The 144,179-nt window shown below is 37.2% G+C and overlaps 1 protein-coding gene and 1 long non-coding RNA gene across 4 annotated transcripts; one reads left to right on the forward strand and one right to left on the reverse strand.

Annotated features, from left to right (window-relative positions):
- Window positions 1-9,641: 9,641 nt before the first annotated feature.
- Window positions 9,642-101,922, reverse strand: LOC121480912 (hedgehog interacting protein). 3 transcript variants are annotated; one of them, XM_041737815.1, is made up of 14 exons: window positions 101,638-101,922; window positions 95,752-95,944; window positions 89,681-89,837; window positions 88,808-89,009; window positions 45,356-45,507; window positions 44,809-44,982; window positions 44,057-44,200; window positions 40,325-40,446; window positions 37,583-37,706; window positions 36,496-36,626; window positions 34,262-34,343; window positions 18,331-18,479; window positions 15,429-15,553; window positions 9,642-14,593 (listed from the first exon to the last, which is right to left on the reverse strand). In XM_041737815.1, the coding sequence occupies exons 1-14, from the start codon at window positions 101,914-101,916 to the stop codon at window positions 14,579-14,581; spliced, it is 2,049 nt and encodes a 682-aa protein (XP_041593749.1). In that variant the 5' UTR covers window positions 101,917-101,922; the 3' UTR covers window positions 9,642-14,578. The 3 variants fall into 3 exon arrangements, with proteins under 3 accessions (XP_041593749.1, XP_041593748.1, XP_041593747.1); XM_041737814.1 differs by having other exon boundaries at window positions 15,425-15,553; XM_041737813.1 differs by having other exon boundaries at window positions 9,642-15,553.
- Window positions 101,923-133,120: 31,198 nt separating this feature from the next.
- On the forward strand, window positions 133,121-137,307 carry LOC121480955. Its single transcript, XR_005985158.1, has 3 exons — window positions 133,121-133,230; window positions 135,905-136,002; window positions 137,175-137,307. It is a non-coding gene; the product is annotated as an uncharacterized LOC121480955 (long non-coding RNA).
- The last annotated feature ends 6,872 nt before the right edge of the window (window positions 137,308-144,179 follow it).

Consider the following 144,179-nt stretch of genomic DNA (forward strand, 5'->3'; position numbering starts at 1 on the left):
TTTCGAATAAGCTACAGGGTCAAAACAGAACAAAGTTACAGGGAATATGAAACATTTCAATGTGAATAATATATATGTAAGGGATTATGAAACAAACACATCACCAAAACATTTAAACTAACCTGTCTGAATTACCTTTAGTTCTAGCTTTTGAAGTAGCCAATATAAAAAGACATTCTATTTCATATTGGTAACTTAAATTCAAATTTAATTAAAACTAAATAAAATTAAACATTCAGTTCCTCAGTCACATCAGCCACATTTCAAGGGATCCATAGCCACATGTAACTGGCTAGTGGCTACTATAACAGGCAGTGCAGACCTAATACATTTTTGTCATCACAGAAAGTTCTAGTGGACAGACCTGTGCTAAAAAGTGCATAAACATTTGAATCAGATAGTATTATTCTTCAGTGAACAATGTTAAAAGTTGCTTCCAAGGCATTTTGACATAATTCTAGATATGTTTATAACTCTAAGTAACATGATTATATCTTGGTGTTATGATAAAGGTATAAAACTTTATCTCTGAAAACTCAATATAACACAGAAGTTATTTTCTATTTTTTCAAGTCTATATCTTCATTTAAATATTTTTATTCATAGTGATATTTTCCTTTTTAAGGTTTTTTCTCTTGATAGGAGTCTTTCACAGTTTCCTGTTATTATTACATACTATCTTGGCACACTTTCCACAGCTTTAAACTAACATAGATTTTATTTATGGGACATATAGCCTCAGCAGCCCAGTTTAAGTTTATTTTGAACAGATAGATGAATTCCAGCATACATGAAAATATTGTACTTGTTTGTGCGATTACAATGCCGAAAATGAAAACAGTAACTGTAGTAACAACAGCGGGCAGCCCCAGCTCCACATCGTGGGAATGACTGACTGCCACGCATGAATATTTACTCTGTGCTCTGGTGCACATTCTACTCCATTAAGCACAAGCCTGGTATTAAGATGTAAGACATTTGCTTCTTTCCCTTTTGGAGACAGAGCCATGTTTCCATCGAGGACAGTGATACTCTTCTGTCCTTAGAGTAAAAACAGCCTATGGACCATGCTTTGGATTCTTGCCATTCAAAGTGTGACCTGGGGATCCCTGGGTGGCACAGCGGTTTGGCGCCTGCCTTTGGCCCAGGGCGCAATCCTGGAGACCCAGGATCGAGTCCCACATCGGGCTCCCGGTGCATGGAGCCTGCTTCTCCTTCTGCCTGTGTCTCTGCCTCTCTCTCTCTCTCTGTGACTATCATAAATTAAAAAAAAAAAAAAAAAAAAATCAAAGTGTGACCTGGCCTGGGATTTATTAGAGACATGAAATCTCAGGCCTCACCCTGGATCTACTGAATCAAAATTGTACTTTAGTAAAGTCCCCAAGTGACTAGAGGCACAGGGGAGCTTGAGAAGCACCTACCTGTAAGACAATGGAAACAGGGCCTCAGTAAGTGTGGTGCCATTTCTGGAGCATGCATTATGAGTTGAATTGTGTCTCCCTCACAAAATTCCTATGTTAGAGTTCGAACCTCAGCACTTCAGAATGTGTCCTTATTTGGAGATACAACCTTTTACAGAGGTCATCTAGTTAGAATGAGGCCACTAAGGTAAGCCCAAATCCAACATACTGAGACATGGCTAAAATGTTTTAAACAAAAGGTATAGGGTCTCTGGGCCTATTTGTATGTTATGTATGTTATGGATATGTGGTATTTTTCTACCTGTAGATCATATTGGCAAAATTAATTTGTAAAGAGCCCTATTTAATTAGCTTAAAAGAAAAATAAGCACTTATGTAAATTAACAAACCCAAATATTTTTTGAGTTCACATGAGCTGAGATCATCTTCGATAAATAAAAGCTCCTTTTAAGTTGTTGCCTAAATAAAAATAGGCATGTCTTCAGAGTTAACAGCATTAAATACAATGCCAATAAATAACTGATTCCACCTGGGTTTACTAGTCAAATAAATTCATGTTCTGTTACAAAACTTGTTAGCAAGAAAATCCACTTGAGATGATGACTAACTTTGCCTAATGTCTCATAACGTTTTTGTGAGTAATGTAAACATAATTGTTGGGAACGAATGATTAAGAGAGATAAAAATGGGATAAGAGTTTTTAGATGCCATAATTATGTTTTATGGTATGTGTAGTTAAAAAAGTAGCTTCCACAAATCTTTTTGGTAACTTGAAACTGTCGAGTTCTGCTAAGTTAAATTAAACGTTGGAATTTCATTAAATATCTGGATCATTTTCCAAGGAAGATAAAACACTAAAACATTAGTCACTGAACAGAGGTTTATCTACTTTTGGCTTCTTATTACAGAGAAATTAAAGTTAAATTTGGGACTGCAAATAATCATGTCTTGTGCCACACCGAAAGACTGTACTATTCAAAAGGGCATATGCTTCTAGATATCATAAAATGTATTTATAAATCTGTCAGTTCACAATTGCTTACTTCTTAATTTTCACTATGAATTAAGGATTCTAATGGTTAAGAATTCTAGTTAATCTATGTAAAAATAAACTCGTAGGAACAATAAGGAGGGAAGAGAATGACCATATATGAGAAGGAGGCAAAGAAAGTAAGATGTGCATTGTCAGTAAGAGAATAGTAAGTTCTAGAAAGTTTGCGGAATAGACAACTTTAAAAAAATTTTTTAATATGTGGTCAAGCTGGCTAAGATTAAAATGAACTTATTTAAAAATCAGCTTTAATATTAGAATACATTCATGCAAAATTAGAATTTCTCTCTGTTAAAAGGATGACTTTTTGTTGTGGATTTGTTTGGATTATTCGTCTCTTAATAAGAAATTGTAAACAAAGTTTATTTATCTTTAATGTAATTTGTCTAGCAAACAGAGATTCTGTGTTTTTTCTTTATCGGGTCATTGATTACTTAGAAAAGCTGAGTTTTCTCTATTAAAAGAGCAAACAGACAAAACCCCCAGATTCTTAAATACAGAAAATAAACTGGTGGTTGCCAGAGGGGAGGGATGGGCAAAACAGGTGAAGGGGATTAAGAGTACACTTCCCTCCATGAGCACCGAGTGATGCATAGAAATGTTGAATCATTATGTTGTACACCTGAAATTAATATAGCACCACATGTTAATTGTACTACGATTATAAAATGAACTAAGGCTTTTGCTGTCATGCCACCTTTACTTGTCTTTGAAATCTTTTGGGCACTTTGGTTAAATGAATAATTAAATATTGTTTTATAATTTCCTGTGATCCTATTTGGTCAACTGTGCAAAACATTTTGATATATTTCACAAACTTCCCCAAACCAAATTCCAAGTCTTTTAGACTATAGGGACTAGGTTGGTTTTTTTTTCAGAGGACCCTTAGAACATCTCAAAGGATTCATTCTCTTTCCTTATAAAAAAGGAGATGTTAAACCAATGAGGCTTATTTGATATGTTAAATTACATGGGAAATATTGTCAAAAGTAACACTAAACCTTCTTTACCTTATATTTTTATAGGCATGTGTTCATGTAAGTGTCCCACAAATTATATACAATTTCTAAAATTCTCAACATGTCCTGAAATAATGTTATCAGTCATCATTTAAAAATGTATGTCACAAAAATAAGAAAAATAAACCTTTTGCCATTTATAGGCAGTTATTGCTTTACTCAATGCTTTTACAAATGTGTTTCATCTTGGGGTGCCTGAGTGTCAGACTCTTGGTTTTTGCTCAGATCATTATCTTATGGCTCCTGGGACTGAGCCCCAGGTTGGACTCTGAGCTCAGAGGGGAGAGTCTGCTTGAGTCTCCTTCTGCCCCTCCCCTCACACTCTCTTTTTCTCTCTAAAATAAATCTTTACAACAACAACAAAACCAAATGTGTTTCTCCTTCAGAGAAATTCATAAAAAGGACTCTGACAAGTTCTTTTGAATACAGACCTCTAGTAATTTCATACCACTGAATTGAATTAAAGGAAACTTTTCTCAAACTATCTGTGAATTACAGCAATTTGGTAAAATAGATCTTTGTGAACATACATAAAACAATGACTTTTTCTCCCTATCTGATACCTCAAGAATTCTAGAACTCAATGAGTATTCTTATTTTCATGGTAATAAAACTATTTGCATAAGTTTGATAAGAGCCTGTTCTCCTTGTGGACAGGCTACTGCTTTCTCCACGGCTAAAATTCTATTAGAAAGGATCCTTCATACTTGGAGAACCACCCCCCAACTTTTGAACTACATGGTGATTGGGGAACCCACTTGACTGGCCAGGTACTTTGACAAGTTTGCGCTGTTTGGCCAGTTCTACAGCATTTTCACTGAGCTTATCACCCTCAGCTTCCAAGACTAATGGCATTATGAAAACTTAATTGACAGATTTGTAGAAACTCTTCAAATACCCTGGCTAAAAGCACCACCATTGCTTCTTCTGAAACTTAGATCTCCTTCTTTTGGAACCCGTATCCTCTCTTCTTTTGAGATACTCCCAGGATGCCCACTGCATCCAGTTTACTTTAATCCACAACTGATAAAAGGGGGTAGTTTCAGTGTGGTTAAATCCAACTGCTTCTGTTGGAAATAACTGTACTTTAGTAGAGTAGTCTTTCCAAAGTGCACTCCCAGGAAACAAAAACATCAGACATCATAATCTAAAGAGTATGATGAAGATTTCATCACTGGAAAGGATGCCTTCAGAAAGACTCCCTCCCTGAAAGGGACTTACCAGGAATTGGAGCAGATGACAGCTGAAGCAGACAGCTTTCCCAAGGTGACTGGACTAGACTTTTATACCTTTTTTAAGTTAGCTTTTTTTTTTTTTTTCTTCAGACCTGTATATCTTTTCCCTGTTTACCTTATTTTTCTCTTTCTTTAAGACAATGCTTTTATTCACTTTTCCCAATCTGTTGCAAAAGGGGAAAACCTTGGAGCACCTGGGTGGCTCAGTCAGTTGGGTGTCTGACTTGGTCTTAGCTCAGGTCTTGATCTCAGGGTCGTTAGTTCAAGCCCCACATTGGGCTCTATGCTGGGTGTGGAGCCTGCTGAAAGAAAAGAGAGAAGAAAAGAAAGGAGAGGGGTACCTTTCTGATGGTTGGATATGTTCATGATATCTGATTCCTCTTGGTCTTAACCTGTAACAATCTCTTTAGTTCCCCTTGCCACGTCAATTATACCTGCGAGATTACTAGTGTAAACTATTGGCTTAGGATATTAGAGCCAGGTGTTTCCATACTGTACTATCTCAACTAAACACTTCCACTTTTGAAAATCGTATGCTATTCAGTTCCCCATGTTTTTTTTTCCTTATTTAAATATGATCTGTCCCCCTGCACCCAAGGGAGATGCAAAAGGTTAACTCCTTTCTTCAAGGCTTTTAAAAAAGGCCTCTTTAGGAGTGGATGGTACCTCACAGAATGTTGTTCCAATTCCTCTGACCCTTTGCTTAAAAGGTCAATCAGGACATTTCAGCTAATGGATCTTTCAATGACCAGACCTTATCTAGAGCCTCTGTGCTCCACCTGGCTTCTTTTTTGTCTGTGGTGGATGGTATTTTCATGGGCATATGAATGTTAGATAGTTGGTGAATTGGAGGTCAATGTTTATTAGGACATTTAACTGTCCCTTTTGATATCCATAACAACTTAGAAGCTTTCCATTTGTCCTCCCATTGGTTCATCCCATTAAGCCTCCATGGCTATCTTAAACAGCAACTTCCAGGAGTCACACATGACTCTGAGTTTGCCTCAGTAGGGACAGCCTTTTCCCCTTGGGTCACAGTAAGTGCCAATGAATGTCCATGATCAGAAATCTCTCCCCATTGTTAAGAGATTCACAGCCAAAGCAGTAGCAGCCCAACAATGATCACTTGACTCACTGGCTAAGGTAGTTTTGGACAATCTTATAGCCCTTGATTACCTACTTGCTCAAGAAGGAGGCATTTATGCAATAGCCAATACCACCTGTTGTATCTGAATAAATGCCAGTAGAGAGGTAGAAGCCCAATTATACAAGATCAGGGAACAAGCACACTGATTATAACAAATTTTGCCCAACTCTCCCTGATTCTTTGTTCAGTTGGCTACTTTCAGGTCTTACAGTCATGGTTTATAACTGTCCTATAACTTGGACTTGACATGTTGTTTTTAATTCTGTTTTGCATAATTATTTTTAAACTTCATACCTGTTGCCTGTCAACTCTCTGCAGAAGTGATGCACTAAAAATAGAATGATGTTAGCTTAATGCTTTGAGATGATTTCCAATGCATACAATCTAGACAAGGTATGAATGTGAGGGTGGAAAATGCCTAAGAGCTCTGCCTTATACTTTCATTGTTGTTCAAATGTGGCTTCTATAGTTTCCATCACCACCTGCTCTCCTCTGCAATATGGGACATAACTCTCAGGAAAGGTCCTTCCTGGCATCAAGGAACATAGACAAACATTTAATAAATAAATAACCAGATAATTGAGTACTGATGCATTTGAGGAAAGATCTAGATCCAAAGGGGCAAATGTGAAAATAAAGAAAACCTAATTCAACACAGAGAGAGCAAGGAAGGGAGAGTTCTCACTCATGTACCATTAATCACAGCTTACTTTACATTCCCCAGCAGGAAGAAGCTTACTTTACATACTCCAGAAAAAAGTAGGAAGATTTTCCTTTTGCCTAGCAACACCCCAGCCAATGAGAAACCACCACTACCTGAATTCTTGCTCTCCTCCAATAGACTTTTGTTTAAAATAATCCCTCCCTACTCCCTTCCTTCCCTTATAAGAGCAAGCCCCTCTCCTTTATTCTTTGGATTTGCCTATGGTTCACCATATCTTGCATGTCCCAAATTGTAATTCCTCTGCTATTCTCAAATAAACTATTTTTGCTGGTTAAATCACTGGCTATTTTATTTTTAAGGCTGACACTTCTGTATCATGAACTGTCCACTTTTTAGATGGTATGTATCAGGCATTTATGCCCTGCATCTAGCTAGAATATGGTATCTATCTGTCAGGTAGGGTGCCTAGAGCAGTCTTTGAGAATACAGTTCGTGGAAGACAAAATAATGTTCCCGACAGGTTCTGGTAGCGAAAGTAAACATTTAGGGTCCTGGAGGGAATGTAGCCTCCCCATAACGGTGTACTTCTTCAGCACAAAGAAAATGATTAGATAGTGTGGTAGAAATTTAGAGTGAGAACTGTAGGAAACCTGAAAGGACTTAAGAAAGAGCCATGCTCAGATGGAAGGAGCAGAAAAAGGAGATTCCAAGAGCACATCAGAGAAAACAATAGAGAAGCCCAGAAGGTAGGAGAAGAGGCTGGGAGACTCCTCGAGAAAAATGAGTAAGACTTTCTTTTCTAATTATTTAGCCACCACAAATAAATGAAATGGGGTAGTTAACAGACTCTTAAGATGTGCCAATTTCAGATCTGCAATCCACACAAATCCTGGGATTAGTAACATCTAATAGCAATACCTGTTAGGGTTGAGTCTCTCATTTTCTACATAAGGAAACTGAGTCCTGGTACGTTGAGAATCTTATGCAGTATCACCTGCCTTATGAGCTAGAGACATGAGCCCAAGATCCACATCTCATAGCTCCAGCCCAGAGTTGCTGCCAATATACCTGGCACACATGGCTTTTAGTAACTGCAGATCATAGAACACACTATGATAATATAAATTGATTTACATGAAGCACATGGATTTTGCATCAAGTAATTTTAATTATAAAGCTAAAAATATGTCAAAAGAATCTGACAACATCTTATTAAGTTATAAGAATGAGCTCAAGTAGTTTCTGATGTGGGCATGTCCCCAAGAAGAATGAGTTTCAGTCAGGAGCTACCCCGGCTTCTCACTCCCTCTTCCTGGCCCTCTTTCCCTTTTTAAAACTGTTTGTTTTAATCATCAAAGATATTGCATGGAAATCAAACATAAATCAAATTATGGAAATGCAGAAGAAATATTTCATCCAAGTTGTTTTTCTTCCTTTTATCTTCTCATTTCTTTGAATGATGATAGGATTTAATCTCCAGAGGGACCTGTTTGGGACTCCAAATAGGAAAAACTGTGTTTTTTTCTGATGAGATACTAGGTGTAGCTGCTATTTTAGGTTGTACTTCCTTTGGAAATTGTACATTAGCTTAAAAAAATCTAAAAAAAAAAATGTGAGTGCAAAGAAGCAAGTTCAAAGAACTATCTCTTACATTAGCAATCAGATTCCTGGACAAAACTAGAAGCTGATAGTTTTTTGTTTTGTTTTGTTTTAGAAACTGATAGTACATATGTGAGGTATGAAGATTCTTAATGTCAACTGTTGAGTATAATGGCCTTTTCCATCGGTAGCTGCCTAAATAATTCAAGAGTTTGTATCTGATTTAGGTAGGATCTCACTGATTACATCTTCCTGTGATCACTCTGGGATTCAAGGCAATGATTTCTGAATGTGTTCTCCTCCGGGAGATCTCATCATGTCCCTTTGCAGTTCCACTATGTTCTCTCTCCTCATCTGTGTCTGAAGCACTTTTATGAATACATGTATCAGTTTCTAAAAAAAGGAAAACAGAAACCATTTCAAGTGTTCACAACAAAGGGAATTTAATGCAGGGGAATTTATTACATTGGTGATGGCAGAGTTCAGAAGCCAAACCGGGGAGACTGAGGGAACCCAGAGAGATTAGCAACAGCAAGAAACACTTGAGTCTCTAGTCTGTTACATACATAGGATTATCTTTTCTTTATGGCAATTATTCAGGAGCTGTTCTAGGTCTGTCAGGGATTATAGAAGTGAAGATATCGGGACTCCTGAGTGGCTCAGTGGTTGAGTGTCTGCCTTTGACCCAGGACGTAATCCTGAGTCAGGGGATCGAGTCCCACATCAGGCTTCCTGCTTGGAGCCTGCTTCTCCTTCTGCCTATGTCTCTGTCTCTCTCTCTCTGTCTCTCTCTCTCTCTCTGTGTCTCTCGCTAATAAATAAATAAAATCTTTGAAAAAAAAAAAGAAGTGAAGGTATCCTCAGGAGATTTATAATCTGGTGGGAAGACCAGATCTGCACAGGAAACACAGGGTGATTAAGTGCTGAGTGGTGGGGATGCAAGCTAAGAACCAGAAGGGCCGAGCCTGAGGAATAGAGCACTCTGGGCCTTCCCAGATCACTGTGAAATGAACTACAGGATACTTTTCATGGGGTGATTTTGCCTAACTTAAAACTTTTAGAGACTAATCTGGCCTCAGGGACTATGACACTTATAATGCTTTTTATTCCCTTTGAAATAAACATGTTTTAGGGAGAAACAGCTTTTCTTCTCAATGAGTCAAAGAGATGTATTTATTCCGGAAGAAAGGAGACTCAGGTGAAATAATTTTGCTTTCTAAAGAATATTGGCAGATTTAAAATTTACGCTCAAAATAGCTTATTGACCATGTTTAAATATTTTGATATGGTCATATATATGCAATAACTGACCCTTAACATTGGCATATACTTTGGGGAATAACATTTTAAAATTAGAACATGAAAAGTGACAAAAAGCAAGAATATTTTGAAGAAGTCATTTGAGTATAGAATATTTAAAATAAGCATTTATATAACAATATGAATATTTAGGAGAAACTTTTAAATACTAAAATAAAAAAGAAATTTAGAATAGCACATGTACATCAGGTCATAAGATAAAGTTTAATACATTTGATCATGTTAAAGGACACAAAACACGGCCAATCTAACCAAATTTCAGGCATGCATTTACATAAATATATTAAATTAAGAAAAGAAATTGTACACTTAAACATCCTTTTCACCTAAAAATCATTAAATCCACAGATCAACAATAAAAACCAATTCTCTGCATTTACCACTTCAAGATACAATCGTTCTATTTTAAAGATAACACAAATACACTTGTTAGAATTTATATGCATTATACATATATTATATATTACATAGATAGTGTGTATACATATGTAGTGTTTGTACAGATAGATAAATATATATACATGGGTGTGTGCACACGTACAGATACACACAGATGTACTTTAGGCCATCTGTACTATTATTGCTGAATTCTACAGTTGAGCTGAATTGGAGCTGGTTGGGTGTGATTATTGTCTTTTGCTTCAAACATGTTCATCATACCCACTGGGCTCACAATCCCCCACAGTAAATGTCCTTGCCTTTTCTATAGCACATAATCATCCTAGGCACTTCAATAAATATTTGTTGGATTAATAAGTGGAATGATAGCTGAATAATAGAGGATTGATCAAAGAGAACTGCATATTATAATAACTGGGTTAAATACATCAGATTAAGTCAAATTCAGAGGGATTATCTGAGCCAGTGGCTTTGCATGTTACTCTTCCTAAGAACATTTATAGAAGTCCCAGCTAGTACCTGTATTAACTCAGCTCCCTCAAACACATACCTGCTTTTACTACTTGTTCCCATAGCTTTCCACCTCTTAACAGAAGTTCAAGCAAGGATTTGTTATGGTATCTTTTGTAAATAAGGTTATGGACAAATTGTCCTATTTATCCACAACCCAGAGGAAAATGAACAGCTAGGAACACTATGTTCCCATATGTTGGAAGAATGATAAAGTGAACAATTCTTTAAAACTGGACGAAGTTAGTCACAGATAAAGCCAGGAAAGACACAAGAGTTTCTTTTCAGATTTCTTCTATGCTTACTGATGATAATGATTTGATAATTTTTTCTTTGAATTAGATTCCTTTCTTTCAAATTAATAGTCTTCTTTAACATGTTCTAGGGAATCAAGCCTCCCAAATTCCATAGTACTTTTGTATCATTTACCTTGCTACTACATGGTTCTTGGTGAAATTCATGTCCAAAAATGTCCTATGAATATGAGATATGGGAAACACCTGACTTCCCATAAGGTTGTCAATTCAACTTCTCAGTATTATGAATAGAATGCATTAATGTATTAATACTATTAGGTTCTACTATACATGAAATGTCAGAGAAGGTGGAAACCTTAGAAGCATTTCGATGATAGTAAATGTATTTCTTTAGATATTCTAAAGAAGAACTTTCTGAAAGTACTGCCGGCATTCACAACAATGAGCTGACTAACTTCCTACCGGTAATACAGAAATATGTACATTTTCTGGGCATAGAACTTTGGTCTAATTTCTCTGCAAGTTCAAGCCTCATCCCAGAGGTGGGGAAAGGAGAGATTTGGAATAATCCTTTTCAAAGTAGATTACATAGAGATCTGAATAATATCTGATTCAGGTATTATCAGAACTATTCCTAATAAATAGGAATATTTCCTATTCCTGAAGAGAAAATAGCTACTAACTTTTCCTATTGTTAGCTCAAACTCTTGACTGGGATATTCTGTTTTCCTATATGAATGATGGAATACAAGTCAAACTGGAGCATCCAGGCTGGTAGTCATTTATGCTTTTGGTTTTTTCTTTCAATAACTGTAATAATCAATCTAATATTTTCATATTTGTCTACTGTTCTTCATGATAGAGAGTCTGAGCAAATGTGACCCTGGAAGAGGGTATTTCTTAGGAAAATAAAAGAAAAGGTCATAATGAGCAAAAGCAATAGCAACCTACCCCACAACATCTTCATTATGGGTGTACTGAGAACATATCTGTTTATGAAATATGGTAGAGAAGGAAGAGGTTGAAAGAAAGAAGGATACATAGGAGATGGGTGTGAAAAGAAAGAGACAGAGACAGAGGTGGGGGCTAGAGATAAATACTGTAGGTAACATTCTATAGAGATGTCAGAAACTTTAACTTATTGATCAGCCAACTACATCTGCCTATTGTATACCTTATTTTTCCACTTAAAAATTTTGGGTTTGGTTTCTCTTTTCTGTTTCAGAGTTAATAATGTTAGATTAATAATTAAAGTTAATGTGTACTTTAAAAGACCCTAGATGCAGCATCTAACCTCATGTCTTACACATGGTAGGCCTGTTACAGTTTATGATTCAGAAATAAAAGCAATATCAAAAGAAATATATTAAAGTTATTAATTCATTGGTATGTGATCATTTTCAAAGAAATCAAAAGAGAAGAGGTGCCTGCTTTGAAGTATATATAAATGGAAAAGAGAATGGTTTTCTATTTAGATTGTGTGTATATGTTGTAAGTGTAGGGTTCTCTGCTCTTTCTTTATAATATAGTCCATTAATCTGAGAAGACTTCTGAGTCTTCTTTGTGATAAAAATATTTTATAATAGCCACACTGAAACAAAATTCCAAGAAGAAAAGGTATGGATGGAACTTTTTATCATCACACAAGTTTTTTTTTTTTTTAAATCCTTCCCTTCTCTGTAGTTTAGTGATTCAGTTTTCTTCTCACTACCTTAAAAACTGGCAAGAAAAAAGGTTCTATTAACCAGGACAAGAGTTTGGCAAAAGCAGTGGTATAACTACCGTAACAGCTTTTCACATTAAATTGACACCCAAAGTTAAGCTCCAGTATGGACAGAGGGGTAATAATATATATATTTTCTATTTCTTTATTTTATCTTTATCTTGCAAATCCACATTCATGACAAAAACATTTTTCTCCATTCTGACTGTGTGCTTTAAGAACCAAGTAGATGTTGCCATTCACATGATAAAACAATCAACTTTTCCCTAGCTCATACTTGAAACCAATTCCAACCTGTCTACCATGGAGCATTTAAGATAATTCTCCAGTCACACAGGTTAAAAATCTCATTGAAAAAAAAAAAAGGTTAAAAGATTTTTTTTTTTTAATGATCAGAGGGTTTAAAGTTTGTAGCCATCAATTAGCCACTGCTCTTTATGTCTCTCCCAAGAACAGAAAGAAATGACTCCAACGACTTGACTGTCTTTGCTCAGATTTAATACCCATGGATCTTGCTATCTTCTCTTTTAGAAGATTTTGGTCTTTTATTCTAATGACTCATGATAGAAAAGGCTGTGACACCTGGGGTACATATGTTTTTCTAAGACATTTGAAACTCTTTCATCTGGGAATGGTCTGTGTAAAAAGTCTGGGCCTGGTCAACTGAACAGAGATATTTTTAAATAGGAGGATGAATGGCACTATAACACCTTTTCTTTTGGAAGGATTCTTTTGGAAGAGATGGAAAGATTAAGTGTGTAAGAAGAAACCTTGGATTTTTCAGATTTTGCTGAATATACAGCAGGGTCCTTATTGTTTTCAGTGAAACTATGAACAGGAGAATGTGTAATAAAACTGCACAATTTGACAGATTTAGACAGCTGGCTCCCTCACCAGAAGTTCACATTTTGTTAATGTCACCCACGTTGAATAAGGGACGATTAGATGGTAAGGTCCATTTACAAAAATGGTTGTCAGGACATTTTATTTTTAATTGTAAAACTTTCTGTGATGGAATTCAGTAAAAGGGCTATGAAGAGAAAGCAATGGAGACAAAAGACTGCTATTAACCTCCAGATGCAGGCTACTGCAGGTTCATGGCAAGATTTGTCACACTCTTGGGCCAATGAAGTGTTAGTGTGACTAGAAGGGACCACCCCTTTTCTGGGGTAAGAGGGCAATTTGGTCTCCATGCTCATTTAATCCTGAGACTTCTTTGAATAGACTGTCAATTGAATCTAAATTGTGCAAAATTATGCATGCACTTTTTAATGCAGGCTATTGTTCACTAAGCACTGAAGCAAGGTTTCTCAACCCATTTCCATTTGGCATGAGGTCACTTGAAACTTAAGTAATCATATATGGAAGACAAGAGCAGTGTACTTAAACAACCTTTCTACATAAATGCTCACTGTGCTTTAATTGCAAATCTCTCGCTTTAAAACAATAGAGAAATACAGGTTACACGATTTTATTCTTTTTTAATTGAGGTTCATATTCCTCTAGGTATGGAGCAGGTTTGGGAAGTCAGCCTGTGCTGCATAATCTATACTAGTCTATAATTCAGATTCTGGAAAAACAGATGTTTACAGAAGGACAACCTATAGCGGGTGTGTGCACGTCAGAATAGATGTTTTCTCAGTAGTGCAAAGAGGCCTTATAATATTGTTCTAATCCAAATGTGGAGAACTGGCCTCAAAAATCATTAAGAAAAATGTTTATCAGACTTTTTTTGCTGTTTTAAATCAGAATATGGCGTTTCTATATAAACCTGAACAGAACACTTACAGAAATTTTTCATACATTAACCAAAGAGGATTTTCATTGAGTTCTAAAGGAACATATACATTAAAACTCATATTTGGCAAGAATTATTATTTAAAACATTTGTACAAGTGACAGCTTACATAGCCAAGGTTTGTTAAAAATGAGTGAGCTCTTCTCCAGTGAGGTTTCGTTCAGTGTGAAATCTGCAACATTCTATTCACATATACACTGACAGTCTTGCTATGGTGAAAAGCATTTTACATATGTTTAATGCTGGAATTTTATAAGGATTGGCTGTTTTCTTGCTTTTTCATCCGTCGTTAATGATTACATGTTGGCACAAGGATACATTGCTAGATTAGATCCACAGCACATTAAAGACTGTTTGCTTTCTCACTCCCCTTCTTTCCAATTAAGTTGGTGAAAAATGTAACTTTAGTATTTTACAGGACAGGGCAAAGGTGTTTCATCTAGGTGATGTCTATATTATAAAAATAAAATAAAAAATATAAATAGGTAACATAAACCCAGTGCCTATTGTTAGATACAATATATAATAAAAGCAGACCTTTTAGGAAGATTGATTTTAGAATATGCTGTTATGATTTAATTATAAAACACTTGAAAACAATCTTGAGATTAAACTAGAGTAACCAGATTTTTCCGCCAATAAAAAGGTATGTGGGTAACATTCTGTAATTGGATACATCGATACAAATGAAGATTACAGTTTTATATCAAATCACCCATTTAGAAATTCATCAGGGAGTTCTGAAACATTTTCTCACATTACAATCCTTTAATATAAAAATATTGCCTTTTTTATTAGATCCATCAGATTGCACAGTAATGTTTCAAAACTCCATTAAAGTTGACTTTAGTTATTACAGACAGAAAATTTCTGGGAAGTCAAATAATCTCTTTTGGTGACATAAAAATTCCGTTATCAATTTACAATGGAATTTCTGTGTAAATTACTCCACACAAGGAAATATGTATTTTTAAAACCCATCTGTTATGCAACCACGTGTATAGGGGTTGTGAGTGTGCGTGTGTACGTGCATATGTGAACAAACGTGCCAACATACACACACAGGATCTGCACATTTCTGGAAATTATTTTTAAATTAAGAAAAGAAAATGAAATCACAGGAAGTGTGTAGCAGGATAACAGTCTTTCTTTTTAATGACAAGATAGAAAATAAATGCCCATTGGAAAGGAATATTCAAACAGTCCCAAACAGAAACTATACAATGTAACTTGTTAGATCCAGCAAATAAGATGTCATGTCAATGATCTGATCAAGAATACCTGCCCTGGTCACTCGGCGGATGTTTCTGTCCACTTGTTCACACTGAGGACCAAGATATCCTTTTTTACAGAGGCACTTGTTCGGTCTAACACAGACACCTCCATGACGACATGCTGGCTCACATTTTGCTGGGAGGAAAAAAAAAATCAATAAAATCACACTTTCGTTTTGTATGTCAGAATACCAAGTATGAGGCCAACAAATATTTGCTGAGTAAGGGAAGGGGAAGAAACAGGTAGCCAGTCACAAAATGATCCAAAAGATAATAAATCCAAGAAGGAAAGAAGGTTTCCAGAGCCTTAGTTATGTGGGGGCTAGAACTCAGTAGAGAATGGGAGACATTTGCAGGGAAGCAGAGATCATGGCAAACAATTTCAATCCCTTGCAGAACGACTCTATTTAAAATGAAGATTTCAGGTCTTTCAAGCCTCTGTTCCACTAGGCCATTTCCAACAGAGGGCCTTCCAAGTAACTCTCTGTTTCCATTCCTCCAGGGTAAGACCTTAAAATCTGGGAAGGGCCTGGCCTAAGACGGAGACCTAGCAGCTTCAGCATCTCCAGTGCAGTATAAAGGAACAGTCAGTTCTCAATTTTGGTTAGATGGGATATCTCCCATGTGGACTCCCTTGGATTCCCCTTTCCCTTTGCTCCCAGGGGGTGCAGTGCATTGCTTCATCTCTGATTACACTTTGTAGCCCATTCTTGGGTCAGTGCAGTTGGCCAGGGAAGGACATTCTTAGCAATCCTTTTCAGTGTTACTCTACACACAGAATCTCTTCATATGAGGCTTCTTACCACTACTATATAGGTAGGAAATGTAAAGATATACTGCTGGGGAACTCAGTCAGTTAAATTCTGACTCTTGGTTTCAGCTCAGGTTGTGATCTCAGGGTCATGAGATTGAGTCCTGCCTCAGGCTCCATGCTGGGTGGGGAGTCTGCCAAAGATTCTCTCTCTCTCTCTCTCTCTCTTTCCCTCTGCCCCTCCCCCTGCTTGCACATACCCTGTCTCTAAAAAATAAGTAAATAAATGGTTTCTAAGAAAAAAAAAAAGATTTACTACTAAGATGAGATGTAGAGATAAAATTGGTTGTATAAGTTAATTGTGTTTTAGTGATGGGATAAAACTGGGATGTGTAGCCACTGTAGACAGAATCAAATTCCTTGAACACATTTTTTTATACATTCAGGAGACAGGGTTATTTAACCTTTTTAAGTGCATTTATCAAAACCTAGGGGTCTGTGGCTGATAAATGGAAAAGACAAAAGCAAGAGAAAAATTAGACAATTTAAAAAAACTTCTGGGAGATGAACTATGTCAGTATATTAATAGAGTTCTTGCTTCACATATAGATATTATTAATATCTAAAATGGCATATATAATGCCACCTATATTCAAAATAACTTGTTTACTCTCAGTTTAAACATACTATTACCAGAAGGCACTCAGTAATTTTTTGTTATTTGGTAACTTGAGGTGACTTAAGAGGTCAGGCAAAATGCAAAGTAAGAAGTACAACAGAATGGACACTATATAAAAGAACTAGAGAGAATAGGTATTGTCAGGCATTAAGGAGCAGAAGGAAGATATTAAGAATTAGAATATTTCTGCATTTGAACACTGTCATTTTTTTGTCAGCTAAGGAAAAAAGAAAACAGAATGGGTCAATAAAAGGTAAGTATTTGTTTTAACTGCTGTAATTACTTAATTTTTGTAGAGCTTTAATTATGATAGCTCTCTCCGAGATATATATAGTATTAATAAACCAGGTAAAGTTATCTGTGCCGAAGCAATTTAAGCTTAAAATGTATACTGTGTATGTGACTAAATGCTGGCTACATTGTGTTAGACAATATATAGACAAGTTGTGATTATAATTTTTGGAACAAACATATGTTTGGAATAAAGAAAATATAACATTTAGGCATTAAATATTAATATTAAATATTAATTTGAAACAAATTTTCTTTGGCAAGAGAAGCTTTAATATTGAATATAGCAGAGATCGAATTCTTGTGTAAGAATATGTATATGCTGGTTGTTGAAAATGCATTAAAAGTGCATTTATTCTTATGGCAATCTTTTCCAGTTTTACTGATAAATAAATGGCATACACAATGATGATTTAGTTTACATATGCTGTGAAATGATTCCCATAATTGATTTAACTAACACCCATCATCTCATCTAGATAAAAGAAAAAAAAATTTCTCCTAAAAATGCATTTTCAACACATACATCTTAAACCAGGTATCTGAATTTACCTAATTTTCTTCACATTAAGTAGAATTTAAACATCATTGCATGTAATTGAGGAAATCCCTGGTAAAAGGATAGAGTAACCCTGGAATAAATCTCTTTTGCTGTCTCTGAGCAGCTGCACACCTAGTTGATGGTTCACAAGGGAGTGGCAAAAAGAATTAAAAAATCTCATAATGTGCCTCCAGATAATTGCATTTTCCCCTTTTATTTAATAACACCCCCTGAAAAACCCTGTTTTTAGTGCACTGTAGCAAGAAAGCAAGCAGTAAAGTTAGGGAAGGCCTTTATGGGGTGTCTGGAAAATGCTGGCACTTGGAGAGGGGCTTTCCAAACACTAGGTCTTGGCTGGTGTGAAATCTCAAACCTAGGACTGGGAGCGTGTACAGAGGATTGAGTTGTACTGTTTTCATTTTTGACCTTTTGAAAGGACTGAATTCTTTTATGTTTATGTTGACTTATATAAGTGAATTGTTTACAATAAGAAAATGGGAAAGATTTCATTGACAAGTTCAGAAACAGCATGTTAATATTATAAATGGCTAAATTTTGAACAGTAGATAATTCTAGAAGAAATAGCTAACATTAAGTTCTTGAGTTCCCAAGGACTGTCCAGTCTTTCCCGGGGACAACAGAAATACTAACCAATTCTGCAGAAGTCCCCTTCCCATCCTGGGGTGCAGCAGCACTTGCCCGTGGGGGTACAGTAGCCATTCCGACAGAGTCGGGAACACTCCGAAGTCAACACCTGTGCAGGTTGTACCGTGGCTCTGCATTCCTCAGGCATTAGAGGTCTGCATCAGAAGACAACAGTTCAATGTGTATTTTGGTTGAAAATCAACATGAGAATGAAATTTAGTGGTCTTGGAGCGCCTGGGTGGCTCTGTTGGTTAAGCATCTGACTTCGGCTCAGGTCATGATTGCAGGGTCCTAAGATCGAGTCCTGTGTCAGGCTCCCTGCTCAGTGGGGAGTCTGCTTCTCTCTGCCCTCCTGTCCCTCTCCCTACTTGTTCTCTCTCAAATACATAAATAAAATCTTCAAAAAGAAATAAGAAAGAGAGAGAGAGAGAGAGAAAGGAAGGAAGGAAGGAAGGAAGGAAGGAAGGAAGGAAGGAAGGAAGGAAGAAAGAAAGAAAGAAAGAAAGAAAGAAAGAAAGAAAGAGAAAGAAAGAAAGAGAAAGAAAAAGAAGAAAGAAAGAAAGAAAGAAAGAAAGAAAGAAAGAAAGAAAGAAAGAAACTGCGTGATCTTACAGCTTGCAAAGCATTTCTTTTGCTTTCTAAGGAGACTTATTTTAAGTGACTCAAAAAGACAGACAATTGTCTGAGAAAGGAAAATCCACACCAGTGAGGAAAAATCTAACCAACCAGTTTTGAACCAGAGAACATGGTAAACATTATATGAAACTGTAACATGATCAAAATTCATTGATTAAAACTGTAATTAAATTGATATTTTCCATTCAGTAGCTAAACATCTCTAGCAATTAAAATTCTTAAAGACATATCAACATTTTTCCTACTATTTTTAGGAATAGTATCTGAGATAGTTTTTGCTTGTTTTGGTATATTTGGTAATATTACAGAGCTGAAGGCATTCACCTAAATGAGCAGTTGCAGCCTAAAATACCTTGGGAATCCATTTTTGTTTCATTTTACATTTCTCCTGAAATACCTATCTCACATTGATTTTTCTGGAAGGGGTGTGTGTGTGTGTGTGTGTGTGTGTGTGTATACTATTGACTCCACATTTTAGCACTTTATGCAAAAAATTATCCATATACATATGCATTTTCAGATTTTTTATTTTGTATTGCTATGAAGAAAAAGAATGTTATTAGCAAACAGAAACATCGTATCTGCTAAGTAAAAAGTCATAGACTTTAACTTGCTCTACAACTGCCAGCACTGAGAGATGCCTTCACAGATGTTTACAGTGCTTACTGTTTTTGAAATAAGAGGTTGTCTTTCAAGTGAGATGAGGCTGGAAGCAGGGTCACCACTGCTCATTACCTAATCTTAGAGAAACCATGCACAGTGGCACTTCTCTATCAGTCACTGTTGCCTGGGCCACAGTGTGGTGAGAAGGCTCTTTCCAGTTCAGGAATGTAAACTAAGTTAGGTCAAACACCACTAGGATGGCCAAGGCAGTTGGACTCCTTAAGTATCGTAACAAAGAAGGTGATAATTATAGGTCAAAGCCACTAAAATAAGTAAATGATAGAGCCTTCAGAGATAAGCAAATAATTTGGCCCTGTAAACTCCAGTTTCTTGAGATAGGTTATCTTGTTGTCTTTCTGGCAATATGAAGTGATAATAATTTAGGGCCTGATTTCAGGCTGTTTCTTCACTGACTCCAAACTGTATTCAAAATACAGTGTCAAAAAAAAAAAACAAAAAAAACAAAAAAACAAAATACAGTGTCTTCTTTGGCTCCTCTCTCCAGTAAGAGTCTCCCTCTGTGTTGAAAGTACTGTGTTTTGCAACTAATGGGACAATTCAGAAAACTCCCTTAAATTTATTCGACCTCTTATTTAAATCTAGAAGAATTACATCTGTCAATTTATGTGAAAGGTTCTCAAGGCATTCTATGAACTGAGCATATTTTCACTCAGACAACATTAATGAATAATTTCCATGTGTTCCCCAAGGTCATCCTTCTGGGGGTAAGAGAAAGAGGGGTTGAAGTGGAGAAAGAGTGAAATGGGTATGCCAAGGAAGGTGGGGGCATTGACTTCGCTTTCCTTTTATGTTATTGAATAACCCAGGTTGGCTCTAGGTCTTCCTTGATAAAATTCTTACTTTGTGAAACAGTGGTGGCATTTTTGATCATCAGAAGAACCATTTTTCAAAGGCTATGAAACTCTTCTGTTACAGGCTATGGCATTCAGTGAACAGGTATTTTACTGGTAATGGAAATTCTGTTTATCCAATTTCTACTGATTACTCACTTATCCTCCCTCTTTCTGACTCATTCAAGAGGAGATTCTAAAGTAGAGCGTGTCAAAAATATATTACATGTTGGGGCGTCTGAGTGGCTCAGTTGGTTAAGTGTCCAATTCTTGGTTTCAGCTCAGGTCATGATCTTGGGGTCTTGAGATCGAGACCTGCATTAAGCCCTGCATCAGGCTCATCACTTCATCAGGGAATCTGTTGGAGATTTTCTCTCTCTCTCTCTCTCTCTGCCCCTCCAGCTGCCCCCCAACCCCGTGCTCACTCTCTCCCTCTCTAAAATAAATTGTAATATATATATACATATATATACATATACATATATATCTTATATACATATATATGTATATATACATACATAAAGATATATATATGTATATATATATTACATGCTATATATGATGCAAAATATGCAGGTACGTAGCTCATACACTACTTGACAATATGGTTTATGCCTGAGCAGATGAATTTAAAGAGGAGAGGACACCATTTAGATCAAGAACGTAAGTGACCTGTTAAATAACAACTACCAGAAGATGCTGCCCATTTGAGGCAAAGTGTAAGGACACTGATTCATGTGCACTAGGAAAAGGAACAAGGATATGACAATTAATGACCCATTAGTGAAGTACAATTCTTCAGGGCAGTGCATCTGCCTCTTGTTTCCCTGCTGATCCTCTAATTAGATGCTTTGACTATTTCTCACCAAACATTCAAATATGTGGAAACTCGGATGGGGGGGTGGATTCTAAGTTTTTTTGCCTAAAGTTTAGTAAATGCTTATCTATCTGTGGATGTAATTATTTCACACTTGGGCTTGTTTACTCTAGTTTATATAGAACTATGTGGCTATCATATATGAACACGATTCCCTTAAGTTTTTATTTAAATAGCAGGAAAATAATCCTTTTTTTCTTTAATGAAGTGGCCAACTGACATTCCTCACTTAGCATGTTAAAGAAATCCTCTCTTTCTTTAAACTGTTATTCTATTGGGGATCAATTAGTTGAAAGTTTACATGAATGACAGCCCATCTTTGTTTTTTTTAAGTAATTTTCTTTCTTTTTCAATATGGGACTTGAACTCATGACCCTGAAATCAAGAGTCCCATGATTTACTGACTGAGCCAGCCAGGTGCCTCAAGGATAATAATCTCTTACAGAACTTCACTTCTCTTTTTTTTCAAAAATTTTTTTAAAAAATTTATTTATGATAGTCACACAGAGAGAGAGAGAGAGAGAGAGAGAGAGAGGCAGAGACACAGGCAGAGGGAGAAGCAGGCTCCATGCACCGGGAGCCCGACGTGGGACTCGATCCCGGGTCTCCAGGATGGCATCCTGGGCCAAAGGCAGGCGCTAAACTGCTGTGCCACCCAGGGATCCCCAGAACTTCACTTCTCTTAATGAATGGGTTCCCCTATCTCCTTTCCTATCCCAATTGAAATGAAAGCTTTCTGACATATTCAATCCTCCTCAAGACTAGTCAGTCACTCACTCAGGCAAGTACTATGCTCTTCATGGGGTAAGACATAAACAAAACAGGGTTCCAATCCTCATGGAGATACCATGGGGCAGACATTCGAACACAAAAGTATAATGCAGTGTAACTTTTGTTATGATATAGGTGCATATGAAGTAACACAAGAATACAGACAAGGAAGCAATTAGTTTAGGACTGAAGGATGTTTTAGAAGATGACATTTAAGCCACCAAAATATTTTATCTCCTTCAATTACTTATATTCATAGTAGTTAGGAAAACACTAGAAACTTTCTCAAATGCTTTTTCTGAACTATAAACTCCATGAAGACAAATGTTTCCCTGTCTTCTTTTGTGTCCCCCAGGAGCTAGGAAAATGTGTAGCATATGGAAAATAGTCTGTTGAATGAATAAATAAGAATATGGAGTTTTAAGAGAGTGTTTGTTTCTTTTCTGTGCTGAGTAAAGATATTAGGAATATACAGACTATTTAGGGGAAGGATATCATTAAAATCTAGTTGTTATACTTTTATATCATAAGTTTAAAACTAAACATACTTGCTATATTTCTCTCCATTGCCTAAATTAACTCAAGTCTTCCAAAATTTTTTTAAGGCATGATCAAATTCATTTTAAATGAAACTTGTTTTCTTTATATTAATTATAATCATGGTAAATAAATAACAGACTCATAAGTAAGCATGACACTAAGATAGGATTATTTTCTCCTCCAGCTGGGAATTAAGTCAATGTTGAAATTCATTTTTCTGGTTATATATTGGTAAAGTCTGACAAAGAGTTTTGGTCTTCCCAATCATTCTCCTCCACTCACTCTCTGTTCTAGTGATATTTCTTCCTTCCATTGAAAAGAATAAGGTTTCTTACAAGCAAAGAGGGACCAGAAAAGGGAATAAAACAAAGAAATTTGAACTTAATTATTAGTGTCACCTAGAAACAGACCATCATATGCGTACATAATTATTACATATACACAACTACATGGCATCTAAACAAAAATCTAGAGTATATACCTGTAGTAGGTTTCCCCATTTTTCATTCTTATTTTTATTGGCCTGGAAAATTAGGTGTTTTAATGTAGATATACTAAGATATCTTTTAAACAATTACTTTTTAACTTTAGGATCCCTACCTCTCCTGAATAAAATCCAAGGTAGCTTTCAAAGCAGGAAACTTACACAAAAGGATATTTAGGTTTATAATAAAGAATGTATCAGACCCATTTGTTGACAGTTATTTCTATAGTCCTCAAACATAATTTAAATCAGAAAAACACACTTTATAAACCTTATACTGGACAATGAAACAATAAGGACTAGTGCCAAAAATTGTCCAACATTCTTTTTTTTTTTTTTTTAAATTTTATTTATTTATGATAGAGAGAGAGAGAGAGAGAGAGAGAGGCAGAGACACAGGCAGAGGGAGAAGCAGGCTCCATGCACCGGGAGCCCGACGTGGGATTCGATCCCGGGTCTCCAGGATCGCGCCCTGGGCCAAAGGCAGGCGCCAAACCGCTGCGCCACCCAGGGATCCCCTGTCCAACATTCTTTAATGCATAAAGCATTGTTTCTGGAATTTAAGATTTTTTTTTTTTAGAAACCTTAGAAAACCAGAACCACTTTGTCTGGTTTTGAGTAGAGGCATAAAGGTTTTAGATACTTTCTTGAATTAAAAAGAGTTGTAGGGCAGCCCGGGTGGCTCAGCGGTTTGGCACCTGCCTTCAACCCAGGGCGTGATCCTGGAGACCTGGGATCGAGTCCCACGTCGGGCTCCCAGCATGGAGCCTGCTTCTCCCTCTGCCTGTGTCTCTGCCTCTCCCTCTCTCTCAAGAATAAATAAATAAAATCTTAAAAAAAAAAAAAAAAGAAGTTGTAACATATCCCATGTGATGACTTTTTGTGATTAGCTAAAGCCAACCCAGTGAATGTCTCTAGGTAATGAGATTATTAATATTTTTAATTTTATGATATTAAATTAATAATGAATAAGTAAATCAATAAATGAGAAATATTCTGTATATCCATACAGAAGCACAGGATAAATCCTGTCTGAGTAGGCCTGCTCTTCTGATTGAGAGTGTTAGAAATCTTTTGTATTTTTTATAAAAAGTAAAGAGATTCATTCTGAAATTTTTGTTAGGGGCTTATATTTTAAATTCATGTTATTGTAAACCAAGGTAAATAAACCATAAGTAATACTCACTTATAAAATCCTGACTCATTAAGGGGTTTCAGAAGAAGCAATAATTCTATAGGTTCTCTTAATCAACCATCTGCTTAATGGTGGAAGGTGATGTAAGAACTGTCTTATTCTTAGGGCGCCTCAGTGGTTCAGTCGGTCAAGCAGTTAAGCATCTGCCTTCGAATGGAGTCATGATCCCTGGGTCCTGGGATTGAGCACCGCATCAAGCCCCCCATCAATCCTCCTGCTCTGCAGGGAGTTGTCTTCTCCCTCTCCCTCTCCCTCTGACCCTCCCTGCTCTCTCTCTCAAATGAATAAATAAAAAATCTTTAAAAAAGGAACTGTCTTATTCTTTTATATATATTCACATTGAGACACTTGGAAAGGTGTTCCTTTGCAACTCTAAACTTTGCAAAACTGGTTTTCTTCCATGTTTTTCCTATTCTCATGAGAAACAACAAAGTGCTAATTCTAAATCTTTACCACCCATAGCATGGTGCCAGACCAGAAGAACCAGCATCACCTAGGAAATTGTTAGAAATACAGAATATCAGGCCCCTCCATAGACTTACTGATTCTACACTTCCGTCAGGTGATTCACATACGTATTCAAATTTGAGACCCACTGTTCTAAGTTAAGGCCATTTCCCAGCCAGTAGCAAATAATGTGGCCATGAATTAGTGTGGCCAGGGGCCTCCAAGTAGAGAATGCTTTGAAATTGTATGCTTGGATGGAAGTCTTCACCTCTACACAAAAAGGCAGGCTTTGGAAGCCACCACAGATTCTATGGTGTAACGAGTTTCCTCACTGTGAACATTTTGATATGCAGCAATAATCTGTAACCACTGCTTGTTTCTATAACCAATACTCAGCACTTTTACGTTAAAAAAAAAAAAAAAGGTAAGGGGGTGGATACTTCTCATGATGGATAGATTTTACTGTTTCCCACCTGTCTAGCTTGGTAGGGCTGCATGGTCATCTCTCACATACTCCTTTCAATGCTTTTCTCCAAGGTCAACACATAAATTGATTTTTCTTTAAGTCTGGATGTTCACTAAATTCTTTTTGTTTACATTGATATTTGTCTTTTCAGAGTCAGTTTACCTACAAGGAGTAGAATTTGGGATTCCACTGAATTTGCAGCCTGTTTTGGGACTACAGATAATCATTTTGCGGCAGCTAGTACATGATACAAATTCCACTTGGTTGTAAGGAATCTTACACATTCATAATAAAATCATATTCAGGTAAAAGAACAGCGAAAATGGAATCTATTTCTGCATAACCATGCAACGTTTGTCTCTGGGACGTCATGGTAGTATAGATGACAATACCATTTCCTAATAGTATTTTTCAAGTACCATTTGAGGTATTATTTTTTAAAATTATTTGCTTATTTAAGTCATCTCTATACCCAACGTGGGGCTTGAACTCACAACCCCGAGATCAAGAATCTTATATACTCTTCAGATTGAGCCCCAGCTAGGTGCCCCCTATTTGAGGTATTCTTAAGGAATACTGTCTTTGACATTATATCACATGTAGGCTGCAAAAATCTTTTTACATATGTCCCAAGCAATCTTGATACTGGAGTAGAGGGAAACAGTTCAAATTCAGGAAGAGCTCTGAACTTATATACATTCTGTGTCATATTAAAATTTTAAATTTGTATTGTATATTTATAGAATTTCAATTTAGGATGAATAAAGCCAGTGTTTCGTCTTCTTTCCAGACATCACTTTGAACTACTATATTTCTCTCTTCTGCAACGTGCTGAAAAAGTGGGCCTGGGTCTCGACCCTTTTTTCTGAGACCAACGTTGTCTTCATGTTGAGGTCTGCAATTTAAATGCTGAGCATGTGCTCACTCAAAATAGTGCTGATTGGTGGCTAGGCTGAGACTAAGCAAGCAGTAAATTCAAAGGGGAAACATGCACTGATGATTTGGTGAAGGGGGCTGTGGGTCTGGAAGTATCTACTAGCCCAGTGTTTTTTCCAGTCAACTGTCCCTCTTTAGGAGAAAGGCACCCATATTTAAGGCCTTGTTAATCTCACTATTCAAACACCACCACCACAATACACAAGTATGTAAAAGGGTGTGTGGATGTCCTTCATTCAACTTTTCAGGTTAACTCAATGTATATATATTTCCATGGGAAAATGAGGAAATGAAAAAGTCACTATTTCCTTAAAGGGAAAACCTAGGAAAAATAATTAAGGAGACTGGATGATAACGTCATTTGCTTTTACAAACCAAAAAAAAAAAAAAAAAAGTTCACTTTTATTAAATTGCATTCAATGTCCGTTGCATTTTTCAACGTCCTCAATTCAGAAACTAGTCTACCCAATTATTAGCAATGAATGTAGAAAAACAGGCATTTCCACTTTAACTTAATGTACACATTGCTGAAAAATCTTGTATGCTACATAATTGCATACTAAAAATAATAGGGCTTATGGGAAAAACAGGGATGGGACAGACCCCTGAAGATGTGTGCAACTTTGTAACTAAAGCACTAAAACAGAAAAACTCGGTTCCTAGTGGGAGAGCTGGGGCAGCCCTGGGAACGGCCCCAGGAGCTGGAGGTTGCCTCAGGGGAGTTCAGGAACACCCAAATCCAAAGTGGAGTGGAGGTGGGCTATGAACACCAGGGTCAAGTAGCACCTGTAGAGAGCCCAGGCTGCAGGAAGGCCCCACTGGGGACAAGAATCCAGTGCGGACACTTGTTTTTCATTTTACCCCTTAGCTAACAGCTGGGCGATGGGTTGTGATTTTTCCTGTAATTCTGGCCATACTTGCTTGAAAAGCTACATAATTTCCATGTTATGGAGTCATCATTCTCTTTTATATGGGAGCTAATTAGTGTTAAATGCACAGTGGAGCAGAACGGACTGGGCCGGGGAGCCAAATCATGGCGAATTTTACCTATCACAGTATCCATAGCTTTCTGGACCATTAATTCGGCAATTGACAGCATATAATATTCTTGCTTAATATTTTTGTCCCAAAGTATTATTTATCTCAAATAATATTTATGTTTTTGATAACATGTGTGATCTCCCACTTTAGAGTAAAAATAAGGTCCTCAGAGAATGGGACTAAGTTCTCACTTATATTTTCCCATTGTAGCAGATAATACATTATCTTGAACACGTGAGCAGATAAAAGATTCTTGTAGATTGATAAAATCTCCTGATTTAAAAATTAGGGTACATTTAAAGTCAATGCCACTGCTTCCTAATATAAAGAAGGAAATATATTCTGTTCAGAATTTTATGTCCAAAAGCAAGATTTGAACTTAAAAACTTAATTCATAAGCCATAATTGATAAAAAATAATGTTAGATACTAAATAAGAAATGTCTATAACTGGGAAAATAGGCATTTTAAAAAAAACACCTTGGTTGCATTAAAATTCAAGATTTAAAAGCCTACGGTACTTTTTTTTTTTTTAAGAAATCACCAAAAAAAAAAATCTTTTTCCACTTAAAGTTGTAGAAGTACCAGTGTTTTAATTTTACATCATAGGAAGTCAGAAATTTTAAATAACACTAAATGCTTTATTTTTTTTTTTTTTTTTTTTTTTTTTTTTTTTTTTACACTAAATGCTTTAAATGGGAAACAAAAATTGGACACAAGTTTCTTCCCTTTAAGAGAACACAAGAATGTTGGTTTAAATTCTCTTTCAAGACTCTTAGGGTGACTAATTCCCAAATTTTGATGTTACACTTTTTGATTCATTTGTAAATGTTGACAAAAACAAGTCACATAAGCATTTAACTCGACTACGATGGATTAGTTAAAAAAAAGCCGCTAAGATGCTAAGATGCAGTTTTTCCTTTAAAAAAAATACAGCTTCCAGGATGCATGAGTGGCTCAGTAGTTGTGCATGAGGGTGTGATCCCGGGGTCCTAGGATCGAGTCCCATATCAGGCTCCCTGCGTGGAGCCTGCTTCTCCCTCTGCCTATGTCTCTGTCTCTCTCTCTGTATATCTCATGAATAAATAAATAAAATATTTGAAAAAAATAGAGCTTCTTCCACATCCCTGGACCCATTGGTAGATCATGTGACTCTTGGTCTTGAGGTTGTAAGTTTGAGCCCCATGTTGGGTGCAGAGATTACTTAAAAATAAACTCTTAAAAAAATAATAAAAAAGAATAAAAAGTACACCTTCCTGTAGAAAACATCTTTCTACAAATTTATGTAGCGTTTTATGCAAGGTTAAATCTATTTTTATTTCGAGTATTGCGATATCTGATGATAAATTGCCTTACAATCAAATTATAAAAAATTCAGAAGATCTAATAATATCTGACTTTTGTCCCAGGCTAAGAAGAAACATGGTAATTAAAAAGAAATGCTTTTAAGAATTTTTGACTCTTAACAAATGAGTCTCATTTTGAAAAAATATATGCTTCATTATTCGTATTTTTCAATTTATATCTTTTTAACAAATGCTATTTGTAAGTGGCAACTCAACCAAATCTTCATTGCAGTCTGTACAATTACTCTAGGAATTGATAATCCAACATTCAAAGTTGATAGTTTAAGGGAGACTGTAATTAGCATAAAACAGAACATTCCTTTGAGTGCCATGGTCATATGCCACATGTCCAGGAAATGAGATATATATATATATATGAAGCCTCATATGGACATCTTAAATGACATGGTTATTTAGATACTTTTTTTCTGTGAATCATTATATAATATTTTCTACTCATTTTGAAATAGGTGATGGCTCTACGCAGCAGGGTGTGTGTGACCTGAATATGTTTAAATGTGTGTGCAGATATCTACATATGCAAATCCTGGTAAAGTAGGACTAAAATTCCAGTTACACTTAGGCCATTACCATACATTATGTACGTATGCTCGTTCATTCATTAGAAGTTTCTACTTTGATCTTATCCCATTCTTTTATAATAAATCCTCAAAATTTCAAATGCTATATGGCAGCTTGGAAAGGATTTATTAGTCACAAATGTACTAACAAATGCATCACAACATAAAATATAGTACATTAAAAATAAAATGTAAGCAGGAGATAAGAATATAACCACTTTCAGTTATTGGTATGTAAAAAAATAATAACAGCAAACATGTAGAACATGCTTCCTGGTCTTTTGGACTTCAAATCCACCATGCTGAATGGATTTTTATAGGGCATATACTTGTTCATGACCTCCAGTGTTAAGAAATTCTGTCATGTTTGAAAACTAGTCCCTAGTGGAGCCTGTGTCCCTGTTAATAGCTGAAAGGTCAATGGAGCTGCTAAACAGTTTGTATTACTGTCAGGGTGGCCATGAAAACACCGCCTGCAGCAAGAGGACTTGGCAGCTGGGTCAACAGGCACTGTGGGGATTTATCAACCTAGGGGGGCCACTTGCATAAAACTTTGACTGATGAATTGGGACTAGACTGGCTTATTGGGCTAAAGCTTCTCTATTATGTGTGACTTTCTTTAGGATGGCAGAGCTGCCTGCTGGCTCCCTGAGACATATGTGAAGGATAAACAGAACTGATTTCCTCTTATGAAGTGATTTTTTGGGAAAAAAAAAAAAACACTCTTTAGCATCCAGTATAATAAGGAGTAGGATGAAGATATTAAGAAAAAAATAAACAAAAGGCAGTAAGTAGGGCCATGGAGGGGAAGAGTGGGGAGGCGGCTGGGGGGAGCTGTTTTTGATACTGGTCACACAGGAGTTTGAGGATACACATTTCTGTAAAATGACCTCTCAAGCCAGGAATTTGCATTGTTAATTTATAGACCTCTTAAGGGAATGGTCTGTGTGACTTGGTTAGATTACAGATAAATGATATATCAAAATATAGTGAGACTGGGTACACAGTAATTAAATTAATATGATTAAGAATAATTTTGTTTTACAAATTCCTGGAGAAATAACCCTGGAAACGTTTCAAAAAAAAAAAAAGCCATTTGGTCTAAGTTCATCTGATACAAAAATTAAAGAATCTTTGGCAGCAATGTGAAAAAAAAATTGTGTTCTATAAAAATAAAACTTAGAAGGTACATAACTGTTAGAATTCTTTAATTTCTACCCCACAGGAGCATTTGTTTGATTCTGAAAAGATTTAATTAAGAACACGCATCCAGGACATGATTTGGACATTTGGAAACTAAGTATTAAGAGCTCTTGAAAGCTCCACAGATATTCTTACCCTAGTTTTGGAAAGACAACCTTAAAAGTTGAGAAACCACCTGAAAATAACTCTTGAGTGCATAGAATGAATGCCAACAATATTAAAGAACTTACTATGTTTTAAGTGTATTATTTAATTATCTGCAAAAGCGCTCTGTGGAAATGAGGAAGGGGCAGAATGGTCATCTGCACTTCGCTCATCGGCAAAGAGCACAGTAGGGTGAAGTAACTTGATGCAGGGTCTCCCAGTAAGGAAGATTCCGGACACAAGACCAGTTGACTCCCTGTCCTTCCAGGATGGCCCTGTTCCTTGTCTTGATTAGTCTTAGATGGCAAAAGTAAATGAAACTAAAATTACTGCCCACCTCTTGTGCTTACTAGGGCAGACAAGACCCAGGACTACAGACTTTTTGAGACCTAGTGAGTTGACTCAGCAAGCTGGATATTGGTATTGACTGGATCCTAACTGCACGCTCTCATGAGATGCAGCTGTTTTATCTTTGACAATATTCCTGAGATGTTCAATATTCTAGCATGGAGGAAAATTTACTCCTTCTTTACTTTTTCCTTAAATGACTCCTGAGTTTTACTTAAGCCTTAGGAAAACCTGGTTGCAGTCCTACTGCATTTTCACTTTAAAAATTATAAATAATGATATTTGGGATCCCTGGGTGGCGCAGCGGTTTGGCGCCTGCCTTTGGCCCAGGGCGCGATCCTGGAGACCCGGGATCGAATCCCACGTCGGGCTCCCGGTGCATGGAGCCTGCTTCTCCCTCTGCCTGTGTCTCTGCCTCTCTCTCTATCTCTCTGTGACTATCATAAATAAATAAAAATTAAAAAAAAATAAATAATGATATTTGAAATTTTTTAAAGACTTTATTTATTTATTCATGACAGGCACAGAGAGAGAGAGAGAGAGGCAGAGACACAGGCAGAGGGAGAAGCAGGCTCCGTGCAGGGAGCCCGACGTGGGACTCGATCCCAGGTCTCCAGGATCACATCTGGGGCTGAAAGTAGCGCTAAACCGCTGAGTCACAGGGGCTGCCCCCTGATATTTGATTTTTATAAAAGGTTATCTTGCCACCCTTTTCTGAGATGGACACTCACTATAAAATGATTTTACACTCATATAAGTGATTATGTAACATATAACCTTAGACCAAACTGCCCTTACAGACTGAGGTGGTAATGCTGTAACCTCATCTACTTTTCCAAGAATGACTTCAGAATATTGCAGATGGTTTTTAAATTCCCTTGTCTTTTTTATATGTGAATGTGTGTGTGTGTATGTATGTGTGTATAGGGAAAAACAGAAAAAAAACCATAAATCCTATGGTGAGAAAGAATGTAACTTCTATTACATGTAATATAGAATATAATTTTTTTAAGTAGGCTCCACACCAAGCATGGAGGCCAACATGGGGCTTGAACTCACAACCCCTGAGATCAAGACCTGAGCTGAGACCAAGAGTTTGATACTTAACCAACTGAGCCACCCAGGTGCCCCAACCACAAAAATTTTATGATTCTTTGTTATTCTCTTCCAGGACCATGAGTCAAGTGCTGTTTGAAAATAAGTGATTCTAAAGACAGTAGATCTAAAATACAATTAACCTAAGATTGAATTTGAGTTAGATTTTTGATATAACAAGAAATGTCTATAACAAGAAATGTTTTTTTAGTTGATGAGGCTCTTTCTTCAAATTCTCCCTCAAAAGTTTTGGAGAAACAGTTGGGCTCTGAAGCAGACATTCTGAACTCTGTTACACTAGTAATTAGCTTGTGTTTCTAAAATAATCCCGTTCACATACACTAAAGTGTCTGCTTATATAAAACTTCAACTCATCTAGGGAGAAATACTATAATAATAAACGTTGGCATCCAAATTGAAACAGCATGAAGCTCCCAACAAATGTTTATGAAAACATTTGTTTTCTTATAGTCAGCTTCATTTTGAAATTTATTCCTATGCCTGTGTATGAGGACAGCATGTTTGGGACTCTGTTACTCCCCCCACCTTCTGAAAACCAAACACACATCTTAACCCTGGCCCCACACGTGACAGGACTCACCAGAAACAGGCACCATAATGAGAAGTCAGGCCTTTCAGGTATGTCACTCTGAGACCACCCTACTAGAGGAGGCCCCAAGATCACAAAGCCAAGGTCCCTTATGGAAACTCTGGTAATTAGACACTAATAATGGACTGAAGGTGTAAAATTCACCTCAATTCACCACCAGCAGACTAAACAATCCAGATGAAGAGAGAAAGATTTTGTGAGAAGACGGAAGAATTCATTCTAATACTACCAGGAAGCCTGTAAAAGCAGATCAACTTTGACAAACATAATGGACTAACGACCACTATTTGGAAACGAAGAGCATTCGATCTGAGTAAAATCCCTAGCATTATTTTTCATCATGAGAATGCTGCTACTTTGTTTGATTTGTGTTTTAATATTGCCAACTTCAACCGCACAGAAGTGTCTGATATTTTTTTCATTCATTACTTTGCTTTTTACAAAGAGGGCATTCATTTCACACCCAAGGAGGAAAAGGTCTTCTACAAGGCATAGATGGGTGCTTCTCTTTCTTTGGAGGAAAATTTGGATTGTTACATAGAGGAGGAATGCGATCAGGGTGTCACAGGTGAGTATATGGGATATGCCGAGAGACCGTGTAGAACTGATTACTCCTCTTTTTATTCTGTAGTACCAACACCAACTTACAGTTTTCTCAAGAAACATCATGTTTTGTGGTATGGGAAAAGGATGAAAATCTCTATTTTGTTAGTCTGTGATTTTTTTCGGAAAAAAACATATGCTAGGACTTATAAATAATATTTTTAAAGTGGAACTAAATTCATGCTTCTAGGAAGCTTTTTAGGTTATTAGAATTTATTCTTCTAAAAGAGACTTGAAATATGGGAATTTAAATATGCAAATAGGTTCACAAAGATAAGTTAGTACAGAGAGAATTTGAAATTCACAGCATGCTATACCTACAGTCTGACAACAGGGGTGCTATCTGAGGACTTAGGTTTTGTTAACAGTCATTTCTAAGCTTATAACTAATACATTTTTGATAGTATATAATTTTAGCAGTTGCTGACAGTTCTGCCTTTATTCATGAAATTTTCTAATTATGGTTCAAGATAATGCTGTTGTGACGGGCAAGTGGAAAGGAACAGGGGACCAAATGTATTTTTTGAAAGATTCAACATTCAAGTCTTCCTCTTGCTGAGGTAAATGAGGACATTTCTTCAGTTTCCATTTGTTCAGTCACAGAAGCCTGCATGAGAGCTGTGAGCTGCCAGACAGTTTTGAAATGAGGCTCAGATGTTGAACTGCCAAATAGCTTATCTTGATTACCTGATGAAAAAATCATACTAAACAGCTGTCACTTCTGCTAGTATGTTTCCAGTTTTCTGGAAAAAAGAGGAGGGTTTATTGTTTCCAAAATGAAAGCCGAAGCCACAGTCCTACATGTTAGGTCCTCCTCTGGAGTGTAACTGGGCTTGCTGATTCCACAAATAGAATTCACTCCCTGATAGCACAAAGAATGACAGGAATATGTGGACACATTAAGGCTTTAGAGTCCAGCAGAGTCAAGTCTAGCCCTCACAGCCTGGAGTTGAGGGTCCTCCCAGGCAGCACTTGGCATACTGGCCAAGGCAGAAGCGTTCATGTTGGTTGACTGGTAGTTGCAATTCATCACCAATTTGAACACAGTAAAACAACTTGGAGAAACACTACTTGACTTAAAGGAATATAAAGAGATCTCACCTTTTGGGATCTACAATTTTGTAGAGTTTTCCATTGTGAGTCTGGGTCATACTTTTACTACTCGACAGAATGTAAACTTCACCTGTGAAGACAGAAATACAGTATGTTAATCTATAGTATTATAAGGCCTTCCTTCCTATTGCCTAAACAGATATTTTATATAAATAGGTAGATGGGATATTTTACATTTATTTTTATATCTATTTATATATCTACGTATATATATATATATATGTGTGTGTGTAGGTGTATGCATATTTGTGTGTGTGTGTGTGTGTGTGTGTGTGTATCTGTATGTCTATGTATCTCTGTATATCCTCAGGAAATCACTTGCCTGAAGATGATGAGAGTTGCACAAGTCTGCCTTACAGTGCATCCAGAATCCAATCACTTCTTTCCACATCCTGTCCACTCCTATTCCAGAGCAAGGAGACATCCGTCCCTCCTGGATTAAGGCAGCAGCCTCCTAATTTATCTCCCTGCTTCTACCCTTTTTCTTCTATGTTTAATTTCAATATATCAGCTATAGAAATTCTTTCAGTCAGATCATTTAAGTTGGGTCATGCTCCTTCGTTTCAATACTTCCAATATCTCTCAGAGCAAAAGTAAGTCCTGACAGTGGCCTATGATGTCCTCCCTTATTGCTCTGTCTGACCTTATCTGCATTTTTAAAGGTAATCTCTATACCCAACATGGGGTTCAAACTCATAATCTTTTTTTTTTTTTTTTTTTTTTTTCAAACTCATAATCTTGAGATCAAGAGTTGGATGCTTCACTGACTGAGCCGGTCAGGCACCCCCATGTGGCTCTTAAGTAAAGCCAAAGAGTTTCACATTAAAGCATAATTCAAGGAAGATATGTTTAATTTTAATTATAAAGTATACACAATGCTATAGCTTTTTGACACTAAGGATTGTATATGCTTCATTTGTTAGTTCTGCTCCCAACATAGTATTATGTGCAGATAGATGTTTGGATATTTTAACCAACGGTGGTGACACTAACAGGATGATTGACAGTGAATCATTTGCAGTAAGGTCTGGGGAAATCAGAATGATTCAGTCATAACATCTAAATATTCATTTCTAACTCTGCCACAAACACTTTAATTCTCATTTATATTTTAAAACTAGAGTTTGCCAATGAAATTTAAATTCTATAATAGAGGATTTCAGCGAGAAAGAGTATCTCTTGGTACTTTTGAGTGAGCTAGGAGATGTATCAAGGGAAAATTAATTGTAAATGTTTCGATTCTGGAATGAGAAAAAAAGGGATTGGAGTTCTCATCTTTAAGTCATTACAGTCCTATAGCTCTGAAATTCACGCTAAGTCTCTTGTTGACCTAAATGGATGGCATGGAACTCTTCCTGATGAATTCTATATTTGATTAATAAAACTCAAACTGGACTTCTAGGGAAAGTATTCTGATTTACATGGGAAACACAACTCTTCTTTTTTAACACCTAAAATTCATCCTAGAGGCGAAAGGAGCATAGTGGCCATGGTTTGTTTGGACGCTATTCTTTAGATTGAGTCATTATGAAAGCTACATTTATCTCTATAATTTAAAATTAGGAGGATTTTCACTCTGTGATAGCATTTCAATATCAGCTTCTTTTTGCTTATAAGCTGTGTACATTTTCATAACACACCAGCAAATGTATGTTAACACAGATCGTCATTCAGAAGATAACTTTTATTCTGTTGGAAAGCAGATCTACAAATTTAGCTTATCATGTACAAACTGTGTGCCTCGATGGACGAAAAAAAAATAAAGTTTAGAAATAGAGGATAAGGTGATGCTGAGATTATAACAAATTTTTTACTTATTCCAAGAGACATGGACAAGTGGAAATGCTTTCAGATAGAGAACAGAAACCAATGAGCTCAGATTTTCTAAAAATCAGTAGACATTTAAGATTTTCTCTTTTTAGGACTCAAAAATTTCTCTTTTTTTTTGTTGCCTTCATTACAAACAACTGCTTTGTTAGTTTTATATTTTTGGAGCGGAAATAAGATTTAAAGACCACCCCCCCCCGCCCCCGCCAGAGAAAGTTCATTGGGAGAGAATAGGTAGCTGGGCCGTCTCTAATCTTCATGGTAGGTCACCCTTGCTGCAGGTACACTGCCAGCAAATGGAAGATGAGATTGTTACACTTATTCTTCAGAACAAAACAAAGCCTCTTGGGCAAGGGAGTGAGAATGGAATTTCATAGAAATAGTGTGTACAGTACCTAATTCATCTTCTCCAAATCCCAATATGTGACCTGAAAAGTAACCTCTACAGGAACCACTGTTGCCGAGACAGAGTGGTTTTTCTTGCCATTGCTTGCTCACAGGACTTTGCTGGAGGGTTAAGAAATTCCTACAACAAAGAGATACCATAAACTTACAATGAAAATAAGCTTTAGCTTAAAAAAAAACACAATAAAATGCTTAAAATAAAACTCACAATGAATAATTGTGCCATAAACCTGGCTTCTAAAAGGAAAAATAAAATAGCCCATAATGTGTGCGAATACTGTGAAATTCTCATGTGGTGAGAAAGTACTTAAAGATAGTATTTTGTTTGGAGGGGGGCACTAAAAGTACCTGAGTATGAGAAAAGCCCTCCCCTTCATCCAGAGAATGATACTTCCTCTCCAGGACTAGACTCCATGCTGTGCTATTAATCAGAGAGAGGGACAGGGGGGGAGATCATGGGGTCAGTAAACTTTTCTGGTTCCTTTTAGCGACCAAGCATATCAGCTCTGCCATATGCCTGAATGCCAGTGACTTGGGAAACAAGATTCATAATTTGGGTTTCATCACAGAGTTCCTGAGAATCGTCCACAAAGTGACCTCGAAAAATTAGGCTAAGATTTAATTTTGTAGTTTTCTTATTGACAGAGACAAATTAAGTTCTCTAAAACTCCTGAAAGTCTGGCAAAAATAAAGGTTCTGAGCCTTCCAGTTTCCAAATAATTTGGAAAATATTCACACAACTCATGTATAACAATAGTTTTCAAATTACTCATTATGGTAAAATTATGTTAAGGATGAAGGGAAAAGCCTACATGATATGAAAAGTCCACCTGAAGACTTCTCTGCTCCAAAAAATTATTTTATGAACTTAATCAAATTTCTTTAAAAAGCATCTCTTAGGAAGTTCTTTAATTAAACTGTCATACATAATGAAACAATGAGAAAATAATAATCTTTATGGGTGTTCCAGACCTGACCCCCAAAGGGAGACAATCATTTAAATATTTTATGGTAGTGTGTCCACTCATCAATGGATATGTCATTTGATACATCAAATTGTGGTATCAGGAAACCTACCCATTACGATCTCCAAACACATAGCTCCCATACAGTCTTTCAGACTGGCAGCCTCGGTAAACAAATCCACCAACCAAAGGACCATTACTGAATGGCTTAAATTCTAAAAGTGATGGCTCACTTTCTGGAAAGAAATAAACACAACATTAGATTAAATGAAATATTTTTATGAAATAAAAGTAACACAGACTCAGTAATATTATTATGGTAATTTATGTTAAATTTGAAATGTGTTCCATGATGAAATGTGTTCCATGATGAATACTTGTTATAGATATTTAATAAATATAATTGTCTGTGGCTAAAATAGTATAACATATAAAGAGCTTCCCTGTGCAGCTTATTGAAATGGGGATGCTCTGCAATGCTTGTTGTTAAAATTGCCACACATACCAAATTTTCAATAAAATTAGAATCTGAGTATTTTGGAAATCATGGTTATTTACTTAAGGACTAAAGTATTTTATTTTATTTTTTTAGTTTTTTAGTTTTTGAACTAAAATATTTTAAAAAATAATAATTTGGGGGCACCTGGATGGCTCAGTGGTTGAGCACCTGCCTTTGGCTCAGAGTATGATCCCAGGGTCCTGGGGTCCAGTCCCACACTGGGCTCCCTCAGCCTATGTCTCTGCCTCTCATGAATAAATAAATAAAATCTTAAAAAAATAATAATTGTTTTAATATTGATTTTTTGGTAGAAATGCTTCTGCATATGTTTAGTAAATTAAGCCAGACCTCTGTCAAGTCATATAAAATGTTTGAAAGTTCATATTTTAATGAAAATAAAAGTATAGTACATAAAAGTTCTTTGAACCACATTTGTATATTTTAAAATATCATCACTCAAGTAATATCTTCATTTAAACCATTTTAATAGTTTTGGTTATAGAGTTGTATGATTAACAATGTTATTGCAGCCATTCTTTTTAATTACATGTGTGTAGTCAAATATCTCAATCTTTCCATGCATGTCATTATATACTTGAATACATTTACACTAATTGCAATGGAAAAGATTGAAAGCCAGTTGCAAATTAATCTGAAAATTTATTATGTGCTTCATGTCAATAAGTCAGTATCAACAGGCAGTATTTTAGGCAAAAGCTTTTGTGGGAAGATGGTAATTTTGAGTAATTCTCCTTTCCCACGTGGTTATGGTGACTGTATTTTAAAAAGTAGAAAAGATTAAGTTTTAACTAGTTCACTGAAAGGCAGCATAACTGAATGGTGAAGGTCATGACCTCTGGAATCAGTCATCCTGGGTTCAAATCCAGGCCTTGCCACTTTGTGTTGTATGATAATTAGCCTCTCTGTGTCTTAGGTCCCTCTGTACAATGTGGCCAATAGCAGGACTCACTACACAGAGTTGTTTGGTGAATGCAATGGGTCAAGTTTATAAAGTTACTAGGGGGCTGGCATGTAGTAAGTCCTGTGGATGTGGTTATTTTGTTTTCTGCTTTATTGAAGTCAAGATGACAAAGTTGTAAAGTATTTAAAGTGTGCATCATGGCGATCTGATATATGTGTTTGCTGTGAGAGGACTCTGCGGATGTGTTTTGAAAACATAAATGTAACACTATCAGTAGTGTAGCCAGTTTCTGCTGAACCCCAATGAATGTGATCAAGAATTTAGTTTAATCTACAAATATAGCCAAAATTCCATCAAACCAGTGACTCATAAGATTTTTTTTCAAACCACATCATTCTTTGGTTTGGCTTTCATAAGATGCACACACACACACACACACACACACACACACACATACACACAAATACCTGAAAAAAAATTAAGTAAAATAACTGAATACCACTGAGCTAACACAGCTGCTTCATTCCTGGTGCTAAATAAATATCTGCATTGAATGAGTAAATAGAAGGAGCAATCAATTTAATAATCTTAATCTACTGTGTTCTCTGAATCATAATAATCTATATATTGCTTCCTCCAAAAGAAGTAAATAGGAAAACACCGAAAAATATTAAGCTTTTTGGCCTTCATTACGCAACTTGATTTTGTATATATGTCTCTAAAACACTTTAGGGACACCTGGGTGGCTCAGTGGTTGAGCATCTGCCTTTGGCTCCAGGCATGATCCCAGGTCAGAGGTCGATTCCCACATCAGGCTCTCTGCAAGAAGCCAGGTTCTCCCTTTATGTCTCTGCCTCTCTGTCTGTGTCTCTCATGAATAAATAAATAAAATTTTAAAATAAAAATAATGTCTAAACATCCCATTTTCATGACTTGGGTAAATAACAAGTCTATTAGGTTGTTTTCTCTAAAATAGCACCTTAAAAATTACATTCTTATTTGAAACACATAATTTTTCTAATTGCTGAGACTAGCATATTGGGTATTGAAAAAGTTCTTACTTTTAACTTGCTTTTTCCTCTGTATATAAGATGTGAAGACAAGTTCTCCTTCATGTATCAAATAAATAGAACTTATTCATTTTGACTCTCAGATGAGCAAAATATAAACAGCTAATTTTTGAAGATCCATTAAATTTTTGGACCTACAGAGCTCACTTCAACCCATGGGAAAGGTAATTCCCCAAACTGAACTCTTGGGGCTTGTAAGTGTCACTGGACCTTTAGACTTGTGCAATTTAATCCCTTACCACTGTTAGGTCAGTGTTTTTATGCTTTCCCAAATTTTGCAGAAATCCTTTTCTCTTCAGTTAATATAGCAAAATAAAACAAAGCCCAAACTGAAGCCAAATCAACGAATTATGCTCTACTTACCATAATCTTTCCCTTTTATTATCTGTAGGATTCTGGCAGATGATCTGTTCTTTCCATTGGAGTCTGAACAAAGTATTGTTAAATTGATGTTTATATCAGTGGGGTGTCGATCCACAGCACATCTGCATAACACATGGGGGACATCCATGAATTCCTACCAGGGTTTTTTTCTAAACTCATACTGGAGATTCCTGACTTAGGAACCCTATTGTGGACTGGCAAGAACCTTGTAAGCTATTTCATTTGGATCCTCAACAGAAACATTCAGATTTTTTGTTTACTCTGCTGAAGCTAAATGACCTCTGGAGAATATTTCCTTATTTCCCTTGGTATCTCCCTCTAATATGAATGTGCACTGTGACTTAAAACATTTGTTGGTGTGTTATGAGGTATGAGAACCAGCAGCAGCAGCAATTTACAGTTGCAACACACAAATCAGAATTAGTTTTGGCATTAGTTTTGTGTTTTTTACACGGGATTGCTATATTCTAAAGCTCAAGCTGCTCTAGCAAAGGAAAGAAAGTGAGCACTACAATTTAGAGAATAAAATAAAGCTGGTCCTCATGACCACTGCACTCTTCTACACTGACTTTGTCTTCATCTCACCTGCAATCTGGAGCTAGAATATTTCTTTGACTTAAGCCATTGACTGTGAACTCCATGAGCACAGGGACCACTTCCAGCTTCTTTATCACTGTATTTTTGTTACCTAATTCAAACCCAGGAACATAAAACGGGTTCAATATTTGTTGGATGTTTAAGTCCATGAGGGAATAGGCATGTGAAGCTTGGGTTGGGGAAAAAATTAAGCTGTATAATATAATTTTTGAAGTTCTCACAAATGTGGAAAATAGTGTTAAATTGTTTTCAAGTTTCTCAACTTTGACATCATTGACATTTTGAGCCAGATAATTCTTTGAGCAGGGGACTGGAAGGTGGAGGAGAGGGGAGGTTCTGTAAGGAACACTAGGATGTTTAGCAGCACCTTTGGCCTCCAGCCACTAGATGTCAGTAGCCGAGCCCCTCCAAAAATGTTTTTAGACCCTGCCAAATGTTCACTGGAGGCAAAATCAGCCCATTGGGAATCACTGTTTTAGATCAACAAAATACATTAATGACTTGACAACCAAACCAAACCATTTTGGGGCTATTAAATAAAATAGAAAACAAAACAACCTGAGAGTAAGTTCTGGATCTTAAAAGATGTTAAAGAGTCATATGTAGCAATCATCTCAACAGTAACAACTACAAAACAAAAACTGTTACATCCAAATGATCCCATTCATAATAGGGAAACTATAAGCCTGACCTGCCAAAGATGAGTTAGCTGTTCTGTGGCAACAGTCCCTTTATTGTCCTCTTTAATTCAATGATTCACAGAGTACAATGCCTGGCAGGGAACATGACACAGACATGATGTGACTTAAGGTGGAATTAAATCCATACGGGGGGGCCGCCTGGGTGGCTCAGTGGTTTAGCACCTGCCTTCAGCCCAGGGTCTGATCCTGGAGACCCCGGATCAAGTCCCATGTCAGGCTCCCTGCATGGAGCCTGCTTCTCCCTCTGTCTGTGTCTCTGCCTCTCTCTCTCTCTCTCTCTCTCTCTCTCTCTGTCTCTCATGAATAAAAAAAAATAAAATCTTAAAAAAAAGAAAATAAAATATAAAAAAAAATAAATCCACACAGGGGGAGAAATTTTCCCTGTATTGTCTTTCTTTTAAAGATGGAGAAACTGAGACAAAAGACGGTCTGACCTCTTTCTATCCAGAAAAGAGCAAATCTAGAAGAAAAGGCCAGGTCTCCCGAAGGTGGGGAAGCCATCAGTCCTAGCTCAGGATGAATATTATGGCCATTATGAACCACCTGGCCCTTCTAACCTTTACTTTCTTATGGAAAAAAAGAGATCAGACAGTGAAGCTTCTCTGTATGATACCATGTGGTGGGTACATGTCATTATATATCTGTCCAAATCCATAGAGTGTACAACCCCCAGGCAGCCCTAAGGTAAACTCTGGACTTTGGGTGATAACGGCGTGTCAGTGTAGGTTCATCCATTGTAACAATGTCCCACTCCAGTGGTAGATGTTGCAAATGGGGAGGCTACGCCTGCGTGGGGGCCAGGTGGTCTATGGGAAATATCTAGGCCTTCTGTTCAATGCCAGCTACCAGAGTCCTGCTGAGGGGCATAAATGAGATAATGGGGTAAGATACTTAGTACAGTACTCTGCACCCAAGTGCTTATTACAAGCCAGTTTTACTTTTAGCCAATAATTGTTTTAGTTTCCTTTCTGCTTTATTAAAGCTTTCTCTGCTTGAAATACTCTTGGAGGGAGGCACGACTTCCCTTTAGCCTGCTGCTGCCAGAGCAGGTAAGACCCCACAGCACAGGCATCCTGCCACTTGCAAGACCTGTCAAGCGCCTCACCCTGTGTTTTTGCACTGAGGGTCCAGGACCCCCGGGAAGGTTGCACGAAAACCCCAGTGAGATTGTTGTGACTCAGGCAGCTTCACTTCAAAGTGCTGCTTTGCGGTGGTATCTGTGAGTTCTGAGCTATAGGAATGGAATGTGACAGTTTCCTCCACATCCTGAACCCACCTTAAGTATTCCCTGTCGCACAGATTTTAAGATCTGCTGAGATGCCAAAAAGGAAATGAACTGTAGACTTGGACTTTGATGGAGGGGAGATGAAGGGCATAAGGGATTATAAAAATAAAAAGTTTGAGAAATACTCACCTTGCACATAGTGAACACTCAATAAACATTAAATAGCAATAATAACCTAGCCAGTAAATGAATGAATATGGCCAAATATCCCATAGTATGAATAAGAGACCACAGATTGAATCAAGCTTTCATCATAGAATTGCTATATTATGCTTCATAGCATTTTTAAGTGTACCCCAAATTTCTCACTCTATGTACATCTTAGTATTCCTTTCTTTATAGTTCATTATAGTAAACAGTCCATATGAATTACTTTAGTATTTAAAATTTTTTAAGTGAAAAAATGTTAACATTGGGCTCAATTCCTTACAAACTGATACTGATCATCATATGTTAAGTGAAACTATGATAAGAACTATAATTTATTTAAAACTACCAGGTGTGTCAGGCCCTTTGTGCTTTACTTCTAGATTTGTATTAAATCATTATAGTACCCTTACAAGATAGCTATTACCACCCCCAGTTAATGTATATGGAAATGGGGCACTTCTTGGTTTTGGCTCAGGGAGGGATGGAACCCCAGGTGGGGCTCAGTGCTCAGTGTGAAATCTGTTTAAGATTCTCCCTTGACCTCTGCCCCTCCTCTCCTCTCTCTCAAATAAATAAATAAATGTTTTTAAAAAATAAAAATAAACTTAAAAAATTAATGTGTATGGAAAATTTCATTTAGAAGGGTTTAAGGAGAAAATTTAAAAGGTCTGTTATCTCTCTCAGTTTGAACTGAAGTCTTCATTACACGAGTCCAACAGTGTTGATCTAATAACACTCCAGAACCTTATGGCAATTTTTCTCCATGAATGTGTTCCTTTACATATGTCTACTCTGTCTCCTCAACCTGCTTCACACATTAATAGAAGAAAGAGTGTTCAGATAATGAGCTGGTGATTTTGGAGGCGCAGCCTTGGATGCCACCCATGGATGCTCTGTGCCTAGACCCCTCTTTCTTCTCCCAGTTCCCGAGGCCCGGCCTGTCTTTATGGCAGGCAAGAGGACAAGATTGCTTCTCACCTGCCTGGATCATGCAGGCCGTGTGCAAACACTTCTGGGGGCTGGTTGGTGCTGTTGAAATGCGGATTGCTCCTCGGTATGGAGTAAGGCACATTGCACATATCCGTGTCCACATCCAGCCGGAGCACTGAACCTGTGAAATCACTGAGAAATTGTAGGACAACGTTCAGTGTGTTCTGCTTCCGTTATGTATTTCACCTAAACCGAAATGTGGGGAGTTGCTTTATGGTCAAAAGAATTCCCTCTGAGACCGAAGTATTAACGTTACATCTTCCGTATTGCGGGAAATGGAAGTAGGGGCAGTTTGGTTTCAGACAAGCGGCACACCGAGATGCAGCCCTCGGAGCCAGGCTGCAGCACCCTTACTGAGCCGCATCTTGCAGCTGTTCTGCAGCCTTAGCCCATGCACGCAAGGTGTCAGCCCAAGGGCGCGGGGGCTGTGTGTATCTGGGGGCGCAGTGTAAACCTCGCCCCGGATAATGCACTTTACAACTCTGGCTACGAGGCCTTCCCAAAATACCCTCCAGCATACGACTGAATTCTTCTTCTCTACTTTACAAATGCACTCATAACCAAAGTTAAATATTTAACCAAGGCCACCTAATTCAAAGATAGGTTTTGTTTGTTTGGTTTGTTTCTTTCCCCAAAGACATTTCTTGACTGACTGGCTCTGACCCCTTTTCCCTGGCTGGCTCTTAATATTTTAACATCAAGGGGAGGGGAGGGGTGTTTTTTGTTTTTTGTTTTTTTACCTTAACCCATCCATTTCTTCCATATCATCCAGCGTGATCATTCCATCACCAAGAATGACGTATAAAAAGCCTTCCGGGCCAAAGAGCAGTTGCCCTCCTAGATGCTTCCTGTGGAGTTCTGCGACTTCAAGAAATACTCTGGCTGTTCTCAAATCAACTTGATGGGGATTTTTTCTACATTGTGGTGAGGAAGCAACACCATAATTGTTAAAGATGGAACGTGAGCCCACCAGAAAGTAAATGGTACACAAATAGGGGAGCAGACACTTGGCATGTAAATTAGGAAACATACACTTGAAATGGATCTAATAAAAATTACTGATAAATGACATTATTTTTTGTTTCAGAAGTAGCATGTAGGCTGAAAGAGCATTGAGTGCCAAAGCTACCATTTCTCTCAATTCTCCTTAAGTACACGTGTGCGGTTTTTCAGCAAGATGGGGATTGTGGTTTAATTACTGTCACCTTCACGTCTAAAATAATTAGGAAGAGATCATGAGAAAATACGGTTGAAGAATATTTATGCCGCAGGGCATTTTAGTGATACCTGGATACTGTGTATTCCACAACTCGAAGAATGTGGTCATGAGGCCCGATAGCCCACCGTTCTTGGTTGGTGGTATAAGACACATACAGCTTTCCATTTTTCTTGTAATTGGGATGGAATGCAAGGCTTAGCAGACCTCTTTCATCTCCTCCCTGCAGTCAAATGAAAAACAAAGAATTGTGAAGTTAATTATGTTCTTTATTGTGTTTCAACTGGAACCCCAAAAGAGTCTTTCTTTCTTTCTTTCTTCTGGATAATCTTTGCCCAAACTCTTTTCTTCCTGGGCTACTGCACAAAAAAGGATTATAAAACATTTCACTTTGTAGCACTCCTTAAGGGTTAGAACAAGACAATTGTCTTGTGTGGTTATCTGTGCACAAGACCCTTACACCACTTTTGTTAAGTGATTTGTGTATGCAATCTTGGGAAGCTAGGAAGACAAATTTAAGTGCTGTGAAGAATTCTTTGCTGGGTTACTAGGTTGCTTGTAGTTCATAGAATACAAATAAAAAGGTTCATAATCAGCAGTCACTTCTAATCCAAGTCTCCCAAACCTAAAACACAGTGTGGGCTGCCAACTCCCACTGTCTTGGCAATATGTTTAGAAAACAGTTAAATTGCTTGTGTAATATGTAAACCTTTGTTTTACCCTGGAGGCATCTACATCAGTTGTCACAACGGTGGTGGTCTGTTCATCATAACTAGGTAATAAGCAGCCTTGGCCCATCTACATAGGAATGAGGTATTTTTACGTGTGTCTTTCACAGCATAGAGCTTTCTTTATAGAAGGATGGAGAAATAGGAGGAGAGCTAAAAACCAGGGCTGGCACGGGGGTGAGAGAAATACCAGAGAGGAAAGGGGACACTAAGAAATAAAAGAAAGATTCCCAAACAACTTTCTTTGTTATTGTATGAATGTCAAGGATTGTATACATTAGGCATGCCAAATGCTGTAACAATTAAAACATCATCATGTTCTTAAACAGAAAGGCATTTTATCTTTATTTTCTGCTAACTCAGCTAGATGAAACTCAATATGGTTGTAGCATTTGTTTTATCCCACAAGTAGTCTAAGAATTTCTATCATGAAATTAAAGTATCTGAAATTATCCAGATCAGAGACTAAAAGTTCAAATTCTAGTGAATCAGGGAGCGCTTTCTCTGTAGTCTGAGGAGTTATCCAAACTGGTGAAAAACGTGACATGGAAACTGTATGAAGCAACTGCTGCTAGTACATCACTTTGCCCAGGCGATTTCATTACACACCACATCTCCTGTGGCCAACAGCTGGAACTTACCCTCAGAAGTCGTACAGGAGGGTAATAATCTCCAAACCCTGCGACTTCCTCACAGGGTATACTCAGTAATGGAAGCACCCTTATGCTCTTCTCTCCCCAGAAGAGCATGCATTACTACCAAAGCAAAGAGCTGTGTGTGGTTTGGATTCTATATAGATTGAAGAGTTTGAAGTTTTAGGCGTAAAAGCTCACTTTAAGTAAACATTGTTTGATTTATCTCTTGGATTAGATAAAAACTGCTTCAGATATATGCCATACAAAGTGGAAACAACCAAATTTTAAGAGTGTATAAATACTAAAGTGGATGCAAATCTCCCAGTACTACTACCAAAGCATTATTCAAACGTCAAAAAAGTCAACCTCTCCATTTGTATGTCATAATATGCATAGTATGAATTTCAATCAAAACAATCTCATTGATGGGTATAGATCTAATGACTATGATTAATGAAAAATGAACCTCTATTTTTCAGGCCATTTTATAGTGATTTTAATATTGATTGGATGTTATTTTTTTATATCTTCATTAAACAAATATCTTTTCTTATGAGACAATGAAAGCTGGGATGCATAACTAAGGACTGCTTGCAGAAAAGCATATTTAAACCTCTTTGGCGAATGGATAAGAAAGCTGGGGGGTGGGATTTAGTTTGTGATTAATTCCTCCTCCGAATGTATTTCACTTTAAAAGCTGTGAGTGCAGGGTAAGTACTTTATGCCTACTTCACAAATATTTGTGTTCCACTATCAGAAGCTTTTGCTTAAAGTAGTTCTTTTGTAGTTTTTAAGCAAATCATCTGAAATAGAATTTGAGTTGGAAAGCAACATGGCTTAAAACTGTGCTAGCTGCTTCTCAGGAATTAGGAACGTAGAATTCATGCACTGTAGAAAGATGGGGAAAGATATTTAAATGAATCCACAAGTGACAGAAGACAATTATTCACTTTAGAGATTCACCTATCCAATGAATGAATTTGGGGGCATCATGGCATTTATTGAAGTGCCAAATATGGAAACAGAGTGAGATATTTGGATGACAAGAAAATAAATTTAAAACACAATTTTAAAAAGCCCATAATTCTGAATTTTTCAGCTTGTACATTTTGTTTAATTGTTACATATGATTTCACATTTTTAAAGTTAACTTCCAGGTACAAGGTAGTGATCTGGTTGGCTTAGATATAGGACTAATGACTCTTAAGTTATCTCTGAGAAATACTTTCATAACTATATTGATGAAAAATGTAATGTATTATATAAATATTCTAGAGTGTCTTTCAAAATTGGCTTTGTAAACTACATGGTATAACATGACTCAGGGGTTGAGAAGGGGGGATATACCACCACTGTCAGGAGTATCTATAGACTCACATTTAGCTTGAATTGGGTCTTCAGAGTTACATTGTCTATTTGAAGTATGTGACTGACGAATCATGATTTACCTCTCAAATGCAAACCTATCTTTGAGGTGTGGGCCATTTTTCAAGATCTATATGGAGAAATATGTTGATTGAGCTTAAAGGTTTAATTTTGGAGCAGCATCTATTAGAGGCTGCAATACCAGAAACACTGCCAGACATTTGAGGCCTTCAGGGCTCTCTGGCTGCTTCAACTAGTCTTCACCAGAAAACTGCCCAGCCTGAAATCTTGAGCATTGGTGCCTAGAGGCATGGCAGACCAACAGAAACCAGCTTTCCAGGCTCAGGGGAAAGCCCTGCGCTAATGTTATTGACTCTCTTCTTCTTCTCTACCCTTTCCCCTCAATTATGTGTAGCTTTATGGAATGAAAATCATGGATTCCTTCCAGAAATGTCAAATTATCAAATTGTTTCTAGTGAGCATCTGGGGAGAATGAATCTCTAGTGATTAGTTTAGCCAAGCTGGCAAAAATGGGAAAAAACAATTAATAGAATGGCAAACGGAAAAGTCATGGTCCAGGGAACCATTCCTTTCAAAAAGATATTAACTTTTAAAAGAAAAAAAAAAGATATTAACTTTTAACATTATACTTTTGGAAACATTAACTAATGTCCAAAATGCTTATCCTGACTTATGTGAAAAACAGTGATTTGTCAAAACATTCATATTATACCCTGTAATTCATTATTAATACTGAATCCTTGATGTGCATATTATGCTTCTGAGAAAGTATGTATGCTAGAGATGATGAGCAACAGGTAATTTACAAATAATGCTTTAGGGTTTCCTCAGTTTGAGGGTAATGCTTTTTTTTTTTTAAGTTCACTGACTGAAATGTCACCCAAGCATCATAAGGCCACCTACCACAGGACCCTTTCTTCCCTTTGCTCAGCTTTCTCAAACTGCATCAACTTCTGGGCAGTGCCATGCCAAGCTCAAATGATTTTTAAAAATCAAGTAGTTGAACGATTTGAAAATAATGTCCCTGTAGACTTTAAATTGACCCATGTTTCAGAGTAAACCATAAAACCCTCCTAGAGACTTTAAATAATTAATTAACTGCCATTCTAGTTATCATTCAGCTTTCAGGAGTAATTTCACACGGTCAACAGAAAAGAAACAAAAGCCCCAAAGAAAGAGTATTGATGACTTCGATGTGAATACAAGATCAGATCCTGTCCTATAGTTTTGGGACCAACTCTTCCCTGATGAACACATCAAAGTTCTAACCAACTGACCAAAAATATTCTTCTTTGAAGACAATGGAGGGATCCATTAGAAAAAGAGACATAATAGTAAAATGGTTATATAATATACATGATATGTAATACATAGAATATTTATATTATATATATAATTATTCTTTTTAAGATAAATTGTAGGCATAATCATTCATTATAATTTTTTTTTTTTTTTTTTTTTTTTTTAAATTTTTTATTTATTTATGATAGTTACAGAGAGAGAGAGAGGGGCAGAGACACAGGCGGAGGGAGAAGCAGGCTCCATGCACTGGGAGCCCGACGTGGGATTCGATCCCGGGTCTCCAGGATCGCGCCCCGGGCCAAAGGCAGGCGCCAAACCGCTGCGCCACCCAGGGATCCCCATTCATTATAATTTTTAAGGAAAATACTCTCTTCATACTTCCAATGCAGTTAGTCGATTTTTTTCTGATTTCAATCTTTAAAATGTGCTTTAATTTTTTTCAGGGAATGGTGACTTCTATATTTTACCAGACAAGACTGGGCAGCCCTGAACGAGAAGCATCATTTCTCTCTCTTTTTTTAAGATTTTATTTATTTATTTATTTATTTATTTATTTATTTATTTATGAGAGACACAGAGAGGCAGAGACAGGCAGAGGGAGAAGCAGGCTCCTCGCAGAGACCCAGATGTGGGACTCGATCCTGGGATCTGGGATCACGTCCTGAACCAAAGGCAGACACCCAACTGCTGAGCCACCCAGGCATCCCATCATTTCTCATTTCTGCACAATTTTTCTTAGTGACCCTTTGCAAATGACTAACTTCAAGTTTGGAGTCTACAGAATGGCTTTACGGTATTGAGAAAGCAATGAAATGTAAATTAAACTAATGCAGTGCTAAGCTCAAGATGTACCTTGTTATATACAGTGTTCATAAAAAAAAGTTTGTATTTGACATTCACTCAACAAATATTCATTAAATACCTACTATGTGTTAGGCATTATGCTTTGTACCAGGGATAAGACAAAACAATCGGTAAGAACCAATCTCTATCCTTCAGAAGCTAATAGTATATATGAAAACAGATAACGAAGTCAGATAACATAGTAAGTTTTTAGTTGTTTCACTCATCATACTTTGTGCTGCTGATTTTTGGGTGCGAGGTTGGGAGAGAGTTAAACGTTGCTACATGGCTAGATAGACAAGTGCATGGCCCAAAAAACAAGTAGTAAACAGAATTTATATTCCGGGTAATTTTGGACACACAGGCTAATTAGCATGTTAGCACCCAAAGTTTCTCCACTCTAAAACTTGGTAAGAAAAAAGCTTGGTTTTATGAAATCGAAATTACATGAAGAATATTAGGTAGAGTTTCTGCAAACAGTAAGATCATCTTCCAGTTTATTTTATGCATAGGACACAGATATGAATCAAGACCTTGAGTCGAATTGGTGTTCTCTTAATAAGGAAGGAGTTTCTGAGAATTAATATAAGAAGAGAATGGTGATATTTTTAAAATTTTCTATAAAATATATACTTTTTTTAGGAGGCAGGTTTCCCTTATTGTCATTCATGTATCTACAGTTTGTTGTCACACACCAGGAAAGGAACAAGAGAACTAGGAAATCAATGTGGGCTCCCCCTCATGCAAAAAACATTGCTTCTCTTAGACTAGAAATTTTTGCTATTCAGAAATGAGAAATAGGTTTGTCTGAGAATTGTTAGTTCAAAGACAATACCAGATGTATTCATTTTTTGTTGTTGCTGTAAAAAAATTACCACTAAGTGGCTTGAAACAACACAAATCTATTATCTTAAAATCTGTAGGTTAGCATCCAACATGGGTCTCACTGGGCTAAAATAAATGTGTCGGTAGGGCTGTGTTTCTCTCTGGAAGCTCTAGAGGATAATCCGTTTCCTCTTCCTGTCCAGCTTCTTAGAAGCCATCTGGCACTCCTTGGTTTTGTCCTCCTCCCTCTGTCTTCAAAGCCAGTAATGGGGATGAATCCTCCTATGGCACCACTCAGACCTCCTCTGCTTTTTCTTCCACTTTTAAGAATTTATGATGCCACTGGCCTACCCAGATAATCCAGGATAATCTCCCTAGGTGTGGTCTAGGTGTGATTCAACACCATTGCAACCTTAATTCCCCTTTGCTATGCAAAGTAACATATTCTAGGGATTAGAATGAGGACATCTTTTGGAGAGGGACATTATTCTGCCTACTACATGGATATTTTAATCTGTTTTTAAAAAAGAATCAAAAGAATTTATGACATGAGCCGTCTTGGCCATGCCCTACTGGGAGCATCCTGAAAGAGGAGACAAGTGAAGTTCATCTATAAATTCACAGAGAGATACTTAAGGGAAGCTTTGTCACAGCAAGCACTCTTTTACTGTCAGTGATGAAAGAGCAACCACCACCCTTCAAAATGAAGTAAGAACACCTTTCAGAATTGAGGAGGAGGAGGAGGAGAAAGAGAAGACTGTCAGGTAACATGTGGACATACATGAACTCAATCATGAGCAATACTTCTGTGTCAATCACAGGATGCAAAGAAGGCAAAAATTAAATGTAGACAAACCACTTCTACTAACTAGAGGATTTTAAGCTCACTATACCTGTATTACTTTGTTTTGTTCATAAGTTTCGAAACATCCTATAGAGCATTAATTTCTTCACAACTCCTGGGAAAAATGAGAAGCAATGCTTTTCAGTAGTTCCAAAAGTGTAACTTGGTCTCAGAAGGAGTCAATTCCCTGAGGATCCTGGGTTAGTTTATGGGAGGGCCTGCATCATTTGGTTCTACGGTATAATGAAAAATATATTTGTGGTCTTTGTCCTAAAGCTCCTAAAACCCCTGGAATTTCCTGAGTGACAGGAGTATCTTTTGTTATTCACAATAAACCCCTGTCAACCTTACCTGAGTCTTGGCAGACTTGGCAGTCACTTGAAGTGACTCTTGGCAGGCCCCTGGAGAGCTTCAGGATGAGGGCTGATAGCCAGAGGAACCAAAAAATGTGATTTGTGGATTGTAACTTTGAACCCCCACCCCTGCCAATCTCCAGGGAAGGAAGAGATACAGAAAGTTGAGTTCAATCATCAGTGCACAGGATTTAATCAGTCACATCTAATGATTTAATCAGTCAAACATAATAAAGCCTCCCTGAAACCCCTAAACAACAGAGTTTAGACAGCCTCAGGGTTGGTTAACATAATAAGGTGTTGGGAGGGTGGTGTGAAGCTCCACGTCCCCTTCCCCCATACCTTGCCAGATGCATCAATTCCACCTGGCTATTCTTGAGTTGTAGACTTAATAATAAACCAGTAATTGTAATTAAAGCAATTTCCTGAGTTCTGTGGGGCTTATGGGAGGCTTACGGGAACCCCTGAATTTGTAGTCAGCTAAGTAGAAATGCAGGCAGCCTGGGCACCCTCTGTGCAACTGGTCCCAGAAGTGGAGGCAGTCTTGTGGTACTGAGTCTTGTGGTACTGAGACCTTAATCAGCAGTCTCTAGGCTAACTCTGGCTAGTCAGCATCAGAGCTGAAATTGATGGACACCCAGTTGGTGTTGGACACAACTGGCTGGTGTGAGAAAAAAAAAACTCTCTCACCTGCTGTCAGAAAATACTCCAGAAAAAAATCTGAGAGGTTTATTAGCCCATCCTCCTTCCTGGGGAGAAGGAGAGCTTGATCAACTCTATCAAAGAAACTGAAGTTAAAGAGTACTTGGGAAAAATTTGGTAGTTTTCCTGTCATACATATCTTACTTGGAAATTAACATTTTTATAAATTAAAAGAAATTAACATTTTATTATCCACTCTTTTGGCTTTTCTTACCTTTATTATTCTCTGAGAATGAAACAAGCCAGAATATAGTGAGGGCCAACTATAATAGTACTTGTTTTCTTCTTGTTAAAATTGCCTCTATTTTTCCAGGTTTGGCTTTTCTTTTAGATACATCTTTAACTTACTCCAATTATTCTCTTCGTTTCTTGATAACTGAATGCTCTTCAAAGCACTGTCTTGTCTCTTCAAGTCCTGATTTTTGCCTAATTATATTCACCCACTCTTCTAGTTCTTCAAGAACCTATATACAATTTTCAAATTCTTGCAGTACCCAAGCTCACCTCTACCACACTCCCCTGACAAAGAGATCTGTCCTGCTTCAAAGTAAGTTGGAGAGCTGTTGCTGGACACCCAACAATTCGGAATTTTTAGGAAGTATTTTAGGAAGTGTATGATTTCTCTTATGTAGCAATTGATCCATGTCAAATCTGTGTTTAGGACTCTACATTTTATCTTCTGATGCAAATGCAAAAACAGACTTGAAAAGTACAAATGGCAGCTATTGTGGATGAAAATCACTAGACCTCTAGCTTTCCTCAACAATTCTCTTCCCCACTCTTTTTAAACATAAGCCATATAGATCAGTCATGCTGGGTTTAAGTTACAACCTACACAGAATAAAGTTATTAGAAGTGGTTCTTTTCTAGAAATCCAGCTTCCCAGTTGCTCCTTATCCCAAATATTAATGTTCTTTTGATATCTCACATGTACGGGGAAAAACATAAACATACTCATTTACATACTTAAAAACTATTATGGCCATAATAGTATATGTATGTATATATATTTGATTTATTTTCCATAAACTTTCTATTTGTCAGATGGAATGAAATCTCATATTTCTATCTTCCCCTAAGCTTTTTACCTATTTGAACTGTGTTTTTTGATACAGTATGGCATGTTAGATAGTGGACTGACTTGGACCTTTTCCTTTGTCCAGGCAGTGTTGAGCTGCCAGAGAACCTGTAATAGATGCTGTGCAAGGAATCCAGTATGATACCAGGGAATGGCTTGAACACTGGGGACTATTTGTTTCAAAATGTGTCAAAGGATAGTAATATCTGTGATATTCCAAATTTCAGTTTTTCAAAACATCTTCTCTAAAGGAAAAAAAAATGCTTCATTAAAATTGTGTGAAACACCTATTGGAAATAGCAAAATAATAAAACTACAAAAAGTATAAATTCTCAAAAGCAAAATACTGGCCCTAAACACTTTTTGAAGAAAGAAAATTTATAGAGATGTTGGAAGCATCTAGAGAAAGCAAAGCTTTTATGCTATGTGTTTAGGTGACATAAAAATAAATTAAGAGTTTGACAAAAACTATAAGAATATTCATGGGAATTAAAAATGAATAAAAAAGATAATTTAGAAAAGTTTTGTAGCTACACTAAACTTTGCTATTACAACTTAGAGGCTTAATACTCATTAGACCTTACATTTGAAAAAGCATACATTTCTTGACCAAACTGTAAATTGATAAAATATTGGGCAGCCACCTTGTTAGACACAGCAAAATGTCAGGTATGTAAATTAGGAACTAGATCATTCTCCACTAGCCTGTAAGCTTCCTGAAGGCAGGGATTTCTGATCTTTCTGGTATCTTATGAAGAATCTTATCCAGAGTCGAAGCCTTGTTCTAAAAGATAACTACTGAATTCTTACTATGTGCCTGAGACCATGCTAAGTAATTTGCAAGCATTATCTTGCTTAAACTTTATAAAAACTTTAGATTTTGACACTATTTTGTCATTGTCTTTATTTTCTGGATAAGGATGCAGAGGCATAGAGGAATTGAGTAACTAGCCTTAAATGAACAATCAGAAGTGGCAAAGCAGAGACTGTCTGTGATTGGAGGACAAATAATGTAAACTATTATGTTACACTGCCCCACCAACTATTTCCTAAATGAAGAAATGAACAAACAATGGATAGATTGTATTTCTTCATCAGTACCCATTGTTCATGGCTTGAGGCATGACTGAAATGGTCTTAACTTTCTAAAGCTTTATGAGGGAATAAAATGAAGGTTATGTATCAGTTATTTTAACACAAATGTTAACCTGGTTTTAGGGCAATGTGCTGATAAATTGACTATCTGGAAAAAAAATTCCTGATTTGTGTATATTTCCATGGTGTGAGTACTCCCACCGTGGCCAATTTCAAACTGGCAACTTGATGTCACTGACTGGTATGTGAAGAGATGAACACAATTAGCTCCCAATGACTACCATTGTTGAATACTTCTATTCTCCTTCAAACCTCTTTTATTATTTCACTCCATTATATTGTGCTTTCTATTTTCTCCTGCTTTAAAATTTTAATGTACCTGTCCCTTTCAATGTGAAGCACCAAATATTTTTGTGAGTTAAGCAGGGGTTTAAAATAACTAAATACATCATTATTTAAACATGAGGGAGGAGATATTTCTTACTGGATTTTTATTCATTTTATTATTCATTTATTATTCTTCTTACTGGATTTTTAAATGAAACATACATAAAAACTAACATACCACCAAAAAATAGAGCCGAACACTCAAGAATCCTTTCAAGGCGTTTACTTGGTTATTTAATGAGGCAAGTAAAAACTTTTTAGTAATTATCTTTCCTCCCTCTCATAAGGTTGCTTAGATAATCAAAGAATGTAAAATCACTTTGTAAATTCCAACAGGCTCTTTGAATAAAAAAAAGCTACTGCAAATAGATAGAGGTCAGAGCCATCCTCAAATTCAACGGGCCCGTAAAATAGTGAAGGTTTTAGAAGGTAATGTTATTTTGAAACACAGAATGTGTTTTATTTTAATCAGATGAGGAATACATTTAAATTATGTACAAGAAGTATTATCTTGCTGCCTACCATTCAAAGAACTTTTAGACTTCAGAAAATTACAGGAATGGAAAGGCACATTTATACTTATATTTAGCACCAAGCTCAGCACATAGTTTTGATAAAGATCATTCCACATCTTTTCAAATGGCTGAAACGGCTTATTACCAACGGCTTATTAGTAAATGATTTGCAAGACCGGAGGTAACCTGATTTTATCTTTGAGTTGAAACATACATACTTTGGCCACTGTGGAATTATTATAATTATTATTTTTTTCTTAGTTAAAAAATACATATAGTATTCATATACTCTAAAGTTAAACATAGAGTGAATTTTTAGAAATCAAGTCCAACATTTGAGTGTTCTCTAATGATACTGATGCAAATCATAAGCATCTCTCCTCTATACTAAAAACAAACTATATCTAAAAATACACTTCCAAGATCTATGACAAACACAAATGCATTCTTGATATTGACAAACAGCTGTGACAGTGACCTCAGAGCAATATTGAATAGTACAACACATTTATCTGAATAAAAGATACTGAATTTAGATTCAAATTTGCATATCCAATTAAAGTAAGGGAGAATTTAAGATTATTCAAAAAGTGTATTAGACAATGCACATCCATTCAAAAATATACATATGCCCAAAGATTAGGTGATGCTATAGAATAAAGGAAATATTTATGTTTGGGGAGTTTCATTTTTCCATCTCATACTCTCTCAAAGATTTCCTTTATAGGATCATTATTAAATATATTATTTTTAAAAATTATTAAGTTGGTAAGTATTGGCAAATCTTGTTAGTAATTTCTACAAAGCCCCCAAATATATTTTACTTAATGAGTAGGAAAAAGTAGATGTCCTTCTATTGTCTTGCAGCTTGGAAATATCTTTCTTAGAATGACTTGGTCTATGATAATGAAGAATAATTTTCATTTTATTAATTAAGGTCTTAAGAAAATTAATAGTTCTTATGTTTGTAAGAATGAAAGTAAATTTTTATGGAATTATTAGGAATATTAAATGTTTAATTGGAAAACTTATGAAATAAAATGGATTAATACAATCTCACCACCCTTAAAGCTAAAATCTTTGAGGCATAAAGTCTGACCATTTTGTTTTAAACATTAAACCTAGAAATATAAAGCATGCTTCCTTGATAGTTTTATCTGGTCTATGCCTTTATAGTTTGAGAAGTCCTTTTTGTCCTGTCAGAAAATGGAAGATTCAGGGTCCTTTCAATAAAAGAAAATCACAATATTAAAAATAAATGCTTAACTACAGGAAAAGGTACAAAGTTGTTTTTAATGAATTTGACCTCTTGCTTTTATCAAATTTGTTGTTTATGATGTGTGGCTAATATGGTGGTCATGCAGCTAAAAGCATTATCCTCACATCATTATATAGAAATATAACACTCGGATTCTTGAGTTTCATAGCCATGTTTCACTGCTTTTGGCCATTATATATTTCCTATTGTTACTCTAAGAACTCAAATTGACTTATATGAGAACAAACATTAAACGATTAAGTAAGATTATTGCTTTGAAAAGAGACCTTGAAAAAACCCCCAACCATTTAGACCACCAAGGAACACTAATAAATTTAAGAAAATATGAGGTTTCTTCTATGTGACTTCTCTTCAAAAGTTATGCAATAGATTACTGCAACCTCAAGGTCATATAAAAATTATGGTACTTTAAAAATTATTTTCTGAGTAGGGTTTGTATTCACATGATTTATATGTCAATTAAACTCGCAATTTATCAAAATGGCAAAATCAAATTCTTTGAATTGTTGATACTTTTATTAATTACTATCTTGCAAAATGATCAAATGCAGAATTCTGGCAACACTAAAAGACTAAAAAGTGATCAATTAAAACATTTTTATATTGAAAAACCATCCTTATTCCAAAGTATCATTAGCTTCAAATCAACATTTAGAAAACAAACTTTTGCTATGTGTCAGATATCCAAATTCAGCAGCTCTTTTTGGTGTTTGACATATTACATATCTATACTAATTCTGAATAAAAGCAATTGATATATACTTCTGAAAAATGCATACTTAACGTTAAATTATGTAACAATTTAAAATATAAATTTTTGCAGTCCCATGTTTTCTGTAATCAGGAAAGTATAATACTATTTCATTGGGATGGAATAAGTGTGGAACCATATATTATAATATATAGATACGTATAATATACATAGATACTTATAGGTATCCAAAAAATCTGAAGTCCACATTAAAAGACAGGAAGCCAATTATAAAATCATGAAGGAAGACTAAAGGGAGGGCTTGGGCTTGGATATCTTAAGTTCAAAAAAGAAAAAAAAATCTGCGAACGCATACACATACATGAAGAACAATGCTTGTTATTGCCTCAAACATATGAAGACCAATCTTAAGGAGGACAATGTCTGTCTGTCCCCCTTTTCCATGCAAGTGTCACAGTAGGGCAGTGTTCCATGCAAACGAAGCTCTGTTCTCTACAATTCTTAATACAATGACAAATTTACTTTAAATGTCTAGGATAATATAGCTTTGGGCCAAAAGACAGAATTTGGGGAAACTTCTGATATTCAAACTGCATAAGATTATGTTCTTAGTGAACTGAGGTAAGAGCCAAGGAGTGAAAGACGGATGAGAGTTTTTAATGTTTAGAATTCAACATATGTAGCAATTTGGACAAAACTGATGGCATGCAAATGCTTCCCATTTTAATGCACAGAATCCCCATGCAAAGAAACGTTTCTGGTTCTAAATCAAATGAAGTGTTTATAAAGGTTCCACCTTCCTGACTGACGGCATCCACTCTCTTCAATACCTGTAATGTCATTACCACTTATCCTCACTTACTGCCCAGCCCTTGCTGAGATTCCCAGCACCCCATTCAGTCATCAGGGGTAAATATGGTAAGCCAGTTGCTTCCATGTCATGGTACATCAAATTCCTACTCATTCGTGTTTAAGAGCATGAGCTCAGGGGTTCAGATTGCCTGGGTTTGGAACTTGGCTGCTTCACTTGTTAGCTTTTTGACTTAACCTCTCTGTCTCCGTTTAATCAACTTCAGAGGACACTTTCTGTCTCCTAGGTTGTCCAGGAGGTAGTTAAGGGAGAGGTGTAGAGTAGGCCCTTACAGGCAGTTGATACTCAGTAAAGTGAGCCACTGTTACTAGATGCCATGGCTGGGGCTATTTTATTCTAGTTGGAGAAGGACACTTTAAACAAGTAAACTCTCAAATTAATACATAATTAAATTTTGAAAAGGACTACAAAAGAACAGGGTGTTCAGGGAGAGCATATCAAGGGGAATCTAATTTAGACTAGGGGGCCAGGGAAAGCTTCTGTGAAGATGTACATTCAAGCCAAGACTTCAGGGAGGACAGAGAAAGAGAGGGAAGAAAAGTCCAAGGAAAGAAGAACAGCATCTCCCAGAGAGAAACTATCGAGTTTAATTCTTGAGGAAAAGAGAAATGAGAGGGAAGAGCACAAGAGTAGAGACACTCTCCCACATGTGCCCTCTGGCCATGGGAGTGTTAGGTGTCTGAGGGCACAACGTTAATGGAGTGGAACAAATGAGGGTTCTTCGATGTGAGAGGCAGGCTTGAATCCTTGCCTTGCGACTTACAGGCTGTTTGACTCTGGGAAAGTAATAGAACACCCTTGAGCTTCAAGGTTTTTTTCTACTTAAATGAATTACAACTTCTACTTCACAGGGCTTCTTTTTAAATGGCAAATACACAAAATAAAAGTTTACAGTTACTAGCACTCAGCTGGCACCTATTCGATGCTCACTAATCAGCTCTTTTCTTCCTCATGCTAGAGGGCAGAGAGGTGGGCTTATGGTTCATGTAGACAGCAGAAGGCAACTGGAATACTATCCTTAAATGTAAGGGAGGATTCAGAGTTGGAGATTATTACCAAGGATGAATAATCATTCATTCATTCATTGATTATTCTGTCAGAAATATAACCTCAAACTAAGATGCCACTTTTGAAAAGTAAAAGGTCAGCTTCAAAAGAGAGGATTGAGGCACCTGGGTGGCTCAGTCAGTTACGCATCTGACTCTTGGTTTTGGTTCAGGTCATGATCTCAGGATTTTTTCATTTCAATAGGGAAAACTATTTTTTCTACTTTGATGGTTTCAAGTGGAAAACTGCAGTTAGATGAAATGTTTGATATTTTTTCCTCATTTGATGGTGTGTGTGTGACAAGTGACTTTAAGGGTGAGGGCCTTGAAAGGGGCACTGATGAGAACAATTGGTTTTCTCATTTGCAGTAAAGCTGCTTGTTTTAATGTATATTTGTAATTACTTGAAATCAAATAAAGGAACCAATTTATAAAGGGCTTCTTATATATGAAATCTCAATTTACATAGGCTCATTCAGTTATATAAGATACTAATATGTGATGTGTGAATATTAATAAAGAAAATATAAACACAAACACATTAACAAAAACTATAAAGATATTTTAATAATTATTGTAAATGTAAAAAAAGTAAAATTCTAGAAACAGCAGTTGATCAGCTAAGTTTTGGACACAAATATCATCAATATTAAGAAACTACTTTGTTAATTCTCTTTTTTTTAAAAAAAGATTTTATTTATTTATTCATGAGAGACATAGAAAGAGGCAGAGACACAGGCAGAAGGAAAAGCAGGAAAAAAAGAAAAGAAAAGAAAAGCAGGCTCCCCTGCAGGGAGTCTGATGTGGGACTCGATCCTGGGACTCCAGGATCATGCCCTGAGCTGAAGGCAGACGCTCAACCACTGAGCCACTCAGGCGTCCCTGTTCTTCTCTTTTTTTTAAGTATTTCCAAACACAAAATATATTGCCTTTTATATTCCACCTATAAGCCTGGATTTTGGGAATCAGGAATGCAGGAAATGTGAAATTACTTATCAGAATTAATATGCATGATATAAAACTTTTTTTTTAGATTTTTTAAAAATTTACTTATTCATGATAGACACACACATAGAGAGAGAGAGAGAGAGAGGCAGAGACACAGGCAGAGGGAGAAGCAGGCTCTATGCTGGGAGCCCGACACGGGAATCTATCCCCAGACTCCAGGATTGCTCCCTGGGCCAAAGGCAGGCGCCAAATCGCTGAGCCACCCAGCGATCTCGATATAAAACTCTTAAAGAAATTTTTTGTCTTACTCTTATAACCAAAATGTAAGGTCCTGATGATGTAAATATTAGAAATCCAGTATCTGGAAGCCCACATTCTTATCACTATAATAATAAAGTAATTTATTCCTTTTATTGAAAAACTAGCAATCTTTCCATTGCATGATAAACAGCAGACTATCACAGAAACATGTGAGATTGTCTAGAGAACTCTCAAATGTACGGTGAATATTATTTTGTATAATACCATATATCATTCCAGAACAGTCTAGAAGCAGGAAATGGCCCAAGACAGAATTGCCTTCATTAATGCTGGAGTAACTTGCATCAGTGCTGGAGTAACAGTGCAATGGCATCTGTCCATTGCACTGGTCAAAACACAGATAAAGCTAAGGTTCCTTTGAACCAAGTAATTTTCTAATACAGGTTAAAATGGAGTTAAGAAAAGCATGGACAGGAAAAAGGATGACTCATTGTTGTTCTTTAGCTATGAAAGTTTTTGTTTCTATTGGCTGTGTCAGATGATTAGAAAGGCTGTACCCCACTTCTTTCATGCAGGTTTATGAAAAATCCAATTATTTTACTTGTCTTCTTAAAACATTAATGAAACTTTCTCACTCTCATCACCTAAAGAACTAGTCCAAATTACTTAACAGGAAACACAAGACCAATCACAAAGCAGTCCTAATCTTTTTCTCTGGCCTCAACATCTTCTGCTCTATCTCATTTTCTTCCAATTTCAGCCAGTCAACTTCACATCCTGATGCCTTTACTCTTGGGTATTCCCTCTGGTTGGAAGACCACTGCCATCCAGTTGCTCTGGAGGAATGTACTGATCTTTAAGTTCCAGATCCAGCTCTTCTACAAAGTATTCTCTGACTCCAGAGTTCAACACACCTCTCTCTTTTCTACCTAGTACTTTCTACATATTACCAGAACACCACACCACACAACATCACCATCGTATCATTTGGTGTTGATTGTACCTACCAGTCTCCTTACACCATAAAGAAGTCTTCAATGGAAGTCAAGTCTTATTTTTTTTTTACTGTACCCCAGCACTCAGCCCATGACTGATATCTAATTGGCACTCAACTATATGTTGATTATATGAAGACTATAAGACCTATAGCTCTATCCTATGTATTATGTATATCTCTACCCTATACTCTTTTAAGACTTAATTGTATCAAATAAATCATTTAAAGAGATTTATTTAGGGAATGTATGACTTCCACTTGGTATGAATAGGACAAAGAAGCTTATTGGTAACATATATGATAAATAGTTATGAAAAGCTTTTCTCTGATACCAATAAGTAATAGGCTATAAAATACTAGTCTAAAATTGTTTTTTGAGTTGTAGGCTAAGTGAAGCAGTAGTTCAGACAAAAATAAAAGGTAATTATTTCCCATTATGAGTTTTAACAAATTTTGTGCTCTACTACCATGTTGTTTTTTGGGATAAATGGGTAAAAGACAACTAATGATAATATAGTAGTCCTGGAATCACTTCCTAGGATTAATGTCACTAGAAAACATAAGGCAAAGTATTAGGGAGTAACACTAGACAATTTGTTTTTCCTTATAACTACTTGTCTAGAGCTTCAGAGCACAAACACCAATAAAAGTCAGTCATCATTATGATGTCATTCTCATAATTTCCTTAGAAATAAACTAGCGAGTACAAAAAATATTTATAATGTACGACATCATCTATGTGCCTTTCCATTGCTTAAACTTTGGGTTATATTTAGTGAGGTTTCCTGTTTGTTACAAAGAACACCTTCTGGGTGAAATAAAATACATTAATAAAAGTTTTCTGAAGTTAAACTATCTTTTCAGATCACATATGTGCAGGTGTAGCTTAAACACTATGATCTGAGACAACTGTATGACCTAACCTGGCGTATTAGGAAAATAGTTTTTCAGTTTTGCAACCCAAACTCTTTGGAAGGAATTTATCTGTATTTTTGGAAGGTATTTATCTGAAATCATTGAAATGATTTCAATATTTAAAACCAGCTCCCAAATGTTATCTGCATAGTGGTGTGGCATGGGCTCTGGATGACATTAGCAACACACCAACCTTTATGGAGAAATGAGTGCTCCAATGACATTTATAGTTAAGAGTTTTTGATGCTCCCACTGTAAACCCATCAAACATCTATGCCCTTTACCCACATTCAGTTTACAAGTAATTACATCTTGCAAAGAATAGGAGATACAAGAGAATTGAGAAGTTTTGTCTGTATGAGGATGAATTTTCAACCTCTATTCTTGGCATATAACTTCCTGGATGATGCATTTCCTCACTTCCCACTCTACAAGTGTTTCATCTGGCAGAGTTAATTAATATCTACCATTTTACCTAGTTTCTTTGACATTTAACATGCTCCCCATGACATGTGCCTTTTGGAGTATAAAATGGACTTAGGAAAACAAAAGAACAAAAGACCTTGGGTTTCTTTAAATAAATTAGAAGGGCATAACCCTTCCCCATAGTTCTAATATTTAGACTCTCAATTTATTTTGGCAGAAAAATCAAACTTCCCACTCACTCAGGATAGGGGTAGGCTTATCTCACCACAGGTGAACCTTTTCCCTAATACCTGCAAGAGCATTTTCACCTGTTAGCTGCTTACGACTTCAAAAAAAGAATCTATAATTAATTCTACAGAAGGGCACTCTGTCAGCCAGCATCAAACTGGGACTCTTCTAGCAAGCCACACTTAGTTTCCTTTACAATTTATACTGCTTAAGGCCAGATCAAATGGAGCCATTTTTTCTGCTTCAACAAGTTAGTCCAAGGTTGGCCTTTACTTGAAAACAGGCTGCTTGGCGCAGGAACTTGCTAAGTGTAGCTTTCTATTAGTTTATTATGTAATGGGCGAGAAGAAAGTCTTATTGGAAATCAGTGCTGATTCTGGAACAAAGTTTTTTCCAAATGTTCACAGATTGGATCTTAGACAGTTACTGAATGAATTTTGCACAACTACCAGAGTCAGCATGAATTTGAACCGTAGTTCTGTCATTTACCAGATACATATCATTTATAAGATTATGTAACTTTTCTGAACACGAGTTTTCTTACCTATAAAATAGGAAAATAATGCCCAGATTATAGGACTATTGCAAGGATTAAATGGAAGTGTGTTTTGTAACATCTCTGAAATGTAGTGGATTTTAAAAAGGTGCATCCCCTTCTCTAAACCAAAGGTATGTAGAAGACTGGCTGTATAAAAGATGAATTTGCCAGAGACTATATTAAGCCCCTTGATTTGTTTGGCCAGTGTTATCTGAAGGGTCATACTTTACATTAAGTAGCTGTCCTTCTCTACCCCAAAGCACTCTACTTTTATGAAAGCAATGTTTATTGCAATGTCACTAGGCAGGTCACATGGAGAGAATATTATTAGGACATTGAAGGAGACATAAGTAGGATTACCTGCTATATTATTCAGTTGCAACCAATGGATGATAAGAGGACTGGCTAAATATAACAATTATATAGAATGACAAAGCTGTGGTATATTACCAAAGAATAAATCACCCTTGCCCTGAAGACCTGATCGTCTATTTTAAGCCAATCTATCATGGAGCCTAAGAAATAAAGAGTAATGTCTTGAACAATAATAATTTGGAAAGAAATCCAGGCTAAGCATCTTTCTTTTCAGTGTTTTATGATTTCATACATATTCTGAGAAACTTTGCGTCCCTGTGACTGTTGAGCCAGACTAAAGTCTATTGGGAAGCTCTGACAACCACACAAGCTGTTTTGCCGAGAATACTGTGGCCTTATGACAAGCCTTATGACAAGCCAGTAAATAGCTCTACTATCTCATTCCTTTGTTCCCTTCTTTCCACTCAGAATCATTTACACCTTTAATAACCTTTTAATAGTCTATGTGAAGTCTGTAACTTACTAGTATAAATTATCAGAAATTTTATTTTTAAGTACAATTTAATTTGGATAAGCAGAGAGCAAATGTCTTCCCAATAATTTCTTTTAAGAATACTTCCTACTTTTATTTTGTTTTCAATATTTGAACACATCTTTAATTCCCCATCCCCCGCCCCCCATTCTAACTCCAATAGCATCTTTAACCCAAGACATCTTACTCTTTTAGAAAGATACACTTAATGCACTCAGGATCACGGATAACAAAATTTTGCATTTTAACCAGCCTTTTTCCTTGAACAACTTTTATGCTGTTTTTACTGATTCTTTTTTCTACTGATTTTTTTAAACCTTGCAACATTTCCCCAAAGACTGCTTCTCACTAATTTCCTGGCTCTTAAAAATTCCTTTTCTTTAAGTTTGGTGTCATAATAATACTTCTCAGAGCCTCCAGGGAGGATACTGAACTTAATTATATTATGGCCACTGTAATTTGGTGGGTCAGCCACACTTACTTCCTTAACCAATTCACATGCTACTCAAGGCTAAACCAAGAGTAACCTCTCTTTATGCTTCAGCAACAAGCTGTTCCAAGAAAGCCGTTGTTTATAGTATTGAGAAACTGTTCCTCCAAGCCACATCCCAGTGTAATGTTCAGTTGGCAAAAAGAAGGTTGTATGTTGTTCAACACGGAAATCTGCCTCATTTGACCACCCAAGAGGGCAGCAAAAATAAGTCACCTAGTAAAGGTGGTCTTTTTATACAAAGGTCAAACAGAACTTTACTGGAAACTTTGGGTGGACTGGAAAGTCCTGGCTGAATATAGTGAACTGCATAATTTAACATGTGCTCAAGTTTTACTGTATAAGTGAAGCTTATTCCAAGATTGATGCATGCTTGATCATATTTTTTCTTTAAGAAACTGATTTAAAAAAGAAAAAAAATGAAACAAGATTCCTTATGCAAGATATTATTTCCTAATCCTGACACAAGCCTAGATCAGCCCCCTTCTTAGTCCTGTTTTTTTTTTTTCTTTTATTGGCAATTGTCTGTAGTGACAGCCACCTGCTTTTCCTGCTTTTCTTGATGACTGCAAGGAGAAGACACTAGAGAAGTAGGAGAGCAAAAGAAGGAGGCTTGGTCTTTGTGTTGCTTGCATCAGGCACAAAATACTGGGTTAAAGTTAACTGACATTATCTCAATTTTTAAAACACTTTGTTTTTAGTCATTTTATTGCCATTATCAAAGTCATTTTTATGCCTATTTTATGTAAAGAGTTAGTGATCGGGTATGGTATAGTCAAGGACATTTTGTAACTTTAAAATAATGAAATTTTAGGGTGACCATTTGTCCTGGTTTGCTTGGCTACAGTTCTGGTCTATGTTCTTATAAAATCAGGAGGCTCTCCTTTCACTCGCAAAAATATACCAGTTTGGGGATGCCTTGTGGCTCAAATCTGCCTTTGGCTCAGAGTGTGATCCCGGGGTCCTAGAATCGAGTCCCACATCGGGCTCCCTGCATGGAGCCTGCTTCTCCCTCTGCCTGGGTCTTTGCCTCTCTCTGTGTCTCTCATGAATAAATAAATAAAATCTTTTTTAAAGAAAGAAAGAAGGAAAGAAAGGGTGACAACTTGTCATCCCAACTGGTATTTTTTAGAAGATTGATCATTCATTCATTCATTCATTCATTCATGAGACACAGAGAGAGAGGCAGAGCCATAGGCAGTGGGAGAAGCAGGCTCCCTGTGAGAAGCCCGATAAGAGACTTGATCCCAGAACCCTGGGATCACACCCTGAACCAAAGGCAGACGTTCAACCACTGAGCCACCCAGGCACCCTGTCACCCTTACTTTCATACCTATTTCATCTGCTAAACATGAGTAAAGGGGGAAAAATTTAAAAGTATGCTTTTAGATAAAAGTATAGGTTTTGTTTAGTAAATGATTCCAAAGGCTGGCATATAGGAAGATGACATCAGTATGGTCCCTGTCTTCTAGGACCTTATGGTCTACATGGAGAGATAATGGCAGTGTAATATGGTTAGTCTTACAATAAAGGATGTAACTCACAAAGAATGTTCTTAGGCTATTTTGCAGAGAGCAGGATGGAATTATATATAGACAATATAGACAATGTTCCGCGGTTAATGGAAGAAAGCAGCAGCATATCCAGGGGGTCAAGACAACACATTTAGGATCTGAGACATGTATAAAATCCCAAGGTGTGCCAATGACTGATGGAAATCCAACATAAATCATTTAGAATAGGAAATAGCAGAATGCAATCAAAAGCACCTATATATTTTCTTTTCAGTAGTGCTATACATAGAACACTTAAAAACAGTTCTAGGTAATGGTGTCTTAAACAGTGAAAAACTCTAAGAAATATAGACCATAAAAAATCAGGTTTTTCAGATAAGACTAAAATGTGCATTTAGACAAATACATGAACTTTTTAAAGATACCCCTAATTTTGTTAAAATATTGTACAAGTGATATTCTAGTGGTCTTTAAAGATTTAAAGCAACATAACTTCTCAGAGAGGAGTGTACTGAGAATAACTAATTGATCATCTAAATTTGAGGTCAGTCAACTTTTTTGTAATGGGCAAAACAGTAAATATTTAAGGTTTTGTGGGTTGTAAAAGCTCTGACAACTACTCAATTCTACTGTAGGAGCACAAAAGAAGCCACAGATAATATGTAAACAAATGGTATGGCTGTGTTCCAATATAACTTTATTTATAAAAACAGGCAGCGGGGCAGATTTGGTCTGTAGTTTGCCAACCCCTAATCTAAGTGATTATTATATAGTATGCCTTAAGTATACTGTACTCTGGCCTACAAACTATATAATATCCACATATGTTGATAGTTGGTATAATATATTGCATACTTTAAATTCAATTATTTAACTATAATCTTAAATTTATTTTCCAAGAACCAACCATTGAAACCACAGTGATCTTTTGTTAATATTTTAACACTACTAAAACAAAAAGAAATGATGTGATTAGCTCCAGTTTTTTAACAATGGGTCTCCTTTTACATTCCAAAACTCATAAGTATATCATACTTATTCTTTATTTCTTCTATAAAAATGAAGAATAGAGTAAAAGCATTCACTTTGGACATTTATCCTAAGTGAGGATAGAGACTGAAAAGTATTTTATCTCTGTTCAGTCTGATCCAACTTCTTTAAGAAGAAAATGAGGAACGTCACGTTGCATATGAATAGCCTAAGCAAATTAATAAGCCTTCAAAATTCTTAGACAAGAACATAACCCCCCTGCCCCCCCCCCCCCCAAAAAAAAAAGGATGCCTGCATGGCTCAGTTGGTTAAGCATCTGCCTTCAGCTCAGGTCATGATTTCAGGGTCCTGGTATCCAGCCCCATGTGCGGCTCTGTGCTCAGTGGGGAATCTGCTTCACCGTCTCCCTCTGCTCCCCACCCCCTTTGTACTCTCTGTCTCTCAAATAAATACATGAAATGAAAGAAGAAAAACACCTTAAAATCCTGAGATCTGACAATGGAGCATAATTCTGGAAGTTACTATGTTAATGTGGGTCAGATTATAAAACTAGAGATTTGTTTCTCAGGTTTCACATTTCTTTTTATTTCTTCCTCTTTGAACCCCAAACATTCTCAAACTTGCTTAACATCAAAATCTGCACTTAAGAAAAGAGCTAAAGTATCACTAAACTAAAAACACTGGTAAGGTTAAGTCAGTTTTCTCAGGGCCATTTGCATTTTAAGAGAGCAAATGAATAGAATTTTTTCTGTTGAACTTTTTTTTCTGTTGAGCTTTAAAAAATATATTTCGTACATTCTTGCTTTTGAAAATACAATTTTAATGCCTTAGTGTCATCCTTTTAAAGAAAGATCTCATCTGTATTTTGTTTCATACCTGGAAATCATTTTCCTGAAAATAACTCTAATCATCAATAGCATTAATAGTGCTGTTTCATGTCTCTCTTCCCTTAAGAAATTCCATTTAATTGAAATATCATTGAAAAGTGAATACAATTCCTTTTTTCTATTTTGACATTGGACGATGTTTTAAAAGAAATAGATCTAACCCGGGGTGCATAGGTTGGCAACAAGTAGTGCCATGTAGACCTTCACTTTGTGTTCATGAATAAACATTATTTTCTTTTATGAGGAGCACCCAAACAACTCACAGGTATTGTCATCCTGACAGGACTCTGTTATGCTGTCTAGACTCCAGGATAGGTTATGGTACATTCTATCAGTTTCCACTTCTTGCTAAGTCAGCCCCTAGAGTGCCCTATAGGTTCTGCACATTTCTAATCCACTCTTCACTGTCACTCAGAAACATGAACATTCTGGGAAAACTAGCAGAACATCAGACTTGTTAAATAATGAAGATAAATTTTACATATAATTCAATGTCAGCATGACTCTGTGTGGCTAACCAACCTCAAACAAATTATTTCATTTCTCTAGGCTCTAGTTTCCTCAACTGTAGAATGTAAGTGATTCCAAAGGTCCCTTCGACTTCTAAAAGTTTTATGATTTTATGACTAAAGCACATGGTGGTTAGTGACAGCTATTTTCTTTGAAGCTCAGAAGCCATTTTTGCTTAATTTTGCTTTTCCGGCTCTGTCCCTAAGAGCTGATGTTGAACCAACTGCCAGACAAATAGACGCTAAAGCACAATACTATGATTTGAGAGGTCCACTATCTCTTCTAGGCATTTTTGCAATCCAAAAAGCTTTATTTGCCAGAAAAACTAGACTTGAACTGTTGTGAAGCATTTTATAGTCTTTATTCCACTGAGTTTGAATATTCAGATATTTTTCTGTACATTTGTTTAAAAGTGCTATCCCAGATCCACCAGGGTTGTCAGGTAATACATAATATGTGAACCATATTGATTTAGTATAAGTCAGAAAATCCTAGAATTCTGAAAATTTATCTTGTCTCAAGGGTTTCATGTAAAGGACGGTAAGGGATGGCAAACTTGATATATTTCAAAGGATGACCTTAATACTATAATGTTTCAAACTTTGCATCTAAGGACAAATGATACTTGGCATTATTTTCATGTTTTTCATGACACTTTTGTGTGTATTCTTTGAAAGCTAATAACTCTCACCAGGCAACTTTTAAATTATTAGCTAATCAAAATATTCAGTTAATAAGAAGTTCCCATTTCCTGTTATGGATAAATGGGAATTTTATGCATTTTAGTATTTGCAGGTCAATATTGGGAACAATCAGCCTCATGCCAAATAATTGAGCAAATAAATGGGGAGATATTTGAACCTGCTTGGAAAGTAACCCTGGCACACAAATCCAAAACTCTTCATTCCCTCCATCTTTTTCTCTAACACTACCAGTCTCTATCTGAATGTTTATAATTAATTCATTGTAATCCATCAACATACAAAAAGAACATTTCTGGACTTTTCCCAGTTCTTCTGGCTCAATCCAAAGAAGTGCAATAAACATTAGCTTGATGAATGAATCCATCAATGAATGAATGACATACCTAAAGCCATCTCCCCCCATGTGGAACTGAGCCATATGGCTTTTGCAGATCTACAAAGCACAGGGGAGACATTCCGTAAGTTCCTACACAGAAACCCTGTGGAAAATAGGTTATTCCTCTGAGCTGAATTCCATAGCCTTGCTTTTCGAACAAACTGAAAGTAGCTTTATTACCATCTTCTGGTTGATAATCCTTTGGCTGGATTGCACCTGGACCTTCTAAGAGTGAAAGGCCAGTTTCAAAGAAAAATGCTTTCCCATCATATGACAGAACCAAGTGGCAGAATGAACAGTCTGACAAGGGGTCGGAGTAGTGAAATAAAGCAGAAGGTCAAGTCATTTCAACTTGTACATGAGCAAATTAAACATTGCTTTAGAAGGAATGAATACAATGGATATAACTGAGAATGATATAATATGTGTTATAGAAAACAAGCAAACTTTTTAAGTGAAGGCTAGTGAGTGCTTAGGCATGATTCAGGCAGAGAGAACAAAAGGGAAAGTCTGTCATACACTTGTGTAGTACTACTCCTATTTAAAACTCAGACATACAAGGTATAAAATAGTTTTTTTCATTAAAAAGAAATTAGCTTTTTATTTTTGAATGCTTATGGTATGTAGTTAGCATTAATATGAAGAACATGTTTAAATGTGACAAATGCTTCCTATGAGAAAACAGATGACTAAAGATTTTCTTGTTAGAGATAAAAGCATACACATTCTTGGGTAGAGTCAGGATCTGTGCTTTTCAAACTTCCTCTTGCTTTCATTTAGGTAAATAAACAAGAACAGATTTTAACATGCATATTAAATACCTAGCAAAGGCACATTAATGGACTCATGTAAACACTGAAAGTATAAAAAAAGTGACAATATTACTCTTTAGGCACATTAATCATACTATTATGACTAAAGACAAATTAAAACATGTCTTACTTGTTTACCAAAGTTAATTAAATTGCCACATAATGGAGCTCAACATCAATGGAAAGAAAGTGTGAATTTTACAGCTCTAGGGTGCAAAATATCCCAAAACTATATGTTATAAAAATACAAAACCTTATCATTAAATGTTTCATATTCTCTAAGCATGTTGGGGCAGTTCCCTACCTACATCTGGTATCCTTGTAGATTTGGATGCAAACTCTATAGTGACTTATTAATAAATATGATTAATGGATGAAATTGAAATAGAAGTTTTACAACAGAAGACTTTGAAGTTAAGGAGGCCTGTGGGTTGTGTAGATGTGGCTCCTAAAGGACCTCATCTATCCTTTTTTTGGAGCAGCCATATTTTGCAGCTTAGAAATTATTCAGTCAGTCTCTTGGACCACATTGTTTCTGGTGATTCAGCAATGTTTCCTGAGGGATATTTTACTGATCATCAAATATAGGTATCTTGGTTTATATGTCTTAAAAATAAAAGTGGACATAAGCAAAAAATAGTATGAAGTTAACATTGAGAAAGTACCACCTAATTAGGTATATTGCACCTAAAGAAAGATTTAGTTGGGCTGCTTAGGGACTCTTGAATGTCCCTAAGACATGACAGATGACAGCTCAGTAATAAAGAAGCATGGGGGAGAGGGAAAACAGAATTAAATATTAAGAACCTGGACTCTGATTCAGAGAAGGCTTACTTGCCCCATGAGCAGTGAATGTCTGCTGTCTACACAGGGGGCCCAACATCCACACCCTCTTCCCTTAGTTAGAACACTTCAACTTTCATCTGGGGTACTACTCCTTTTACGCTTGGGATTCAGTGCTTTGGACTATGCTGATCTATGCCCCTAGCTCCAGAGAAGGGCAGGTGACCCACGCCTGGCCAATCACAGAAGCAACATGTTCTGAAATCCATGAGTGGCATCAGTTTGTGAGACACATGTTGGAACTCTTAGGAAAAAGCAGCTCGTATTCCTCTGGATTTGCTAAACTAGTGAGCCTGGGGCTGCTGCAGTCTGTGCCATGGGAAGCAAGTCTGCCCAAGCATGAAGCTAGCATAAGGGAAAGCTCCAAGTCAAAACAGGGGAAAGCAAAGCTGAGAGTTGTTTTGTTTTGTTTTTGGATTAAGCCCATTTGAACTGAGTTTCTGTTTTTCCTAGGATCTTCTCCCCTTGCATGCAGTTTTCAATTCTTTCTAGATTCAGTTCTCAAGCTGCCTTGCCCTCTGGACTAGGAAAAGTTCCCAAACCCCCTACAAGGGGAAATAGAGCAGTCACAGCACCTGAAGAAGCCAACTGGTTCCACAGAAGCCTACCACATCACTAGGGGCTGGCCATAACTGTCCGTATTGTCTACCATAGTAAGAAACTCAGAATCTTTTGCTTAGTGCATAAGACTCTTTATGGGTCCCTCGCCTCAGTTTACATGTCTAGTTTTATCTCAATTCTTACGATGTTTCCTGAATAAACGGCTCTTGTCTCTTTTCTGCCAATACCCTTTAAGAGTCATTTCCTATGTACCAGCTAATTTGTTTCCTTTCCCTCATTAAATTTTTCTCATATCCCTATTCCTTTTTCTGCCCACCATCCATTCCTTGTGGTCAGAGCACTCTGATTTTCCTTTAGGGGATTACCTTCCATACTCCAAGTCCTGTGTTTTGGGTCACGTTCCAAAGATAGATCCTGTTTGGTACCTAATGCATATTATGAATTGTTTCCTGGTCCATGTTTAATGGTAATTGAATAGCAAGACTCCAGACAATGACAATATGGAGTAGGTTGTATTGATTAAAATCATCAAGATGTTTTAACATAAAATTTTTGATGAAGCAAAACAAAAACAAACACACAAATTAAAAACACCTAGCCATATCTCAGCAGGTGTAGACATGAATGAAAAACAAATGCTTTGGTAGGATTAAAATAAGCAAATAGCTTAAGACAGTCTGAATATTAATGTCTTTACACACATTTTATTCTCTTCTTTCCAAATTTGGTTCAAAACTGTGAGTTTGCCATTTTCTCAAGTAAGATCTTCTTAGGGTTATCAGCAGGTTACATCTACATTCTACTTTACTATTATACTTCCCAGATCCAAAAATAAACAACTAGGGGTGGGGTGCAAGGAAGAGGACATTCTGTGCTGAAATGTTTGGAAGCACATGCCCCCTTGTACTCCTAACATTAGTGTCACCAATTTAATATTGTCTCCATCATTTAAAGATTCCTTTCTGTCTGTTGACAACTCTTTTACCATTGAGTTTCTCTCCTGGGTGGCATTTAAGCTATATTTAAAACTTACATCTTGTTTATATATGCTCTGAGCCAGAATCTTTGATTTACAGGAAGGAATTTGCTGATCTCTTTCTTTCCCCACTGAAAAATTACTGTTACAGTAAATGCGTCTATGACCGTTATTGTTGTTCTCCTAAAGGGTTGATACCAAATGCAAAGCTTAGATAGCTATAATCCGAAATAAAAGTCAAAAAGATTATAGAAATATTCTACATTTAGTTTATGCATTTACACTTATACCTAAACTGTGTGATTCAAAATTAGGTGTGCCATGTTGGGGAAAAACTTATCTTTAGCAATATTTCATTCACCACACAGGGTTCTGGTATATACATATATGTGTAAATATGTAAGTATTACATTTTTAAAAAAGATTTTATTTATTCATGAGAGACACAGAAAGAGAGGCAGAGACACAGGCAGAGGGAGAGGCAGGCTCCGTGAAAGGAGCCCAACATGGGACTCGATCCCGGGTCTCCAGGATCAGGCCCTGGGCCAATGGCAGGTGCTAAACCGCTGAGCCACCCGGGCTGTCCAAGTATTACGTATTTTTAAACCATGTAATACTCTTATAGACAATAAAACCGAACAATGAAATATTGGCCCGTTAAATGTCATCCAAAACTAATGGGAAGAGAAATTAGACATTGAGGCAAATAAAACATGAACATCTGGATCAACAAAGTTATGCCCTGATTATTAACGAGAAATTAATGATCACTTTGTATTTTCTATCTCATAAGAAGGCATTATTTCCCAATGTTTTCAGTCTAACATAGCCAAATAAGGGTATGTTTTTTCATCCAAAACTTTAATCTAAATTTGTTTGATAATGTCAATGTACATTATTATTCCAAAAGCACAATAAAAACTTTCTCATGATGGAGACAACAAAAAAACTGACAAGACTGGTTTTCAATAACTAAATATTTTGTGAAGAATTAAATGTATTCTGATGCAATACTGTCATTCATATTTAATATCTCTTATAAATTTTCAAGTGCCCAATAAATTCAAATTAGCAAAATTATGGGATTAAATTTTCTACAGTGTTTTCCAAATGTCACCCACGGCAGTCGTAATTTAACTATGAATCCGTTTTGAACTCATTTATATACTTTAACTCATTAAATGGCATTTAAAATTCAATTGTAATGAATTATAGAAAGGGAAAAAATTAAATTGTAGAAATAAAAACTTGACTGGTATGCTTCATCTGGAAGTTTGACAACAAATGTGTAGCTAAGCCTATCTTATGGGTACAGGAAAGGTCTCACTTTTCTTTCTTTTTTCTTTTTTCACTTTTCATATGATATCCAACAATGTGACTAAGTGCCTCCCAGAAATTTAGAATTAGAAATGCAAAGGTTAGATAAAGTTAAAGGTCATCCCCCTACAGGCAAGAGGGGGCCAGCTCCCTACCAAGTTTCTAGCAGACCTGCTTCCCTAGGGCACATCATAAAAGTAATTTACTGACAACTCACCTTACCAGGGGTCACTGGGGGCCTCAAGTCTTCTGGAATTCACTTTTAAGAAGCATGATTAAGTGGGGACAACTATTGGCCCCAAAGTATTTATGCTGAGAACAAATGTCTGTCAGAATTAAATTCTTTGTGTGTGGTGGTTTCAGACTTAAAAAAAAAGATGTGTGGCCTGATGAAAAGCACATATATTCTATTCACCAAATTAAATCTTAGAATGAATATTGCTTAATTGATTTATTAGGTTTTAAAAAAAATACCCCAGAAATCCAAATAGACAACACAACTTAATAAAGTGGAGAACGGATTTACTAAGTTAGTTAAATCCTTTTCAATCTTTTCTAGTCCAGTTTGTCTTATGCTGGAGGAACAAAGGCATTCACATCATTTCAAAGAAAAAATGAAAATGTCATTTAAACCAAGCCAAGAAAGTTGACTTGCTTTAAAATTTTTACAAGAAAATTGATTTCCTGACTAAAACAAATCTCCAGCTTTTCGTGTTTTTGATAGTGTTGACATGAAATATTTGATTTAATATTAGGTTGAGATGGCTTTTCCACATTAAAAAAAATTACTAAAGGTTAAAAGTGTGCATTGAACAAAATTAAAGCAGATTATCTGACACTGTGTGTGGGATACAGCTCTAATCTCTGCAGTGCATGGAAACGAAGCTGGTACTTTCAATTGCCCAGCACACATCTCAGTAATAACAGGGGATGAGGCATACAATTTCAAGGAACACCCACAATGAAAATTATTCTTTCCAAACAGAGAATTGTTTTGGAATAAGTTAGGTTAATTGGCACCATGGGATTTCTCTCAAAGAAACACAGTGCACTGAAATCCTTACAAGTGCAAGTAAAATGATCAAGCACTACCCTCTTTCCCTTTTCAATTTTTCACATCTAGTTTATTCTATCCACAACCAAATTAACTTCTGTAGATTCACAGGCAGGTAGAAAAGAAGATCGTTTTTGGCAGCTGAATTTATACTCTGAAGGACTGGTTAGTTAAATGAGCTCCAGTAGCCAACAACAAAGGAGAAATTCACTGAGTATATCCGGGGATATTGCACTTTTGAGATTGAATTATGAGTACTGTCTAAGTCAGGTCATTATTTTATATTTTATATAAATTATATTGTATACGGTATATACAATTATATGTGGTATATGTAATTATATAGTATATTATATAACATAATTGTGTATATTATGTTATATGTAAATATATATATAATGCAAATATTATATAATTAAATCGTTAGAAATCCCCTGCAACATTTGAGTATCCTTATTAGAAGTCTATAATTTTGTGTTCTGTCATTACTTTAATCCTCTCTGACTTCACGATACCTGGATTTGGCCTCTTGTATGCTAAATCCAAGTATAATTATACTTAAAAAAGATAATCCTCTGACCCTTTCTCTCCACTTAAATTTGCGTTTCCTAAGGAGGTGTGTGTGTGTGCACGTGTGCACACATACAGTATTTCACTGTGGTTACTATTTTCAGGAATTATTTACAACTGGTGTGGAGTGAGCCCTCTCCTTTATATTACCATGACTGATATTTTCCTGTCATTTACAACCTTTCACTGGAACCCATTAAATGTTCAACGTTGTTAATGTACCGAGTTTAAAAATTTGTACTTTAAACCTATAGGAAAGGAGGTACAAATTCAGTAAGCAATATATGTAAAAAATGCTTATATTTAATAGGGTAAACTTTTTCCTTTCTTTAAAAGATTATTTATTCATTTATTTATTTAGAGAGAGTTCACACAAGCAGTGGGGGGTTGGGGGGCAGAGGGAGAAGGAGAGAAAGAATCTTAAACAGGCTCCATGCCCAGCTTGAAGCCTGATGTGGGACTCAATCTCATGATGCTGAGGTCATGACTGAACTGGAATCAAGAGTCAGATGCTTAACCAAGTGAGCCACCCAGGTCTCCTAATAGGGTAAATTTCTGAATATTCCTCCAAGTATTCACCTACTAAAAGTTGGAACTGAAAGGAACCTCAGCTATCACTGATCCTCTCATTTACAAGTGAAAAAAATTGAAGCTTGAGTAGTCAATGACTGGCCCATGGGCACAAAGCACATTTACAGGAGAGCTTGTGCGAGGAGTCAGTGTTCTATATCCCTGCTTCACCTATACCCCTATACAACTCTCTTACCCTTCCTGGTCTACTCTCAAAAAGGCTGCTATTGATCTTGTTGAAATCGTTAAAGTCAGATCATATCACTCTTCTGTTGAAAATCCTCCAATGATTCCCCATTTCACTCGACGTAAAAGCCAAAGACCTTGGAACATGTTAAGACCCTCCACTAAACAATGCAGGCTTCCCACCCCCACCAACACACAGATGTGCAACTCTGTGACCTTGCCTTCTTGGACTACGTTTCTCTTCCTTCACTCAGCTACAGACTGGTCTCCTCCTCAGCCCACTTTAAGGTCATAATACATCTTCACCTTCATTCTTGGGAGGTTTGAAAACTTGCCACCCTGTTATCCCTACACACTAAAGACGTTATCCTGCCATTATTAACTGAAACCTGATGTCTCAGTCCAAGCTGACTTTCATAGCTTTTAAAAGTTTAACTGGAGGGGATCCCTGGGTGGCTCAGCGGTTCAGCGCCTTCCTTTGACCCAGGGCGTGATCCTGGAATCCTGGGATCGAGTCCTGCATCGGGCTCCCTGCATGGAGCCTGCTTCTCCCTCTGCCTGTGTCTCTGCCTCTCTCTCTCTCTCTCTCTCTCATGAATAAATAAAATCTTAAAAAAAAAAGTTTAACTGGAGTGATGAGGACCACACAGAAAGGCGAGGGCACTTCTTTGCCAGTGTGGTAGGGTGCTCAGTAAGCCCTGCACTGGCAGACACTGGCAGGGTTTCTGCATCTGGACAAAGGAGGGGAAAAAAAGTCAGAATAAAGCGAAGTAAGCCTCACACTCTCTGAACCTGGGCAAGCGCGAAGTGTCTAGTGCCTGAGTCCCACTGATTGCTTCCCCCTGGAAACTGCTGGAGACTTGTACTGCTTTCCATTTCACAGAATTTGGAGCTAGAAAGGACCTAAGGTTTCATTTAGTCTACTCCTCTGACTTCAAAGATGAGGACGCAGAGATCCCAGAAAGTTAAGTAGACTGTTCCAAGTCCAATAACCACTGGCAAAACTGGTACCCTTATCTTGGCAGTGGATGAGTGCTATGGCCACTAGTGATTTGTTCTCACACATACCCAGGTGAGGTGGGATATGACAGGAATGTAACACTTTAGGGATCAAAGGTGTTGAAAATGGATGCTGTCAACACAGGTTTCCTTCCCTTGGTAGGTACCTGTAATAATTATTTACAAGGGTAGAAGCTCACCTAGTCAGTCATGTCCAAAAAGCTATGTTTTGTTTTTGTTTGTTTCTGTGCAGAAGTTTTTATATGTATTGACATTTAATCAAAGCCAAAATCTTAAAATAGACACAACATCCTTACACGCATGCGCACGCGCACACAGACACACACACACACACATACACACATTCATACACAAGCTTCCTTGGACAAAGAGACATTGTCTTTAGGTTGCGATTAAAGAGATATGCCAGCAAAAAAAAAAAAAAAAAAGAAAAAAGAGATATGCCAGCTATTGGCTAAATCTTCTTGGAGCTAGCCACATCACTGTGAGTCACAAAATCCTGAAATCAGCCCCAAGTGATACACACAGAGACCCTGGGTGTAAATACATTATTACTGTCATGGGGTTAATCTGATCTTCCAAACCCCTGGAGATTTAAAGAGAAGTTTTAATGGTGGTTAAACAGGGAAAACCCACAGCAGACTGGATAAGAGAGTACAAGCTGTGTGGCTTTTTCAACCTCAGTTCACAGGCTTGAGTCTGGTGTAAGGTTAGGAACTGATCACTTAAAACAGATGGCTGGTGACCTGCGTGCAAAAGGAAGTCAGTTCAAGTTTTATTTCACCTTTTCTGAACAGGTGTGTTCACATCCGTCCAACAAACATGTTTGAATTGTGAGAACTTCATCGCCATTCTTTCATAAAAAGCCCAAGATTTAATGGGAATTAAATTTGGTTATCTTTTTATCCTTTTTACAGTAGTGCTTTCCTAATTTTTTTCTAATGTCAAGAATCTTCTATTGTCACTGTGTACACTGTTTTTTTTTTTTTTTTCTTTCTTTTAGGAATTTTTTTGAACAGCTTCAAACTGTTGGTTGGCTAAGAGTTCTTAGAACAGACGTGTTTTCCGTATCTAGAAATAGCCTACGGTCAGATGTAATTTTATTTGAGTTTGTGATCCATTTGGATCAAAGGTGCTTTAGGGTAAGAGGCTGGTTTAGAAATAGCTTATTAAATTTTTTTTTAAAAAAACTAAGAATTTAAAGAGAAAGCCAGAATATTTTATATTTGGGCATTTGAAAGGAATATTCTTTTCTCAAGAATTTTTTAACAATATGTAAAATTTTAAGATCCTTTTGTCATAATGTTTTATTTTTATATTAGCTTCAGTTTATTGGGTTCAGATCACAATTAGATTGAATGACTTTAATTGCTAACAATGATGGAATTAATCAAATTCATTGATGTTATCTTTTTCTGTTTTTGTCCTATTACATATACTTTGATAGAGTAATTAGCACATATTTTATCTTAAATAACTTCTTTTTTACAGATTTTCTGTGATTTGGAATTTAGACCTGTAGAATTACACAATATTTTTAAATGAGTGAATGGATGAACTTAAAATTAAATTGTACATGTCATGTCCAGATAAAGTAAAAAAAAAAAAAATCACTCAGTAAAGGATTCAAATTTTACCTCCCTTTTGATGGTAATTCCTGAGCCACTCTGACCACATGTGTTGTCACCTGGTATCACAAAATCATGCTGAGATAGAAAATTAGATGGTTGAAAGAAAGAGTTTTTCAAGCTTTTCTCATTATATTACATTACAGAATGGCCTCAATAAACAGCATTTTGTTTTTCAAAGTATATTTTGACTGCAAAGTCCAAAGCTGATTTAATATCCAGGCAGTGATCCAGGTTTTAAAAACACTTTATAGGGGCGCCTGGGTGGCTTATTCAATTGAGTATCTGGCCCTTGATTTCAGCTCAGTTCATGATCTCAGGGTGGGGAGATAGAGCCTCGTGTGGGGCTCTGTGCTGGGCATGGAAGACTACTTAAGATGCCCTCTCTCTTATCCTGTCCCCCTCACTTTATAAACCTCCCCCTCAAAACAAATAAAATAAATAAATAATAAAAAATACTTTATACATGCCCTCAGTTCTGGTCATCTTGACATTATGATAGCTCAACATAATCACACTCTTTACGGCTTAAAAACTAAAAGTCAATTGCAGAATACTACCGAGAAATAAACTAAAATGTATTGTAATTGAGAACATAGTTATTGTATATGATTATTACATATTACATAACATAAATAAATCTATCTATATATTTATTATAGAAATGTAAACATTAATGTCTGTTAAAAGAAAAATGTTACATAAACAAGAAGGAGATAGTTGAGGTCATTCCATTTACATATTCTTGAAACTGATCTCCAGCACTTTTCACTGTGGTTGCTCTTGTTTAACTTTGAAGTTTTCCTTTAAAGTTCTCTCATCCCTGACTTCATGGTATGTTTTACTAATCTCTGTTTTTAAACAAATATTTTGTTGAGTAATACACTCTCTTTGTCATGACATTACATGTTAACTTCATAGCAACTTGGCCCAACGGCTTGCTTCCCAAATCCTGAGATTTTACAACTGTGCTTTGGGCAATAGTTGCTAGTGGGCAAAAATATGTGCCTTCTTAGTTTTCAGTCCCAGTATATTTCCTTTGCAAATCCTACAATTTATTAACTCCATGGCAGATTGACACAAACCATGTTCCAAAATAAACACACAAAAAGACCTTCATTACTATAATATCCAGGTTGAGAAAAACTACTATGGAAGCCCAGAAATTCTAAGGAAAGGCTGCTGCCATGCTTAGGGGTCACTGCTCTGTGCTTAATCATCCTTAGCCATGTGTTCTGAGAAATCCCAGAACTAGGGACTTTTGCATCATGAGGCAGGGTAGCAATGCCATATTACCTACTATCAAGAGACAATGCTATAAAAGTGAAGGTATTGTCTTTCTCTAGTTACACACTTAAATAAAAATATATTCTAGGTTTATCTTTTTGAATTAAAGAAAATTCACACACATACCTCAATATAACTTTGTTTCCATGGGTCTGCTATATATCTTTGGGGGAAATGCTAATACTATCACAGAGCTCCCATTAGTTAGCATTCAATCCCATATCAAGGGGTGTGTAACATGCCAGGGCATAAGGTTCACAGTAGCCTCTGAGGCTTCTGTGTCATTCTGGGGCTTGTCTTGTTTTCTCTCCTTCACCCCCTTTTCATGTTAGTATGATAGATGATAAGAGCTAATACTTACAAAGTATTTCAGATTCATGTGAGATTGTACATGGAAAGTGTTAGACACCACTTTTTATTATCCCTGTTCTACAGACAAACTAAGACTAGAGAGATTAAATCACTTGCCTAAGGCCAAACAAACAAGCAGCACATGGTGTGGATGCAGTGACTGGAACCCAAGTTTGTATGCTTGATGCTAGGTCTAGGCTGTCAGCTTCCTTGGGCAAGCACCAGAGCCAGAGGCAGAGAGCGGGAGAGCATAGCATCAGAACACTGCCTTGGAAATCTGGCTCTGGTGCTTGCTAGCTGTGTTATCCTGGGCAGTTTACCTAACTTCTGGGCCTCAGTCTTTCCATCTGTGAAATGGGATATTAATATGTGCCTCACAGGGTCACTGTCAGGATTACTGGGGTAATCTGTGTCACGGCTGAGCAAAGTAAGTGCTTAAAAAATGGTGAATATGATTAGTAACAAAGACTGCAGGATACTTGCTGACAACAAGGCTTGCCTGAGGACTGTAGTTTGGGGAAAGAAAAGCTATTGAATGTCTCTAAAACAGAGTGCTATGCTACTTTCTTCCATTTACAGCTCGTTTTCTGATGCCCGCTATCTTCTTTTTGTGAGATAACATAGCTACTGGGCAGCAATGACAGGTGGTATCAACAATAGCTCTTCTTTCTTCTCTTTCTAGTCAGATCTGTGAGGTGGTGGCAGCCATGTTCAGACAGATGCTTTTTAAGAAGTGGCAGGGTCCTTCTCTAGGGTCCCGATTTCTTAGTTTTTCACCTGTTTTAATGATTACCACAGACTTCTGAGATTTATAGGCTCTATTTCCTCTGCCCTTTAAGTCTTAGATAAATATAGAGACATTAATGTAAAAACTTTCTTCACCTCAGCTGTGACTTATGGGATCTAAAATGTAGGAGAAGGGGCCTTTCTCTACTCAATGGAGGGACATTACATCTGCCACTTCACAGTTTCTGCCTCAGTAAAAAACAGGATGCATGATGAAAAATAATTTATAGATTAAACTGGCTTATACTGGCATGCACTATATATATGCACATTTATATTTATTAAAATGCTTTATCAATAGGATTGCAAATGCCAAAATAAAGAAATAAGAACACCAGAGATGAATGATACAGACATTATTTCACAACACCAGGGGACTTTTTGCTTTACATAAAATAATTGCTCTGTGGACATTCCTAATAGATTTGAAATGAGATTCAACCTCTTTAAAAATTACAAACAACATTTTTCACAGAGTACAGGGCATTCTGTTGTAAAGTGTCAGTGACACTCAATAAAAAAAAAAATAGTTGTGTTTAATACCATCTCATTACTACCTTGATATAAAAAAATAACTGTGGCCCCAAATTTTACTTGCAGATCTGTTTTGCTTGCATTTTAACTTAATGGTTTGGAACCAGAATGTTAAACTACAAAGAAAGGGAAGGCATTAAAAAATTTTTATTTGAGGGCAGACTATTTAATTAACTTTCTAATCATTTTTAGAGTAAAGTTATCTCATGGTTATTTCCACCGCTGTAGCAATTCTCTTCTAATGCAGTAATGTGATCGGTCAGGAACTTGAAAAATGCCATATACACAAAAACATTTTAGGATGGTGATAATCTATTGTAATATTTACCAAATATATTTTGCAGCTTTCTTTCAAGGGAACACATACTTTCTTCCAACCTAAAGTATGCTTAAAAGCAGGCTTCTCATGATTTTCTGTGGAACTATTTGACACATGGTACAATCATCGACATATGCATTTGTTTGCATGCTAGCTGTGTTTTCCACTACCACTTTTAATAAGTAAATTGCTTTCCACTTCTGCTCTTATTTCACTCCAGCAAAAAATACTAATGTTTCATGGGCTGCCGTAAGACAGCAATTTGAAGGCAGAGGAAAACATGTTAAGTCTCTGACAAACTTCAGCGAAATAGGACATCAGCCCCAATGGGTTGATGAGCACTTGGATTTCATTAAACTTTCGATGCTCATAATTATGCGTGTGATTTACAAGCATGTGAAATCACAGGCTGCCCCACTGGGGCTTGCCCCGGCACACCCTGCGTCCTCCTCCACATGCTCCCGTGGCTCCCGGGCGCCCAGGCCACTGTCTCTCAAGAGTCCCACCTCAATGGGCTCAGTCACCCGGACAATCAGCAGCTTTCAGCCTTATGTCCTCTCCTCCCCTGGTAAAAGGATTGCTTCAAAAAGCATCTTTTGAAATGAGGATCCAAGTAGATAGAGAGGGACAGGAGTCCAGTCACACTTGTTCCAATGATAGACAAGTCTTTTGGCTTTGTCTGCTGCACGTTGCTAGCCAAAAGGGCTGTTGTGGGTGTGAGCCTCTCTGTCTTCTGGCCGCTCATGAGAACTGAGTGGCAGAGAAAGCTGCGTGTTGGTTTTCTTGAGAGGCCACCCTGTAGGTAACAGGTGCAGGCTTGTCCTTACTCCACACACACAGAGCTAAGGCTGACTTTCAGATCCGTGGTAGTCAGAAGTTTGGTAAAATTACCCTAGAATAACTTTTGGTGTCCTTGTCATTTTTAAAAGGGTTTACACATATAAATGCAAACTACATACTTTAGGAACAGGAACAATAATGTTTTGCCAACTAGCTGAATACTAGGTTCCAAAAGGAACAAAAACAAGAAAAATTTAACAGGCAAAGCAACTGTCCAATTAGAATTGTTGAGATTTTAAAATACTATGTTTTAAAACTTTATATCAAGAATCTTACAGGGCAAAAGAATGAACTCATCTTCTCACTCAAAGTGGACAGCAGTATGTATAGGCCAAATAAGTGACAAAAGGCATAGGTTAAATGACAACTAGGATCCAACCATTTGCTCCCAGTGGTCATTTCAGTAATAGCACTTGGGTATACTCTGGGCAGAGAAAACGCGTCTCATTCAATGTGTAACTGACCCAGGGGTTTGGTTCTGTCTAGATCAGCGCCTCTCATATTGGCTACACATTGAAATTGAGAAAGCTGTAAAATCATACCAATGCTTAAGTTCCAATCCCAGACAGTGTGATTTAATTTGAACAGCAGGATTTTTGAAAGATCTTACTTAGGCAATTATACTGTGCAGCCATTCCTGAGAACCACTGGTTTGTCATTCCCTAGGACTTCAGATAGATGAAGCTGGTTCTAGAACTTGGTGCAAGGTCTGACCCAGGATTCAGATATAAGCTCAATTTAAAGATTTCAAACTACCAGTATCTTAAAGAAGTTTTTACCCAGGGAGATAGTATAATTTTAAAAATTTCTGCCTTTGGGATAAAACAACAACAAACAACGCATGTGCAAACATATACACACATACACACCCACAAATGATGATTTTAAAGATTGCGCACCAGATGAGCACTTGGATCATTCTTCAATGTATTAATGGTTAATTTACACGGAGCACTATAATCAAAAGTCTATCAAATCACTGCACACTCTTAAAACATTTTTCTGACTCACTCTTTACAGGGCAATTTCACAAAGCTCAGTCTTCTAGGATTTGAGCTGTTATGAATGGAATCATCTCTTCCCAAATGAATGGCAGTTTAAATTCATATGGCATAGGAATTTATTGCATTCAATCCAACTCAACAATTTATTTCCTGTAGGAAGGAAAGTCAATTTTTCAGCTTGTGTTTTGCATTTTTGCATATAACTTTGGTTTGGTGAGACATAGAAAATTACGTGTGCTGAAATCTCCTACAAGTATAGGCAGCACAATATGGGCGTTTAAAATAAGACATCATATTTTTAGCTTCAGATAGGACCACTTAGGGAAGAGTTGTGGAAGTTCCCTGGGTGATTGGCTATGCTGATGGCACTTCTCTGAAGTAGCTTGAAGAATTTCAAGAATTTACCAGCTTTACTAGGGTTGGTAAAAGTTTGAGGATATCAACCAAGTCCAGTTTCTTGCCACGAAAAGGTCAATCCTTTACCAGGTGACAGAAATTCCTGCTGATTCTTAATTGACAATTAGCAGAAATGGAATTCCAGTTTCCCTTATAGCAAGCACTAGCTTTTAGAAACTCTTATAATCAGGAATTCCTCTTTATTTTTGACTCAAACTGGTCATTATTTAATATTCATGGGGGGGGGGACCTTCACTGTGGTTTGTCTTGCTTCTGTTTCAAACATATGAAGGTTAGGTTTTAGTATACATTATTAATTTCTGCGATCTGAGTATTGCAATCAGCATTTTAGTCAGTGGAAGAAGCTTTATGTCCTCTCTTAGAATTTTAAAACGGAAAGAACAGAAAAGTTATATACATAATAATTTATGAAAATGGTATTTGTGTTATGTAAAATGATTGTTGAGGAGCACAGAATACTGCCACAAACACACTAACTACCCATATATCAAGAAGCCTGAAAAAATTACTGTGAAATAGGTGTGAAAATATTTTTACTGCAGAAGTCTCTGAGGGGCATATCACAAAAATCAGTGGTAGGATCACTCCACAATTGTGTTGGCATCTGCCCCATCATACCAACAGTGGCCTCTTCTAACACTTCCAATTGATGACTTGTGATGGAAGTTTCATGGAACCTAAGATAAGGGACAGTCATAGCATCATCTGCCTGAGGGAACAAGGCTGTGGTCTCATTGCTCACTATACAGTATGCACTCAAATATCCATGTGATTGGTTCTTATCTTATTGACATCACTAGTCCCAAACTCCAAGAGAATTCAAATATTGCACTTTAAAATATGTCATATTATATATTCTACAAATGTTGAATAATGATGAGCTTGAAGTTTAAGTCCCAAAAGCCCTGGAACTGTCCTAGGAAACAAGACACAAAGGGTGTTCCACAGAATTTCCAGAGGCCTGCAGAACATAGATACTCTAGAACCATGGCACTGTCATAATCTGGCTTGTGCAATTTTATTGCATGATGAAATGTCTCAAAGTCGGAGAAGATAAACTTTCATTCATTATCGCAATAAATGGGCGTAAGTTGAAAGAGAGGCATTTTGAAGGAGCCCCAATTAAAAGGCAGTCAGTCATTCCTTAGCCATTTAAAATAAAGTAGAAACAAGAATATGAGTTCCTTACTTCGTACAACAAAATTGAGACCATTTCTTATACCTACATTTTATCATGCATTATCTTTTTAAAACCAATACTGTTATTCAAATAATATTTAAAAGCTATATGTTATTCTTTCAAATACTTGAAAATATATTCCAAAGCCACTGGCAATGTGTATCATGGTTTATGTCCTTCATCTCAGTAATGCTCCTTCTATAAATGGACATTAAGAAGTCATTCATGAGCAGGTTAGACAATACACACGAGAATGATAAGTCATATTTTTTACACTGATAAAAAGAAAATACTGGAGTCACTCTAAATGTCTCGTAATTAGGAAATGGAATACCCGGAAAAGATAAAAACTAAAGTTTTGAGAGAAGTTTTCAACTGTTAACATATTCACGACAAATTGTTATGTCAAAAAAAGAAGGCTAAAAAGATGTATATACAGTTTGATTTCAATTTTATTTTAAAGCTGCTTAGGAGAAAAACAACAAGAAAACATGTTCTTGTGTGTTTCCACATTTATTAATATGGACCTGTATTACCTGTGCAGTCAGGATAAGTTCATCTAGTTTTAATATAAAAGCTGGAAGTATATCAAAATGTTAGTAGTGGTATTCTTTAACTGATGAGATTATAGGTGATGATTTTGAAAATACATTCTCCAAATTTTTTCCTTCATAGAGAGTACGGTTAACTTTCACAGTAAGAAAAATACACTGCTAGTGAGTAATGTTCTTGCTGTTGTATCTTAATCCTTGCTCTTTAGGTACCACTGGCAGTGAATTACCAGAATACATTTCAAAATGTATTTACTGAAGTCTCATGTGCAAAACATTAATGCTTCCTTTTAAGAGATTTTTGGTGATTTGCTCTGAATTCTAATGAAAATTTTTACTGGGGGAAAGTTGAAACTACTGAGTTAAACAGATTTTCCAAATGATCTGTGTGTTGGTGTTAAAGTCCTTTTCCAAAAAGGACCATAAGTACCACAAAGTGCTTCTCTTATGCAGAATGTCTTGGTGACACTGTCACAATGCACACCTGAATTTGGGTGGTACCAACAACATGGAATTTAGAATCCCTCTATTCTAACTGAATCATTCTAATTATTTTACATGGTAGGTAATGAACCGATATCAGGAATATACCTCTACTTTTTCCCACTTGTTTCTTCTGGTTCTGATGTTCTTACCTTTGAGAAGAGCTCAATACAGCAAGGAGGAGTTCATTTCCATATGAGTAGAAGAGTATAAATCCTCCTTTGACTTTTTTCCCCAGGTAAAAAATAAAAAAGAAAACCAGTTCTTCTCAAATTATACTGTTTCTTTGTTTCACTCTAAATTAGTCATGAGCTCTTGAGTGTGCCTTGATTGATTTTAAAATGCCACAATTTGCTTTATAGCTTAGCACTGCTCATAGTAAAGTATGTTATGCTCTTGTCAAACACACTTGACAAACATTTATTTATACACTACTAGATTATTTAACATGAGAATTCAAATTGGAGAAGTCAGAAAGAAGGCAGTATATGCGCATATGTAATATAAAAATGGCCAATTATAGATGAAAACATTTGACTTACCTGTAAAAACATTGTACAACAAAGGCACAGTAAAAGTAGCATTTTTTTATGACACAGACTCAAAAACAGATGTGGTAAGAGAATGCTTTGCTATTGCCAAAATAACCGAAAGACCTCTTTGTGTCTACTAGCAAGTGCTGATACAAAATTCTAAATATTATGCCTGTTAAGCAACATTTAAACACATACTTCATAAAATCAAGAATTATTTTAAATGTGTAAATTACATAAGGAAAGCATGTCAAGATATCAACCTGATTGCACTGCTTACCAAATAACATTAAAAATTTAATGTCGCTGTCCCAATTTAGTTGCCATAATTATTGTCCCCTTATGTTGAATCCTTATTTTCTCCTTAAATATTATTTCTTTTATTACAAATACTTTTAATGAGAATGGTAACAACTAAAATAAAATTAACATAGCCAGAACAAAAATAAATAAAATTTAAAAAGCCAACCTTTATTCCACTTTGAACAAGTTTGTGAATGTCCAAATAAGGCTCCTTGAAAATTTCTCCTTCGGGGGTAAGGATCTTCACGTAACCTTCTTTTTCCAGAATGAAGAGACGGTGAGAGCCATCCCCACTATGCAGGGCGCCGACAGGCTGGCGCAGCCCACTCACAACCTCCTGAATACAGAAGCAGTTGTGTTTGTGCTTTCTAAACAAATTAAAGAAAACCGGTAAGCTTTTCTTGAGGTGAAGGATGTAAAGAATGCACTTAGCATCCTTTTCAAAATATATTTCCTCTAGGTACCAATGGTTTTGAGAATCGTGACATGCTGTTAACCCAAGTCACAATATGAGTCTTTTAAATTCTTTTCAGCGGAACAAATAAAACAGCCTCTATCAAAAAGTCAAAGAGAGATTTAAAATAAAAATTTTACATATTTTAAAATTTAATATGCTCATCATTTTATCTTTCAGTGACTATAATTAAAATTTAGCTTTACTCTAATAAAAGGCCTTCAGAGAGAAAGTTCTAAGATCTATTTATAAAACTCTGATTTGCTAATAATAATTGTGCTGAATATTTCCATAAGCTAACAACAATCATAAAGGTCAAGATTAAAACTATAATCATGAAGTTCACATGAATCACAGAGAAGCCAAACTTATAATAAAAGATTAGTCTAAGCATTAAAAGCATTTAAGCAAATATGATATTAGAGAAGCAAACTACCAAAAAGGAAAAAAAAAAAAAAAGCATCTGGAGGATATAGCTGCTGGAATCAAGCACAGACAGTTGATTTACTATCAAAACCACAAGATTTGTCAGTTGGTTTTTTTGTTTTTGTTTTTTAAGATTAAAGAGCATTTATCTTTATGAACCTGCTGATCTCTTCCACTTTGTCATATTCTTCCATCTGGTCCAAGTAGTTAGATGCTGGTCCTCTGATTTGTTTTCTTGGAAAATCTGGAAAGCACAAGCCACCATCTTTTCTTGCGTAGTAAAAGCAAAACTCTTCAGCAGTAGTTTGAATGAAACCTTTAAAGAAATGCAAAAAGACTGATGAGAAATATTTACCGTCACAGTAAAAACATCCTATTTAAGAGATAAAATACAGGAAAAAAATTTTTAGAAACAATATGAATATCCTAGAAAAATAATGAAAGAAAAACCTTTTTTTTTTTTTTTTTGGTCTTGGGATTTCCATTTTTAACCAAAAGTTAAGAATTTCAATTAAAATGAAACAATATTGCATTGGATATTTCAAAAGACTCAAACAAAATACACATAATACAAATCCAGCATTAATCTTGTTATTGCATTGGCTCTGTTTGCAAGCTTCTTCAGTTACCATATGTTGTACTTATAAGTTTATCTGATCACTATTCAGCACTTTTTCCCCCTACAGTAATAATAAATAACTTGTTAAGAAGAACACATTAGAATGAGAAAGAGATGGGCCATCATGGGGCCAAGTTGGGTCATTTTATAATTCTTTTTGTACTGTCACTCACTCCTTATATGCTGTAATAAATGTCTGACTCACTACAATGGTGCTAAGAACAGAGCGTCCATTTTCAAATACATATGTGATGTGCCCTTTTCCTATCCCTCTTATAGAAAATCCATGATTATTTTCTAAGACAGAAACTGTATTTAAAATATCCCTTCAAAAAAAAAAATATCCCTTCAGTCTTCTCAATCAGAAAGCTGGTAAGCCACCCACACCAAATAATAATAATAATAATAATAATAATAATAATAATAAGTCAAAACAAAAATGCAAAACAGATACTTAAAGAGATCTGAAAGATGTTTTCTCTTTTTGCACAAATTGACAATATTTATCAAATAAAAACAGCTATATTTGACTAAAAAAGAAGAGGACTTTATGACAAAAAAAGAATTTTGACATTATTTTCACAATTGAATTAATAAGGTATTAGGTGTTTTGGGGGGAGAGCATATTACTAAGATTCCTTCCATATTCTGATGATTTCTGCTCTCAATATGATATTGCTACCAGAGTTGACCTTGTGTAACGTCCTACCTTCCTGCTGTAGGTCTCACATCTTTATGGATAATGTTTTGATTTTTACCTAACAAATCAGATTACTGTATACCTAACAGCTTTGTGATAAAGGCACCTTGTAACTTAGCTGATGTTTAGAAGTTGTATGATTCACCCAGGATTCCAAGGATTTCCAAGAACAAGAATTTGGGACAACCAAGTGACACTTACCGGTAGAACATGGTAAAAGTCTATTTTCTATGAGCTTGACCTACGGCCCCTCAAACCTAAAACTAATCTTAGAATTCTGAGGGTCTTGAGGTACATTTTGACCTAACTTTTGGGTAAAATGTATCACTCCTAAATTTCTGAGACAGACTCTTCAAGGCTAGTATGTGACTAGGCTATTGGGAAACATCTTCTTGGAAATCAGGCAAGTGAGAGAGCAGATGTCCTTGGGAGAGAGACAGAGAGAGAGACAGAGAGAGAGTGTGTGTGCGTGAGAGAGAGAGTGTCTGGGTGGGGGTGGGGGTGAGACTGAAAGGAGGCATGGCAGCTGGGAGGGGTGCTCTATGGGAGGGACAAGGCAGCTGGAAGGAGGTTATCTTTCTTTGAAAAAATTCAGGGATTAGAAATTGGGGAGAGGAATGAAGGCTGCAGCCGCATTTACTCTTCTTCAGCAATTCCCTGTTTACAAAAGATAACTTTTTCTCCCCCATTCTTTCCTAGCTAAGCATATAGATGAAAACTGCCCAGTAGTGTTGAACAAGTCTGTTTGATGTAAAAAGAAGAAAAGGAAAACTGCGTTGCTAAATCAAAGTTTTTGCAGTTTTGGGCTAGATCTTTTTTTGGGGACACACACAGAGCTCCCATCAGGCAGCAAGATCTCCATGCCAATATTATGCATGCAGAAATACTGTCATACTATGGATATATTTATAACTGAATGTGTAAATGAGAAATTTTGTTTTAATGTGATATTTGCCTGTAGGATCACAAAAAAATTTCAGAGTGCAACTGAGAAGAAATTTCAAGTTTGCTTTTCAAAAAATAACTGTATTCCAGAATTACAGTATGCAAAACCATGCCATTTTAAGAGAAAATTAATAAACAATGCTGATGGCTGATTCTATTTTACAAGGAGTTATTAGCTGGAGACAAACATGCAGCAGCGAGAAATCATTTTCAAATGGAATATCTGAGGATTAATGACTACAGATTAATAAGCTCTATGGCTCCAGAGGTGTTTTCTTACCAAATTAAAACAAAAACAAAAAGGCATTATTAATGAATTACTACAAATTTTTTACAGAATCTAAGCAAACTGAGTAAGTGTGAAGGAGGGAGCCAAGAACTCAAAAGACTTTCTCATAAAAGTAAGGGCATTTTCCTCATAATTAGAATATTTGAATTGCAACATCGATACTTTTATTAATACTTTAACTTAAAGAATCTGATTTTGTGGACAGTGATTAATAAGATATATTTTGCTGTGAAGAGCTAACAGGGACCTGGTTTCAGGACACCGGGCTTACATTTATTGCCAGGGAAGCTATAATTTACCAAATGGCACCCGTCTATTTGGAACAATACCCTGAAGAGCATTTTACTGAAGGTGGGTATTTAGTTCACCCTGGATCATCATAGTATGATCAAGTCTACTAATGATGGAAATGCACTGATTATTCCAGCAGCTGCATTAAAAAAAAATTCCTGATAATTTATCAAATATCGTTGACCTATAATTATTCTCCAGTGTCATGATGAATCCAGTCCTACTATGCCACAAAACACCCTGTAACATACTGATGAAAATAAATATTCTCTGTGGAATATTCTAAGCTCTAGCTTTTCTCTTGGCCATGTATGCTAGGGAAAAGCTACTTTTCCTCATTGTATATGCTGTTCACCATGATAAGGAAAAAACAAAACAAAACCCATGGTCACTAAGACTGCATTTGGCAGCATTTTCTAATAGAGGTAGTGGATTTTGATGTATCCATCCATTCTGTCCTGTTTGCTTTCCTTTGCTTATTTGTTTTCCACAAATAAGACACATGTGTAAGATATCTGACGGGGGTCAGGAGTGGCTATGGAATCAAACCCTTGACCTTGGCCTCATTAGCAACAGGATTAAGCCAACCGAACTAATTGTATACAAGCGTTTCACACTAAATAACCTACAGCTGAAAAGATGATGGTCTAGGAGTGATAAAAACTATATCATGATTCTCATGGTAACAGGTGAAGACGCAAGGCTAATTTAGCAGGTCCGTTTATATGCTTCCCACACAGTGTACTATGCCATCACCGAGTTGAATAGCAAAACATTTACCCTGCTCACCATACTGCAGGCAAAAAACAGGACCGGTGGTGTGAGCAAGGAGCTCCTGTGTGCGTGTGTGGTTTGTTTTGTTTTTTCGAATGCAATTTGGTTATTCTTAGAAGCTTTAAGAATTTACTTCCCTAAGTCCATTCACAACTGGAGAATACTACGACTAATAAAACACTAGTGTATCCTCATGATGGACTTAATTTCTTATGTTTTGAAAATAGGCAGACTGAATATTTCTGAATTAAAGTTTCTAAAAAGCAGTTATCTTCCAGATGTGCATGTATTCCGAAGTGACTGGTGCTTTCTTAAAGTCATGAAGGTGAAGCAAAGGGATAGAGCATTTGTATGTTTATTTCTTGGCCTACTGGGCAATTGGGGAAAAATGTAGATGCCTCTGAGATTTCTTTTTTCCTCTCTCAACTCCTTACAGCATTTGCCTTAGTCATGTATTTTCAAGTTTTTGATGTACAGAAAGATGAGGCTATTAATGAGAATAGTCAAATATATTGACTTCTTATAAGAAAGTATCACAAAAAATCTATTTTTCACACTTTTGAACTCCAGAGAAAAGTAAACCGTGTCATTATGTAGACGTAAGAAGTTGAAAATATTAAAAATTTGCTTTGAGGGCAATTTCTGAAAAATAAGTGTTCTATAATTGTAAAGAGCCTCTGTGTTGGGACAAGGGCTGTGGGGAGGATTACCATCTTATCTATCATACTTTAGAAAATGGTCAACTGTGTGCCAAGGATCAGTCTGGAAACAAATCAATTAACATAAATTAACACAAAGTGTGTTTTTACAACTTACTTTTGGGACAAGTATTTAGGGTGATTATTAGCATTTGACAGATGCAGGGGAAGTCCCCTCTGCTGGTTGCTAAAGCCTGTAGCCTGTCCCTGGAAAGCACCCTTGCTGCTCTATCCACCACTGGAGTGGAGCTTTCATCTGGTTATCTTTCAAGGCAGCCTGGGTGGCCACCAAAAGCACTTGACATCTTGATGCACTTCAGCAGTTTTACATATATACAAACTTTGTAGAAAAATAAATTTGTCATTCGTCACCACATATGTTGATCCTGGGGAGCGAGGTGCTTGCAGTTCTGGCTTTTGAGCTATTTGCTGCGCTCTCTCTTTTGCTGGATACTGCTTTTTGTTGTTTGTTTTGGAAGCTAAAATAACGTCACATCTATGGAGAACTTATGGGTGAGTCCTTAAATCCACCATAGTGGATTTAAGGACTCTCACCATATCTCAGGTAGATAAAGGTAGGTGAAAATGGTTAAGTGTCCATATTACTTTTAAATTATATTGGTAAAGCCGAAACTTGGAGACTTGAAATTTGCAGCAAACCTTTATGGTACCTAATCTGTTATCGGTTCTCAGCAGGACATCTAGGCAACCCTGACCTGTCCCACTCTGCTTTGGGGAATGTGATAAAGAGGAAGAAACAGCTGGTTTAAGAAAAGCCTTACAAACATGGCTGTAGTTTATAGAAACAATAATAATATTTTCACATGAATGGGTTTAGATACTTGTCATGGTACCCCAGAGGAAGCAAGCAATCCTAGTCAAAATGTTTTCTTAGGTTATTAAGGCAACTCTATGCAAAAATTAAAAATGTACACTTTTCAAAAAAAATGTACACTTTTCTGGATCAGAGAAAAATGTAAAATATGCATAGCAGTTAAAAAAGTTCTCCAAGTGCATCCTACAGTTCTTAAAGCTTAGCCTTTCCTGAGTGTCATTTAGTTTTATAAACTGTTAGCTTCAGTAGATTTGTTTGTGTGTGACTTTGCCTAACTAAACAGAATCTGTCTCATTAAATTCTTTTGTATCTCTATGTTGATTCTTCCAACTAGAGCAACAACAACCAAAGTCTATAAACTTTTGATGGTAAAAGTAATCAAGGTCCAGGGACCTATGTGTATATTAGGGTCCAAATATGGTAATGAGGTATATTTGTGACACTGTCAGCCTAAGAACTTCTCTAGCTATCCTATCACTTCCTCGCCACACAACTTTGGTTAAGGCATTAACTTCTTCCAAGGTTTGGTTATCTTCATTGGTCAAATGGAGAGGACTCCACGTTTCCTACTTGCAGCACAGAGTTTTTGAGGAGCAAATTAGGCATTGTACATGAAGGTGCTTTGTAAGATGTTACTTTGTTTGGATTTCTAATGATACTTTATTCAAGGAAGAAAGACCTTAAGAGTCCAAGTCCAAGTCTGTGGACAATGTGCACTTTTTTATCAGCTAAGTAGAAGAGGAGGCTGTCTTGATATTGATGCTGATGGATGAAGATGACACCAACAAGAAATTTGTACTGAAAATCCAATGTGTGTAAAGATTACCAATGTATTATCGATTTAGCAAATGTAAAACACCTCATCAAAACGAACATACTGTTTGTATACTGAAATAACAGTAATTCTAACAGCAAGGAAATGTTACAACTTTGTAAATGGTTAATTGTGAGGCCAAAACAGGTATATGGGAAGGTGAGAAAATTTTTACCCTCTTAGAAGTGAGCATGTAAGAACAGGTATCTTATAAGGATATTCTGCAGTAGTTTATTTAATTTATCCATTTTATTTTATTTTTTACCTGGAATATGGCTTCGGCAAGTATAAAAGAATTCTTTGCAATAGTCTTTGCAGAGCAGGGGAAGTACAAGGTCTCTTTCCAAGGCTTCTCTTTCAGGTGAGTGAAACAGGCTCTGGGAATATGGAGAGCAAAGTGCACATTTGATTTCCTCCAGTAACTTCCCACATTCTGTGTTGTTGGTCATAGAAAATATCTGAAAGCCATAAATCAGAAACAAACTTCTTTTTAGTCAGGTGACGTTAGGTTTAGTTCTGTTTTTTTTTTGTTTGTTTGTTTTGTTTTGTTTTTGTAATCATATAAGTAGAATCATGTAGTTTAGCCAATGCTGTTGTCTGAAATTACCGTGTCACAAATACAGAATGCTTTAAATAAGGATATAAGTAAGGTCTCTTGGCCTGGAATGGGGAAGCAGAGGGTAAGGATGCACAAAAGTGCTTCTTACTCTTGCCAATCAAAGTCTATTTATCTTTTGGGGTATGAAAAATTAAATGACAACTGTATTGAGACCCTTTACCATTTTACTCTGCATCAGAGTGTATGGTGACTGCTATTTAACTTTAAAACTCTTTAAAACTTTATCCAACTGCAAGCAAAGCAGTTTTTAAGACATGGTTATTTGGGTCTTAGGTAAAAATATATTTCACTCCTGATATTCCTAATATGATATTCTCAGGGATATTACTGGAATTACATTTCTCTAATTTCAGTTAATTTTCAGTCTACAGATTGCACAGGGAGAGTTTCCTAAAGTGGGGGAAATACCTCCTTTTCATGTTGCATAAAAATAGTATCTGAAGCTGAATAAAACTGATTTAAGACCAATTTTTATTATTCATTTTATCTTAGCCAGGAAAAACTTTCTAACTAGCTCCTCAGGTATGTTATATGCATGAATCAACACAGGAGTTTAATAAAAGTGCTTTTGTATAGGATTTAGTGAATTTTAGTAAAACAAGGAATATCTTTATCTTTATCTATACAGTATTATGTCTTTTATTCCAGTAAGACCAATTTGGGAGTTACAAATTCACTACAGTTAGTAATTGGTTGATAAAGTAGGTCTTGATGTCTAGTACTAACTTAAAAAAAATTATTTTAATAGCTCCTCTAATAAACATAGAAGACAATACCAGCACAATATTGAGACAATATTTAGACGGCACTGGTTTTTCATAATAAAAAACAATGGGAATGAATTTTATACCTTTTTTGTTTATGTATCTATATTTATACTTTATTTCTTTAGAACTAAGAACTGAAATTACCATCTGAAACTTCAGATCATTGTTTAAGGCAAATACTTCATTCACAAGGAGGTTCTGATCTAAGTAAATGTGTTGGCTTCTATTTTTTAGGATAAACATATTCTAGTTGATCACAAAATTTGGACCTGAAAGAACAAAGCAACTAAAAAATATCATTGAATATAAGCATGCTAAAATGTTAGCATGCAGGGATTGAAAGTTCCTTCTATGTTACCCTATTTCAAAAAAAAAAATATATATATATGCAATGTGTTGTAACTCTCTACAACAGTTAGAAAAGTTATTATTAATCACAATTATATTTACATTTTGATTTGTATCAATTTATTTAAATGACAATTGCTTAAATGGTTAAAGTTTTCTAAAAGGAAACATATGCCAGGCACTTAGAATTTGCATTCCAAGAATGTTTTAAATGTCTTTTATTGTCCATACTCTGGCAGACCTCACCAGATCTATTCAATATTAATACTGTTCAACTTTGTTCTGTTTGCTTATCGTATAGCAGTCCACTAAGAACAAAACAACTGCAGGATGCTGAAGCCACCTTTTTTGCTGGCTGAAAAACTGGAATGTAACTACCTTTAGTTTTATGGAGAATATGCATGCTTCCATTTTTTTACAGCTGAAACAAAATGATTCCCATATACTCTCCCAGCTGCTGTCCAGGAAGAGCTTGATTTTAGTACCTAAAGAATTTTCTCTTTTACAATTTTTGGAATGTGTCCTGGCCACAAGATCTCTCATGAAAAGTTTCAGAAATAAGATTCAATAAATTATCTGAAATCAAGTATAATATTATTCTTTGTAGAGTTTCATGCTGTTCTGGCCCAGCAGGATGGTAACATTTTGCTCTGTGTGAGGTCTGCAGTGTAAATACCTATTTGAAGATAGATAGAGCCATCATTCTGGCTTTGGTTTCAATGAACCAATAGTCTTACTGAAGTCAATTAAACTGACTCAGTCCACGATGCAACACTGTTTTAGACAGATGAGTCTTGGTGTGTGTAGGGAAGTTTTTCTTTTTTCGCCTATGTGCTCCTGTCGATATAGGTCCTTAACTTTATGTCTGACAACATCATCAATCTTAAAAGAAATTTAAGCTAATTTCCTGCTTCGATTTTAAAAAGCCATATATGAAACCATCAAATTATAGTGGTTTAAACTAAACATACTTTGAAAGTCATGTAAAACTTCGAAACATTATTACAGCATGCCTAGTAATGATTGTGGCTGTTGCTGACTAATTTATAACATCTGGCAGGTCATCCTTTAATCTTTAGCCACAAGAAAGTAAAATCCATAGAAGAAAGGTAAGATAAATACTGAAATACACAGTGAAGCGTGTGGCCTACCACTATCGCTTATCAACAAATAGTAAAATGGGTGACAGAGACCTTCTGTATTTCTCTTTATTTATCAAGTAACTGAACAAAGAAGATAAAAAGGCACCCACATGGGTTCGATGAGCACACAAAAGGAGAAAATACATGACAGTATATTAAGATGTCGCCTTAAGATCACTTGGTACACAAAAAGTTATTTCTAAAAATCATATGCCTACAAGGTTGTTCAGCTGTTGGGTAGAACACATGCGACTCTGGACTATAGTGCTGGATTATGTCATTAAAGAGTTCAGTTTCAATTTTAGGCTAATATGTAAATAGATCATTGTACTAAGGCAGCTGTTAAAGGGACCCCAGGATGAGTTATTTGTTTAGTTGGATGTGTTCAACAATAGCCTTTGTCCCTGAAAGAGCCAGAGCAAACAAATGATTGTAAAAGGGCACACTTGAAAACAATTACTTTTCACCCATTCCTTGACAGCTTCGCTGTGAAACCACCCAAGGTAGAGAGAGCGTCTATGCCTCTGTGGCTACAAGTTAAGTTTTAGAAATGGGGGTATTTCAGTTGGCTGCAGATTCAGTTTAGCTAATGGGAATTAGATCCTTTTAGCATGTTGTGTTTAGAAGCTGCAAAGATATTGCCAAGACAATATAACTTCCTAAATTTTGGTGGTATTTATTTATAATGGTAGTTAATTATCTCATTACAATACATAAAATTACTAAAATATACCCCTAAATTAAAATATAAAGGCGTGATACCACGGCCAAAGAATTGAACTCAATGCTAGTTCATTACATTAAAGAAAATGTGTTAGTTCAGAAACTGGATTTAATTGCACAGTTGAGCATGCTCAGTATTCCTACCTCGTTGGCTACTATCTATGAAATTTCTTCCTGTAGGAGAATGCTATGCCTGTACCTTCTTGAAAAGTTGCAGAAATCCTTCTTGGTTTTTTTTTTTTTTTTCATAAACGAAAACGGTCCTTTCAAATAGCCATCATCTCTCCTGTACACACATTATGAAATAAGACCCTAACATATATTATAAGCCAGAAAGGCTTAGGGGAAAACAGGGAAACACTGAAGTTTATTATAAAATAACATGTTTTAAAAACTATTAAAACTTGAGAACTAACACAGGTCAAGAATGCACATGCACAGCTATATCACTCTTCTGGTTTGAACAATTTGAGTATTGTTAGTTTATAAAGCACTTGTAATGGAACCAGCAAAGTCTAGTGTACCAAATTTAATTCAGACACATTTTCCAAATGAGTAGGGGTTTGTTGGAGATTGGAAGCACGTAAAACGGAAAGGAATGTGGATAGCTAACGTGGCAGATTTCTTCCTAAAGAATGATTTCTTGAAAAAAAAATTTATATAACTCCTCTTAAGGGTTATAACTCCCCTCAGTTCCTCCCCCCACCCCTCCAACTCCCTACTATATTTAGTTAGCAAAGTTTTCATTCCTCATGTTCCTGGAAGAGTTCAGTATTGCAGGGGTCTGCAGATCATTGGTATATTCACAATGCACACTGCAAACAGGGAGACTTAATGGCAAATATTTCTAAACCTTTCTATGAATTTCCTGGTTCCTTTGGGCTCCTGGTAAAACCCTGCAGATGATATGAATGTAGCTTTTTTGTAATTTAATTCAATTACCACACAGGAGCTTAATGACATTGTTTTGAATAAAATGCTGGAATATCTGTTCCCTGAATCTCAAGACTACTGCTGCATATGGTAAGAATAAAGAGAGAGTTGCAGCTGAAAACCTGCAGCAAGACAGTTCTCACTCATCTGGGAATAGAGGGAGTTGGACAAATGCTCCCTCAAAAGGCATGAACATTTGGACAGAGCTGGGGACTGAAAGAGAATGATGTTCTCTAGTTTCACCCATTAGTGAACCAACTAACAAACACAATGGTGTTGTTGTTATTCTTTTGCCATAAGCAACAGGACTCTGTGTGTGGGCAGCAGTTTAGTGGGGAGGAGGATAAGTCGACCCCTTTTTGTCCTATTGATTTTTTCCTATTTGCATGACTTGAGCAAATTAAATGATGCAATATGGCTTTTTGTTACAAAACAAAGTGAGAGATACCACCCAGACACATATGTTGATTCGTAGGAGCTGTTTACATGAGAATAGAGTGAAATCTACCGTGAACTGAGCATAAAAATTAGATTCAGCCTGGGTATTTTTTTTTTTTTTAAATGCCTGGGCCAGCAAGACTGAAGCACAAGTTTTCCAAGAGTCTCTCAGACCTTGACAACTGCAGTGTTGTAACGGAGGAATTCTTAATTAAACCTAAAATGGGGAAAGGGAGGGGGAGCAAAGACACCTGATTGTTTATTTCACGTGCAGTGATTGTTAATGACGTGATTCTCCACCCCACTCCCCCGCTTGCAGTACAGTGGATAGCACACGTTGCTGCATCCCATGACAAGAAAGATGTTGCAAACTCAAAAATAAGCTTGCCTTTACGCTCAACCAACACTGCTTCCTATTTGTTTAAACTGAAGAACACAAGCAAAGTGTAAATGCATAACTCCTTAAACAAATTTCTAGAGCAGATCTTCCTGGACAACTAACCTGACACTGAAAGCCTGAATTTATAATGTTTCCAAACATTACAAACTGAGGCGGAGAACAACCTCCGTTTTAGGTGACAAATATGCCCCAGCAACATCTTTCCCCAGTTTTTCGGGTTCTCAACTGGAGTACCAGGGGTTCCTTTCCGCAGCGTTTAACTGTTGTAATGCAAGGCAATCCCTTCCGACGGGGCCGGGGGTCTTACCCCAACCGGGCTTCAACATCCTGCAAGATTCAATCCTCTCCCTACCCGAGCACGTGGAGAAAACTGCACAAATCTTGTTACCCTAGAAAAATAAACCGGAAACCACAGCCGCCTTAATTTACAGTTGCGCCGCAGCCAATGCCCGATTCGATCCCAAACACTGGGTTAATCGCGATTCTTTAAACTATTTCCCCCAGCCCAGAACGCGGGTACCACGGAAGCTCCCCTCTTCTGAGACAGGCAGGTTTTGCACAGCATCCCGACCGGGGACTCCTGGGGCTGGGGGAGCTCTCTGTGCACCCCAGGGAAACACGCAGCTCCGGTCACGCCAGCACTCCACAAAAGTCATCCAAAGGGGCTCTCGGAACCAGCTGCGCCCTTCTCCCCGCCGCCAGCATCTCCGGAGGCACCGGGAGCCCCCAGCCAGCCAGCCCGGACGTCGCCCTCGCGTCGGTGAGGCGGGTGCGCGCTTACCTTGGTGTCCGGGCGCCCTAGCCCTGCGCTGTCACTCCGCAGGCAGCAGGACAGCCGCGGGTAGAAGCCGCCGCACAGCGCCTCTCCCCCACTCAGCAGCTCCAGCTGAGACATCAGCCGCCTCTCTCTCCTCTTCAGGCGCTTCGGGGGGCTCCCGTTTAGGCACCTTCTCCTCCTCGCTCCGCTCCCTTCGCTTCTTTCCCCAAACTTAGCATCTCCTTCGAAGAAGCCCAGGGCCACGGCCAGCAGCAGCAGCTTAAAGGAGAGCATCTTCAGCATCGTCTGCCCCGAGCGGCAGGGGCTGGGCGCGCGAGGCTGGGGGGGGGCGCCACTGCCCGGCAGGGGCACCAGGGCGCAGCTCCAGGAGGAGGCTGCGGGGGACACTCGAGAGGCAGCGCGCGGTGGCGGGGGCAAAAAAGTAGAGCGATGCGACTTGGCAAAAAATAAGGGCCAAGGCGATGTGTCCAGTGCCTTGGGGGAGTCCGAGGAGCAAGACAAAGTTGTGCGGATGGCACCGGTTGCGGTTGTGCCAGTGTCAGCTGGGTTAGGGGCTTCCTGCCGCGGCCGGCCAGTGGGAGGAGGAGGAGGAGATGGAAAAGGAGGAGGAAGAAGAGGAGGAGAAGACGGCCACAGAGGTGCACTTTTCCGTGTAATGGGAGTTGTTTAGGTGAGACAGTAGCAGGAGGAGAAACGGCGGCGGCGGCGGCGGCGGGGCAGGCGCGGGCAGGGCCAGCGCTGGGCTCTGGGTGATGCTGAGGTCTCCTCTGCCGGCGGCTGCAGCTTCTCGCACAGCCTCTCATGTTTCGCTCCCTCTTTTCTTCTTCTTTTTAACTAGCGCGCGGGGAGGTGCTGCCACCGCGCGCCCCTTGACGTCACCGCTCCTCGCGCGCCCCCGCCCGGGCCGGGGGAGGGGAGGGGAGAGGAGGGGAGGGGAGGGGAGGGGAGGGGAGGGGAGGGGAGGGGAGGGGAGGGGAGGGGAGGGGAGGGGAGGGGAGGGGAGGGGAGGGGAGGGGAGGGGAGGGGAGGGGGCGGCCCCGGCGCAGGAGCGTCCCGGGGCCCGACGGCCTGGTGGCCGCGGCGGGGCGGGGGCGGGGGCGGGGGCCAGGGCGAGGGCGCGGCCGAGGCCGACCAGGGCGGGGCCGAGCGCGCCGTCCTGGCCTCGGCGCCCGGCGGGGGGCGTGCGGGGCCCGGGGCGAGGGCGCGGCGCGGAGACGGCTCTTCCGCCCTGTCGCCTCCCCTCGGCCCCCCGCGCTCCCGCTGGGTCACGGCGGCCCAGCCGAGGCTCCGGAGAGCGAGCGGGAGAAAGTGGGCCGCGGGGGGTGAGAAGGGAGGGGCCCCCCCCAGGGCCCCCAGCCCCGGCCCCCGCCCGCCCCTCGCCCCGCGCGCGGGGAGGTCGAGCCCGGCGGGCTGCGGGTGGCGCGAGGGCGTTTCGCGGCCCCTTGCGCGCCTCCGGGCCGCACGGACTCCCCCCAGCCCCCGCATTTTCAACCTGAATTTCGAGTCGGTAAAGATCTCCTTTGGCTTCTGAGTTAGAGGCGGGGGGGCCAACGCAAGTGCTGCGAGCCGCGGAATAGGTTAAGACGCTCGAAGACTGTTCGACAAGAAGTCTCCGTCCTCGGCCGGGGAGCCGCGCGCTCTCCAAGCGGAGCGGGCGCGCGCGCCGCGGGGGGTGGGGGAGCCCCAGCCTGGCGGGCCGGCCCGGGGCGCCGGAGCCCCTCCCCGAGCGCGGGAGCGCAGGTTCCGCCCCGTCAGGTGGAGGAGAGGGGGAGCGGGCCGCGCTGTGCAATCAGCGTTCATTTTAAATGGGGAGGGAAAAAAATCCGGGGGAGACTTCCCCGGGGGTGTGAACACCGAGGCCACTAGGGAGGCTTAGTCCTGGAGGAAGAAGTAGTAGCGAGTTTGCGGGCATCCAGAAGTGGGACGCCCGGCGTATCCCAAGCACCCCCAGTACAGACCTTCCCCCAGACAGACAGAGTCTGTAAGCGTCTCTAGAAAGAGCTGCACGTGATCGAGCCTGCTGACCTGACGTTAACGGGATCCCCGCAAGTTGACGCGAGGAAGAGCCAGGACAGGGTCGCACACCTGCCCTTGTGAGCATTTAACAGGGGAGGAGACTTTCTGGTAGGTAGGATCTTGGAGAGGAGATAAGGCAGTTTTCCCATTTTGGCAATGGAAGAATATTCCCCATATTTGGGTCGGCTTCACTTCTCGGGTATAAACTTCGCCCAGCCCACGTGGAAAGTTGGTGATGGTGGATTGAACTAATTACTGTTAAAGCGGCCACAGCGCCTAGATAAGGCTGCTTCTGCGCCTTTCGATTTCTGGACCCGGGTTTTACCAGTGGAGCTGAGATTTTTCCACGGAAGTGGTGACCGATTAGAATAACAACAACAACAACAACAAATCTGCTGCGATATTTGGTCCAGTCCTGAGCTCAGTGCAGGTCCGGGATGACACACTTAGCATTTCTCTCAGGGGCTCTTGTATTCACGGCTTCTTTATGTGTCCCACAGGCTGCCGTATCTGACATTCTTCCTGCATTGAGGACTTTTAATATAAAATAAATCATAGAGCTAAAAGGACTTAAGACTTTAAACTCATTTAATAAACAGGAGAAGACAGACATTCCACCAAGATTAAATCACTTGCATAATCTCATGTAATTAGGTAGCTTAAAAACCAGGACTCGGGGGCCCAATCTAGGTTGTTTTCCACTATCCAATACTTTATTCCCAAATACCCAGTTTTATGTTCTATTTCCAAAATAAAAATCCTTTTAAAATTATATTTCAGTGGTTTCAGCTCCCACTCTAAGTGATGAATTCATCTTAGTAGTTTTGGAACAGGCTTTCCTTATGATTTGTGCTTCGAGACTAAAGACATTGAAAAGGTAAATTAATTTGGTTTTTCAAAATTTTGTGGCTTTTATTATCTGTGACCCTATGGTTTAAGAATAGAGTTTATAAAAGATTACTGAAATGAGATAAACATGTTCTTTCTTGATACATGGGAGCTAGAATTGATCCTATACGTTGTTAGTCATGACGGTAAATAAATGGAGTCAGTGATGAGATAGCTGAGCTTATTCTCAGTGCCACTGATAAAATTTCCAAAAAGTCTATGAGCAGTGCCATAGAAGTTAACTAACTTCTGATCCTTTCTTTCTTTTTTTTCTTTCTTTCTTTCTTTCTTTCTTTCTTTCTTTCTTCCTTCCTTCCTTCCTTCCTTCCTTCCTTCCTTCCTTCCTTCCTTCCTTTTTGCAGGGGGGAAGTTGCATAGTTCACATATAGCCAACTTGACAGCAGAATATTTAGGAATCAAAAATTTTGTTTGTTTCTTAAGAGTAATCCTTGAAGGTCCACTTGGATATGGCGAACCATGTGCACACTTGAATGTGAAAATGATCTTCCATCAAAGAGATCTGTCTCTTCAGCTAAATCAACAGAAATGGTTCAAAGAAGAGACCCCTCTATCTGACCAAACTCAGCCAGACAAATTAAATCAGCCTTTTTGAGCAAGGAGTAAAGCTGTGCAAGGGTGGCCTGATCACCCCTTTCTGCCGGCACCAGCACTGACCTGCCCCCTCTAGTTTTGCCACCTATGTGCAAATCATGCCCTGTACAAGGGCACTTCGCTGAGATAGGCGATGAGAGCTGAAATCCTGCCAAGCTCCACTGATCAAGCTCAGTTTATGGGTATAAGGCTGTGTCTACCCAGGCAGTGTGGCTCCTTTTCTAAGTTGTACCAAGGCACTCTGTGTGGGCCGGGGGCAATTCTGACCATACCAGTACCATATCCCAGTTCTACCCAGGATTCCTTACCTCTGACAGAATGAAGATTCTCATGAACAGATTAGGTTTATCGTAAAAGATGAATTATTTGACCCAAATTGAAATTAATTTCATAGATAAAACTCAAAATATTGCTATGGATATGAATTGTTTATATGTATTTATATGTGTATGTATATATATATATTACCATGGATGTGAATTATATTTGTAGGTGTTTTATTCATAAAAAAAGTTATGTGGGTACACATTTCTATGTGTCAAAAATTAGCACAACTTAAACTTAGTAAATGTTGAAAATAAAACTATTTTAGGTATTGGAAATGGATTTCTGGTCTTCACAGAAATACGTACTATTACATTTCAACAAATATGTATTAAGTGCCAGGTACTTGTATACATGTATACAGTCATGACAAATAATATACCCTGCTTCTAGATAATTTATTCTCTAGCAAGGAGGACAAAAGATAAGGTCACAAAATAACTTCTGATTTTATAAATTGTGGTGAGGGCTGTGAGACATGCCAAGATGGAGAATAATAAGCACACTTACCTCACATTAAGTGACTGGAGAAAAGTCTCTGTGAAAATGACATTCAGTTGAGACCTGAGGTGAGTTGGTATGAGTTTATGGTGTAATTCCACCTTGACGTTTAAAGTATAGAAGCATTTGTATTCAGAACAGAGTATGAGACATTTAAGGGAAAGCACAGAATAAAGATGTAAATAAGAAAGGTGAGGGATTAAATTAATAGTTTAGTTGATAAACTCTAGGTAACTAATGAAGTTATATTCATGTATTTTTCGTTTCCTTTTGCGAGTACCTAGTTCTCATTTTTTGTCTTTCTTTAAATTGTGGGTTTTTATTCAACTTCTAGGCATTATTGTAGTTTGAATGGCCATGCATGATAATGGCCATTGCATCTTACCTAACCAGCACTTAGGTGTTTTGTTTTTGTTTTCATTTGTGCCTGTTGATAACTGTCAAGATTTTTTTCATTTGTGGAGTTAAATACCCATGAGATTTTAAGCTCTGTGAGGGTAGGAATTATATTTCCTTCTTGTTTGGCTTCCCAGCGAAGAGTGTTATCAGTGTTCTACATTTCATACTCATCAGCCTACTCATACAGTGTCATACACCAGCCTCACCGTGCCAGGACCAGTCTCTTCATAAATTCTGCTGGCTGACCAGTCTTGCTCGACTTACTACTTTTAAAGGTTTAAAATGGAAAAATATTTGGATTATAAAAAATCCAAGTTGTTAAACAGAAGGGAGCACACAACTTAAAGCACACTATCATGAAAGAATTTCAGGAGATGCCACTACAAAGTGTGGCTCCATGGAGGAAAGGCAGCCAACAAAGCCAAAGAAAATCACATAGCTTTTTAAAATTAAAGATTCGTTATAGTTCAAGCACACTGATTCAATGGTAGGGCTGCTAATAATGGTTTTTCTACAGTTATTCAGTCTTCCTTTCAAAAATTGGCACTCTGCTCTGGGCACTGGGCATTTAGTAGTCAACAGTGATTCTCTTGGGAGCTTGTGTGCTACTGGAGAAGGCAGTAGATAACAAATGGATAGAAAGTATGCCATGAGGTGATGTGTGCTATAGAGGAAAGGGATTATGGGGAAAGACAAGGCAGGAGTTGAGAGAAATAATAATTAGGAAAGTCAGGAAATAATAGGAAAGATGTCTTCAGAGGTATGGGCAGAGACTTGAAGTAGTGAGCCACATCCGCGCAGATGTCTACAAGCATAGGGAATGGCAAGTCAAAGACCAGGAAGCAAGCATGCTTGGTATGTCTAAGGATTAGCAAAGAGACCAGTATGGCTGGAACAGAGTGGGTGACAGAGGAAATGACAAGAAGTAGCAAGGGCAGGGCAGATATCACACAGGGTTTTGTAAGCTGTGTTTCAGACTTTGGCTTTTACTCTGAATGAATGATTATCTCTGGGGGTCCTCATCAGAGGTAAAGAAACTGCTGCTTATTTCCTGTATCTACAGAATGAATTTAATATAAGGCATTGGTCAAATGGGTGCCAGGAAACTGAAAAAAGCAAAAAGAGAGCGCTGAAGTAAAAAACAGTAACTGCAGGGAGCAGCTCCCATCCTTAGGGAGTGAGGAACAAAAGAGGAATTGGGGTTTACAGAACTCAGAAGCTGACCTCTTTATCCCTTCATCTTTCGATGGACTGTGTGTACAATGGAATATTACTCAGCCATTAGAAACGACAAGTACTAATTGCTTCACGGTGGAGGGACCTGGAGGGTATTATGCTGAGTGAAATAAGTCAATCAGAAAAGGACAAACATTATATGGTCTCATTCATTTGGGGAATTAAAAATTAGTGAAAGGGAAAGGAGAGAAAATGAGTGAAAATATAAGTGAGGGTGACAAAACATGACAGACACCTAACTCTGGGAAATGAACAAGGGGTAGTGGAAGGGGAGGTGGGGGGGGGTTGGGGTGACTGGGTGATGGGCCCTGAGGGGGACACTTAGCGGGATGAGCACTGGGTGTTATGCTATATGTTGGCAAATTGAACTCCAGTAAAAAAAAAAAAAAATTAAAAAAAAAAAAAAGAAGCTGACCTCTGAGATCCTAAGGGCACCTTGGAGATAGGGCTGCTGCCCAGCTCCATGGGGGGTACCGTCCAGGATGGTGAAATGAGGTTGGCTCTGGGAGTGCTAGAAGAAAGCTGGGGACTGGAGCCACATGCCACTAACAGGATGTATTTGTTTTGTAAGGCTGCCATCACGAAGTACCACAAACTAGGTGGTTTAAAACAACCAGCTCTGGAAAGCTGTAAGTCTGAAATCTAAGTGTTAGCAATGTGCCACTTGTAAGGGCTATGAGGGAGAATCTGTTCTGCACCTCTCTCCTAGTTCTCATAGGCCCAGGGGTTCTTTTCCTTGGTTTGTAGATGGACTTCCCTTTATGTCCTCATAGCATATCCCTATGTCCATATCTGTTTGTGTGTCCATATTGCTCCTTTTTATAAAGACACCAGTCCCTGGATGAAGGTCCACCTCTTCTTGATCATCTGCAAAGAACTTATTTGAAAATAAGGTCACATTCATAGATACTGGGGAGTAGGCCTTTAATATCTTTTGAGAGGGGACACAATTTAGTGCACAACACAATATAAAGAAAGGGTCATTGCCAGGAGGATGCAGACAGGAACATGCATCCTTCCTGCCATCCTTTTTTTTTTTTTAGAGAGATTTTATTTATTCATGAGACACACACACACACACACACACACACACACACACACACACACAGAGGCAGAGACACAGGCGGAGGGAGAAGCAGGCTCCATGCAGGGAGCCTGGTGTGGGACTTGATCCCGGGACTCTAGGATCACGCCCTGGGCTGAAGGCGATGCTAAACCTCTGAGCCACTTGGCCTGCTCTCCTGCCATCCTTTTACCTTCGATAGCCATGTATAACTTCTGACTCCCCCCACTCAATTAGCACATATTTTGTATGTTATATGCATTTTATGCTGTATTCTATTTACGCTTATTCTTATAAGCAAGAGAAAATACTGTATTGTTTTCACTGAAAAAAAAATCAGTGTGTAAGTGGACCTGCACAGTTTCAGCCCATGTTGTTCAAGAGTCAGCTGCATTGCCTAATAGTCCTTTTATTATGTAGAATCTGTAGTAATGTCACCTCTCTCATTTCTGATATTGATAATTTGTGTCTCTGTCTTGCTTCAACTTGATCAATGTGGCTGAAAATTTATCAATTTTATTAGTTTTCTCAAAGAATCAGACTTTGGTTTCATTGATTTTTCTCCATTACTGTGTTGTTAGTTGATTTCCCCTTTGATCTTTATTTTTTACTCTGTTTTGCTTACTTTGGGTTTTTATTTGCTCTGATTTGGCTGGTTGCTTAAAATGGAAACTGAAGTCATTAATTTGGGACCTCTCTCTCTAAATGTATGCATCTAGCACTATACATCTCCCTCTTTGTACTGCTTTAACCACATGCTACAAATTTTTAAATGCTATGTTTTCAGTTTCAATCAGTTCAAAATACTTTCCATTATTCCTTTTGAGTCTTTTTTTTTTTTTAAGATTTTAATTTATTTATTCATGAGAGACACAGAGAAAGAGAGGCAGAGTGAGAAGCAGGCTCCTCGCAGGGAGCCTAACGTGGTACCTGATCCCAGGACTCCAGGATCACACCGTGGGCTGAAGGCAGGCGCTTAACCGCTGAGCCACCCAGGCATCCCTACTTTTGAGTCTTTGAATCAGAGGTTATTTAAAATGTTTTATTTCATTTCCAAATATTTGTGATATTTTTGAGGCCTTTCTGACATTGATTCAAATTCAATTACATTGTAGTGAGAGGATATAATATGCACAAAACTGATGATTTTTAAAAAATCTTGAGACTTTTTATGGGTAGAAAAATGTCTATCTTGGTAAACATTCTGTGTAAAATTGAAAACAATGTATATTTTGGGTGGAGTGTTGCATCAATGTTGATCAGGTTGATTTGGTAGATAGTGTTCAGTGTTTTGCCTCCTTACTAATTTTCTGCCTACATGTTCTATTGGTCATTGAGAGACAGAAATATTGACATTTCTGATATGGTAAGAATTTTTATGTTTCTTCTTACAGCTCTATCAGTCTTTGTTTCATATATTTTCAAGTTCTGTTAACTGAGTGTATAAATATTTAAGATTGTTATGTCTCTCTGATGAATCATCCCCTTTGTCATCATGAAATGTCCTTTATCTTTGGGAATGATCTTTGCTATAATATGTACTTTATTACTAATACAACCACTCTTTTTTTCTTTTGATTAGTATTAATAGACTTTCCCCCATCCTATTGTTTTTACTTTATTTCTGTCTTTATATTTAAGGTGCATTTATTGTAGGCAGCATATAGTTGAGTTTTGTTTATTTTTGCCAATAAGGCAAACTACGACTTTTATTTGAGGTGTTTAGACCCTTTATATTTGATTTAAGTACTGATTCAGTTTGGTTTAAAATCCTTTACCTTACTATTTGCTTTTTATTTGTTCTATTTATTCTTTATTTGCTTGTTATTCTTTTTCTCTTTTTTTAGATTGAGTATTTTTATTTATTCCCTGCAGGGAGATTTCAAAATAAGAATAAAAGTTTTATCTTCACACATACACCATTTCTGATGCTTTTCATTCCTTAACATAGATCCAGATTTTTATCTGGCGTGATTTTGCTTGTGTCTGAAGAACATGTCTTTTTTTTTTTTTTAATGATAGTCACACACACACAGAGAGAGAGAGAGAGGCAGAGACATAGGCAGAGGGAGAAGCAGGCTCCATGCACTGGGAGCCCGATGTGGGATTCGATCCCGGGTCTCCAGGATCGTGCCCTGGGCCAAAGGCAGGCGCCAAACCGCTGCAGCCACCCAGGGATCCCCTGAAGAACATGTCTTAACAGTTTTTGTAAGTAAGGGTCTAATTGTGATGATTTTATTTTTAGTTTTGGGTTGTCTGGAAAAATCTTTCTTGTGCCTTGGTTTTTGAGAGGTATTTGTGCTGGGTATAGAATTTGGGGCTGACTGTTCCACCCCTCACTGCCAGTACTTTAAAGATACTGTTTTACTGTCTTAATTATATTTTCCAACAAGAACTCATTCTCATTCTTATTTATCTACTTTTGTATATTATGTGTCTTTTTTCTCTGGTTGCTTGTCACATTTTCCCTTTGTCAGTGAGTTTTAGCTCTTTAATTCTAATATATCTTGGTGTAGTTTTCTTCATAGTTCTTGTGTTTGGGGTTTGTTGAGATTCTTAGATTTGTTGGTCTACAGTTTCATCAAATTTGGAAAAATTTCTGTCCATTATGTCTTCCAATATTCAACCCCCCTCCTTTGGGAATTATATGTTATATATTATATATTATATATAATTACATATATTATATATTACATATAATTATATACTATAATTATATGTATATTAGACCAGTTGTATTCTACAGCTTATTGGTGCATATTTTATTTTATTTTATTTTATTTTATTTTATTTTAGTCTTTATTCTCTCTGTATTTTATGTTAGGTGAATTCTATATATTTAAGTTTACTAGTCTTTAATTCTGCAATGTGTAAACTGCTATTTATCCCATCCCAGATATTTTTTATTTCAGGCATTACACTTTTATCTCAAAAAGTTTGATTTCAGCCTTCTTAATATCTTTCAAGTTTGTAGAGGAAAGATTGAGCAGGTAAAGTACTTTCTTGAACATATGCAATATAGTTGCACAGCTGTTTTGAGGTCCTTGTTTGACAATTCTATCATCTGTGCCACTTTCTGGGACTGTGTTTACTTAGTGATTTTTGTCTTTGTTATGGTTTATATTATCCAATTTCTTTGCATGCCTGCTAGTTTTTTATTTAATCCCAAATATTTTTTACCTTGTTAGATGCTTAATATTCCTATAAACATTCTTGAGCTTTGCTCTGAAGTACAGTTAAATGACTTGGTAACAGTTTGATCTTTTTAAGCTTGCTTTTAAACAGTGTTAGGTGAAGCTAGAATTACCTTTATTTTTTTTTATTTTTATTTATTATTTATGATGGTCACACACAGAGAGAGAGAGAGGCAGAGACACAGGCAGAGGGAGAAGCAGGCTCCATGCACCGGGAACCCGACGTGGGATTCGATCCCGGGTCTCCAGGATCGCGCCCTGGGCCAAAGGCAGGTGCCAAACTGCTGCGCCACCCAGGGATCCCTAGAATCACCTTTAATCTAAGGCTAATTTTCTCCACTACTGAAGTGATATCATTGTAGATGTTCTTTCTGATTTTCCTTTCATTATGAAGTTTGTAGCTATTTGGAGCTGTACTATTCTTGGACTTGTCTGAGTTCTAGGTATCTGCTCCTTTCAAGTGGTTCTTTCCCTTTCCTCTGGCAATTTCCCCATAGCCATATGCTACTAAAAACCCAGCTGAAGACTTGAGGGGTATCCTCTGTGGATTTGCAAAGCTCTCTTTCTGTGCAGCTGTCTCCTCTCTGGGACTTGGCGTTTTGAACTCCACCTCTTGGCCTCTCAAGATTCCATGTGTCTTTTCTGTCAACTCAAGGCTATTGCCTGCTTCTGTTTGGATTCCCTCCCCGGCACTGCAGCCTGGAAATTCTGTCTAGGCAGTATGCTGGGGATAGTCACCTAGCTCTCAGGGATCAACATTCTCTACTTACTTAGTTGATATGCAATACCTGAATATCTTGTCTGGTATTTTCGTTTTCATGGTTATAACATTATAATATTACCTGTTGAGTTGTTTCAGGTGGTACAGTGAATCTGGTCCCAGTTACTCCATCTTGGCTAGAAGCAGGCATCCGATGGTATCTTTTTTGTGTGTGAAAAAGTTTTTGATGACCAATTCAATTTCTTGATTTAGAAAATAATGGTAACCAAGTTAGTGGAAGATTCATTTCAGTTTCTTATTGCCAGCCAATGTTCATGTCTTTCTTCCTCCTTAGATCTATAGCTTTATATAATCTGTACCCTCATGAAGTAGTTGGCAAGAGTTTATTTCAGTCTTTTACCATTTTTGCTCTTCATTATAGCTAATGATCCTAACTGTATTTCTCCTTCTATCAAGCCCTTTTAGCTTGTCTACCATCTTTTTTGTTCAGACTCATGCCAGACCTTCTTCCTGGCTCTGTTATTACCCTGGGGAACCCTGACTCTCAGAATGTTTTTCCCGTATGCTCCAACAGCAGCAGTTATTTATTTTGTTTATGCTGAACAGTGTATTAAATTTATTTAGAAAACACACAAAAAAACCTTCGCTTACTTTTTTTTTTTCTGCCTAGAGGATAACACCTGGCTGCTGTGTATTCTGAATATAAGGATGAGGAAATAGCAGACTTTAAGTACATGCTTCTGTTTTCAGCCCTCTGTTATACTCTGCCGCCATCACACCTGGCATCCTTGAGTCAATAACCCCTCATAAGTTCTAAAAGGCAGGATGGCCCCTTCGTTGGCTGCAGCCTCTTCCTATTTATTCTGGACTGTGTCTTTTCCTAGCCTACTTAACTTTTCCTCTCACTTTCCACCTCCCAGAACTGTGTTGAAATAGTTCATCCATTGGTAACTCCCTCATGTCCTTCTTCCTGCTCTGTGTTTACCTCTTCCTTTTAAACTGATATATTCTAATTTTAATGGGTTCTGAGGAATGAGGGGAAACGAATTCATATGCTCAGTTTGTAATCTTGAACGGGCACCAATTGCTGTTTAGTTACTAAAGCTAAGGATTAGTTTTTGTTACTTATAGGTCTTTCACACTACTGACCAATTCCTTTCCCTGAAGCTGTGTCTTTCCTTATTTTAGTAACTCCGATCTCAAATGATTTTCCTTTTATTTACCTGGATTCTACTCCTCAGTCTTCACTTCCTTTCTACACCTCTTACATGTTTCTATACCCTGGACTTACATTCTTGATCCTCTGCTCTGCCGAGTATACCCGTTGAACACTTGCACTTTGATATGTTATTTCAAACTCAGCACACCCCACCCAGACCTGTCAACTTCACTCCTAAATCTGCTCCTCATCTGTACCTTCTACTTTGGTGAACAGCACTTCTATACCTCTAATCACTAAGCCAGAAACCTAGGAGCCATCTGTCCTCCCTCTTTCAAATACAACATCTTGCCTGTAACATCTTGCCTCTATCCCCTTACCTTCTGCCTCTTTTATTGCCATTATTCTTAATTTTTTACTATAGGAAAATTTAGTCATGGTAAAATGTATCTATAACTCAGTTTCAACAATCATCAGAAGTTGGCTAATATTGTTTCATTTCTATTCCCTTCTTATTTTGTCCTTCCGCTGGATTATTTTATTTTATTTTATTTTATTTTATTTTTTATTTTTATTTTTTTTAAATTTTTTTTCTTCTTATTTTATTTATTTATGATAGGCACACAGTGAGAGAGAGAGAGAGAGAGAGAGGCAGAGACACAGGCAGAGGGAGAAGCAGGCTCCATGAACCGGGAGCCCGATGTGGGATTCGATCCCGGGTCTCCAGGATCGCGCCCTGGGCCAAAGGCAGGCGCTAAACCACTGCGCCACCCAGGGATCCCCCGCTGGATTATTTTAAAACAAGTACCAGGTTGTCATCTCATTCATCAGTAAAAAATTCAGTTAATTTCTAAAGGGAAAAGATTTTTTAAAACCTAGGCACAACACCTTTATCATCATAAAATAATATTTCCTTAATAATATATTTATATATCCAGTAAGTGTTTATATTTCCTGAGTTGTCTTATAGTTTCTTGTTTTTACAGTAGATCGGTTCAAATCTGAAACTAAGCAAGTACCACACATTGCATTTGGTTTATATTACTTTATCGAGTCTCATTTAGTTTAGAGATTCTTCCTTCTTTTTGTTTTTCCTATTTGTTTGCTGAATGAATCAGGTCATCTTTCCTATAGAATTTCTCACAGTGTGGATTTTTCTGATTGTATCCTCATGGTATCTTTAAAGATATTTCTCTATCTCTATAATTTCTATAAACTCATATTTAGATCTAGAAGCTTGATTAGAATTTTTGTAAGAATGCTCTATGGATGGTTACTATTTCATCATTTCAGGGGGCATATAATAAACAAGTTTCTAGTGGCTTAGTGTGTTATCACACTAATCCAGCCTTTAAAAAAATCCCTATAGTGTTTCATCTAGTGGTTTCTCCAGTTATTGATAAGTATTGTGTAGGTCCATTATTTATTAGGAACCCATCATTTCTTACCAGATTTACTTCAACAATTTCTTAAGGTTTCCACACTTATAATTTCTTTCTCTAACTTGACTTCTTTATACCCACTGCGACTAAATGGATTTTTGTATGCTACAAATAATTTCATATGATTCCCCTGGATAAAACTCTTCAGTAAATTTTTAGTGAATTCAGAATAAAATCTATAGTAAGATACACAAAAGACTTTACCTCTGGTCCCTGCTCCATTTATATTTAATTTATTCATAATTAATTTTAGTTATTTTGCTACATATCATTTGTTGTAAAAAAACGTTTAAAAAACCACAGATTAATTAGGTCTTTTTTCTTATACATTACACATTATACTTACTTATTTAATTTAACTAAAATTTTATTGCTATATATAAATTCCCTAAGAGCAGGAGCACTAGTTAGCAGATGGAATTTACATGAGTTTCTTTACAGATAGTTGACCTTTACTAAATACATACAGTTGATTCTTAATCATGTTGAATCACTGATGGAATGATGGAATCATGTCGGAGTCAGATGGATTCTTTTTGATTTTTAAAGATTTATTTATGTATTTATTCATGATAGAGAGACACACACACACACACACACACACACACACAAGCAGGCTCCATGCTGGGAGCCCGATGTGGGACTCTATCCTGGCACTCCAGGATCGCCCCCCAGACCAAAGGCAGGCGCTAAACCGCGGAGCCACTCAGGGATCCCCCAGATGGATTCTATCTGCAGCATTCACGGTACTTCATCACAGCTGCAAAGACTGTAACCTGCCTTTATCACCAGGCTCTTTTATGTAGCCAGCTCCACATCTAATTTTTTTTTTTTGTCTCCAAAAACTTTGCTCATATGCCCTTGAAAATCCTTAATTCACTGATTTGCTCTCTGCTCATTGAATGGAGTAGGTCTCAGAGAGAGGGACTATTAGAACGGAGGTCCCTGGGTGCCTGCAACAGGAGTTTCTTGCATATATTTCTCATGATGGCTAGAAGTAGAAGTTACGTCTCTTGGAATTGAGTGTTACTGATTCAAACTTGTTTTTATTTTTTAAAGATTTTATTTATTTATTCATAGACATTGAGAGAGAGAGAGAGAGAGAGAGAGAGAGAGAGAGGCAGAGACGCAGGCAGAGGGAGAAGCAGGCTCCACACAGGGAGCCCGACGTGGGACTTGATCCCGGGTCTCTGGGATCATGCCCTGGGCTGCAGGCGGCGCTAAACCGCTACACCACCGGGGCTGCCCTCAAACTTATTTTTAAAAAGTAGTTTTATTTAACGGTAGTGACTTAAAGTGTTATTTTTATAGTATATGCTAGACTTTTTCTTTAGTAAATGTCAATTTCTTAAAATACCTGAATCAGCTGCAGTGTTATAATTTGCTAATACATTTTACTTCAATGGAATTGGAAGGGTGAGCTAATGGGACCAGAGGGTGTTCAGAAATGGTACTTAATTATAAAATAATGGAAAATAGTCTACATCATGAAATGACCTCATAAACAGAATTACAACTGAGATGATTCAGTAATTAATGATTACATCAAGTAAATTAACTCATTTGTATCTCAGCCCTACGTAAATGATGTAAAAAAGTATAATACCTTAACTATGTAGACAATTAATAAAATATGTAAGACATTATAAATCCACAGAATTGAAAGCCCACACAGCTATAGAATTCTTTTTGTGTGCATTAGGTGTTTTGGAAACTGGAGCATTAATTTTCTGGCTTTGACTCATATCAAGACCACCCTGTAGCAAAATTTAATTCGTCAATGAGTATCTATTTATCATTTAGCTAAATGTTTGGCAACTAAGCCACCAAAATAACATATGCAAATGAACTTTACTAATTATTGAATGAAAACATGCTCTATTTCTAGATGTGTTTAATTCAAGAGTAATGTAAAAATACTAAGACTTACTTATTCAAAACAGGCTACCTTAATCAAGATGAAGACCTAATTCTCAAAGATGCCAAGCTGTGTACAATTTTCTCAATTTGACAATCTGGCAAAACATTTCTTTAGAAATAAGAAATATGAATCTAATTAAATCAAAGTTAAATATGTAATCATTTAAACATTTTCAAGTAAACATTTAAAACATTATTTATCTTAAACATAATTGTCCTGGAGAAAATTTATGTTATAGAAACCTTTATCATATAGTTTAAAATGTGGATTTGCAGTAGTCTTGTGGTTATTGGTCTGGACGGGGACAGATACATTTATTTGTAAAAGAATGTTCTAACTAAAACAAAAACTTAGCATTTAAATTTTAGGGCCAAAGAAATCATTACATCTAAGGCAACAATATATCAAAATTTGATAGAATATGATATAGTTAAAAAATTATTTGTGTGGGGTGGTTTGAGACCACAAATTTGGCCTTATTCTAAAATTCATGAATTGCATGTACCCTTTTATTTTCAAAATGGGTGGTTTACTCATCAAAGAAATCCTTCAGTTCTTTGTTGGAAATGTGTCTAAATGTTATGTCCTGGCCAAGGGCATGAAGTTCTGCAAACATTTTCACTTATTAATAATTATAAACACCTGGGCATTTTGTAGACATTACAGATATTTTTACATGCACAAATTTAGAATAAATGTTGGATGAGAAAGAAAGCTTTCTAACTTTAAAATCTATTTGTATTTCATAAGACCATAGGTTCCACAAGATTCAATCTTTTGGTGTTTTGGTTTGTTTACCTTACATAAAATGTGATTTTTCTATTTAAAATATCTGAAATATATATTCTCAAATATCAACTAGTTTTTGAAATATGTTTGGATAATTTAAGTGTAAATTAACCCAAATGTCAGGATTTCATATCCTTTAAAACAGATGACTTCCCTCCCCCCCCTTTTTGGTAAAGAAATGGAGAATTGTGGGTTTATTCTTGGGAGCATGAATTTAAAACATACTGAGCTAGACTTCATTTTCCTATGAAAAATAATTCTATTTTAATCATCAAATGTACATTGTTTATTGCTTTTAAAGAAGAACTTAACATGAGGAAGAATACGCACCTGAGGAAGTATAATTTTATTTTACTCTTGAAGAAGTGAGAGGCTCTGCATGTGAAACCAACACAAAGGCCAACAGTACACATGGAGATAGTCCTAAAATGAAGTCTTTACTCACAGGAAAAGAAACGTTTAAAAGTGTGTTGATCTTGTGAAGTATGGATATTGATTCAGTGTCTCTTCAGGAAAAACTTAGATCACATTTCTGAAGTTTTTGTTACATTCTGTAAAATTTTAATCCATTATCTCATTTCTTTAAAAACTAGGATTTTCCTCTTTCTTCATCTTTGGTGAGACATAATGAATTTCTCCATTCCTTATGTGCTATTCTATTTATACAGATGAGTGGCTATTTTTTCATGTTGGTTCTTCTAAGAGCTTTCTCTCTTTAACTGCCTATGTGACATTGCTTTCTAGTCCATTTGATCAATTACTCTTGTGAAATCAAAGTTTCTTGAAGCAAAGAGTTGTATTTGAGCTGTATTTATGCCGGGCACAGCAGTAAGTGTTTTGCATCTATCATCTCATTTAATCATTATAGCAACCCCGCACTGAAATAATACATTTTACATGAAAGAAACAAAAACTCAGTGACCTGAAGATAATTTCTAATGGCCATATACCTGGTAAATCACAGAGCTATGGTACAAACACAGACATGTCCAAAGACCATGTTCATGATGGTGCTTCCAAAAGAGCTGGTGGTTTGTACTATCATTTTATACTAAACACAGATGTCCCAGTATGGTGCTTATCTTCTCATTATTGATGTGAGACCACATCTTTCTGTATATGCACAGCTGAGGATTCTTGGTACTTATTTTCATCACATGTTTTTAAAGTCTGAAGCTCATTGCAGATATAAGTTCTTGGTCATTGTGAAACAAATAACACAACTTGTTTCTCTAATTCTCCTTGTTTCCACTGACCCCTTTACTTCATGTCCTCTACCTCCTCTGGAACTAATACCCTGTGCTTTGTCATCACTTCTGGTTTGATATTTCTCCATTTGACTACATCTTCTCTATTAATTATATATGCTTTGTGATAATATCATTACAAACTTAAAAGCATATTTATTACCTCATAGTTTCTATGTGAGAAACTGTGGCAGCTTAAAACATATTTATTACCTCATAGTTTCTATGTGTTAGGAGTACAGACTCAGCTTTAGGGTCTCTCAGTGTTACCAAAAAGGTGTTGACTGGGGATCCAGTCTAAACTGAGGCAAGACTGGAGAAGGATCTGTTTTCAAGCTCATGTGATTGTTGGCAGATTTCAGTTCTTTACAGGCTGTTGGATTGAAAGCCTTAGTTTCAGGGCTTTTGGGTGGCTCAGTCAGTTAAGTGTCTGCTTTTGGCTCAGGTCATGATCCCAGAGTCCTGGGATCGAGCCCTGAGTCGTGTGGAGGCCGAGAAAATTAGGACCATTCAAGTTTAACATTGGCACGAGTATAGCCATTGTAGCTTCGGCAGCCATCTCAGGCCACTGTGACCAGGAAGTGAACTCTACCTTACCCTGGCTACAGAAAAAACCACAAAGCATGCCCTTATCGGAATAAGGAAGCAAGAGCTTGTGAGACCTCTTTACTGGAGATTCTCACACCCCCACCTTACCCCTAGACCAGCCCATAAAAATCCAGCTGTAACCCTTCTCAGGGTCCAAGTCCCTACTCCTCTGTGTCGGGTATACTTGGACCCAAGCTCGAGCTTGTTAATAAACCCTCATGTACTTCCATCAGTGTCGGCTCCTTAGTGGTTTTCTCGGATTCGCAATCTTGGGCACAAGTTGGGCTCCCTGCTTGGCAAGAAGCCTATTTCTCCCTCTCCCTCTGCCATTCTTCCTACTTATGATCTTTGGCTCTCTCTCTCTCTGTCAAATAAATAAATAAAATCTTTACAAAAATAAAAATGACTGGGTGATGGGCACTGAGGTGGGCACTTGATGGGATGAGCACTGTGTGTTATACTATATGTTGGCAAATTGAACTCCAATAAAAAATATATATATAAAAGATATATATATATATAAAAGAAACATGGTCATGTAAAAAAACAAACAAAAAAAAACATATATAAAAGAAAGAGAGGAAGCCTTAGTTTCATGTTGACTGCTGGCAAGAGGACATTTTCAGTTATTACATGGCCCTTGACATGGGTGCATGGTTCAGCTCACAACGTGGCAGCTTGCTTCTTCAAACTTGCAAAGAAGACAAGGTTCCTCTTAAGATGGCCATTATAGTCTTGAGTAATGTAATCATGTTCATCTTGTTACCTTTGCTAGTATTCTATGGTTAGAAGCAATTGATAGGTCCTACTTACTCTCAAGTGAAGAGAATCACACAAAAGTGTGAGCACTGGGAGGTGAGCATCATGGGGGTCACCCGAAGGTCTGCTTGTCCTCTTGTCCTCAAGGCTTCCTGCTTAACTATTTCTGCCCTGTTCTACCTCATTTGGTGCTCTAGGCCATTGATCTCTCTTTCTCTTGATGAATCAGTTTCCTCCTATTTCTCCTATTCTCCTATTTCTCCTATTTCTCCTATTTCCTCCTATTCTCTCATTATCCTCCTTAGATTAGATTCCATGCTCCTGTGGTAGTTCAACTATCTTGCTAATGATTCCCTTGACCTTTTGCCTGTTGGCCACATTCACCTGAAAAGCCTTCAACTCTGGGTGATCCCAATAATCCCTCTCCCCCAGTCTAAACTCAAATGGCACTACTATAAAATTCATGCTCACAAATTCAACTTGGTTCTCAACAGTGCTCAGCAATTTTACCCAGCTTCCCAACTCAGTTTGCTTTCCCTCTTCCCATAACAACTATTCCAGACTTTCTTCACTCTCCTGAAATCTCCAAGTCTCACTTCCCTCACCTCTTTATTATCAGCATAACAACTACCTCCTGTATTTTGCATGTAAAGAGAGAAATCATCATATCAGATCTCCTCTGACTTCTTGCCACTAGATTCACAAATATTCCTGCATCTGCTGCTATCTCTTCTCCCCCCCCCCCCCCCCAACTCTCTGGACAAACTGCTTTGTCTCCTATAAACAATCATCTCTTCCACCTGAATCTCATCCTTACTTTAACGTATAGCTTCAACCTCTTCATCTTTATTGGCTTCTTCTCATCAGTATTAAAATATGTAAATATTTAAGCCATTCTTTGACCCCATGTTTCCCTGTGCGGTCACATTCTTATCTTTCCTCTCCTATTGACAGCCTGATATCTTTTTGTTTTTTATTTTTTTATTTTTAAAAAATTTTATTATTTATGAGAGAGAAAGAGAGAGAGAGAGGCAGAGACACAGGGAGAGGGAGAAGCAGGCTCCACACAGGCAGCCTGACGCGGGACTCGATCCTGGATCTCCAGGATCACGCCGTGGGCGGAAGGCAGGCGCCAAACTGCTGAGCCACCCAGGGATCCCCCGTCTTTTTGTTTTTTAAAGAATTTTTTAGAGAGATATATAGAGAGAATGTGTGAGCAAGAGGAAGAGCAGAGGGAGACGGAGAGAGAGAATCCCAAGGAGATTCCAGGCTGAATAAAGAGCCCATTGCAGGACAAAATCCCATGACCTGGAGATGATGACCTGAGCTGAAATCAAGAGCCAGAGATTTAACCAGCTGAGCCACCCAGGTGCACCTTCACAGCCTGACTTCTTGACAATGTTGTGTACACTGTCACTTTTACCTTGTTTTCCACTGCCTTTTCACTCCATTCCATCCTGGCTTCCAACTGAGTCCTCCTCTATAGTAATATCTGCTATCTCATCCATGGCCTCCCAGTTACTATATCCAAATAAGATATTTCAGTCCTCAGTTATTTTAGCCACTCAGCAACATTCAATAGAATTGACCATTTTTTTTCTTAAAATATTCTTTTCCTTTTTTTTTTTTTTTTTTTTTTTTTACATTAAGACACATTCTAGGTTCCCATTCTGGTGATTTTTTTTCTCAAAATTTTTTTAGATAGATTCTCCTTCTCTGCTAAACCATTAAATGTTGTCATTCCTCCAAATTCTGTCCAAAGTCTTCCATTCTTCTCCTTTTCACTATCCACTCTCTAGGCAGTCTCATCTACTCCTGTGGGTTAATTTCCATCACTATGCCAAATAATTCCAAATTTATATATGTAGATCAGATGTTTCATGTAGCTCCAGAATTATCTTTTTGCTATTTTTACTTTAATATTTCATGAGCATTTCAAATCTGAACTGACAATCTTTATTACATAGACCTTATCTACTTTTCATGTTCTTTACTCCAGTAAATGGCAGAAATATTTACTGAGGACTTGCTCAAGCTAGAAACCTGTGAGTCATCCTAGATCATCCTTTTTCCCTACTCCATAGTTTTAATCAATTACCAAATCCTGTCCTTTCTGTATCTTAGCTAACTAATCTCTCTTCTTTATGTCCACTGGTATCATCTCAGTTTAAGTTACAATTATCCCTCATCTGACTATTGTGTCAGTCTATTAACTCATCTTTCAGTGTATATACTTACCCTTTCCAATCTATTCTCCACATTGTAAATAGAACAATCTTTTAAAAGTGCAAATTGAATTAATTAGCTTTTGTTTTAAAGACTTTTAATGGTTTTTTTTTTTTAATTTTCCTTATGACAAATCAAATTCCTTAGTATGGCCAATAAGAATGTAAGCTCCATCAGGGCAGAGACCTTGTGTCTTGGATACTGGTGCATCTCCATTGCCTACTTAACACACTGTCTGATACATAGTTAGTGGCTTAATAAATATGGGTTGAATTAATAATAACCATAAGAGCTCATATATTCTGTCCTCTACTTGTATCAGTTAGCATTTGCTGTGTAACAAACCATTCCAAAACATAGCAGCTTATTTTTTTTAAGATTTTATTTATTCATGAGAAATAGAGAGAGAGAGGCAGAGACATAGGCAGAGGGAGAAGCAGGCTCCATGCAAGAAGCCCAATGTGGGACTTGATCCCGGAACTCCAAGGTCATGCCCTGAGCCAAAGGCAGACGCTCAACCACTGAGCCACCCAGGCATCCCCAAAACATAGCAGCTTAAAACAATTTATTTGCTCATGATTCTGTAGGTCAGCTAGGCATTTCTCATCTGGGCTATTTTGGCAGATCTCTGTGGTCATCTTTCAGCTTTGCTGGAGGTTAGATACAGCCTCACTCATTACAGGTTGGTTTGTCTAAAGTTGCTCAGCTGGGACTATACATTTCTGCTCTACATGGTCTCTCATCTTTCAACAGGCTAGCTCAGGCTTGTTCACAGGTGGTGGTTTCAGGGTCCAAAAGAGCAATGTAAAAAAAAAAAAAAAGCAATGTGAGGGAGAAAACGTTATGTATAAGCACTTTTCAAGTCTTTGCTAACATTCTTGGGTGCTGTCTATTTAGCCAAGGGAAATCACATGGTCAGGCTTAGATGAATACTTGGAGACACTAATAAATTGGAGGTCATTTCTACAACAATCTGCTATAGCACTTTTACAACTTCATCTTGATAAATCTGCCTTTATCTACTTCCATTCCAGAAATATTGAATAAGTTTAGTTTCATGAATGAGTTCTGCATAATTATCTATTTGTCTAGGAAGCTGTGCTCTTCTGGTTTATGTAGCCTGTTCCTTCAAGACAGTGTTAACATATATGTACAGCTGTGTGTGACAGAGAACAAAAATAACAGTGATTTAAATAAGACAGGTTTATTTAAGTTGGTATGATTACTATACTCTGAATATCAACAGAGGCCCATACTCGTTTCTTATTATTTTGCTATCCTCATAGGATTTCCCTTAATCATGTTCTCTAGGATGCCTTGTCTCCATTATCATATTCTAGACAGTAGAAAGTGAGGAAAAGAGAAATAAGATCATATACTTTCCCTCTGAAGGTACAAAATAAAAGTTTCATACATTGTCTCTCTTCATATTTCCTTTGCCAAAAATTAGTCATTTGACTTCATTTAGCTCCAGAGAAAGGAAGGAGTCTTGGTTCTGAACCTCTATATATCCAGGTAAAGTCCTATTACAGTGGTATAAGGAGAAAAATATTGGGAGACAACTACCATTGGGTCTCAGCCTAAATGTAATTTCCTCCAGAGAACCTTTTCTAAAACCTCACTCAATATTAATTTTCCCTTATGGGATTCCATAGTATTTTGCACTTCCTTTTAGAACCTGTCTTGCTTCGTTTGGTTATTGTTGGTTGAGTAGCAGTTATTCCCATTACATTATAGGTGACTAGAGATAATAGTCTGCTTAGTCATACCATTATTTACTTAGCACCAAGCATAGTGTTTGGAACATTGTATGCAATTGATGGATATTAGTTCTAGAATAATTGTGGCCAGGGCCAAACCAATTACAAACAGCTCTAAGAGAAAGGAAAGCTGACTGCTTTTATAATTGTATTGTCCACATTAACTTTCTGAAATTTAAATGAACTGAAAATAACATTAAAACATGAACTAAAAAATCAAGACTTGGTTAACAAAAAGTAAGAAGTTCTTGCAAGTAATTGGTACACCATCCTAATTACCTGTAATTAAAAGCAATTCCTAAAGGGGGCACATGAGTGACTCAGTCAGTTAAGCATCTGACTCTTGATTTTGGCTCAGGTCATGATCTCAGGGTTGTGAGATGGAGCCCTACCCCAGGCTCTATGCTGGGCATGGAGTCTGCTTAAGATGCTCTCTCTCCCTCTCCTTTCAGCCCTCCTCCCCCAAATCATGAACACATACTCTATCTCTCTCTCTCTCCCTCTAAAATAAAGCAATTTTTGGAGATGGGACTTCCTTGGACAGAATAACTTTGACCACAGTTTCGAAAACAAAACATTTTTAAACAATTTTCATAAAATGTATGAAGTAGAGATAATCTGTAAACTGCAGAGTAAGTCTTTACAAATACAATTCCCACATCTTTTGGAAGGAATTCCATAATGTAATAATATATATTTATCCATGAAATTAAAAACAAATTCTTGATATCATAGACATTCTCAATAAATGGTTATTGTGCTACTCATTCAACTATTATTTTAAAAAAGATTTTATTTATTTATTTGAGAGAGAGAGAGAACAGAGGGAGAGAGAGAAGCAGACTCCCTGCCAAGCAGAGAGCCCAATGTGGAGCTTGATCCCAGGACTCTGGGATCATGACACGAGTCAAAGGCAGACACTTAACTGGCTGAGTGACTCAGGAGCCCCCCACTCATTCAATTATACATTTCTACAATATTTTAAAATACTGAAACGGGTGTATGGGTAGCTCAATCAGTTAAGTGCCTGACTCTTGATCTTGACTCAGGTTATGATCTTGGGGTTGTGAGATCAAGCCCTCATCAGGCTCTGCACTGAGCATAGAGCCTGCTTAAGATTCTCTCTCTCCCTTCCCTTTCCCCCCACTGCCCTTTTAAAAAATTGCTGAAATTTATAACCTATCAAAACTGAAGCCAAAAGAAATATAAAATTTGAGTGCACCTATTACCAATAATAAAATGGAATTGGTACTCAAAAAACTCTCAATTAACAAAAGTCCAGGACCAGATAGCAACACAGGAGCATTCTATCAAACATTTAAAGAAGAGTTAATAACTGTTCCTCTCAAACTTTTCCAAAAAATAGGAGAGGAAGGGGAACTTCCAAATTGATTCTATGAGGCCAGCATTATCCTGACACCAAACCCTGATAAAGACACCACAAAAAAAGAGAACTACAGGCCAATGTCTCTGATGAATATAGACATAAAAATTCTCAACAAAATATTAACAAACTGAATCCAACAATACATTAAAAAAAATATTCACTGTGATCAAGTGGAGTTTACTCCACTTGCACTGGGATGCAAGGATAGTTCAATAGTCACAAATCAATCAATGTGATACATAATATCAATAAGAGAAAGAATAAAAACCATATGATCATTTGAATAGAAGCAGAAAAGGCATTTGACAAAATACAATATCCACTTATGATAATACCTTCAACAAAGTAAGTTTAGAAGTAACATACCTCAACATAATAAGGGCCTTATATGAAAAGCCCACAGTGAACATCTTACTCAATGGGCAAAAAACTGAGCACTTTTTGCCTAAGGTCAGGAATAAGACAAGGATGTCCACTATCATCACTTTTATTCAACATGGTATGAAAATCCTAGCCACAGCAATAAGACAACCAAAAAGAAATAAAAGGCATCCAAGTTGGTAAAGAAGAAGTAAAATTTTCCCTGTTTGCAGGTGATATTATCCTCTATATATAAAACCCTAAAGACTCCACCAAAAAACTACTAGAAATGACAAATGAATTCAGTAAAGTCACAGGATATAAAATCCATGTACAGAAATCCATTGCATTTCTATACAGTACTAATGAAGCAGCAGAAAGAGAAATTAAGAAAACCATCCCATTTACAATTGCACCAAAAATAGTAAAATACCTGGGCATAAACTTAACCAACAAGGTGAAAACCTGTACTCTGAAAATTATAAAACATTGATGAAAGAAATTGAAAATGACACAGAAATGGAAAGACATTCCATGCTCATAGATTAGAAGAACAGATATTGTTAAAATGTCTGTACTACTCCAAGCAATCTACAGATTTAATGAATTCTCCATCAAAATACCAACAGCAATTTCACAGAACTAGAACAAATAATTCTAAAATTTGTATAGAACCACAAAAGACCTCAGGTAGACAAAGTAATCTTGAAGAATGAAAACAAAACTAGGGGAATCACAATTAAAGATTTCACGTTATATTACAAAGCTAGAGTAACCAAAACAGAGTGCTACTGGCACAAAAAAATAGACACATAGATTAATGGAACAGAATAAACAGCTCAGAAATAAATTCATACTTATATGGTCAATTAATCTGTGACAAGAGAGGCAAGAATATATAATGGAGCAAAGACAGTCTCTAACAAATGGTATTGGGAAAACTGGAAAGCTACACACAAAGAAATAAAACTGGATCACTTTATTGCATCATATTAAAAAATAAACTCAAAATGGATTAAAGTTCTAACTGTGAGATCTGAAATCACAAAACTCCTGAAAGAGAACATAGGCAATAATCTCTTGGACATTGGCCCTAGCAACATTTTTCTGGATATGTCTCCTCAGGTAAGAGAAACAAAAGCAAAAATAAACTGTTGGGACTATACCAAAATAAAAGGTGCTTCACAGTAGAAGAAACCATCAACGAAACAAAAAGACAACCTACTGAATGGGAGAAGATATTTGTAAATGGTATATCTGATAGGAGTTAATATACAAAATATATAGTGAACTTATACAAGTCAACATGAAAAACTCCAATAATCCAATTAAAAATGGATAGAAAACATTAACAGACACATCTCCAAAGAAGATACAAATGGCCAAAAGACACATGATAAGATGTTCAACATCACTCATCATCTGGGAAATGCAGGTCAAAACCACAATGAGATATCCCCTGAAACCTGTCAGAATGGCTAAATAAAATACCAAGAAACAATAAGTGTTTGGTGAGGATATGGAGAAAAAGGAACCCTTGTGCATTGTTGGTGGGAATGCAAACTGGTGCAGCCACTCTAGATCATACTCTAGACAGTATGATCCAGTAATGTCACTATTGGGTATTTATAAAAAAAATATACAAAAACATCAATTCACAGGGATGTATGCACCCATATGTTTATTGCAGCAACATTATTTACAATAGCCAAACTATGGAAGCAGCCCAAGTGTCCACTGATAGATGATTGTATAAAGAAGAGGTTTTTACACACACACACACACACACACACACACACACTGGAATATTATTGAGCCATAAAAAAGAATGAAATCTTGCCATTTGTAATAACATGGATGAAGCTAGAGAGTATAATGGTAAGTGAAATAAATCAGTCTGAGAAAGACAAATATCATATGATTTCACTCATGTGGAATTTAAGAAACAAAACAAATAAACAAAGGGAAAAAAGACAAAGACAGGTCAACAAAACAGCCTCTTAGCTACAGAAAACAAACTGAGGGCACTTGTGATGAGCACTGGGCAATGTATGGAATGTGGTAAATTACTATACTGTACACCTGAAACTAATGTAACACTGTATGATAACTACACTGGAATATAAGTTTAAAATGCTTTTGGAAGTTTTCTTTTTTAAAGAAATGTACTTTTATTTGAGGAACCAAGAGATTTGTGAATCTATGTACATTTTTTCTTTTTGTTACACCTTCAAAGTAATATTATAATATTAGAACCTTGAGGGGATCCCTGGGTGGCGCAGTGGTTTGGCGCCTGCCTTTGGCCCAGGGCGCGATCCTGGAGACCCGGGATCGAATCCCATATCAGGCTCCCGGTGCATGGAGCCTGCTTCTCCCTCCGCCTGTGTCTCTGCCTCTCTCTCTCTCTGTGACTATCATAAATAAATAAAAATAAATAAATAAAATTAAAAAAAAAAAAAAAGAACCTTGAGAACTCCAAGTAAACCAAAGGAATGATTTTTAGGAATTGTGTCTTTTAAACTTGTATTAACTCCTTCATAGATTAAGAAATGGTACCCCCCAGTGACTGTATTTTACCTTATCTTCATATTTTGCATATGGATATTTCTTTATTTTTTTTTAAGATTTTATCTATTTATTCATGAGAGACACAGAGAGAGAGAGGCAGAGACACAGGCAGAGGGAGAAGCAGGCTCCATGCAGGGAGCCCAATGTGTGACTCGATCCTGGGTCTCTAGGATCAGGCCCTGGGCTGAAGGCAGCACTAAACCGCTGAGCCACCCAGGCTGCCCCTGCATATGGATATTTCCATAGATACTGTATCTATGAATAGAAATCTAGTGAAATGAGATGAGCTTGAAATGTTTGCACAAAAAAAAGATGTCTCTGGCTGCTAATGTTTTCTTAACTGATACCATTTCACACTTGCTTTGAATGGAGGTTGATGTCCAGGTACATAAAGAAAATAAAATGGACATTGAGTTGCCTTAAAACATAGAGTCAAAAAACAAAAACAAAACAAAACAAAAACCCAGAGTCAAGTAAAGCTCAGTAGCTAGTGTCTAATCCAAAACGAGACTGGAAAATTTTGTTTTACTTCTGCTTCATTACTGAGTGAGTATCCACTGGCAATATCAGATTTTCATATCTAGTCTAGAGTCATGCTTAGAATAACAACACATGTCAGAGGGCAAAATATAAATTCTATCTTTAGAGAAATAAGGCTCATTGATTCCCTAATAACAATTCCTTATGGAACTGGAAGAAAACTGTAGAAACCAGAAGAATCTAACTTTTAACTTTATTCATCAGTATATGACTGTTAAATCAGGTTTTCTATTGTTACCTGAACCAGAAGGGTTGATGTGAATAAGAATAAAGAGGAAAGTCCTTAAGGCAGTTAAAAAGTTGGGATTTTAATTACACTACAGAATAATTTTTAATTTAAAAAGAACCCTACAAAAAAAAAAGAGGCTTGCCCATGTCTAAGTTGGACATGTAACATTACTCAAGATGAGAAGAACAAATGAATGGGTAAAATATTTCTATTTTCTCAAATGCTTTGTGTTATGAAACCCCTCTGCATGCTTTTTCTCTAAATGAAGTCCTCCTTAATTTAAACCTACTGGCATCTTAAGGAAAATTCAATAAACAAATGCTTCCCTGGCCCAAAAGAATTCTGGGCTATGTAAACAATGAAGAGAACCATGACAGAAGATGCTGAGTGCCTGCTGAGCCAGGTTTCAGTTCCATTCCCTAGATAGCTTGTTCACACACAGAACTCCTTGGAACTCAATGAGAGAAAATTAATGTGCCACCCAGAGCAGAGAACATTGAAATGTGCTGAATTAATATTTTGGATCATAAAATCCACTCAAAGAAAATTCTTTCAATAGGGTGCCAACCAGAGTCTGGTTATATAATTCTTATATAAACCTTATTTCTTCTTATGAAAGGAAATTTTGGTTTTTCTCAGAAGGAATAATGGTACTGCTTAACACCCTCCGCCCCCCCAGAGTACAGTATGAATAAGCTTACTTTATAAATAATTCTTAATTTTTTCTGATTATAAAAGAAATACATTCTCAATGTGGAAAATGTGGAAAATACAGAAAGCCATAAAGGAAACAAAAACTATAACAATCACACTCTGTCCCCTAGCCTGAGATGAAAACTGATATATTTTGGTATAGTTTTTATAATTGTATTGCTTTAAAGCTAATAAAGTGGACACAAATTATCATTGAAATATATGAGTATATTTTATCTGAATGATGAATATATATATTCATATTAATATTGATATATATTTATATTCATATATATTTTATATATGTATGAATAATAAATATATACATATATATATAACCATTAAAAAGTAAGATCAACTTTTTTCAACAGAAACCTCTTCAAAAAAGAAGGAAGCATAAAGAGAAGGCAGCACTGTACCCTTGAAAATTGTTACCTTGGAAAACTAGACACTTAACTCTCCTGATGATTCCTTGGCTCCAGCATTTTAACATCACTTTCTCAGAGTTGTCCTCAGAGCCAGTTTATGAACCACAAGAAAAAAATCATCTTGTAATTTTACAAGCTAAGTGCTTCTTTAAAAACTGTTCTTTTTCTTCTTCTTTTATTTTTCAGGTCATCTTTAACTAGAGAAGCAGAGTAGAGTTACTTGTAGATCATTTGTGGGAAATAAATATCTGAGTAAATTATTATAGTTTTTATGTATATTTAAGGTAGGTTCAAACTCAAAAATTTTGGTTAATGTGAAGTGACACCTTTCATAAATTCTGCAAAATTTCATATTAGTCACTGGTTTCAAACTGTGCAACGTATCTGTTCCTGTTACATTTGCTAAAGAGCAGTTCAGCAGTCACAGCACCAACAAATTTAAAATTTAGTTTTAGTGATATACTGATGGAGGCAAATTCAAACTCCTCTAGAGCTTAGTCATTTCAAACATAGGAGTTGCAAGAATTCCAGAAAAGACTGAGGATACAGGAGACTGCCTTAGCATGTCTTAGTTCACAACCTTGTTGGGATATAGCTGTGGCTGTGAGGTAGAAAGACTTGATATGATGGGTGAATAGTAGAAGGTGTCTATAATCACACTATGTACCAACTGTCCAGTGGATATGGTGGTTGAGTGGTGGGGAGTTTTAAACTCTGAAGTTACCTTTCAATGGAGAAAAAGGTGGGGGATACAAAAGAGATTTAAGAGCACTTTGAAAAATGAAGCCTTGAGTAAATTCAGCATTCAAAACTTCTGATGACTGCCATCTTGAAAATCACCTTGTTAGGTGTTTGTGGGAACATTACATTCAAATTCTTTTCTTATCTCTCTGATTACATACAAATATATTTTATTCCATGGATCAAAGATTCTCTACTGGTTTTCCTGAGGAGTGTTAACTAATTAGTCATGTCTCTACCTCATGAAAAGCACTGTTCCACATTGTTCTTCTTCTGTGTTAGGTGGATGTGGCAATAGGAAGAGGGGTGGTGTTAAGGTCAGAAAACTGAAGATCAATACTCCCACCTTACTTACTAACCTGTTTCACAAACAGGAAACTCCTGCCTTCCCTACTAGTAAAATGACCTCAACTACTCCTTAGTTGTTCATAGAAAAATCTTCACTTTGAGAATAATAGGTAGATTTGACTAAGACTCACTTTTACCTCAGGGACCACCACCTTTAACACCACAAATGTCTCAGGAGTACATTTGCTCTTTGCTTTTTGCAACTCAGCACTGAAGACCAATATATTCAGCTAAGATGTTGAAAGTTGGGGCTGAGTGAGGACAAAAGGGAAAACAAACAAACACAGCCAGAAAACCATGAATTGAGGATAGTAAGGGTTACAAAATGGTTTACGTCCTCTGGGACTGGACAACCCTGTCCCACTCTGAGGACCTGGCCAGCCACTTTGTGGTGGGTGGACATGTTCTATATCAATTATCAGGAGTCTCCACCGTCTTTGAACAATAAGATCAAGACACTGAGGCCCAAAGGAATAAAAGCTCCTCCTGCAGGCTGAATGTAAAAGTTTTGGGTTCTTGTTTGGAGACCTGCTTGTTTTCCAGATGTTCAACTCTGGCAATACCTATGCCCAACAAAGGAGATCATGACAACCTATGGTCTTACCTGGTCCTCCGTATCTTAGTTCTATCTAAACATAGCACAATAACTCAACGACTGGTAAGAGAAAATATCAGGAAAGCTGCCTCATTACTAGAACTGTCAGAAAGTGACTTTGAAATTGCTGAACCATTGGACTCTCATCTGTAAAAGAGAGACAAGACCAATTTCTCAGATTGATTATCAGGATTAAATGAGACTATACCAGTGAAAATTCTGTATGCTGTTGTACTGTGCTTATGTAAATCTCTATTATCCTGTAAATAAATGCTTTCCTTACTACCATTGGTGAATTTAACCATGGTTTTGTTTTGCAAATTTTTATATGTCTATGGCTTGTCTTTGGAACTGGTTTGCCAGTTTCTTGAAGATAGAGATTTTGTAACCCTGCACTTTGTGCCACACACAATAAATACTTGGCACAAAGACGTCCAGTTGTTTTTCTCTGATTAACTTTGCCATTGCTGTTTGGAAAGGACCTGCACTTATAATTTATAATCACTGCTACTTGAGCTGTGCTGGGGCATCTGGAGAAATGATAATCAGCTGTAGCAGCTTTTCTTTCCCTCTTGACTGTATGACTCAATCCTGTGCTGTCATCATTCCCATTAGCAGCCACTCCACATGACTCAAAGGGAGAGATGGAATTGAATTTCACTCAAGACAACATAAAAGCAAAGATAATATAATAAATTAAGACTTCTGCTAAAACTACGAAGGAAGAGTGGTGGTTCTGAGAAACAGAGATGTTCACTTTTCACAATTTCTTCCAAGTACTGCCTCAGCCCTATCACTCATTTTTTTTTATTTACAGGAGCTGTTTTCTGAATGAAAAGATGGAGGTACCAGGATAGTTTTGGTGAGTGATGGTTGTGGAGCCTGTTATAATAATGACACTGCTATGTGTATGTCTTCTGGAATATCCGTTGGAAATTATGATACTATTAGCTAAGAATCTCCTGCTGATGCAAGAATGTCATGTTTGGGATAGGTCATCTTGTTTAAATTAGCAGCACTCTGACACAATTAAATTACTTTATGAATGAAATTATTGCCAAGCATGAGTATTTCCGGTTAATTTACGCATAACTCACTCAAAAGATGTATCGTTAAATTTTTTTATTGAATGTACCAAAAATCATCTATCAATTTAAACTTAGAAAGAATACTAATGCTCATGTGCTTTACCAAGGCTAAATCTTAATTGTTTCTTTACCATAGAATTCTTTAATGTACAAAGAGAAAATTCAGTCTTGCAATCACATGTAACATTCTAGGGAAGCCATTTTATTGTTTAATTTTGGTTGCTTGAACTTTTTTATCCACAAAATACCAACAACTGCTGCTTTCCCTTTGCTGCTTTCTAAGGATAATGGCTTTTTTTAAAAAAGGGTATTATTTTAAAGATTTTATTTATTTATTTATTCATGAGAGACACAGAGAGAGAGAGGCAGAGACACAGGCAGAGGAAGAAGCAGGCTCCATGCAGGGAACCCGATGTGTGACTTGATCCCAGGACCCTGAGATCACGCCCTGAGCCACCCAGGTGTCCCCTGAAAAAGGGTATTAACATGAGTTGCTGATTTTCTCCTCTGTGCTGTCAATTTTTTCTACGTGATTGTGTTTCTGATAGTGTTTTGTAATTTTTTGTTCTTTTTGTCATTCCTCTACTAATGAAGGGGAGTGATCATATTTTATTTTTCTTATATAAGCAGTGGCTGGTAAAGTCTCTGTCACTTTTTATCTGAAACTACCTGTAATAAGCCAGAGGGAAGGAAAATGCCAACCCCCTTCAATCCCTGAACTTGAGGCGGAAATTTCAGGGTTTGATCCAGATGCTGCTCAATAGGCTACAGGCAAGAATTTGGAAGAAGGAGCTGTGGAAATCCTAACTCAGGACTTAAAATCTGTTCTCTTTCCACCCCATGGTTAGGCCCTCAGAGAGTTCATAGGGGAAGAATTCAAAGGAGCACAGAATTTCACAGGTGTGGGGTAAGGATGGAGGAGTAATAAGCTCTTGAATACTTGCCCAAATTACAATAACGTCTTATTCCCTCAGAATTCAATATGATCACACACCTGTGGAGGTGCGCTGTCCTGCTCCTTCAAGTCAGCTATATTTGGTTGGGCTACAGTTAATTGGAGGAGGCAGGTGAGGGGAAAGAAAGGAATAGGAATATATCTAACCCAAGCTATACGAATTCATTTCTCTAGCACAGGAGTCTGGCATTTGGATTCAGAGGGCTGTGTTAGTCTCTGCAGTGGTGGGAAGTGGGGTGATGTAAACTAGGGAGCTCCAGGGCAGCCAACTTCTGCATACTGAGAAGCAGAGACAACATGTAGGCATAGAGAAAAAAAAATGAGTTTGTGAAGAGAGTTGAGAGACTGAGAGAACAAATATTTTCTTGAATTCTGGACACTTTTCCATTTCCTGGTCACATCCCTTTAAGAAGCCCAACTACCCTTGAGTTCCGTAAGATATGTCTGTCTCATTTTAGTAAATTGTTTCTTTTGACTTATACTATTTTAAGCTGGTGTTTTGACTAAGAAAAGAAGCATTCAGGGCCTCTACAGAACCTCTGCAGAACTGAAGGACTGCAGCTCGATCCTTCCGTATAGTTTTTGTTTCCTTTTATTTTTTTTAAAGATTTGTTTGTTCATTTGAAATAGAGAGCTCACAGAAGTGGGAGGAGGGGCAGAGGAAGAGAATCTCCAAGTAGACTCCCCACTGAGCACAGAGCCAGACACAGAGCTTGATCCCAGAGCTCAATTCCACCAACCATGAAATCATGACTCAAGCAGAAACAGAGTTGCACACTCAACTGACTGAGCTAAGTAGGTGCCCCTACTTTTGCTTTTCTTCCAATTCTTTATTCTACGTTGATTTAGCATTCATATAGTCAATTCATAGCCTGCCATTTTTGCAATAACTGTTTCTATAACTTTTCAAACCACTTTCTATTACCCTTGTATCTTCTAGAGCATTGCATGTCTAGTACATGATTCAGGTTCTTAGAGTTCATTATAAGCTCAATAACTACCCCAGGGGGCTGGGATCTACGGTTGCTACTATTCTGAGGTCTCTTATTATCCACAGGAAGCTCAGGCTTATAAGAATCCTGAAGCAGAGATGAGTTTAGAATCTTGTTCCAGGGCAGCCCTGGTGGCTCAGGGGTTTAGCGCTGCCTTCAGGCCAGGGCCTGATCCTAAAGACTCGGATGGAGTCCAACTTTGGGCTCCCTGTGTGGAGCCTGCTTCTCCCTCTGCCTGTGTCTCTGCCTCTCCCTCTCTCTGTGTGTCTCTCATGAATAAATAAATAAAATCTTTGAAAAAAAAATCTTGTTCCAAACCTGCTCCTTTCCTAAGAAAGTCCACAGTCAGGGTCAGTCTTTGGCAGGATTGAATCTTGTTTGTCTGTCTGGAACTGAACTAGAAGAAGTGGTAAGTGATTATATTTTTGTAAGGTAAAGTGCCAATAATTAGATCTCATGAATTCGTGTTGGGATGAATTATTTAATTTTTTTTTCTTTTAGTGATGTGGAAGAAAATTAAATGAGGAGACCTCCAAGTTTTGGATGAAACAAAATTCTTTTAGACAAGAAGTGGCAAGTTGGAACATTGTGAACTTCAGGTCTGTAAGCCACAGCATGGTAATACATCTGGGAATAAATATTTTTCCCCATTCTGAGGCTCTGAGTTCTCAATTACAACTCAGGAAAGATATCTAGAAATATTTAGTCCTTAATGGAATTTGGCACTCTTCTAAATTGGAGTTCAAATTTGTTTATATAGCCAATAGTTCATTCTAATTCTATGCTGGGCTTTGTGCTAAATGCCTTCAATACAGAGTCTCATTTAATTCATGTAACTATCCAGTGAACCAGGTGCAACTATTCCTATTTTATTCAGAAAGGTTCATCAAGTTGTGTGAGTTTCCATGGTTTGTATATGTTAAGTGACACAAGAGTTAAAGCTAAGTGAATGATACTATATTCACCTATTCATCATTCAGTATATTTAAGCACCCACAATGTAGTAGACATAGTTTATACTTGATACTTGAATATATTAATGAACAAAACAAAAAAGATCTCTGTCTTTATGTAGCTTATATTTTAATGAGAGTAGACAGAAAACAAATATTATAAATTATATGGCATATTGGAAGGTGAGAAGTGCTATGGGAAAATTAAAAAAAAACATGGTGGGTAAAGAGGAACAAGAGAGTGAGGGTGGTGGGAATGTAAGTAGCCATTCCTAAAGTGGGTGGTCAGAGTAGGTTTCAACAAGAAAGTAACATTTAAAAATATATTTTATTTATTTATTCATGAGAAACACAGAGAGAGAGAGGCAGAGACACAGAGGGAGAAGCAGGCTCCATGCAGGGAGCCCCACATGGGACTCGATCCCAGGTCTCCAGGATCATGCCCTGGACCAAAGGTGGTGCTAAACCGCTGAGCCACCTGGCTGCCCCAAGAAAGCAGTGTTTGCTCAAAGGTTTAGGAAAGTGAGAGTTGCCCATGTAGATGTTTGGGGGGAACAACAATTCAGGCACAAATAACAACAGTGCCAAGTCTCCAAGACAAGCCTTGTGTGTTCAAGGAAAAACAAAGATGTACGTGGGGCTGGACTGGAATGAAGTTTGAGAGCTAGTGGTTGAGTAGGTGCAGATCATGAAGCTTCCTGAAGGCCACTGTAAAGCTTTTTGATTATACTTTTAGTAAAATGGAGAGGTTACTGCAAAGCCTGACAACTCTGCCTTTTCTGCCTTAAACATTTTTTTCTAATATTCTGGTGATGCAGACAGAGAGAGAAGACCAGATTGAAAGAAAGACTGTGACACAGAGCAATGGAAATCCTTCTCATCTTTATCCACCCTATGCTTCTACTGTAGAAAAACTTTTCCCCACTTTCAACAATTAGAAGCTTATTTGGGCTTATAAATCATCTTGAACATATTATCTTCGCACTATTGGTTTTGATATCTTTTTTGTGATTCATTTATATAATAAGATTGACCTCTTTTCAATATCTATCTGAGATGTACTCCTTTTTAAAAAATCTCATCCTTTATTATCAATAAATAGGTTATGAGTGATATGTATTTGAAGGATAATATTCTATTTGTTTTCTGGAAATAAAAGTGTTCAAAATCATATGAACTGTATTCCTAAGTAACCAACCTTGAAATGTTATATCAACAATCCCCCATTTTACAATAGCTCTAAATATTGAGTCTATAATAAGTTTAAAAGGAAAATACAAGATTCTTCATAGCAGACAAAAGGTACCTATTCAATAAATATTTATTTTTTCTTGCTGTACTGATTATTGAGTCATAGTTCTCCATTGGTCTCTTGTATTACTGTAGGTTTTGAGAGCAGAGGCACTGAGTACCTTTATTTCAGACTATCTTGTCAACATTGTTTGTAGTGAACAGCCTTGGAAGATATACCTCCCTCTTGAGCAGAGGGCGAGTTTGTTTACTATCTGTAAAATAAAGATGATATCTCTTTCTAGGGCAAAGGTCAGGCAAGCTTAATGCTCATTATAAAAGATTTTGGTTACTTTCTTTTCTGTAACACACCCAGTGTATGTGTCAGTGTCAATTTACTCTGTGGGAACTGGGGCTTGGGGGATCTGAAAAAAAAAAAAAAAGGCTGATGTGAGTAATAAACTGTCCTTTGTTTCTGATCTGGGAGTGTCATGTCTCTACCAGCAAACATGGCAGGGTAACTTGTTAGCTGGCAAGTAGGGCAAAGTCTCAGAGCTTTCACACTTCTTGACATTGACTTCCTGTTGAAAATTATAATATAAACCTTAATTCATTTCAGAAGCATCATACATGTGCTTCATTTGTTGTGTTTTTGAAAGAAGGTAAAAATATCTACTTAATGCAGTAGGCATTTCCTTTTTTAAACCAACTACTCCCTCATACCAGATGTATTAGTTGCAACTCTTGGTTGCAGGTGTCAGAAACTAACCTAATCAAAAGAAAATTTATTTATTTATATATCAAAGAAAGATATGTCTAGGAAAGATATTGGGTTGGGCCCGGTAGAAATCAGTGGTTGAAGGATTAGAACTGAACGTGCAGCATGTCTGAACTTTGTGTGTTCTCTTTCTATGTTGGTGCAATAATGCTCTCCTCCTTTCTATGGCAGAGGAATATTTTCAATGGCAGCATTAGCTTAATGACCTGAGAGAAAAGAGAATTTGTTTGTTCTTATTGATCTTTGTAATGTGCATTCCTATAGCCAGGGTAGGCCATTAGAAATCTGTAAAATGCTAGAGCTGTGATTCACTGAAGAAAGAGATGCTGAGCAGGGAAAGTAGCTATACCCACCACAAAAGTGGGTTTACTGCCTGTAAGTTAGATGCATTTGAGCTTTGCCTGGAAATGTCTATGTAGAGCCAGCAGCTCTACATACTAGCAATTGCAAGTCATTTGAGAATGATAAAGGACTTCAAGGCAATGAAATGTCATACAGAGCATTAATATATTAATTTACTATGCAAGATTTTTAAAATTTTAGCTTTCAGAGTGCAGTGTCTAGTTATTTGACAACTTCCTAAGGATAGCAGATAAATATTATTATGCCTATTTTATTTTATGGATGAATTACCTGAAATTATGAAGAATTTAGTAACCCATTAAAGGACCACATAGAAAATCAAGAAAAACAGGGATAAGTATCCATAATTTCTATTTCTGATCTGTACATGTTCAATTAGGCCAGAAATCTTTGACTTTAGAATGCTGAAGCTTGGGATCCCTGGGTGGCGCAGCAGTTTGGCGCCTGCCTTTGGCCCAGGGCGCGATCCTGGAGACCCGGGATCGAATCCCACGTCGGGCTCCCGGGGCATGGAGCCTGCTTCTCCCTCCCTCTGCCTGTGTCTCTGCCTCTCTCTCTGTGTGACTATCATAAAAAAGAAAAAAAATAGAATGCTGAGGCTTAAGCACAGAGTCTCAGGAAACCATATAGTGCCTCTTGTTTCCTGGGATAGTAATTTATTATTATTATTATTATTATCATCATCATCATCATTTATAGCATTAGTAATGTATGGTGAACATAATAAAAATGAGATTCCAAATATTTCATATATCATTTTTTAAATTTTTTTTAAAATTTTTATTTATTTATGATAGTCACAGAGAGAAAGAGAGAGAGAGAGAAGCAGAGACATAGGCAGAGGGAGAAGCAGGCTCCATGCACCGGGAGCCCGATGTGGGATTCGATCCTGGGTCTCCAGGATCGTGCTCTGGGCCAAAGGCAGGCGCCAAACCACTGCGCCACCCAGGGATCCCCATATATCATTTTTATGCAAGGTAGGTGACTAGGAAATCCACTTAACTATGTGAGAGTAAAGATGAGCTTTTGAATTTTGTACCTGTACTTATAGAATTTTTGTCATTAGCATTCTGTTATACTTTTGCATTAATGCATGGTAGTGGTGACTGAAGTGCTATAAATTAATCTCCCCATGTTACATTTATTTATTTGTTTTTTTAAATTTTAATTATTTAACATATAGTGCAGCATTGGTTTCTGAAATAGAATTCAGTGATATATCACTTACATGCAACACCCAGTGCTCCTCACAACAAGTTCTCTCCCCAGTACTCATCACCAGTCTAGTCCATCCCCCACCCATCTCCCTCCATCAAACCTCAGTTTGTTCTCTATGGTTAAGAATCTCTTATGGGTGAGATGCCTGGGTGGCTCAGCAGTTGAGTGTTTGCCTTTGACTCGGGGCATGATCCCAGGGTCTCGGGATCAGGTCCCACATCAGGCTCCCTGCATGGAGCCTGCTTCTCCCTCTGCCTATGTCTCTGCCTCTCAATCTGTGTCTCTCATGAATAAATTAATAAAATATTTTTTAAAAATCTCATATGGTTTGTTTCCCTTTCTCCCCCTTTTCCATTTGTTCATCTGTTTTCTTTCTTAAATTCTATGCATGAATGAGATCATATGGTATATATCATTCCCTGACTGACTTATTTCCCTTAGCATAATGCACCCTAGCTCCATCTACAGTGTTGGAAGATTTCATTCTTTTTGATGGCTGAATAATACTCCAGTGTGTGTGTGTGTGTGTGTGTGTGTGTGTGTGTGTGTGTATCCATTCATGAGTCAATGGACATTTGGGCTCTGTCCATGACTGGCTATTGTTGATGCTGCTGCTATAAACAGTGTTACTTTTAACATAGTGTGAGGATTGACAGGTAAGACAACTCTGATTGTTATAGTTTGTTTTTAATTTGCGACTGTACATTTGACTTGGCTTTTTTTTTTTTCCATCTGGTTTTGTGCAAATATTTAAATCTTAATGGCTGTGTACTTCATCATTGAGACAAAAAGAGAAAACCGGTCAGGTTACTTTGTGATGTATCTTGAAAATATGGGAAGACAGAGGAATATAATGGTGTACTAGAGCCAGTGCTTACTGACTCATGAGAAGCAATCGTTAGCTTCCTCTTCCATGGTAGACAGAATAATGGACCTCCAAAGATATTCATGTCCTACTCCCTGAAGCCTGTGAATATGTTACCTTATGTGGTAATAAGCAAAAAGGACTTTGCAGATGCAATTAAGGTAAAGGACCTTGATTTGGGAAAATTATCCTGGATTATCCAGGTAGGTCCACATAATTACATAGATCCTTAAAAGTGGAGAGAACCTTTCCTGGCTGGGTGTCAGAGGAGGATATAGGATGGAAGAAAGGTCAGAGTGGTGCAATGTAGAAAAGACTTGACCCATCACTGCTGGTTTTGAAGATGAAGGAAGGGACCATGAGTCAAGGAATGTGCCTGGGCTCCAAAAGCTGGAAAAGGCAAAGGAAGGAATTCTGACCTAGAGATTCCAGAAAATAGTGCAGCCCTGGCAACACTATGATTTTAACCTAGTGAGACATGGGTCAGAATCTCAAGCTGCAGAACTGTGAGATAATAAAGTTGTTTTGTCTTAAGCTACTATGTTTGTGCTAGTGTTTTAATGACTGCAATAAAAAACCAGTGCACCACCCAAGTGTATATTCAGTGACATCATGCTGGTATCTTGAAATTAGCCATAGTGGGAGTAGTTACATTGCTAAAATTGGCTAATGCTACAAAATAGGGATTTATTTCTTCAGAGAGCCAGTTGTCCAACATTTTATAGCACAACCTGGAAATAATTCCTCTTCAATAAACCTACCCAAGCAAGGTGAAATAAGTTAAACAAATATCCAATAAACTCAGTCACGTCAGGAAATCAATCTGTAATTTGAAGATAAAATCACTGTTTATTAATACAGAAATATATGACAGAGTAAAGGAGGCATCTTGCAGATTAGAGTAGGAGATGGGTAGGAGAATGGTGATAGGTCGGAAAAGGATACTTACTAAAATCCCATTTCATTTTACTACTGTTAGCATGACTTAAAAGATGTAGGCTCATTCCCATGAATTCTTTAATAACTTGTACAAAGCTGGGAACAGATAATCCACAAAATGATGTGGGACTGACCAGTAAGTAGATCTTCAAGGAAGCTGCTCTGGTCATGTTACATATTTGATAATTGGATTTCTTATCAAATGTCTTGCTATACTTTATTTAACACCTTAAGTGACTAGAAACCAAATTTTTGTTTGTTTGTTTTTCATGGCCACCCACATCTTTGAATAGCTGTTAATCCTAGTTTTGTTTTAGACTGAGCTATAATCTGATTTGCTTTAACTAAACCATTCCAAACCATGGGTGAACTCTGGGAATTTTTTGGCTTACAATTCTCTAGTAATTTGTTTTTTTTACCTAGAACTTGTTTTTGCCTGGCTTTGTGGAATTTCACCCTCCACATGCGCATATTTAACTAAGAACTCACAGTATCTCTGTATAGATTTGTGGAGCTTTTCCTGTATGGAGTCTCTCCTTTGGTACTCTGTCTTCCAGTTCTAATCGACTCCTATGGCTGCTCTCTCAATGTAACTGTACTGCCAATTTGTTTGGCTTACCCTCCTGTGCCATGGCCCAAAAATTGTCTTCAGTTAGAAAGTTGGTATAACCTTAGGGGTCACTTCATTTTTTTCCCCTTCTCTTTGTGATCAGTCTTATGTTGCCTATATTCTAATATCTGAAACTGTTGTTTTATATATATCATTCAATTTTCTAGTTGTTTATGGTGGAAGAATAAATTTGGGCTATGTGATCATCTCATGGCTAGAAGCAGAATCTTCTAGGAGAGTAATATTTTAGATAATTAAATTTGATATATTCTTGCTAATTGTTATATATTGGGGTCTTCGGATAAGATCTTAAAAATACAAACAAAAGGGTAGTTACCCCTATATTGTTTTTCCTATTAGAAACTTTTCCTTCAGGCTTTTATAATTATAGAGTATATATTTTCTAAAGATGATTCTTAACTCTTTAGCATATTTTTATTCTATTCTGCATCCACAATTAAGTAAGCAACATATCCTAAAAGTAAGAAATCACAGGAACAAGTGGTTAAAATTCTGAATTTTAATTAAAAACTTAAACTTCTAACCTAGAATCGATTTTGGAAAGGTTTCACATCCTATTGAAATTATTATAAATTTTACTTATGAATATAGAATTATAGAAAGTAGGTCTTGGGTTTTTTTATTTTTTTGGTCTTGTTTTTATAAATGTTGTCATTGATGTAAGATATATTTCTGTGTAAAGGCCTCAGAAAAATTCATCAGTAGTCTGAAATTTTATGTGTAAATCAAAGATAAAAATGACTTTTTGCTTCATACATATTTTCTTTCCTTTGTGTGCTCATTCTTATTTTTCAGTGGCAGATTTTGTCATTACCATTCAGAAGTACTAACTGTAGTTTTATTTTATTTTATTTTTTCAAGATTTATTTATTTTGAGAGAGAGAAAGAGAGCATGCACACAGGTGCATGAGTGGGTGGGGGGAGAGGTATAGGAAGAGAGAGACTCTCAAGCCAACTCCCCACTGAGCTCAGAGCCTGATGTGAAGCTCAATCCCATAACCTTGAGATCATGACCTGAGCCAAAATCAAGAGTCAGGCACTCAACTGACTGAGTCACCCAGGCAGCTCCTAACTGTAATTTAGAAATCTTAAAAAGACATAAGTTTAAATAGATTCTGTTAACGTTTGAGACTTCATTTATGTTTCTGCTGATAAGATTAGCATGCTTGTATATGATACAAATCTCAGCCAACAAACAAATGTAACAAATGTATGCAAAAATGTAATCTTTATTTTCCATAATTTACTGTTTATTTTGGACTCCTATTCTGTAGGAATGAACATAGTCCCAGTAAATTTAGGGTTGCTAAGGTGTCAGAGCTGTGAGTATAGCCAATTCATGGTGGCATTTTCAGTTGATCCATCTGTCCCTGCAGACTGTTGTGTTACATGCATATATCAGTGTCCATCTTGGGTGCAGTGAAAACATTCTGCTCCTCCAGGGTTTTGTTGAGCCATGGAAACTCCCTGTTACCCCTGTGCTGTTCTCGGGTGTATAGGATCAGAACTCTCTGAGGCTCTCTTAGGCCTGTCTGTGTCAACACATCACTCAACAACCACAATTTTGGGGCAAGGCACAGACTGTTTTATTGATTCCTCCACACTAACTGAGGCTTCTGGCAGTTCCTTGTCTTCTTATTCCACTCTCTTGTCCAACAATTAATTTAGGATGGAAAGTAGAGTATAGTGCAATGAAAGTCTTTCAGTCTAGGAAATAGTATCTAGATTTGGGGGTTGGGAAGATTTGCTCTACTTTATTACGTAATCTCCTAAATCTCTTTCTATATACTAGCAGCTAA

Source organism: Vulpes lagopus, chromosome 23, assembly GCF_018345385.1.
Source record: "Vulpes lagopus strain Blue_001 chromosome 23, ASM1834538v1, whole genome shotgun sequence".
Taxonomy (NCBI): domain Eukaryota; kingdom Metazoa; phylum Chordata; class Mammalia; order Carnivora; family Canidae; genus Vulpes; species Vulpes lagopus.

Coding starts and splice junctions, on each gene's coding strand:
- LOC121480912 (XM_041737813.1), bottom strand. CDS start 101,916: ATGCTGAAGATGCTCTCCTTTAAGCTGCTGCTGCTGGCCGTGGCCCTG. Junction 45,508..88,807: donor TTGTTCAAAGTGGAATAAAG/GTTGGCTTTTTA, acceptor ATTTGACTGCAG/GGAGGAGATGAAAGAGGTCT. Junction 18,480..34,261: donor AAAATTGTAGATCCCAAAAG/GTGAGATCTCTT, acceptor CTTCTGATGCAG/ACCTCTAATGCCTGAGGAAT.